A 104,010-nucleotide genomic window follows, 5' to 3' on the forward strand; every position below is an offset into this window, starting at 1 on the left:
GAAACATTTTCTCCTATCTTAATCTCAATTCATAACTCCAGAAACATTTTACTAACAACCTTACAAGCTGTCCTTTAAAGAAGGACTTACAGAAATTCAGTATCTCATTAATTGAGATACTTGAGTCAAACAACTAAAAGATAATATTTGACTCAGAATACTATGCATCATTTGAGTTTATGCAGCTGACTAAGTAGGTCACAAAAAGGCAGAAGGTTAAAACTATTATACTTTATAGCACTCTGATTTTCTCCAGCAAATCATAAAACACTGGCGTAGAAAAGGGAAGATTCAAAAGCAACCAGGAGACAAACTAATCACAGATTTAAAGTTTCTCTCTTCAGCTGCCCACACACATGCAGGTGAGACTATAAACAGCCAAATTAGGCAGTCTGAAACCTGTACGCAAAATGGAAAGTCGGAAGAAAAACACACAAACACAATCCATGTGAGATTGAATTTTTATTTTTCTGTTGATAAAACCCAAAGATCCCTCACAGCAGCAACAAATGCAGAAGTTACTTGCAGAAATGATACCTCCTCTCAATCTGTTTAAATACCCAAGTATGACAAGTGTGTAGGGACTGCATATTAACACAGTACAGGCACTGCTCAGTAGTAACAGAGATCAAGTTTCTTGGCGTATTTTAATCGACCCTCTCCTTACTGCTAAAGGGTTCTCATAGTATCAAAGATGATTACTAATTAGTTGTCCGTTATTGATTTTTGTTATTGCAATTTAAAAAACATTTTATCAAATTCTACGTGTACTATTTATATGCCCAGCTCCACCTCTCCACATTTTGTAGTAGTTGACAAACCGTAACCAAATGCTACAATTCAGAATGAAAATGCTACTGCATTTAGCAGCTCTAGCTGCACTAAAGTAAATACTTCATTAGAGTAACAAAACACACCTCTCGTTCAGTAATACAAGGTATACAGGTTTAAAAATGAACATTCCTATCTTGTATCCATACCCTTCTGTATTTTTTTAATATATATATATATATATATTTATATATGGCTCTAAAACATATCTCTACTGATTAACAATTAAATTAAAACACATCCACAATTGGTCTAACTAATGATTTTGGTCTCAATACTTTAAACATTAGTTGTTCCATAAAAATATACAATTCAACAACATGGTTGTATCAGTAACATTAGGCCTTTTGAAAGAGGCCTATGACATAAAACCAACCATGCAATTCAGTGCTCAATGTCATCTAACTGATAAATATTTATACTGCATTTTCAAATTACCAGTATCTTCCAAATTTCTCTTTGCAGGCTTACCATGCTTACAAACATGCAGAAAGCAATCACATTTCTCACTTGCCTATAGCAACCACATTTTGCTCTTTTCAAATAGATCAACTGACAAAGCACAAGCTTCCAGCTGTCATTTTTAGATTATTAACCTTTTCCTTTCTTTCACATATTGCTTCATGTGAAATAAGACTAGGGATTAGCCACATGGCAAGAACTGCACTTTTCAGTTTAAGCCTCTAAAAATCAAATTACTAACAGTCAATTAGGATACACTCATAGCTGCCATACAAGTGAACTGACACCCAGTAGACAATGAAGTTAATTCTTCAAAAGGCGAAGCTTAAAAAAACCCAACCCAAACCCAAACCTAAACTACACAAGTACAGCATCAAACCTGGTAGATTCCAAGAAGTGGATCTCTGTCCAGAAGTTTTCAAAATGGCACACAAAACCCATGCCACCATCAAGCACACAAAAGACATTGTTTATAGATGGTCATGTCCTTATTTAGCAATGTTGATGCAGTACTTCTGTAGTACAAACAAGAATCCCCCAAGTAAGAAGCAGTCAGTAATAAAACCCCAGAAAAGTTCACATGTCACAGTAACCTGGCATATAAGACTCAGAACATTTTACTCTTATAACAGTAACAATCAGTAATTTAGGTACTAACAATTCCAGGACCAATACATTCAATGTGTAAATAAGACTACAATAGAAGATACTAAAAAGACAAGAATGGTATGACAATTAAGATGAAAAATTCTTTTAAACAGCAGAAAGCCAGGGAAACATCTGGAATTCCTTTGCACTGCATTTATATATCTTCTGTTTCTGAATATAAAAATACATCTAGAGAGTCAATCCAGAACTGCATATAACAATCATGTTTTTCCCCTTAACTGCTTTAAAATTAGTACAAAATAATGTAAATTACAGGAATGATTGTTGCAAATTTGTAAATGTTGGCTATTACAAAATCATTATATGAGAACACCAACTGTAAATTATTTACAGGAGAGGTAATACAATTTCCAGAGTAGTGAATTATAACTTAGCAGAAGAGTAAAAACAATGTACTCACCAAAACGTTACAAAATCTGGCATCATTATCAGCCACACAGTAGATTGTGACTAGGTTTTGTAGTTGACATATAACATATTCTTAAGAAAAGTGCCAAAATACTGCTACATAAGAATCTTTTTTTTTCAAAAATCATTCAGCAAAAAACCCCTGCAAATTCTATGCTAAGTAATGTCAAAAGAAAACAGGAAAAAAGGATGCTGATTGTACAAGTATGTCATATTGAAAAATCCTTTGAAAAATGTGTAAATTCACTTTTTTGCTTAAAGGTCTGATGTAAGACTTATTAAAAAGTCAATAGAAATATCACCATAAATGCTTTTCCAGGGCATTTCAGGCCATTCTAAACTTACACATTCCTCCTAAACTGTGAACCACAAGGAGACTGGAAACATTCTGAAACTGGCTGAAGTGCTGAGGATTGATGTGATCAGTGGCAAAACATCCTGAAGGATGCCACTCACTACCAGTATGCCCCAGGGCCTGTACTGGGGGTCCATGCTCCTGAATGTTTTCATTAACAACCCAGGGGATGAGACAGATGACACTCTCAGCAAACCATTCAAAGGGACCTCGGCTGGAGGCTGGAGAAACGGGCAAACAAGAGTCTCATAAAGTTCAGCAAAGGAAAGTGCAAAGTCCTACCCTGGGGGGAATAACCCTCTCCACCAGTACAGACTGGGGGACTGACCAGCTGCAAAGCAGCCTTGCAGAGAACAATAGAAAGCTATGAGCCACCACGTGCCCTTGCAGCAAAGAAGCCAAACAGTCTCCTGGTCTACACTGGAAAGAGCATTACCAGCAAGCTGAGGGAGGGGATTCTTCCACTCTGCTCAGGCCTTGTGAGACACAACTCAAGTCCTAGGTCCAGTTTTGGGTTCCCCAGTTCAATACAGAAATGGGCATACAAGAGTGAATCCAGTTAAGGGCCAGAAAGGTGATTAAGTGATTGAAGTGTCTTACAGACAAGGAGAAGTTGAGAGAACTGGGATTGTCTCTCTTGCCTGGAGAAGGCTCAGGTGATCTTACCAACCTGTGTAAAATGCCTGAAAGGGAGGAGTAAATGAAGAGCCTAACTATTCCCAGTAGATCTAGTGACTAGACAAAAGGCAGTGGGCACAAATGGAAATACCAGAAGTTCCTCTTAAACATAGGAGTGGACCTTCATTTTGTAAGGGAGAGCAAAACACTAGAACAGACTGTCCAGAGATCCTCTGGAGTCTCAATCCTTAGAGATGTATCAAAATCCAGCTTGTCACACTCCTAAGCAACCTGCTCTAGCTGGCCCTCCTCTGAGCTGGGGTAGTGGGAGGTAGACTAGATCTAGTCCCTCCAACCTCAATTGTTCCATGATTCTATGAAAAGAACAGGGTCTTGTGACAGGCATTGGATCAACTGAGTCACAAAGAAACTATAAAATGTAAAGGGAATATATATTTTCTCTTTAAGTTATTTCATACAGTGTTAATTTTGCTGCCTGCGTTTTGCCGATCTCATTTTCTCAAATCTCGACTCCATTTCTTCCAGGACTTTTGGTGTGTATCGCACAACTAGTTTAACCTTTCCTTGGGCTGCCTTCAGCAGTTCTACTGCTTTTTCATGGTGTTCACCTTCAACACTCTGTAAAGCATAAACCATTTAGTATTAGTAAGGACACATACTGAAAACATTTTTTATTTTATTATACAATTCTATATAAACAAATATATTTATGTATTTATTTATGCGTATTCTATTTTCCAGACTGCATAAGGACAATGTCACGCAATTTCAGGACTTATGTTTCAGCAAACCAATTGAAATGAGGATAAAAATGCTAATTAGTATTAGCAAAAGAATAGTGCAAAAGTTTTGTTTATGTTTATACTGAACAATTAAATCCTGCAAGGATAACCGTAGTCAATTACGAAATTACACTTAAACACCAAAAACTTCAGAATACTTACTTAAAATTTAATATTGGTTTTCTTCTTTTGCATGCATTTTAAATTTAGCAGTCACCCTCAATTTGCTTAATAAGTTGCCACAGACAACTGCAGGATAGCTGCCTTCTTGATGTTACCCTGCATCACAACAAGGCAAACCATTGCATACTGGATGCTTGCAATGGAGCAGCCAACATGCAGTGTATTGCTTATCTTAGTGCTCCACGTCTCTCAGAAACGCAAGACATTCAAGTTCATTTCCTCTAAACTGATTAAGAATAGCCTAACCCAGCACAGGAAGACCAGAATAAAAATGTTTTCCTAAAACAACTCTCTGAATTTCTTAGGATTATATTAGATTCATCTAATTACAATTTTTAAGAAACGCTTCTCAAAAACTGCATCCAAATATACGTTCCTGGACAACATATATTTTATCAGCAAAACTTATTTCTCCCAAACTTATTAAACACAATGACGGGACTACTCCAAGCCTACCTCCCACTGGAGCTATTAGAAGCTAGAAGGCAGGTGATGTACCTGTTGATTGGAGGGTTTCCCCGTTACTATAAAGTTACTTACAGAAAGAAAAACAACAGTTAAAAAAAACCCAAGTTATTTCTTGTCTATCAGACTTAGACAACACACACATTTGAATGTTTTCATTTTTGTTGTTCAAGTGGATGTGTAGGCTGTTCTGTTTAAAACTGGTAATAAAAGGCCTGTAGAGTTCTGTTTAATTATAACGAAACACCTAAAATTCTGGAGTACACTCAAGATCTCACACCTGAAAAAAAAAAACCTTGTTTTTCAGTCATAATCTCCACAGTCTTGACAGTGGCAATTTTTATTATTATTAAAGTACAAATTACAATCACAAGAAAATGCCTTTTATGTATTATGATGACAGGATTCCATCTGTAAATATCAGATAGGAATGATTTTTCTGAGATTACATTAGCGCTCTTAACAGCAATTTATGCACTCACTGTATCCTTACAATGGCTCCATATATTTATTCATGTACATGCACACAGAGTCATTGCTAGCTGTACCAACTGCCAGATGATCAGGTTCAGTTTTGGGTGGAGTGATGGTTTTATTATCTTTAAGAGAGTCTGTGGGTGAGAAAGGACTCATCTGAAGACAGTTTTGCACCAGTCCCTCAATGTTTCCTAGTAACAGAAGGCTAAGGCAAGGACAGTTGCATCACTTCAGCTGAGACTTTTCTTATGTGTATTGAAAAGGACAGCTGGACTCCCTGGTAATAGTCAGGAGCCAGGTATGTCAGATATTTGTGCTAGCCAGGATTTTCCAGAGTGCGGATACCCAGTAGCTGTACCCACTCACCATTCCTTCCATGTGTCAAAAAGCCCAGAATGTAGTTTGACCCTCAGTCTTAAAATAAAATCTGGTTTACAGATGTAATGATGAGAATATTAATCTTAAGCCTGCATAGAGTCTCTCTGTAAATAAATGCAAATGTTTGGGAGATATTTGCATGCATTTGACTGAAAGCTATCTCAAATTAAAGCCTGCCCGTAACTTCATGTTTCCAGCCTTCCTTTGTTTTACTTTTTGTATTAATTCCTCAGAAGAGGATACTCAGTAAAAAAAAAAAATCCACATCAGCACTTCAGACGTATATTTCTTAAAATAAAGTAAAAAGCCTGCTTCTGAAGCCCAGCATAGTTAAGTGGAAGGAAAAAATTCCACACAAGGTCACACCACCTTGTAGTTCTATCTCATTACAGCTTTCATCATGCAGTAGCATTTTTACTGGGAAAAATGAGAATCTGGTCAGCCAAAAGCAACGCAGCATAATCTACTACTTACCTTAGAAGGTGCAGAAAACTCTCTAAGTAAAAATCTGCATCATGAAACTTTGATGAAAAGGAAGCCGTAACGGCAGTTCGTATTTCACAAAATTCTTTGACTACATTTAGACAACCTCTCAGAATCTGAAATGCTGACATAGATAGCACAGTTCCTTTTTGAAAGATAACCAATGCATAATCCTAAAAATCTCAAAGCACACAACTCTACAGAAACCTAAGCAAATTGGTTTTGTAAGGACAAAAAGAAATTATTTTACCAAGATTAGAAGACAATATCGAGCTTGTGTCATGTGTATTCTCTGTGCCCCCTCAAGTGGAAACAAGCAGTTACTGCTACATAAAGAGAAGAGAAAACCAGTTCCTACCACTCCATTTACAGAAAGCAGCTGGTCTCCTCGTTTCAGGCCTCCATGTCTGTCAGCTATACCTCCAGGGATAATTCGAGAGATATAAATTGGAGAATTTTGTTCTTTGCCTCCCATAATGTTGAATCCAAGACCTTCTTCGGTTTTGGGCAGTTCAACCACTCTGGGATGAGAATGACCTTCACTAGCAGCAAATGCAGCTACTGTGGCCTGTGAGAAATGAGATTTTCTCATTCATAAGAAATTAAATACAGTCCCTTTAGCTAGACACAGGGTGAAAATGTATTTTATCTCAAAGTACTTAAATCTTAAGACAAATGACGTTAATTCCCTACATACCAACACTAGCATGAAAAATTCAGAACTCCAAGAATAAAATTAAAATGAAAGAAATTTAAAAATAACAAATCTCGTTATACCTTTTAATAACCTATTAAGCTTATCTATTTTATCAGACACCTAGATAATATCCTTCTGAATTTTATATAATCTTCTGCTTCTAAAGTAATGCACTACTGTATTTCATGCAAGTTATAGTTTTGCTTTTACCTTTGCTGTTGCGTTAGCTCTTACTTCTGGGCTACTGCTGATGTCCACAGTTTCATAGACGTGTTCATACACCTTTAGAGACAAAACAGTTTCAGTATAAGGAAAACAGATATCTTTCTTATATTGCTAAGGTAATATAACAAAATATCAGGTGCAACTCAAAAATGTGTAAATTAGAAGTACACACCTCTAATGTTACTCCCTGATTCACTTCAAGAACAAGCAATCTAACACTCTATGAAGAAACAGATCTCTCAGCATTTTTATTGCTCAGTCTCAACCTAAATCTTCCCCCCCTCCACAGTATTCAGACCTCACCATGACTTTGGAAAAGCTTATGGCTAGGCTCGCACACCTGACTCAAGACATGATGACTATTTTGTCTTGTTTGATTCAAGCTGGAACTCTTCAGTACGGATGCGTGCAAAAACGCTTAAGGGCAACTAATTGAGTATCTCAAGAAAAAAACAGGATCAAAAACACAGAGGCAGTAAGAATACTAATGCCAGTGAGGTACTTGCACTGAAGGCTAACCCACATCTTCACATCTCCCTGCCAACCATTTGTACTTGCTAAGCAATGAACACACTGTCCTCAATAGAATAAAAACATTAAGATGACACCTGTGTCTACAAACAGATTTTTTAAAATCATTCCAGCTGTTACCATCAGTATTAACATCAGCAACAGCAATAGCAAGGCATATCCAGTCATCTTAAAGTCTCCAAAGGAATACCTGGAATGAAGAAGCGGTGGTACAAGGCTCCACCTAAACATGGTATGGATTTGGCTTAAAAATAACATAGGCAATTGGCACTTTGTCTATTCTTACATACCAAGCAGATAACATACTGTTAGCTGCCAGTAAAGACAAGACTCTCAAAATAACTTTTAGGAAGTGATTTGCTACTAAGCCATTATTTTATGCACCTATGCTGTCCCAAATTATTTTCTTTTGAAATGATTTAAAAATAAGTCTTGCTCTATTAAGCTCTGTAAATCAAACATAGCCTTACAAAGTTCAAAATCAGCTTACTGCACTGAACACAAAAAGGAAAAGGTAAATCATACTGGTCTTTAACTGAAGGTAACTGCTTACAGCAAGTTAACTTACTTCTCTGACAGCATTACAGAATTCACTTTGAAGGACCCTTTGCAATGCCTGTAGCTTTTGTGGTGGCACTTCTCCACTTCTCTGTAATTTTTCCAGCAATTCAATTGCTCTGCAGATGTCTACAAAAAAAAAAACAAACAGTAGTAATGAGGAATGCCTGAGGAATCTCAAGGTATGTTTGGGGTTTGTTGGGTTTTTTTTTTAAATTAAGTTAATGGAGCAGTCTGTGTGTGCGCATTTGCATACACTTAAAAACTATGCATTAAGTTTTGTTACCCATAAAACTATGTATTTACAAGATGCTACAATGAAACACTGCACTTTCAGCCTGTTATACATCAACCATAGGGATACAACCCCGTAACATATCTGGAGCTATCGCTGCCAGATGCATAGTACAAAGACAATCTGATTTTTCCCCAACGGACTGAGATATTGGTATGCGTACTAAAATATTGGTAGTGTATACTTCATAATTCATCTGTTCTATGGATAGCATTTTTTTAACACCAGCTATAATAATAGCAAATATGCTGTCTAACATTCCTTTTATATTCAAAAATTACTTCAATAAGGTATACTCAGTACTTCCCACAGAAGAGGGCTGAGAACTATCTGGCCTATTTTTTTTCCCTCCCGAAGTGCTTATAAAACCAACACAACTCCTTTTGATATTCTCAGCTGAGAGACAATATCTCCATGGTCTAGAATCCTGAACTCCAAACCTCTTTCAGTTCCTTGAAATTTGTTTTAAGAGTTCACATTGTCCATTTTCTCATAAATGCCGCTTTGTGAAACTGAACTCCATGAAGAATTTTATTCCAGACCAGCAGGACTCAAGACAGGCATCAAAATGCAATGTGACATTCTCTTGGCAGTGCTACAAGGGCAGAACACATTCACATCCCTCACTTGTATTTCCAAAGTGTTACATTAGTGATGGCTCTGAAACACACAAGTTCTTCAACAGAAGTAGAACAGGCTCTCAGAAAAGCAGATAGAAAAGATTTAATCACAAAGACAAAAAAGCAGTGATTAATCTACTGCATAAATGATGCACAGAGTATTTTAGAACAGGATGAAGTCTGGGACTCTGCTATGTCCCAAATGCATTACTTCCTTTTTTCTGTAATTAACCTCTAGGTACTCATTTTTCATGTGAACGCACATCTACTCAATGGCATCACGTCAGCACACAGGATGTGCAATAGCCATGAACTTTTTCTAAAAATGAGTTTAAAAAGAGAGTACTTACATAAGAGGATGAGAAGGCAGTGGGGTGCATGTTCTGGCATTAGGGTGAAGTGCACTGACAAGACACAGCCCACAGCCATGCTCTGTCCACTCATGAATTATCAGACACATCTTACAAACTACCAGACCAAGACCAGGTGGTGCAGTTGATTAAACAAAGTATAACTTAACCACACAGACTGGTCATCCATGGATTGGAAACAAATCCTTCATGGAAAATCACTCAAGTACTACAGCCAAAAGTCCCAAATTATTTCAGATGATAGTTAAAGTATCCACGTGCCATGACAACTTGGTGTTTTCTGCCAAGCATTTCCAAGCTTTACATGCATTAGCTATCTAAAGCAAAGCAATATCAAAACCTAAATTATCTACTAAAAATCCCATGTTCCAGAGAACACATTTTACACAGGCATGCATATTTGCTATTTGTGTAATTACAAAATGGAAGAAAAAAAGCTTTTTATTTCCTAATACATATTCTGTATTTCATTTTAAATCCAATACAGTTGGTGAATTTAGACATTCTAGATGATGCAAAATCACCAACATTCCTAGTAATACTTGTGTTCAGCAATGGCAGTACAAATTATCTTAATGAAATAGCCTGAATTACTAGTTGGAATTTGATCAGCTGAAAGCAGTCTTCCTCACAACATAAATGCTATAACTTAGCCAACTCTTCAGCACCAGAGACCGAAATGAATTGTACAGAAATGTTACAATGATGGATTTCAACAAGGATTGATGCAGACACAGCTCCAGAGGTGGACAATTAAAAAAAAACTCAAGCCATAAAAGTAATTGTAAAAAGCAATCCATACATGACTGAAAAATTGCTTTTCTTTTAACCTTTTCTTCCTTTTTATACTGATTGCCTGTTCTTCACAAATCATTTTTTGTGATCGTGGATACTAGATTGAAATCCTGAAAAAAAGAAACATTCAAACTAAAAGAATGTGGGGGGAAAAAAGCCAGCAAGATGCAACCACTCCAAGCATGCGTGAGCAAAACACTGAAAGAGAAGAAATGCAGCATCCTCACAGATACTCCTGATTGACCACCTCCGCTACGTTCAAACAGTCTAGACACCTGAGCTGTATGTAGAGTTATCACATGTCACCACCAAAATGTAAGAATAACTGATATGGTAACTGTTGTTTCATTCCTGCCCTCTAGTGTATTTGAGTGGTGGTGTTTGCAACGCAGCTTGGAGGAGAAAAGACACAAGAATTTTTAATTGCACTGGTGGTAAGCATAAGGTAAGGTTTTAAATCAGCTCATTTCCTACACTGTTCTCTCTTTTCTTATGCTATATGCCAACGACATTAGTGATCTTCACTTTCAAGCTGATTAGGACTCATCACCAGGTTATGTGCAGTCAACCCCACACAATTAACAGTTACTTGTTTCTGTAAATAAAGCTCCTGCTTTTGTAGGTTCATTATAAGGTGCTCCCTTTTTCTTCTTAAAAAGACCAACATGACTGAAAACCAAATGGCTCCTTTGTTTCATGGACAGAGCACAGTGGCAGGGTAATGAGGTGAAGAAGGACTGGGGCCTGAGTTTTAAATCCACAGATCTTCCAAGAGCACCTAATCCACTGCCAAAGCAGCTGCCCTAATTAACGAGCTTTGAAGCAGAGAGAGTAGATGAGCTGCGGAGTGGGAAGCAAAGACCTTACGTAAGTCACTATTTACAGGTCAACTCTCACACATTACGAATGTCTCACTTGTGGAATGGGAAGCAGGGTTAGCACAAAAAGAAAAACTGAGTTCTTCGGCAGGTAAAGTGGTAGTACCAGGAAAATAAAGTGGTACCATCCAGCACCATGAGCAAAAGCAGTGGTCCAAGTGGGAACAGTAGTGAGAAATGTCCAATCATTCAATCACCTATACTTCACCTAGTTTTCCTTTTCAAAAACATGATTTCTGATTATCAGTAACCTCTTCCCATTAAGATTTCATTTTCCAATCCCTACTGTCCTAAATACATAGCAATAGACTAATCATCTCTATTGTAATATAAACACGTGTGGACCTTACACAGCACCAAAGAATCACACTGAAGGAAATTTATAGTTGTTTCTTAACTCTGGATAAACATCACGAACATACTACAGAAAAACACCTAGCTAGGTTCTATATTTTATCTGTTTCGCTCTTAATTTCAGTTACACACAGCATGCATTAACAATACAAGTTAAAACGACATACTGGAAAAACGGGGTGAAAACATAAGGGTAATAGAGGACAACCATGCACAAGATTAGAGGGACATGTGTCAGCTGTGTTCTATAAAAACAAGTATATTGTTTTTGCTAACACAGAGCTAACAGACTGGACCTAGAATTCTAAGAATTCTACCGTGCTCAAGATAAAGTTTTCCCACGAGACAAAGAGGAACCAAGAGCTGGCAGGGTGAGCAAGAGCTGGCAGCAGCGTTGACACGAGCGAAGGCAGAGCAGACACATCTGCGGAAGGCCCTGGGCGAGCGCACCCATGGGAACTCAGCCGCAAACTCAAACGCCAGCAAAACCCCGGCGGCTGCACAAAGCCAAGGGACCAAGGGGTCGGTCCCACCGAAGGGACGGCAATCTGTTCAAATGTGATCAGCTGCTCCAACTGGAGCGGCTCAGCTCCTGCGGCAGGCCGGGAGGGAGGCACGGGCACGGCCGCCGCTACCACCGCTGCCATCGCTGCGGGGACGGGGGTGGCCGTGCAAGGCTCGGGACGGGCTGCGGCCGCACGAAGGGGCCGGGCAGGGCCATGGCTCCGCCGCCGCCCGCCCGCAGCAGAGGCCGGCAGAGCGCCCGTCCGGGCCGCGGCCAAGCTCACCTCGCTCCAGCCGCACCGGCTCGCCCAGCGCCGCCATCTTGTCCTGCCCGGCCCGGCGGAAGTGACGCGCGCTGGCGGAAGGGCGCTGGGCAGGGCGGGCAGGGCAGGGCGGGTGTGGGCGAGAGATCGCTCGTGGCGAGAGCTGTGGGGGCAGCGCTGCTCCGCCTGCCTGGGCGTGTGCATATATATATGTAATGTGTGTTGTGTTTTGGCTTGGTAAGGAGAGAGCAGTGCATGTCCGCACAGACCTCAGCAAGGCGTTTGACGCTGATGAAAAGGCAGTATCCGCAAAGGAGTCAGAGAAGTCCTGCAACTTTATTCAAATAAAGGGAGAGAGACCCCTATAAGCCACTCGGCCATACCCCCGTGGGTCTCTCTCCCTTTGTTGGAGTCAAGTTGCAGGACTGCTCTGTCTCGTCTGGGACGCTGGCTGTTCACAGCGTGATTTCCCGCACAGCACTGTCCCCCGTGCCATCTTTGTAGGCGAGCTCAGGCAGGTGGGTTAGAGGAATGGACAGGGAGGTGGATCGAGAGCTGGCTGAAGGGCAGAGCTCAGAGGTCATGGTCAGTGGGGCAGAATCCAGTTGCAGGCCTGTGCTCAGGGCAGTTCCCCAGGGATCAGTGCTGGTCTGGTCAGGCTGCTCACCATGGCCATGGATGAAGGGATAGAATGCATCCTAGGCAAGCTTGCTGACGATACAAAACTGGGCAGTGGCTGATACACCCATTGAGGCTGTGCTTCCATTCAGGGGGACCTTGATAGGCTAGAGAGTTGGGCAGAGAGAAGCCTGATGAGGTTCAGCAAGGGCAAGTGTAGGGTCCTGCACCTGGGGAGGAATTGCTCCAAGCAGCAGGACAGGCTGGGGGCTGACCTGCTGGAGAGCAGCTCTGCTGAGAAGGAGCTGGGAGTTCTGGTGGATGGCAGGTTGACCATGAGCCAGAGTGCATCCTTGCAGTGTGCAGGGGCAATGCTGTCCTGGGGGGCATCGGGAGCAGTGTGTCCAGCAGGTGAGAGGGGTGATCCATCCCCCTCTGCCCAGCCCTGGTGAGGCCACATGTGGAGTCTTGTGCTCAGTTCTGGTCTCCACAGTTCAAGGAAGACAAGGAGTTGCTGGAGAGGGTCCAGTGGGTCCATCCGTCCAGCCACAGAGATGATGAGGGGTCTGGAGCATCTCTTTTGAGGAAAGACTGTGGGATCTGGGCCTGTTTAGTCTAGGGAAGACTGAGAGGTGATCTCACCAATGCACATAAATATGCAGGTGTGAAGAGGGTGGTGCCAGATTTTTCAGTGGCGCCCAGTGACCAGAAAAGGAGCAATGGCCAAAAACGAAAACACAAGAAGTTGTACCTCAGCAGGAGGAAGAACTTCTTCATGTTGAGGGTGGCAGAGCACTGCAACAGGCTGCCCAGGGAAATGGTGGAGCCTTCCTCTGGAGACATTCAAAACCCACTTGGACAAGTTAATGTGTAACCTATTGTAGGTGATCCTGTCTTGGTGCAGGGCTTGGACTGGATGGTCCCCAGTTGTCCCTTCCAACCCTAACCATTCTGTTATTCTGTGATTATTATATTTTCTGTATTATATATTATAATCCTGTAGAATATAATAACTATAATAAAATATAATATAATAAAAAATAATATACATAATCTAATAATATGTAATGAACAGTATATATATAATGCATAATAATATACATTTTAATATAACAAGATAAATTTTTATATCTGTATATATACATATAAATATTTTTTCTGCATGTGTGAAATGTGAGACATGCTTTATATTTCCTGTTTGGCACCAGTTTGATCTCTTTGTGGGGCTAATGTATTGAATTTATCATCTGTATTAAATCACTGCAAGTACAAGCATGACATACTTACTGTGTGAGTTTCTTCTGGAAAAGAGTGGGAGACTACTTCAGAACATGTATTTATATGCTCTTAATTTATTCTGAGGGTATAACTCTTCCCATTTGGCTTTGATTTTGTCTGCATTTTGTATTTTTCCTTTGAAAGAGAATAGTTCTCAACAGGTCTCAAAGTGTCCGCCGATGTGACAGTGATGTACTCGCTCCTTTCTGTGATTTATTTGAATGTCAGTTCCTCTCAGTTTGAGGGATGCTGCATGTGCATTTCAATGAAAAGGTCATACAAATGGAATTTTGCAGGTGAACAAAATTAAATCCTCATAGACTAGTTTCCGGCAAGAAAAAGTAGTTTAGCAGCCGCAGTTGTAGAATGCTTCTGGAATAAAATCCAGATGTTTCTATCAGTGATGCAGGAACTACCATTCTGTTAGAAGTGATTGAAATTTTAAATAACCTGCTCAGACTTTGGACAGATTAGCCTATGGAGAAAAATGAGCGTTCAGCAATATTTCATAAATCTTAAGACTTTTCCAAAGGACATGTATAAGAATACATGTTTAAACATATCTTTAAAGTACCATTATTCTGACTTCAGTAAAGACTAAAGATTCAGAAGTTAAAGCAGCTGCTTTAAATTTCCTGTAGACCCAGTGAACTGGACAATGACATTACAAGAAAAAGAAAATCTGAAAAGAAAATTTTAAGTAGTGCTTCCACTGTCTACTTGATAGCACTCTCCAGCTTAAACCATATCACTCCAGGAATTTGCACTGATTTATACCTGCAGAAAATAAAACTCAGCAAAACAAACACAAAAACCCCAAACCAGAATTAAGTTTGAGTTTCTAAGTTGTGATCTGTGAAGAATATTGATAATGTAAGAGTTAGCAGTAGACAGGCTGCAAATTCCAGTTGAAGAAGTGGAATGCCAGTGCAGAACCACTGTAGAGGGAAAAAAAAAAATAAGGCTATAGGTTACACAGGGAAAAAAGAAAGCAGGCAGACCCATTTGCTTTTTCCTTTCTGAGGTAACATTTAAGCATGCTGCTGCATTTTTACAGGACTGCCTGATTTTTGCAGTGGTGTCATAAGTTACAAAGCCAAGCACTGCTATGGCAGAAGTCTTTTAGTGTGGTTTGTATCTCCAAATTTTATAAGTGTCTCCTAATCTCCGTGTGAATTATTTTTTCCACATGAAATTTGACTATGTGAGTTGTCTCTGGATTTTTTTAGTCACTCCTGGTGAATGTGGGAGCATGTAGCAAATATATAGAGAGCTCTGCCTGTTATACACTTTTTTTTTTTAAAAAATCTTGTCAATGTCAAGCCCTGCCCACCCCCAGCCTTTTCTATAGATGAAAGTGCTGTTTACTGATGACAGGAATGACAGAAGCAGCAAAGTCAAACTGTAAAGTCAGTGATGCATCTAAGTGCTAATTACAATTAATACTCAGAAATAATGAAATGCATCTGCTTTGTTTCAGAGGCAAATAGTTGACCTTGCAAATGTTCTTTTTTAATAAAATACTCAGTATCTATGAAATACCTCATACAGATGAGACTTGATGATCTCCAAGGTCTTTTCCTACCTAGTTGATTCTGTGATTCTGTTGATTCTGTGAGACATACCTTACTGTATGATGCAGTAAGCACATGCTGTAGTACAGCTCTGCAGGAACCCCTTCACCATTAAGGTTTGAAGGAGAGCAAATGTCTATTTACAAAACAGGATGCTATTATATTTTAATAATCTTAATATATTATTTTACTTTAATAGTTTTATCAAATAATATAATATTCCATAAAGAACCAAAATCTCCTTTCCAACTTGGTTCCTTAGTGGAACTTACCACTTTCCATATGCAAATGGCCATAATACAATAATTAAGGTGGCACAGTTCTCACCAATAAGCACAGTTTCCTTGTTACAAAATTGAAATAATTTAGAGAATGAAATTGTATTAATTGGTGAGTTTCAAAAGAAACACAGAATGTTTCATTTAACCTTGAATGGGATGGGAATGGTTTTGAAAGGACTGTTTGTAAGTTGTGTCTTTCTTTAGTGTCACAGAGGTAAGTTAATATTGTATTAACATTTGCCCGCCTTTTAAGTGTTTTGCCTAATGTCTTATTAAAGTAGCCTACAACACAAAGCAGTGGGGAAATGTGACAACTAAAAAGATACTGTATTTTACTTTATGAGAAGTTATTTTAACCCTTGAAGTTTTGAGTTTACTTTAAAAAAATAACTAGTGTTGAACTAAAGCTAAACAAAATTGATTTGGCAGAACAGCCTTTTGTTAGGAGTCCATAAATATGCTGAATCTCCTTCTGCTTCCATCACTGGAAGCAATGTGTGGCCTCAGCCTCTGGGAAGGCTGATCAAAAGAAGAAACTGCCTCTGCACTGTGCTCTGCTTCCTACTTGAACTTGGCAGAGCTTATGAGTGGGAAAGGTGCAAAAAACTGCAAATTCAGTGTGTGTCCTGCACAAATACAGGCATGAGTTAGCAGTGAGTTCCAAAGTTCAGTTTTTATTGAACTACACACTGCAAGGAAGTAGTTCATAAGGGGAGGATGTTTTCTGCTAAAACATAATATAAATATCCACAAAGCCTTTCATAAAGAGACTTAAGGAAAACTTTCTGGATATTGATTATCACACACACCAAAAAAAAACCACACAAAAATAATTGTAGGAAAATACTTTTATTACATATTAGACAACCATTGGCTGTATGTAATGATTTCAGTGCTTTGTAACACATAGTAGCCTTTTTGTTGCCAGACTTAATATATTCTTTTTATGATGCTGTCCTGGTTTTGGCTCAGATCAGCAGGATTGGCCGTGGCCAAAGCACAGATGTTATTCAATAACACCTCGTGTCATTGCCAGGGGCAGGAGAAAGGGATTCCCTCTTCCCAGAAGAAGGGCGTTCCTTCCCATGAAACAAGCATGTCGGGTGGAGTGATGCTGGTCCCGACCGGAGGGAGTGATTTGGGTGATGTGTCTTTGGTCAGGTTGAGCTCTGCACTTTTATGCACTTTTGTTATTAATATTGTTGCTGTTACTGTTCATTTTCTCATTTTCTCATTTTCTCATTTTCTCATCTCATTGCTGTTTCCAGGTTGTTATCTCAACCTGTGATCTTTGCCTTTTGTTCTTCCAATTCTCCAATCCTCTGCAGCAGAGAAGGGTGGGAGAAGAGGGTGGAGGACAAGAAGTAACGATGTGTAGAGAGTCTCGGTGTGGGCACTAAATTGGGGAGTACCAGTCCTGAGCTATGGTAGCATTAACTGGCGCCCAACTTGAGTCTCTGCTTTGTGTCAGTTTCTCTGCTGTGTCAGGCTGTGTTTGAGTCTTACACTGACTCCAGCATTCTGTGGCTAGTCCTCCTGCAATGAACTCTGTGTATCTGTAGATGAGCTGTTTCAGAAGAAAGCTCAGGGGATCAGAAAATTTTCTGGAAAACGCTGTTTTGTCTCCTAAGATCTGAAGTTGTTCTGTTTAAGTTCTGCTGAAGTCATTAAGTGGTTCTTGCTCTCTACTGGTGCAAGTGAGGAAATTTGGATACAATTAGTGTTATATATTTAGGATTTAGGGCTGCAGAGCAGATGGACTTGGCTGTGTGATAGGCTATGCAATTCTGGCTTTGCAGAGACTCTTTCTCCATTTTTTTTGACAAAATTATTTATATGTATTCTATCTCAAAGGTCTGGTTGTAACAAAATTGATACAAACTGCTAATATAACATTAAAGTGAAATTACTGTCAAACTGTTTATGATTTCAAAACCACATCCCCTATTTAGGATCCCCAGCAGGGTTTTGATCTCCACATAATGAGGTCCTCTCATACAGAAAGCAGAAATATAAATATCAAAGACAGTGACTTTGTTTTTAGCAGTATCACTGAAGTTTAGTGAGCAGTGCAAGTGTTCTGTTGCACCTTGCTGCACATTTAAAACTCAGGGAAAACATTTCAAGTTTATATGTAAAATTTCCTTTAAAACACTTGAATAATAAAAAAATGAACATTATCTTTCTCTAGACTTACATAGTGCCTGATCACTTGCTGATGCAGTGCACACAGCCCTGCAGTCTCTTTCCGGTGTCTTATTGCTGCAGTGACAATTTAGGTTTGATTCCTACAGTCTCAGGAGTTCTGCTGTTTATTGCAATAGCAGTAGGGCTGGACCACTTCCTACAGGTAACAAGGAGGTATGTGACTTCTTTTTGTGTGGTGTATTTTATCCGCATCAACAAGGATGTTCAGAGCTGACTTTCTATATATTGGAGGGTATATAGTGATTGTTTCCCAACATTAAGTCTTTAGCTAGACTTTCCTTTCCTTGCCAAAGCTGCCATCTGATAATGCTAGAGATAGATTAGATTTGTTTTGTTAAAATAGCTGATCTTGTCATCTTCACGAAGCTAGTGAGTTTGACTGGTATTAAATTGACTAAAATAATGGTATCTAACTAGTATGTAACAGTCTCTTTCCATACCACTTTATCACATTACTCTAGTTTCTAAACTTGCAAATATTCTGAAAAAAAATTACTCACATGCATAAAATAACCTTGTATTCTTTAATGCTTGCAGGCTTGAGCCCCAGGTGAGAATCTCATTTACATTAAAATTGTTTCTGGGTGTGAAAGGCTGCTACTTATTCCAAATGCTGCATTTAGGCTATATTTTGAAGGTAGAAATACATTTTTGTTGTCTCATTTTTTTTCTTCTTTTTCTGTTTCCTTACAATCTATTTTGCACTTACACATATGGGCAGCATGGTGCAAATGGGAAAATATTTGGTATTTTGGTGAATGAAGTGTTATCTGTGCTCAGAGAATAAATGATTGCATCTGATTTGACTTTTTTGGTTTTGCTAAAAATGGAGGAAGCAATCCAATTCATAATATGATTTTTCAATCTATACTTCGATGATTAGTAAAAAATGAAATTTGAAACATTAATTTGTTTGCATTTGCACATTTGAGAAACACAGGCTCAGTAATGACAAATCACATGCTTTCCTTCCTTCATCTTTACTGCAGTGCTGGGAAACAAATTTTGACTTGGTATATCAGGTAGATCCTCAGGACTGGCATCTCAGGACTGTGTTTTATCTCTACTTTTTGTGATTTCAGAGCCCCTTGTCCTGCCAGGACAACATTCAGTCCCACTGTCCTCAAGCAAGTTTCCATGGCTTCCTCCAAGAAGTTTGCAACAACCAAGAATTACTTTTCCTGCAAGTAGTTTGGCTTTTGGCAGGACAGGAGTGGAAAAACCCATCAAGGCAGGGGAATCTGCAAGGGAATGGATACAAAGTCATTCAGTCTTAGCCTTTTCATCAAATAGGAAAGAATTTACACTCTGTTTGTTGTATATTTACTTAATCCTATCTGTAACACTCTACATAGTACAATGTAACCATCTATGCCAAATTATATTTGCCACATTAAATGATCTGACAGTTTCTATTTCTCCATGTAGTGTCATCAGTATGAGCCCATATGATATCAATACCCTATTTTTTTTAAGTAGTCTTTCATCTCTCTTCTTTTTAAGGTGATCCTGAAATATAAGCGAGCATTGAAATGAATATTTTTTACTCTTCAGGAAGGTTTATGTGGGTTTGTCTTTCAAACTTTCCATGTTGTCTGGTTTTGGCTCACATGGCTAGCTCCAAAAGACAAAAGCTTGTTTCCTATTTATGTTATGCTTGTCCGAAAGTGCTTAGGAGCTTCAGAAGGGCTGCAGTGAAGTGGATGTGAGATGTCCTGCTTTTCTGCAAGTTGCCTGCCAGAGACCTTTCTCAGAAGCATTTCTCCTCCTGAGGAAAACTCCTAAGAAAGAGAAGCTTAATTAAAAAGATTTCATTGATGTTCTGTAGCAATGTGCTTTGGATTATGGCTTAGACGTCTTGATGTTACAGAGAGTCTAGATAAAAAAAAAAGGAAAAAGGTGAGTGTCATGGGTAACCCAAAATGTTATTGTATTCCATATCTATCTGTGCCCAAAATTTTTCCTGTCTCTGTAAGACCTGGCGCTGCAGCCAGAACCAGGGCAGGGATGCCAGACCCCCTGATATGTGCTTGTATTCCTTTTCTCCTCATTGGTGGGAAGGGATTGGTTAAAACAAAGGGAGAGAACTAATTTGGGAGCATTCCCCTTAGACTGTCTTAAATCAAAACAGTGAGTTAGCTGGAAGAGCAGAGAAATTTTAACATTAAGCATAACTATAATGGTGAGATTTATTGTTTAATCTTTGCTCTCACAGTGAAAATCCACACCTTTTGAAGTGAGCACATACATTTATTGTTCAAACTCACCATACATTATAACTGGCAGAATGGTCTAACACAAGTGAAAATATCCCATCTCTGCAGGTGTAATGATCCCCAAAATCATTATCCTGAATAGGTGACCATATGTAATTCTGTGATGTCCTTGAGGTGAAAGAGTGTTCATATGTATTAACAACACAGGTTTCTTACAGAGTGGGTGATGGATAAGTCTGAGAGGAGTAAGTGTCCTTTAGTGCCCAGATTTTCAACCCCTTGGCATGTAGAAAGGCAGTATGGAGCCTTACCCAGCTTCAAAATATGCAGTGGTAGACATCTCCTTGTTTTGTGTACTCTTGTTGACAAAACAACCAGGGCAAATCTCTTCTGCTTAGAGAGCTAGTGAAGAACATCCTAATAGGCCCCAAAGTCTGAGATATTTCTCCTCACTTATCAAACAAGCTGGAAGGTAAGAACCACGAGAAGTCCTGCTCCAAGCTACCACCCACAACTCTGGGCAGTATGATGCAGATTTCTTCAGACCTACTTTTATTAAAGGTTACATAAGAAATTTCAAACATCAAGAGAAGGATTAAGAGGTTTGTGGTGCTTCAGATATAAAAGATTTTCTAGAAGAGGAAAAACTGGAAAAACCAGATCCCACACCTGGCACTCCAGCCAGGGTCTGATGTGTTTAGAAGTAAATGCAAAGGATCAGACTCAGCTGGAAAAATTAGTATTTATTTTAAATTAAAAAGAAAAAGAAAATGTTATTTTCACTTGCATCAAGATGAAACCAAGATTAAATTTTTAAATTATAAACTACAATGAGAGGAAGACTGCAGAATACCTAGGAATTTTGTGGTAGGAAACTCTTCAGGAAAGGGGATAAAAAGCAGGGAGTCAAACCCAAAGATGTCATGTCTGAGGTCAGCTCACTAGTCACAGGGCTAGTGTATTATTAAAAATTTTTCCTTCATCCAATGCCCTTTTGCATTTTGCCCCTACCCCTTTAAATGCTTGGTTTTGTTTCAGTCCAAATCAAAACCAACTGCAAGAATCACAGGTTTATTTCTTCATTGTTATGGGAGTAATTTGCAGTCTTTGCATCAATGTATATTGACATGTGGATGTGAAATTAAATAGCTCCATTCAAAGAAAGAGCCAAGTATATAATCAGTCACAGAAATCATAAAACTATCTCTAGCCTCCACCTACTTCTAGTTCCAAATTAATATCCTAAGCTACCTCTTTCCAGGTGAATAAAGTAATCAGAGGATATTGCCTGTGCTGGAACTGCTCCATCATTTCCCCTCTTTTTCATACCTCTTATTTTGACTAGATATTCTTGCTTGAGCCCAGCAACTTAATGATAAATGTATTTCTAAGGAGCCTACTCCAAATTTGGTCAATAGCACACTTATTCGTTTCAAATTTATATGAAAAGGTCAGTCTACCATTTTTGGCTAGACCCAAAATGCACACCTACCAAAGTGCTTTCCAAACTATTTCTCTTTCAAATGAAAAATAAATTTGGTAAGCCAGTGAATTAAAATAGACCAGCTGCATGCAAAGGCACAAACCAGATAGGCAGAGGCAGAAGACATTCAGCTATGTATGTGGTACTGGTAAAAAGCTGATGGGTTAAATTGTGACAAAAAGAGCAAGCCATTCAAAGAAAGTGTCAGGTGTTCATTGCTCTGGGCTTAAAAAAAGTGATTTCTTAGAGGCAAGGAAGGAGTATTTCTGTTGTCAATGTTTCTTTAAGGTCTTGCTTTCCCAAATTTTTGATAGCTGGCAGTGGTACATGCAGAGTTAAGTTGCTTGTGGTGTGAACTCACATGTAGGTGTTCCCCAGGAAGAGGAGACCCAAAGGTCCAGAGCTGCAAAATGAAGTTACCTTTTAATCCTTCTCGTGATGTTTGAGGGCCTGGGAATGGTGTTCATACTGGGAGGACCTGTTTTGTTTTCTGAGAGTATATTTGTAATCCAATTGCATTCAATTTAGAGCAGCAGTTAGAGTCCCTTGTGTGCCTCAGTGAACCTTGGTGTATTCAAATGGGCATTTCATGGCTTTTTCTCCACACATGCTGTTTTGCAGTGAGCACAGTCAGGTGCAATTTCTTCCTCAGCCCAGAGCCTGGCTGTGTGAGGTTGAAGAAATCTGTACTAATGTTATCTCCAACTTATTTCCAGAAGCCCTTTGGGTGCTTTTCTCCCCATAAGCTTGAAATTTAGAAAGTCTCAGAAATTTAGAAAGTTAGAAATTTCTTAGAACATCTTTTTTTCACCCCAAGACCTTGCTACTTGGATTTTGTGGCAGCTAAGGACTCTCTTCTGTTTCTAGCATCTATAGTATTGTGCTATTCCAAAACCACAGATAACAAATATTATGTAAAACTAGGGCTTTTTCTGACTGCAGGAGTAAAAAGTCAGGATCTGGTGATCTGGTGAAAGAAACACTGAAATTATTGTGTCTGCTGTAGTTTTGCACTTACACAACAGCTTCCTAGGTAGTTCTCTTAGCACAAGTTAATTCTTGCATACCTTTAACCTTTAATGTTTTCTGATGAGGACATCTGAGGCCACACTCTGTGTCATGGTGGAATATGTTAGCATTTCTGGAAGGGAATATAAAAAAATAAAATACGTAGTTGAAGAGGTACTAAAGATTTTGTTTAAATATCTGTGCTGAAATACAGCAATTAAGTATCCATTAAGAGGTTTAGAAAATACAAATAAAAATCTCCACATCGGTGGGCACCAGAGCGTATTAATTTTGCTAAATAGAAGACATTTATCTTTATTTTTAAAAGTCTAGCTAAAAAAAAATTAAAACCTGGGATTTGTTGTAATAAGCAGCTGCATTTCTAGCTCTACTTTAAAATAAAGTTTTCTAGTCTTTTCCTGCTGCCTTCCTCGGGTGAGTGACAAGACCCTGCTGAGATCATTTAGCCACATTGGCTTTCAGGATCTCTCCCTTCTTACCTCTCTGCCTTGGGCCAGAGCATGACTGTGGTGACAGATGCCTGTGCCTGCATGTGTCAGGCAAGGGCTCCTGCTTGCTTCCAAATGGTTTCTTGATGTGGCATCCCCAAAGAGTCTGTAATCCTTGTTTGCTTTGTTCTGCATTGCTTAATATCCAGTGACTCAGCACCGTTCCCTGCCACCCACTGGCATGTTTTCTCTGTTATTTTATACATTGTGAAACAACCACTAATTTCATTTCATGGTGAGGAACGAGCCTGCCATGCATAATTCCCCAGCATGTTATGTGGGATCTTATCAGGGAACTCTCACAGCCCCAGGAAAAGTTTAGCTGGCATCTCAGTAAAGGCTCAGTTTTGGGGAAGGACAGTTACAAAGTGTTTATGCTAGTGATGATACAGGGTCCAGGAACCTGACATAATTGCAGGGAAAGCACCAAGGAATAGTTACTGTGTGAGTGCTGAGCAGATGCTCCAGAAGAGACACTAAACAAGCTATGGAGCAGCACTGGAACAGCCTTGAAGCCTCTCCAGGACCAGGTAGACAAGGCAGCTGCTGGTGTCTTCCTGCTCTGTGGGATAAAGAATCCCAGCTGATCCACCCTCAGCACTGTACCTTGCTAGCCCTGAACTTCTGGGCTGCTTTTTGGAGCCTGAGCACGGTTTGATAGCCCTGAAAATGAAGCAGGCATCCATCTTACGCTGGCAAAGGGACAGCTGCTCTGATTTATGGTCCTACAGGACACGTCTGTACCAACCCTGGGCTTAAAATAAGTTGATTGAATTGCTTCAAAGGAATGAGCATAAAATTACTGGATTTTTCTGAGGTGGTTAAGGTTTTAAACTTGGAAGATGTCTGTTTATTTTTCCCATTCCACCAGCTGAGGGCTTCGTGTGTATTTTATGCAAGGCACAGCTGTGGGATGTGCACCTCAGAGGTTGTTCATGGAGAGCATGCATACAGGATAATAAATGCTGTTGAACCAAGCAGATATCAGAAGCAGCAAACTTCTCTCAGCAGAGAGAGCACTGTTGTATCTGAGCATGGAGTGCCAGTAAATACCTAAACCCTAAAATCCATAGGAAGCCAGCGGTACAAACCTTCCTTGCTCTGGTAAATGTGGGCACTAGGAAAACAATGGCTGTTTCTCATGTGATGCAAGGGTTGGTTTTTTTCCCTGTTCAATCAGCTAAGCAGCCCTGCTCCCGACACTGTCTGACCATCTGTGTAGGTGTAGATTTTCCTTATGCATGTAAAAAATTTAATATCACCTTTTGAGAGTTTAATATCACCATAACCTAAACTGATGTTACCACCTTTGGAAAAATAGTGCTTTTAATGCCTACAAGATCCCCAGAAACAAAGACACAGCCTTATTGTATCCATATTACAAGCACATCCACACACACTTTCGAAGGATTTTACTTAGATAACCTCAGCAGAGGATATAATAGATAAAAAGAGATTGTGTCTATCAGAGCTATTGCATTTGTCATCTAATAATTTAAATGTTGAATACTAAATGTTATTACTGAGTGATGAAAAGAAGGGTAAACTGTACCTATAGAACAGTTGCTTGAGCCAAAGTTATCATGATTAGTGAGAAACCCTTGGCTTCAGAGATTATATTGAACTGTCCCAGAAGGATTTGCTCATCCTAAGCAGCAGTTAGAAGAGACTTTTCACTTCCCTTTGCCAAACTATAGCTGAGGAGGAACATGGAAAATATCCATAAGACAAAGAAAAACCCATAACCACAAGAACAGAAGACATAATCTGAGTATGAAAGAAGTTAGAGCAAAAAAAGAAGGGTAGAAAACAGCTCTCCAGCACTCCTGGCCCAAGAATGCAATGACTGTGGGGCCCACAGGAGGCTCAAGAAGTTGCCTGACCTGCAAGAAGTAATTTTCAGGAACCTCATTAAGGGAAGGATGTTATTTACTCACTTGGTCCTTATTTCTCCTGACCCTGCTCATGCCATTGCTGGAGAAGGGCTACTGGACTGCAGGGACCTTCATCTTGGCTGTTCTCATGTTGGCTCCCATCTTTGTTAATAAGGTGGAGGATGAATGAAAAGCAGCTTCTGGGATGAGGTAAGATGGATGGAAAAAGCATGGAAAGATTTATTTTCCTTGGAGAGCAGCCACATGTAAATAGTATAATTAGTTCTGAAAATAAAGGAGTGTGACTTAGCTGAACTCCCAAAGACTGTCTCTTAGGTTCAGTCTTTGACACCTTTCCAGTGAAACAGCCTGAAGTCATGGGAAATTTTCTAATTCTTCACCTTCTTCAGAGAATCACTGACAGCAGTCTGCTAAATGTATTTCAGATTCTCTTGAAATAATTTATTTGTAATTTAACTTTTTTTTTTTTTTTTTTGGTAGAGAATGAGAACAGGTCTCTTGATGGATATAAATGTTCCTAAGGGTTTTTTATTTTCAGGCTGGATTGGGGCACCTCAGAGAGATACTGGATGAAAAATGAACTCCTGACAGTAATTGCATACTCTAGAGAAGATGTTGACCACTGCAGCACAGTAAATATGATAGTAGGAAACACAAGAATGAGAAGAAAGGAATGGGATCCTTTTTTTCTCCTCGTACATTCCCATGAATTCATAATTAAAAGCAACTGCATCATTCTGCAAAGAAAAAATTTTGTGTCATCTGCCTTATTTATTTACATCAAAGTTATTAAATCTGGTGCAAAGAATATATTTTCAGTTTGATCATTTCTCATCCGACCTACAGTGTAGGCTGTTACACGATATTCAGAATTAATTCTCTAAATAATTCCAGTGATGTGTTACTAAGAATGGTAAGATTTTAATTGCTTTCCAGCAGTTTTAGGTTACACTTCGCCCTGCACTGCATCTGCACTCTACAGATGTTTAGTCCTGGAGTTGTGTTCCAGCAGCAGTTTGGCAGCATTTGTGAAACAGTTGGTGTGTTAAAACTACAAACATGTTTCTGAGACTCTGGTGCTAACACCAGAGGGGTCTGGCATTTTCCATATTAAGGAATGATATATATATATGATGGTAATTGCAGTGTCTTTTCCACAACATGTCTATAAGGATCAAAACCTTCCTCTGTCACCTATTCTCATGCTAGGTTTGTTACTGTGTGAAAATCTATGAATAACTCACTACAAGAAGCATCAGTTTAGTAGCTGAGGGAAGGTGAAGCAATGGGTCTACTCTTCTTCCTTCAGTCCTTCTCAAGCAGATCTCCACAGTTTGGTGATCACAACCAAGTAGGGATTTGCCTCAAAGGTTAATGCTCTATTTGCTTTGTTTCATGTGATTTTGAAGAATTGGGTGGTGTATTCAGCTGTGTAACTCTCTACTGTTGTTTTGAAATAAATTAAAACATTTGTAGAATTATCTATCTAACCAACACTTCTGTATTGACATGGCTTTCTGCTCTAGCCATTATGATTTTCCCCTGGGAGGAGCTAGCTTGATAGCTTGCTAGTTTGAGTTAAATGACTTAAATGATAAGTGGCATTTTGTTCTCATTACACTAGGAAAAGTCAATCAATATAAAGCCCATCAATGCATTAATATAAAAGCAGAAACCAAAGAAAACTGATATTAAATGGAAATTTAGGATCCATTATATTGAACACTACAACTCAATTTCCTGAACTAGAGTTGACAAACCACCAGTAAATGTCCAGCAGGGAGTAGTTCTGCCTTGATTATACTGACTAGATGATTTAATAAGTCTTTTTCCTCTCTAATACCTATGAACATATGAAAATCAATGGCAGCCCACTTAGTGGAAGTACCTTCCCTCTTTTGCTCCAGATGCATGGTTTGAGCTACCTACGCAAAGTGATGCTAATAGAGATGCCAGCTGTGTGTCACCTCCAGGGGGAAAGCCTCATACAGAAATTCCAGCCCAAAATCCAAAGGATTTTTTTTATATCTCTAAAAAATGCCACCTCCTTTCCTTTGTAAGAACTTCAGGCAAAACCTTCCCACAAGAGAGGAGGGTGCCAGTTGTCTCTCATAGGACAAGGTAGAGAACAGCTGGCAGGGGTGTGAGATCTCTGCCCAGCATCTGTTCCCCTCCCAGAGATCCTTTTGGGACACAATTCCCTGCAAACCTGTGGAGGGAAGGTGGGATAGGTATGCAGCTGGGACCAGGCACTGACATTTCCCTCTGTGAGCTTCTCTTCCATTTAAGAGCCTTGATAAAACCTAACTGAGGAATATGCCAAAGAGCCCAGCTATGTGGATTTTTTCAGATTGGTCTTCTCCTGATCATGTTGTCCCATGGACTGTGGACAGGTTGTGTCTGAGGAGTGGAAGCAGCTGCCTCCTCTGCATTGCCAAGGTTTTATCGTACTTTTCATTTCTGAGCTGTCATTTCATTTAATTTCCAGTAGATGCTACTCTACTCTAGATACTCACTAACCAGGAATTTCTCCTTACCCAAATGCCAGACCTTGACAGCAACATTTCTTGGTGTTTTTTCAGAATACAGGAAAACAGTCTTTATCCATCAAGAGCTGATCAATGGTATGACATGATTAATTAACAAGCAAAAAGGAAGGAGCAGGGCTCTGAACCAAATCCCAGGCTATGCCTACCCAGGGAAGCCTGTGGTGAAAAGCCAGTGCAGGATAAACTCAATAATTTAAAAACATTTTAGTAAACAGTGGCAGGAATATGGGAGATCGCATTATACATCAGCAGTGCTGGTAAAAAGCATGGGTGTAGGAGAAGAAATAAAATCTTGGATTTTGGTGGTGAAAGAAAGGAAAATGGCATAAAACATCCATTCGGAAACAATCTTTATGAATTAAAACAATAAATCTGACCACAAATTGCTTTGTGTTCTCACTTACAATATTGAATATTATTTGCACATCTTATTTTTGTATTATTTACACATCTTATTTTTGACCAATTTTTACATATTTCTCTGCTTTTCTCAAAAAATAAAGTGTGTGATGGAATCCTTTTCATTAAACAAGGAGTTAAAGGACTTCTTAAGTCTTTTAGGACAAAGGACATGGCTTAGCTAAAATAAAAACAAAATTAAAAGAATAGTATTCCTCAGCCATTTTAACCCCTCTGTCGCCTACACACCCTGTGCTTTGGACACAAAACCTGCCATCCATTAGAAGGCAGATAAAAAATCTTTTCTTAATCTGAGCTGGGCCATGCTAAAAAGAAAAGGTAAGTTCCTTGCTCAAATTTATGTTCATGTTATTTGTAGTCACACTTTTTATGTGCTTGTGCTGGAAGTACTGGAAGGACAAAAGGTGATGCTATCTGTCCCACATCAAGCAATTGCTCTAGGTGAAAGGAGGGAAGGCACTTAACTTCCATAATCCCAATATCAGCTCCCAGGGTGCTAAAGACCAGCAGCACCCACTTGGTGATATCCCATTCCAAACTTTTGCCTTCTGTGCAGCTCATGCTCTAAAACTTTCTCCTGCCCTTGCTTCCAAGGCGACAGACTCATGAGTACTGACTAATGAAATGACACAGGAAATTCTGTGAAATGGTGAAAAGGTAAAAAAATGGGAGGAGGAGGTGTTGGTCCAAACTATAATTAGTGAAATCTACTGTGAATATTAATGAATGGTGCTGAGCAAAGTTTTACCAACATTGTTTATTTCCAGAGTGATTAATCTCAGAAATCTTGGCCTTTTTTTCCCTCCACGATAATTATTACAGTAAATTTTAAAGTAAGTGGCAGCATTACCTAAATCTTTTATTTAGCTAATAGGAAAAGGCTGCATTAGAGCTTTCCTGGAATAAATGTAAGTGTTCTTTAAACTGAATGCATGATGGCAATTCCTCATTCAGTTGGGAAATGCACTAAATATGGCTTTGTCAAATCTTGAGCTTTTATTTGAAGTGTCACATTATCTGACCCTTTTTCTTCAATTTCTAGTTACCCAAATCGTGTTTGTGAAAATACCAGCTTTTAATAATGGAATAATGGTTTCCTGAGAGCTACAGGGAAAAATCCTAATTCCAAGATTAATTTTACTCTGACAGTTTTATTTGTGCACCTGATAAGCTTTAATCCCAATGTTTCAGACAAGCCTGCAAACTGCACCCTGTAGCCTGGCTTCCCTCTGCACCCTCATTACCACCATGGTTTATCACTGTTGTTGAACCCTGGTCCTCGCCCACCCCAGCTCCAAATCATTTTGTTTCTGATTTGAACTTTAGCTGCTTGAAAGATAATGTCAACAGAAATCCCAGCGGAGGCGAGCTTTGCAAACAGGATGCTGCTGCTTTGCATAAAAGATGATATTTTTTGAACAATTCGCACGAGAGCTGCAAGCCAGCATCAGGAGAAAGATGACTAAGAGAGCATCTCTGGAAGCAGAGCAGTCACACATTGGGGGCACCACGTGCCACAGTCATAGTACAAATTACAAACACACAGTCCAGATTTGTCACAGAGTAGAGCTGCCCCAGCCCTGGCTCTGCTGTGACCTGCTGGTCCTCTGTGGTGCCTCCCACACCCCAAGGCTGCCCTGTCCCCTGCTGATGGTCACAGGGGTTTCCAGTGGGGCAAACACAAGGGAAATGGATCCTGCAAGCACACCGTGAACATCAGAGAATTTAGGTGCTCCAGCTGAGCTGCATGCAGAGATGGAGGGTGCAGATCCAAGGGTACAGCACAAGAGTCAGTTGCCATGTGTCCCTGGACTAGAAGCAAAGAGGGTGGATGGCCACTGGCAGCCCCCGGCGTACCACAGGACCCTGGGCAGTGCCAGCCATGCCCTATCCCCTGCAGCACTGGCCCCAGAGGGCTCAGCTGCAGCCTGCTGGCACTGCTAGCACCTCTTTCCAACCACAAAGCCAGGTGCCTCCTCATTCAAAACCTCAAAAACACTCTGTTTCCTCACTGCAGCACAGGGAAGGGAGACACAAAGATTTTCTCATTTTTGTTCAAATGAAAGATGATGGGCCAATTTGTTAAAGAAAGAGGACATGGCAATTCTGCCATTACTCTGCTGTGAGCTCTGTGGTGAAATCCTTAAACACTCTGTGCTGAGTTTACCCAGCCGTGAGACACATGCAGACCTCATAGCAGTATTCTGAAAAGAACTGCAATTTCAGATTCTCCAGGGTAAACTGCTCAAACAGGGCAGAGTGCTGTGATTTATTGATGATTTCTTCAGCATTTAACATTTTCCACAGGCCATGGTTCAGCTAGGAAAGACTGAGGATGCTGTAGTTGTGATCTTTTTCCCTTCCATGCAAATGGTAACCTAGACAATATGCAAACACATCTGCCTAAATCAAAGCAGAATTTTCATCCTCATCCATCCCTGCTCAGGCACAAAAGATGGCAGCAATTAGGGAGGTTCAGAAATCAGACATGGAAAGAAAGATGAGAAGCACACAACTGCTTATTTAAATAAGATACAGTTAGTAAAGGAAAGGAATCTTTCTTAAAAGGCCAGCTAATCCACTAGGAAAAACAAAGAAGCACTTATTTTTATTATTTATTCCATTTTCAAGACAATGTTTATAGCACAAAGAGATATTTATTCTTCCACCTTCTCTGGTGTCTATGTGAGACATTAATTCTCAGGTGACAAATGATAAACCAAATGAGACTTTTCCAGAAAAATGGAAGAGGCAGAACTTATGCCTCAGTTATGCTATAATTAAGCCAGCAATTACAGTCTGCACTACCAAAATCCCACAGGTTTGGGTTCTTTGCTTTACAGCTGGATGCAGCATAAACAATGTCCTTGGTACTTTTCTGACAGTGGTTTTAGTTGATCATGGCCCTGATTAGCTGCATGCAGGTGGCTGGGGGTTTCCTCTGAGAAGTTTTTGATATCTCATTGTAGTGCTGATAAAAGCAGCAAGCACTTGTGGCTGAGGTGAGTAACCTTTCAGTTGTCACTCTACACTAGCCCAATGTTTCTTATACCCTTTTCATCCCCACACCTGAGCTGGTGAGAGTGTGATGCTGAACACTGGCCACTTGGGAGGAGATTGATGCAACTCTGGTACCCCATGTGTCCTGCTCTCTGTTCAGGTGACCTTCCCAAGCAGATCCAGAGCCAGGTAACTGCAAAGCCAGCAGCACAGGTGGCTGGCACTTTGGAACCCCAGATCTGAGTTTATGGGGACGGTGAATTGCTGCAGCGGTAGCAGGATTATTTTTATTTTTAAACTCATTTCTGTACGTATGTTGGGCTGTCAGGAGCAGCACGAAGCAAATGCTTTTGCATAATTGTGTATTACAGCTTTGAGTCAAAGCTGGTGCGTGGGTGGGGAGGGACTGGTTACACATCTCCAACAGGAACCCCAGCGGATGTCGTAACAGCCACACGGAGAAAACATCTGCTCATTAGCAAAGCTGCTCCATTTCAGACACTGACAACACGCAAGCACCAACAAGCCCTGAGCAGAGGCTGCTCATGTCTAAATCCCCATGTCAAGCCTCAGTGTTTGGCCACCCTGGTCTCCACCCCCAGCCTCTCACTAACCCTCTGTGCTCAGCAGCATCTCCTGCTCTGCGAGTCAATGCAATATTCCAAAGGGATTTTTTCCCCCTGGCTGGCTGCATTGCCCACATTTCTTTTTCTCCTTATTGCAAACACACTCATGCAGTTACCAGCATCTTCCCCAGTTTCTCTGACCTTTTTTTCCAGTTGTTCTCTCTAGTTGCCTCCACATGCTACATCTTAGCCTTTTCTTCCCAAGGCCAAGGGAAGGTGGTTTTTCATCCACTTCCCCTGTTCCTCCTTTCTGAGGCAAATCCTGTCCCCTCTGCCAGAAATGGCTTTGTCCCATTTTTTAATTTGTGGGAAGCTGTTAGTCAGTCTTACTTCCTTGGTGAAGCACACACCTACACAGCTCCCTGCCTCCCCCAGATGTCCTGCAAGCTGTCTCACACCTGCTTCATCCATACAGATGGGCTCTCCAGTGGTTTCTTGTGGAGGGAGAGTGGCTTTGGCCTGGGCTGCTCTGTCCCTAGAATCAGGTTTGTCCCTGGGACCAGGTTTGTCCCTGGGACCAGGTTTCTGTGGTGGCTGTGAAGCAAACCTGTACTCACCTGGGTTCTCCTCTGAGTGAGCAGTTAGAGAAACTTCAGGAGGGAAGCAGAACCAAGAGAACGAGACCAGTGACATTGTGATCACAAAGAAGCACCAGGTAATTATCCATGGGGATTTTGGACAGATATTACCAGCCCCTCATCTCTTTTCCCCAAGTCCCCAATTAGCTGCTGATAAAGTCAGACAGCTGGATCCTCATGTGAATCCATCTGGGCACACAGCTTTGGATTGGAGTATCTGTGGGAAGTGAGCAGACGTAGCGCTGGGTCCTGACTGAGCTGGACCTGCCCAAACACAAAGTGCAAGAACTACTTTGCCTTGTGTGCCCAGCTCTGTGCAGGGGTGGGTTGGATCCAGGGACCTCAAAGATGCCACATTTGCCTGTCAGGCCAAAAAAAAGTCTGGAGCCCATATTTTCCATAATTTCAAATATGAAGTGTACTTGAGAAGTCTGAAGTCTTTGACAGAGTATTATACTTGCAGAGGGGGATTTTATTTTGAACATCCTTTAAATACTTTGTGGGTAGGAGTATTCCCAGTTTTGGAGTGGTACATGTATTCTGATAAATAAAATCAGCCTACAGTGTGGACCTTTGCATTGGTAATCAATACAGTGTTTATCTGCATAAGTGACTCACACAGCCTGTCACATAGGCTTTGTTCAGTTATTTAATATAAGGTTATATTTATATTACCAAATATTTACATTGTAGATATTTTAACACCAGTGAACAGATATTTTGCAATATGTAATTTATTAAAGAATGGAGTTTTGCATCCTGTGACGTGCTGCAGTTTTGATAAATATGTCTCTCAAAACTAAAAATTTTTGGCACCATATGTATTGCTCATCTCAAAAGATAGAAAACTGTAGGTCAGAAGTATGGTGGTAATAGTTGAAAGAAAGTGTCTTCCTAATCAAATTAATGTTTAGTCAAATCCTGTTACACTTCACAACCCAAATGGTGTCATTTGCCCAAATTCTTCTCCCAGGTACACTTTTTATTCTTAGAACAGATCTATTGAGGGATAACATTGTGTTTACTGCCTTGTAGACTAAGCTGGCCCAGAAGACAGATCAGTGTGCTTGCCATGTGAGAAGAGTCAGAGGTTTATCTCTGCAGCTTAAACTTTGTATTTTGTATATAAGTTCTTGTAATTTCCTAGAAATTACAGCTTCGGCAGAAAATATTTTCTATTTGTACTTTGTTTTGTATTGCTTTGTTTTTCAATACACATGTTCAACAGTTTAACAAGAACACATTGCAAAGCACTGCAGGACCCTAAAGGTGAATCCTTAAGGGACTCCTAATTGGGACCCAGCAATACTTAGGGACAAACGTAGGAAAACCCCCTCCTGGGTAATGACAGAAACCTCTGGGTACAATCCTTAGCACACAAAGAGGCAAAACCAGATGATGGCCAGAGCCCTGAACCAGAGCAGAGGGTCTGTGCTCTGTATGGTGGAGGATGAAAACTGTTGGGTGGAACAAGCTCATTTGCTTCAAAGCCAAATGGCAATTCCCAGCCAGCCATGCAGCTGTGGGACATCTGCCCGTGTCCAGGCGTGGAGCTCTGCGGCTGGCAACCCGCTGGGAAAATATAATCAGCAACATCCAGAGCAACAACAGCAACAGCAAAATGGCAAAAACCTAATGGGAAAGCAGAGCCAGGGAGCTCAGCTGTGCCTGAGGCCATGCGTGAAGTCCGTGGCACCACGGAGCCATGGCAGGTTTCTCATCCCTGCTGAGTCCCCTAGGCTGGCTGTAGCTCAAATACATGGATGTAAATCCAAACCAAACCCTTGGCCTGCCTTTAATTTACTAGAAAGGCAAACTCACACAACTTGGGAGCAAGAGGAGCAAAGCAGTGGAAAGGAGTTTCATGTAGCTGTGTGCAGGCCCCAGGAGATGGCTCTGCTCACCATGCCCTCTGACCAGGCAAGGTCCCACTCAGTCCTCAGGGGTCAGTGGTCACTGGGGCTGAAATCCACACAGGCACACATCACAGAGGGTCCAGGACCCTGTGCCAGTGCCATGGGGGCTTTTCATGTTACTCTGCAAGAGCAGAAGTGCATTTCTGAGGAAGTCCACACCAAATCTGGCCACCCTCATGCTTGAGCTCCAGTGCTCGCCAACCACCTATGCCCAGGATGGGGGTGGGAATGGGGAAATTTTATGGCAATTGCATCCCAGACTATTCCTCTGCCAGTCTTCCACCCAGTTTTCTCCTGAGCTAAAACTGATTCAGTCCAGAGTGACTTCTGCTAGATTTATTCTCTATTGATTTATTGAGTGCTCTTTAATCCGCCCACTAAATTCAGTAGACACTGTGCTTTTCAAAGGCAGAATTAGGCTCTGTGATTAAGGAAAAATTGTCCTATTTAAAGGAGAGAAAAACAAAAGCTCCAAGAAAGAAGATTTGCAGAGGTCCTTGGGCTTGTGGCTTTGTTCTGCAATGCTACAACACATCACTGTGTAGGTGGTCATTTCATTAGTCTGGCGCCAAATTGTAAATTACACCGTAGTTACAGCCTTACTCAATACCTGATACATACTTTATTAGAGATGTTGCACCAATTCTTAGAAACCATAGGTATCTGTCGTGTTACGAAGCACAGAACAGAGTACTGTGTATCTAAAAGAGAATTTATGATGTGACCGTTGCACAGGTGGTGGATTGCAGACCCCTAAAGTCATCTTAGGCTACAGGAACCCTTTATTTCAGGATCTCTTCATATTAACTTGCTGTCTTGGAAGTTCAAGCAATGCAGCCCATCCACTATTTTCAGTGACAGGCGGGGCTAATTAGCTCGTATAACTATTGTTTGCACACTTTATCTTCATTATTCCTCTGACTTTCCATGCAGGCAACAATTATAAAGCCGTAAGGACATGCAGAATTATGCCTGGAATCTCTGCTTTAATTAGGGAAGGCACAGACAAGAGCAGCACTGCTACTGCTAACTGCAGATGCCTACCTGACAGATTTATGAAGGGATTTCATGTGCTAGTCTGCTTTTCCACTGTGCAAGCTGAATTTAACAGCTGGCAAAAAGGGTCCTGTGGTCCCTGTGCTTGTCAGGCTCACTGAAATAAAATACCTGACTTTCAAAGCCTCAATGCATACAGTCACATGAAGATTTTTATACTTTTTGGGAAGCTAAAGGTAATGCATATTCTAAGAGAACACACAAACTGATGCCCTCCTTGCTTTAACCTCTTCGAAGCCCTTGCCCTATTTTCCCCTGGGAAAACAAAGCTGCTGGTTGGCACTTCAGGTGATGAATTCCTATTTCACTAGACAGTTTGTTTGCAACCAGACTTCTGAAAAAAGGCAAATGGCTTATTCCTCCTGGAGCGCTGAGCTGCGACTACCACCGCCAGTATTTCATCACAGGGTCATCCACCCTGTGTCATGCCTTGCAGTGAGCCAACGAGAAGCTGCGTGATTCCCACCACTGCCCAGCAGGGCAAGGCAAGGATCTGCCGAAAGCCGTGGCCCCTCTCCTGCCGTGACAGCTCCTCGGTGCAGACCTGTGCAGCTCGGCGGAATGCACCAGCAGCTTCCAGCGAGATTCAGAGGGCATGCCTGAACTTATATCCCTGCAATGGGGAGGTGAGTGCTCCACGCCAGCACAGCTGGCAGCAAGGAGGGGGAGCTCAAGGGAAAGGAAGTGTAAGAGAATATGGCTGTTTTGGATAGTTCAGCTGAAGCTGAGTGAGGCTTCCTCCGTACCCTTCAGAATTAAACAGCCAGACTGTAGTATCTCCAAGACTAATTCACTCAAATGCAGGGGAATAGTGGTCAGAATCTGTAACAAGCGGGGAGGTGATTTGACGTTAGGTGACACAACCACGTGTCACCTTGCTGCTGCAGCCCAGCACTGGCAATCACCTGTCAGCAGAGATCTGCACCTACACCAGAACATCCTTTTGGCTGTACCCTTGGGAGCAGTAGCTCCCATGAGGCAAAAAAAGGTGTTAATTTACAAGGTGATGTAGTGATTTTATTTTATTTTTTAAAATAAATGCACTCCTGTTGCTGACACTGGTGGCCTGTTCTACACTTCTACACAGGGACATCAAGGACAGACACTTTGCTTAGCCCAAGAATAAAGCAAACCAGATGGACTAAAAAAAGAAAAGATGCTGCACAGTTGGAGTTTCTTGTAGCTAAACAGGACTTTAGGTCCTGCATTTGTTGCTGCTTGGCAAAGGTGGGCATGTCCTGCCTGCTACAAAGAGGGGCAGCAGCAGTACGTCATCTGCACTTTGCTCTCAGCAAAGCTCACTAGATTTGTTCTTTTCATATTTCTCAAAGCTTTTTTGGGTACATCCTTCCATTCAATTTTACAGCTGTACCAGTCCCTGTGTGTGAGAGCAGAGTGTACAACTGGGAGTGAAAGGGCTTCGTTGGGATGTTTCATGGAAGTAAATGGTGACCTTGGCAGCACTATTTTTGTAGCAGAAACATGGTCACACATACTTTATATTGTCTTGAAATAACAGATTCCCAAGGTTGGAGTCCAAATATAGTAGAACTTCTATGAAAGACCACGTTGGGGTTAGAGAAAATACGAGTCTCCCAGCCAAATGGTCTCTAAAGGTCAGAAAAAACTATAATTGGAAACCTTCTTAAGAGAACTTAAAACCCTCAGTGTAGATGACAGATGTAGGAATATTTAATACACTAGGTACCTGCACCCCTGTTTAGAGTCTGAGCAGTTTTAAAGGCTGTTATAATCAACATAACACAGGAAGAAGACAGCTTGGTTTACACACATGAACTGCAGTTTGAACTTTATGGACTTAACCTACCAGATTTTTTTTAATAAAGGGGAAGAGGGGACAGGATAAAGAAAGGATTCTTTTAGCAAAGGGAAGCATTTTCAGAGTATAGACTCATGAGATGCTACTTCTGGAAGTGCAAAACTCTGCACTCCCAGCAGGACGTATCCTTCCTTGTAACCCATCCCTTTGCTGGCAGAGGCAGGATTTAGGCAAGAAGCCTCGCAGCTCTGTGCCAAATCCTCCTCCTTGTCTCTGAATCCCTGTGTGAGCAAACTGGCAGTGGTTGTTCAGATGAGATCAGTGGTGTCTGCTGCAAGCCCTCTCGGCAGCAGGGAAGCCCTTGCTGCCTGCATGGTTCTTCCAGGTACTGGGAATTACTGGGAATTGCCACTCCTTGTTCCCTCTGCACATTATTCCTACAGAGCAGGGACCTGCAGCAACAGGTGGGGAGGCTGCAATCCTGCATGGAGTCAACAGCACAGCAGCAGCCTCACCAACAGAGACAAGGGAGCAGCACCAGCAGCTATTCTACAGCTAGATATATAGATATACACGTGTGACTGCAGTATGGAGAACGGAGCAGGTCACAGGCAGGTTTTAGAGATTCACCCTTGCACAGCAAAGCAAAAACCAGCAGCTCTGGGCCATTTCCCTCAGTAAAGAGGGGTTGGTGCAAAGAGCAGTTTACTTCCAAGTGCTTTCTGCCACTGTCTTACAGGATTTAAAATATTTGATTTCCGGAAGCATTTCAAATTCCACAGATGAATCCAGATCTTGCCTGGAAAAGCATTGTCTCCAACGTTCTCCTATAGGCATCAAAATAAAGCTATATCACTATCTCTGATTTATAGCAACACCACAGCCTCTGACTACCCAAAATGGTAGCAAGTTTGTTTTAAAAAGCCAAACTCTATTTATAAAAAAATAAGGTTCAGGAAAAAAAGAAATCTCTTCCAAAACACTCCCTACAGAACCTTCCTGACTTTAAAATTCCAATTCCTTCATAAGGTCAGACCTTGGTGCTCTTTATATTTACTCTGAACAAGTGCATCAACTACTTTTTCATTTTAATTGACCTGTCAGAAGGTGTCTTCTCAATGAGGACCTAATTAAGGGAAGGACCCTGTGGAAGCAGTGTATGAAATCCACCAGGGACAAACTGAAATAAACTTCCTCCCCCTCATTACACTTCAATGTAGCCTTCACATGTTCTCTTCAAAAACCTTCTTATACTGCTATTACTTTTTAGCTGAGTAATTTTAAAGTCCAGCCACATATCTTTGTTTCTGCTCTAAGTGAGAAAAGGCATGGAAATACCCTCATTTTCCCTACAGAGTTAGGGTTCATAGAGTGGATGGGTGGATGGATTGATGGATGGATGGATGGATGGATGGATGGATGGATGGATGGATGGATGAGTGGATGGATGGATGGATGAGTGGATGGATGGGTGGATGGATGGATGGATGAGAGGATGGATGAGTGGATGGATGAGTGGATGGGTGGATGGGTGGATGGGTGGATGGGTGGATGGGTGGATGGATGGATGAGTGGATGGATGGATGGATGGAGGGTTAGCACCCTCCCTACCTGTAGCTCAAATATGTATTTTGAGGGAGTGCATTTTATTCCCTAGGCACCCCTGTCATATAATTATATACTGAACAAGCTAGAGCAACTTCTCAGTCCTACCTCAGGGAGGAGGCAGGGTCCAGGCAGATCCAGCTCCTGCAGCCAGGAGTAGACACGTGGTGTGGTCAAAACGCAGCTCTGTTCATCCACACCCCAAAGATCTGAGTATCTGTTAGTGCTTCTGGTAGCTTATTTTAAATGACAATAAAGCAAGCAACATTCATGCACGTGTGTTTAATATAAATGACAGTATGCAGAAGCATAATTCCCTCAGTTTTTGTGAGATGTTGCTGGTGCTGGGCTCTTGAAAATTCTGCAGCAATAGATTTTTTTGTAAGTGGGTTTATGCTTCTTCTTCCCCCCACCCCGCTCCCCTCCTTAAGTTATATGAAAGTTTTCTACTAATCATGAGGATTTATTGATTATTCTAAGGCTATGGGATAATTAAATAAACAGGCTTGGCAGTTATAGTAGAGAATACTCTTTTAGAAATGCTAACAAGGTGTTAAATCCATGGAATTCCGCTCCTAGTTCTCCGTAGGGTCATAAATCAGTGCAGGGGATATAAATATAAATGACAGCAAAAAATCAGGTACATGACTATAGCTATTGAGTTTATGTCTCACTTATCCCTTAGCTACTAAAGGTAGTAACCCCCTCCCCCTCACAACCATTATGCTCTTTATTTTAAACGAATAAAATCATGTATATGTCATTCACGGGCTTGTAGTTCATGAGGACTTTTGGGCTAGAATTAAATGGAAATACATCGTCCTGCAAGTATCCCCAAACTTTTATGTGAAGTAAATTCCTGCTACCCCTCCCCTCCCGATGCTAACTGTCCAGCTATGAAACAGGGGGCTATCTGCCCTCCGAGTGAGATTTTATTGCTAAAATAGAGTAAAAATTGTTTTAAAACAAAGAACACACATCTTTATAGTAAAACTCAAGTTTGTTTTACAATTAGAGAAAAGAGTCACATGGTCCCCCAAAAAACCCCAAGTTTTATATATATATATATTTTTCGAAAATATATTTAAAAACATAAAAAACTCTAGTTAAACATATATTATGTTAATCAGTACACTTAAATATAGCTTAATTATATTTACAATATGACGCAGTTGCTTTTAAATTTTAATGCCAATTTCAGTATTTTCCCAAAAAACCATAAAATTATATAAATATACAATAAATATTTATGTTACACAAGATGAATAATAGAGAACAAGGCCACAGACATGAACTTACAGTTGCAAGAGTCTTTAACACAGCACTAGGCCTGCTGACATGCATCATATACTTCTGTCACAAACAGACCACAGCAGGAGTTTAATTAAGTGATATGAAAGAAAACCAACCCTTCCATCTGTGTTTTAACTAAAACTGCCCAGCCTGTGACCACAGATGTATAAGGTCAGGCAAGGGAGAGCCGTGGGACTGCAGGTTAATTGCCAGTTTCACCTTGTATCAGTAAGGATAGAATTGGCATGTTATGGGCAATATCACTCCGGGTGTAGTCACTAGACACAAGTTCCCTAGGTTCCCAGCTCCATCCCTTAGTCCTTCCACTCACCTGGGCTGTTCTTTACCCCTCTGAACCTCCCATCCCACTGTCCTGATTCTGCACCACCTGCACCACCTTTACTGTGCCAGGTGAGGATTTGTAAGTAAAGGTTACAGCCATAGTTAACTTTGGGAAGTGAGGAACTTTATTCCTAGCATGGTTTATGCATTAACACTTCTCTTTTGGAAATTCAGTTTCTTTGAACTAGTAGTTATTTTATTCCTGTATTTGAATTAGACTACTGTCAGATCCTAGCTATCTTTTCTTCCAGTCTAGATGAGTGATTTGTTATTCACACATCAGCATCATCCTTTCCTTAAAAGCAACCAACCCTTGCTTTGAGAGGAGCCAACATTACACCAGTTCTCTGCTGCAGTTTAGGAGTACTGCTGAGAATAGCTCCTGAGTCATGTTGGCTTTACCAAATGCGAATTACAAAACACACACAGGTACTGGCCCCAGGGGAATGAAATGGTTGAGTGGAAGGTGCATTTGCCCATGACATAAATGATCTTTAAGGTCCCTTCCAACACAAAACATTCTTAGATTCTATGATTTAATCTGCACAAAGGATATCTTAGATGAAGTTTTGAGAATTTCAGTAAGGTTTTGGTTTGTTTTTGGTTCTTTTTCTGTGTGAGAAATCCCCATCAGCAATGGATGGGGAAGGCTGAAGTTTGAAGTTCAGGTGGGTCACACAACTCTCTCTTCTCAGTCACAGTCCAGTGTGCACATGGTCAATGCAAGTGGCACTTTGACAGCCAGTTATCCTCGGGCAGGGGCTGCCATTCAACCCCAAACAGAAGAAATCACTGCTGTGAAAGTGTCAGCTTCCAGCATGGGTTTCTACCAGTGATGACATAAAATCAGTGCTAAATATGCTCTCCAAAGAGCATTATTGGGGGCAACATATTTCAGTAAGCTTTGCCCAGTCAAGGTTTTAATAAACAGATTCTGCAGCATCCAGAAGCAGATTATATTTAAGAGGAAACAAATAGGAAAATACTATTTGTTCAGCTATTTCTCTTCATCTACAGGAATTACAAATATAGCAACAGCCTTCAGTGAGCTCACCAATGAGCTATTTCTGTTCTCAGCCCACTGCAGCCAGTGCAAGCTCTCAGCCTTACAACTCGCCCTTTTGGCAATACTTCTGTCAGGAGAGGGAGGGGAGAACACAGACCTAAATACGCTCCTCAGAACCTAAGCAAGTTAAGCCAACTCCTTCAGCACTTGCTCTCCATTTAGTTCAAGAGTGGTTTTCTAGTGCCAGTATTTGTTTCAAAAATAAGTCTGACAGCAGAGGTAGAGCCACACAAACATAATGCTAATTGCTTTCTGCTAGAGGCAGCGCTCCTTTCTGTCTCATTCCCATGCTGGTTTCCAGGGCTCCTTTAGGCAGAGATGCCAGCAGAGTTTGCCCACCAGCTTTGCAGGCCTGCAGGGGAAGGACATCCATGTACATCTCACTCTCTAACACAATGCACAGGGCCACAGTCAGTAATGACTGCAATTGGGATAGCCTCAGTCAACCCAAATCACTGCTCTTTGTCCCCAAACTGGCTGAGCTGTAAAGTCCCACAACCAACCTCATTTCAGATCCACCATCATCTTTTTTAGACCCTTTTTTCTAGTGAGACTCTTACCGTGCTTCACCAAGACATTTGATCCAAGCACAGTCTTTTATTATATGAAAATCATTGCTCTCAACACTCTATAGAATATTCTCTATATGACAAGCTCCAGTTCTATGGTAAGTGAAATACTTAAAGATCACAACCAATGTCCCTTCAGAGGGAGAAAAGGGGAAAAAAATTCTCAAACACAAGCAAACATGGTAAAAGCAAATGCATGTCTCAAAAGACTGAAAATTGAAAAAGAAAAACCCAAAAAAACCCCAACAACAACAAAAACCCCCCCCAACAACCAAAAAAGCATGTTGCCATACAGTTAAGTAAGTGTTGTCTTTAAGCCTGAAGTTCAACAATGTGAAGTGGAACATCACCATTCTTTTTCAGTTGCCTCTTTTTATTATTTTTTGTCAGTAGTTGGATTGCTATTGCAAACACCTTCACAACATACAAAAAACAAATTTGCTTCTAATCCAGAATAAGGTAATGATTTTTTTCTTTTTCAATCTGATGGGAATTCAAAAGTAAAAGAGAAACAGTAAAACTATGACAACAGCACCTTGACATTGTTTTAATTTCAACGCTATCAGAAGTTAGAAGCAGTAAACATATATACTAACAGACTAAAGATACTTACTGTCTAAAATGTAAACAGAATGTTTTGGTTCAATTTATTTTTCTGAAAGAGGACAGTTTATCATTAATTCACAATTGAAGCAGCATGCAATTTTATTCTTTTTTTTTTTTTAAACTTTTTGTATTTTCAATTCTTGGCAACGGCGACAAACCACAATGTTATGGAGGAATGTAATGCAGACTTTTTTGTTTGCTTGATTTTCTTTTTTTTTTTTGTTTTTTTTTTGTTTGTTTGTTTAAACTTGTGCGCAAATGACTTTTGTTCCCCTTCAGGTCATGGATATGTTCAATAAATAGATTGTGTAACCACTGTACTGTATAAACTTCAGTCATACATGCAGTCCATAAAATTATTTTTTACCGAATAATTTACCCTGTTATGTATATATACAAATAGATAATTTTGTCTCAATATAATCTATACAACACGAATCCACTATCTTCCTCTTTTAATGGTTAATGTACATACACAAGAAGTGTCTATCCTTATAAAGCGCCAGCCAACTCTCTTTTTATTATCCATGGTGAGAGCTCTCACATAAGACTGGGTAGTTCGGCACTGGGAGTTCCAGTGCCTCTTGTCTATGCCCCTGCAGCCCTCCTTTGTGTACCCCTTAGGGTTGCATTTGGTCTCATAGAAGTATTGCTTCAGTTGGCCTTTGGGTACTGGAACTTTCTCCAGGACTGTGACAGTCGCCCCGGACATGTCCACTGCAGTCTTTTTCTCTGCTGCTGTCACCCACTCGCTCGTGCTGTCACACACACTCAGTTCCCCACGGCGAGCTGGATCAGAGTGGCGCCGGACTCTCATGGACATGTTTGCAGCATCCAAGTAGTTTTTGTACTCCTCGAGCAGAAAGAGCAGCGGGGGTTCCAAAGGCACTTGACTGCTTAGCATGACTCGGGATGTGTACAAGTCTGCATCCTTGTTTCCCTCACTGGGCTGGATGTCCTGGTCCTCGTCTAGGAGCTCCTCTATGACATGTTCAAAAGTATCTGCCAACGATGTCAGTCCTCTTGAACCAGCACTGGGCCCATTTAGGCTCTCAAGAGTCCCGTGGGTCCGAAGACCTGGGTAAGCCAAGCCGCCTTGTCCTCGTAGACTAGCTTCTTTCATTGGGGCAGCTTTCATGCAACTGAAGTATGAGATAACCATAGTAAAGAAAAGGATGGTCATCACTCTTCTCACTTGGTGGAACTGTTAAAACCAAGAAAAATAAATTAACTTACAAGGTTTGGAGTAATAAATATTCACCTAACTTGCTACAAGATTATGCATTTTCTACAGAGATGTGCTGCATGCAGTTGCAACTCATTAGCAGTGATAAAGCATACTCTTGTAAAAGAGTCTTCCTTCATCTAGAGTTTCAGAAAAAGCATATGCTGCAGCACAGGCAACATTGATCCCAGCAACTCAGTTCTCACATGCTAAAATCTCTCTGTAGCAGGAATTAGATACTATGCAGACTCCTTATTTATTGACCAATTACAACTATTTCAAGTAACAGCAAAAGCAGAACTGCTATTTAGCAATGCAACATTTCAGCAATAAAGACAGCTTCACAGGCGTGAAAGGCAAGACTTCCATTTCAAGTGCAAATGTAAATATTTGATTTTTCAGATCTCTCTATGGCAAAAAATAGTTCATCATTCTGTCCACAAAAAAACTGAGCAGCACCAGGATAGATTGCATTCGTATTTTGAAAGCAATGTTCAAAACACAGGAAGAAGCCATATAATTCTGAGGTCTCAGGAGGTCAATTTCTCATCTAAATGTAGAAGGTATATATACATAAATAGAGAACAAGAAAAAGGCCTGGAACAGTATACTAAACTTGAGCTGGACAGATAGCTTGCATCATGGGAACGGCATGGGAAGAACGTGCTGGATTACAGAGCTGGTAAGGGCTATACTGAAGTGACAGTAGCAGAACCACTTTTCTGTACTTTTCCACGGCCCTACACCAGCCGTTCTCAGGTGGGCAAAGCACTTATTTAAGCCTAGTTAGAGCCCAGAGGCCATCGTGAAACCTGGCACAACCAACCCTACTGCCATACTGAAACACAGCAGTTTGCCCATGTCTCTTTCATTCTGCCCCTTATTCTGGCACGTTAAGGGTCATGCTTTGATGTTTATGTGTATGCTTATCTCTGTCCTCACTGAGAGTGAAGGGGTAGCACCAGAAAGGAGTGCTGGTATGGAAATTCCTCACCAGGCTTGGAATCAGCACAACTCAGTCCTATAAGGACTCCCAACAGTTTGGAGCTCGTATAAACTCCTTCCCAATTGCTTTGCTAAGTCTCCTCAGGGCAAAAAGGGTTTCCTTCTCAAATGCAGAGTAGATACTTTAAGTCCTGTTACAAGAACCTCCCCCAAATCCTGCAGTGACAGAGAGCTATGCTTTCTGTCTGATCCCAAGCACTACTACAACATCTACCACATCCAGTTGTTATTTTTCCACCTTCCAATCCCTGTTCTCACCAGTTCTGTTTGCTAGAAAGCAATCGCATTGTTCACATTTTTGAAAAAGCAGCTAATGCTTGTTTCAGAGCTTTTGAAGTTCATTCGGAAGTACCTCATACTTGGCAACACTCATTGGAGTAAATGCTATTTCTGTTTGCCAACACGGTGCTATGTAAAAAGACTTACTTTATCTCCTGCAAATATGCTGTGGGAAACTAGTACTCTTACGACTTAACATAGAAAGACAATTTATCATAAAACGTACAAATAAAATGAAATGTGTACTGGAAAGGCAATGCCCAAAACATAGACCTTAAAGTACTTAATGAAGGCAGGGTGGGAAGTGTTTGGGTTTATGCCCATGCCCCCCTCATCTCCAGGCCCCCACTAAACAAGATTTTGGCCAAGAATTCTTTCTAACCCAGCACAACTCTTCCTTCATCCTTCCATCTCTTCCTGTTTAGTAGTGTTGTTGTGGCATAGATTTATTAAGATTAAACAAACCTGACATCTGTGACTCACAGGAACATAGTGTTTGCTCTAACCATGCAGAACATTAATATTTTGCAGTTCTTTTTCATGATAGGGTTTTTAAAACATTCTACAGGGAGTGTCAGATTTCCTCCTCAAAGGGGAGGAAAAGAGGCATTATGGAGGTGATTTACAAAACAAGGAAAAAGACTGCTACTCTTCCTTTATCAAACGAGAGACAAGACAACTCTTCTTGTCTTGAAAAGGGGTGGCTCAGCTAACATACAAATGCAGAGCCAGTGGAACAAAAAATAATATTTATATACTCTCTCTTCAGAGAATTGTTTAATATAAAACCTAAAAGAAAAAGAGCCCCAAACACCCACATCACACTTTGTGACCACCAGAGCAGCGAACAGAAAACAGATCTTCTGGCTCCCAATCAAGTTCCTGTTATTTTTATCAAAGTAGTTGCCCAGAGGTCCCAGCCAGTTCTTGACTCTGGAGGACAGAGTCTCTCTGAGCACGTAGCAAAACTTCCAGAGCAAAAGAGAGAGGGCAAAAGAGGCACAAAGACAAAAACAGAACAGAGAGAAGTTTGCACCCATCAGGTAAACACCCCAGCTGGAGATGAGCAGTTACTTTTCAAGTTAAGACAGGTGAACAAAGGAGAGAGGAATCCCCGGACCAGGCCACATCCTTTGCTACTGTTACTGAGCTATATACCTCTCGAGGATGTGAAGACAGAATAGTGGCTCTGCACCTTCACTCACACAGACACTTCTCTTAAAAGATGATGGAGGACAGTGGTGCAGATTGACTTCAATAAGCCCTCAGCATCCTCCACCAATAGCTGGTTGGTCACCAGATCTAACAGTACTTTATATATCACATTAAATCTTCCTTAATCAATTCTGCCTTCCATTTAGGAAGGAAACTGCTGTCAAGTTTGATCAATTTGCATCCCATCTGATGACACAACCACCGCTATTATCTGTGATGGCAAGAAATTGTGTACAACTAGATTCTGAAAACCAACAACTTTTAGGCAGGCATTACCCGCATAACATACTGATGATACACAGCAAAATGTATGTGCTTTAAAAGCCAAACCTCTTCCTCCCATTTACAACAGTAGAAGAGTATGTCAAAGTAAGCTTTAGCAGCACAGATACAAGGAATCCGTGCCAGCAGCCACAGATCAAACATTACTACTCTGCAAATGAATCCCAGACTAAGCTGAACTCTGGAAGCAGGATGTAGAAAGATTCTTCTCTCTGTCTTGACAGTGACTTGAGCACTACACACAGACCTTGTCTTTGGCAGCAAAACTGTATCAAGTGATTTAATACAAGGAAGTAATATTTTATCACCTGGGAAATATCTTCATTTTGGAGACCATACCAATTTGTATTAGCAATTGCTCAAAATCAACTAGTTTAACACGCTATATCAGAATAAGATGTCTCACTTAATGGGTCGAATCACAAAACCTTTCAGCTATTGTTGAACCAACACATGAATGCATGGTTCATCTCTTTCTTAGTGAGGCAGGACTAATATCCCAGTGTAGCACCAATAAGGTCATTGGAAACACTTTGGATGGCAGCTTCCAGTCTTTTTCCTCTCTGTTCCCCACCCACGAAACCTTCATTATATGGCAAAGATTAAAGATACTGCCTGTTCTACTACAGTAACTGTCTTGTAAAACCCAAACATGAACATATTATGTACATCCTTCTGACTATGAGCCAGCCGGCATGTCACCCTGTATGGAAAGAGAACAGGGGTGGGAACATGGGACAAAACTGTTTTCCTATTTTCCCAGCCTGCTACTACCAAGCAAGGTATTTATCCTTTTTGTTCTGGGCATATCCACCACTACGAGGTCTTGCATGGAGATGCCCCATCATTTCTGTGTACATCCACGCCTGAGGTTACCCTGGTAGACCAAGCAACTATTTCCCATGGAGGCTTACCAGTCCTGAGTTTTTCTTAAATGGAGCAACCTGGCTGATAATGCATGTTCTGAGGGCATCAGTACAACTGAATGCCAAACAGAGAAGCCACGGTAAGATGTGCAGCCAGAAACATACAACATAAAAATCACTGATGCTACAGCATCAGTCTGTAGTCCTACAATGCACTCATTCCCTGCCTCCTCAGGTGTCAGAGGTTCAGGTCTCTACTCCTTCTAGGAACAATAAGTACAGGCTGCAACCCTTCTGCACTCCTGTTCAGCCACATCTCTGGGCATAAAAAGATCAAAGACTTCTCTAGGAGAGGAAGTCTTGGTCCAATTGCTGTGCAATACACTGTACACCCACTAACTAGTATAACATAGATATACACTACCCTCCCTGAGAGCAAGCCCTAAACTACTCCCTCAGTACATGAGACGTGTCTGTCAGAAATTACATTTGAGACCAGCTTTGTGAACACCATCCATTCTCGTGGCTGTAAGAACATCCGTCCTGTTTTCATGCAGCACAGCAAAGCTGTAGCAGTGAAAAGAAGTCACCCACCATGGACCAGATTGCAGGAAGACGTGACCTACTTCGTACTCCAATAAGGTCCATGCAATTACGAGTAAGGACACATAATTGTGGCAGTCATCTCCAATAACGGGAAGAAGGCTCATTAAATGAAGGTCATGTCAATTATCTACAGCGAGTTTACATACGCAGTCAATTACCTTGCTGTACTATTCATTTCAGTATTTGTATTTAATGAGGATTCTCCAGTTAATTATTTTATTTCATTATTTTTTGTTACTTTAAGCAGAAATCTAGTAGCTTAACGGGTTGTATTTCCTGCAGAGAGACCTGAGGAGCTATGAACACGTACTTGCTTTTCTGCATCACGGTATGTGCCACGCAAGTTGAAGTAACTTTCAGTGGTGAAGAGATTCATGCTTTAATCTCCAGAAAGGAGTGTGTGGAGAAAGATAAAATTAGCAGCAAGATGACATTCTTTTTGTGCCTTGCCATTTTCCAAGATCTTTACACAAAAGTTCAATTTACTAAATACTACTGAATGCCACAGGCATGAGTTTCTGCTTTATGCATCATTACCAGAGTGTGTGAACAGCTATCAAAATGGGATACATGTCAGCACATGATTTGAAAAGACTAAATGTACTGAGAACACACAGTATTAACCTTTATCACATGCATAACTGGATGTCTGACACCCTAGTTATCCTTGAGGCTGTTTATGCAGCAAACTATATAATTATTTTTTATTACTGCAAATAAAGCACTCACCCCCCAATACACACACACGCACACCCACATCCAATTTGTACTCGTGTAAGTTGGTGCTTCATGTCAGGAAGAATAAACCTATTTTATTTTTATTCTCATGTTGGTTTTCCCTGAGGTAATGAAATCTACTTAGTCTTAATGCCAGAGATAGCAGAGACTATGAAGTGTTTTGAAATCCAAGATAAACACTGAGCAAATTTACAAGTATTGTTAACTTTAACTACAATTTTTAGCATGAGAAATTTGATTTTATCTTATGTTGCTAAACATTGTTTGTGGTACAGCTCCTGAGAGCAAAGAAACTCCAGCAATGACTACATTGGCTCTGGAAAAGCACACATCTATTTAAAGCACTACAAGGCATTTTTTGTGGGGTTCCAAGGTTTTATCGGACTCTCTCCCCAATACATACAAAAATCACAGCTTCTAACAATGAGAGGTGAGAAAGAACCCAAAGAAAATAATGGCAAAATAATAATGCCATGACATCACAATCCTGATCTTTCACAGAGCTGTGTATCAGAGTTTCCTACAAACTTTCCTCATACCTTTTTAGACACTCAAACAGCTCGCTTCAAAGCTCCAAGTGAGAATTCAGTTGCTTTAATGAGTGCAGAGCAGACTCATTGCAGACATGCTTATCTTTAAATTCGACAAGCGCAGGACTACTAGGTGTTGCCAGAAGCATCTCTGTCGGACAGATATCAGGCCCAGTCTGCACATACCAATAAACAGGAAGGATGAGTTTTGACAGTATGTACAAGTGAAGAAATAGCAGACCAGATTCACAGATGGTATCACAGGTTTTCAGAGAGACAACATCTATGGAAGGGATGTGCACTATTTTTATACTTTGACAATGGGAAATGATTGTTGAACCAGTGACACACTTACTGCCTTTCCAGATGTTTGTACAATATCCCACACTCGGGGCACTCAAACTGCATGGGGAGTTATGATTCCAACTGTAAACAAAGAAACTTAGCTCCCAAAGGAGCTTGTGTGTATGCCACCATTCATATCAAATACAATATACTTTACCACAAATATTTTTTGTCAAAATTTCATGTTGAAATCCCAAGGTATGCAGTGAATGTCCTCCTCAAATAAAAGCACTAGCAACAGGTTTATTTCTGCCTGTTGGAGTCTCATGGGTAGAATAACATGCTGCACTTCTATTGCCATGTTACAAATACTGTCCAGTAAGGATGATGCTTCTAAACCCAAAACCTGTGCATTAGCAAATCCAATTTCAAAATTGGCTTCAGAAACTGCATTAATCTTTTTCGAGTATACATCAAAGTATGTTCATGCCATTACTGTGGTCATTCAGAAGCAACATTAAAGCAATCTCTGTGAAAGGAAGGTTCACCTATAGAACAGGCTACATACCACCCCCCGCAACCTGAAACCCATGAAACCAATCCATTACATAATTACTCCATGCCAAGATACTATCTGGGTCCTCCACGGGGGCAGATAATTACAGTTCTCTGAAATAATTTGCTTCAATAGCCACTAGAGCTTTATAAAATGCTAATCCAACCTGTGCACAAAAGAACAAAAGATTAAGGCAGAACCTCAGACCTTTGTGCAGCATCTATGGTTTGTCTTCCATTTCACTACAGCTCTTTGGTGTGGAACACTGCGCTGAATCATCACAGGACTAAGCTATTCTGCCAAGTACACATGTGAAGCTCACTCTGAATCAAGGACAATTGGCACCCGGGAGCAGGAACGGAATGGATCATGTTGCGTGCAATCTAGTGTGAGTTGGATCCCTTGAACTGGGACATGTGTCCAGCAGCCCTGGAACAACGCAGAAGCTCCTGCACCAGTTGAGGTTGGATCTTACAGAGTGCCTATAAACAGCTGAGTAGGATGTAAAGCATCCCACGCATCCATCAGTTCTGGTGCAAGCCTCAGCTTCCTGGGACCTATAGAACATTATGCACTCAACAGGAACATAGCAAAGTTTCGCCAAGGAAAATAAATGGTTAAAATCTTAATCATCAGATGGTGAAGTTACCAGTGGTTTGGGCAGGCAGTGTTTTCTCTAGGGTGAGAGAGGAGAGCAAGGGCTATACCTGCTTGTTGCAGGACTCTTACCTTTGCCAAGACCCTGACTGTGTATGGCATTGCTGTAAGAGAATACCTTTAGCCATAGCCAGTACTTGAAATGCAGCAGATCAGTACTTTGTGATGTACATGGACCAGAAACCATGCAGAATGCCTGTTGTGAGAGCCCTGACAGGTATTAACAATACTCCTGCATTTGCCAGTGGTGTTTCAGTCATCTCTTCTCCCAGGCAACAACTGACAGAATGAGAGGACACAGTCTTAAGCTGTGCCAAGTGAAGTTTAAGTTAGACATTAGAAAAAAGAAATTCTTCACTGAAAGTGTGATTGAGCACTGAAAGGGGCTGCCCAGGGAGGTGGTGAACTCACCATCCCTGGACGTGTTTAAAAAAAGACTGGACACGGCACTCAGTGCCATGGTTTAGTTGATGAGGAGGTGTTAGGTTGGACTTGCTGATCTAAAAGGTCTTTTCCAACCTAGTTCATTCTGTGATTCTGTGATCTTTTGGCTGTCCGCCCTCATGTGTGGATTTTTCTTGACACATGCTCAGTCCAGCTGTCAGCACAGCTGGCAATATTTTCCACAGACAGGGCAAGGGATAAAAGCTTACACTAAGGCACCAGAGCAGTTTCTGGGAGTGTTCAAGTCCAAAGTTACACTGGAGCAAAACCAGAGCAGAAGCAGAAATTTACAGGTTTGCAAAGTCACCTCAATCAACATTATCAGAATAATGAGGACTTAGCATAAGGATATAAGGATTCTCTCATTAGGAATCTAATCCACTTCACTGTGCAGCCACTGCACATGTTTTGCTGTGACAACAGCTTTATCTTTGAAGATAGCACTACTGGAAAATTATGTCAGTATGTTAACATAAGTGTATTGAAAACACTTTGGCAAGAAGTGCTCTTTCACCACTGATGTTTTACAATGACAATGCAGCTTACCACAGATTTCAAAGCATTATAGTTTTCAGCTTTTTTCCCCACCTTCTAAAAGGTTTTGGGTTGAAGCAACACTTTTGCACTTGCTATGGCTGGTACTCTATCCCTAACCTATTTTAAAAATTTGGGGGCCAACTTCAACCAAATTTAATAGAGGGATACACAGGGTCACATTGTATAACCAGCATGCCAGTTGCTGAGACTGACCCAAATAAGCTCCTCTCCTCCTCCATCCTCAGGCAAACACAAGTGTATAGGCTTATGGACTTATAATACTGCATTTTTGCTTTCATTTCACAAGCCTCACAGAGGGAAAGGGTTTGGAATCACTAGAAGGGGTGAAGAGGTACATCTGGCAAAGATGTAAGGATTCAAAAACAACCTTCATTAGTTGTACTGCTCAAGGTACAAACATTTAATGGAACATACATAAAAAAAAAAAGCTCCTGCAGTCTTACAGGAAAAATTAATTGATCAAACTCCTGCCTTCTCCCAGTTGTATAATGATGTAATTTCTTTCACCAAGGAGTGTTACACTGTGATTTCTGTGAATTACACGGACATTGGGACTTTCCCTTCTGTAACTAAAAAGGAAGTTACATGGTTCCTAACTTTTCATACTTGCCATCAGATACAACTACAGATTGTGACATCATGGGAAATCATTTCCACAAAAACTACTGAGGTTCCCTGATGCAGTAAGTTCCCGTGGACCTTATTCTGGTGGACACAGTCACTGCCTGGTATAAATCCACAGTGTTGCATTCATAGATTTATATCAGTTGTAAAGGTGACCCACTATTTATGTGGTCAGAAAATCAGATGGGGTCACAACCTAAACTATAGCTAATAGCTGGTTCAGAATGAAATGTGACAGGTTTCAGCAAAACAGCTTCCTCAGGACTCCTGAGGGATACACGCATATTTGGTAATAATTACACATTAAAGAGAAAGAATAAAAGCTTTCTAGGAGTGTGGGGTAGCTCCTCACTTCCCTCACTGACATAAGCACATAAATAGCCCAGACATGTCTATAAAGAGAAGTATGCAAAATCCAGCCCAACACCACCTAATGTTCCTCCCTTGGGTGTCCTGTTTCATGCACAACCCCCCACTGAAGAAAGTGGCTTTGCTGCCAGCAAAGCACTGTTCTCACTGTAAGAGCCCTTAAGCTCCAAAGGGTAGGTTTGTATATGAGATTTCAGTCATTAAATAAACACTTCTCTAGAAAAACTTCAATACCTGTCCCTTCACGTAAGCAGATCCTACTATGCTGCAGGGAAGGACAGCTTCTATTCCAATAGCTGGGGGTGGGGGGAGGAAAGAGAAAGTTAAAGCAAGAAACATTAAATTACACAATTAGTCGCTGGAAACAGCTACGTGTTCCCCCTCTCCCAAATATCTCCACAACATAACAGACTAGCCAGAATTCACCATCATACTCAAAATCAAAAGCAAAACTGTTATACCAGAGATAATTAGTAGTCATAGAGAGGCAAAGAGGTTGCAAAAGCCTAGAGATCTGGTACTTAAGCTACTGTGACCCTCTAATTGTACAACATGTTTTGGAGAACATGCTATCAAAGCCTCCAAAGTGCTTTGCAAACACTGAATCTCAACACACTTAGGTGAGGAGGAACCACTGTTTTCCTTCTGGGTACTCTAAAGCCCACAAACATTTAAAACATTTTACCCCAGATTGCACAGGAAGTCGCTGCTGAACCAGAGAACAGGGGAGTCCTTGCTCAAAATCCCTCAATTCAGCCACTACACAAAGCTGCCTTTACCATGTGTATCATTCACTTTTTTTGCAAATCTCTCTGTGGCAACTTAACACAGAAAGATGCTGATTAAAACCTTAGGGGTATTACTTTGAATACATATGCTAGCTCACTTCCATCTGTGTCATTAATTAGTTCCTGACTGTAGGTTAAATGTAGGGCATGTTGTCACGAGCCTAAGGTGGGGTGGCAGGAACTCCTGCTATTGCCATATGGCTTTTTGTTTCTTCTTTCATTCTTCAGCTTTTAGCCTCATGCTTCCAGTTTGTGGGCTCAACCACTACATAACAAAGAGCAACAAGGGAAACAAAACTAGTGTTAAAATATAAACATTCTTCACCATTAAAACCTCTACGTTTGATTTGAAATATAACACAAGCTCCTATCTCATCCAGACCAGAGGCTGCTTTTACACGCAGCCAACTTGTTATGAAATTTGGGAAAGATCTATCCCCATAGAGAAGCACTATTGCACAAGTAGGTATTTACCAGCCCTACAAACACGAATCAGGTAGCTTTCCAGGTACCATGGTTCATCCTTAATTTGGATAAAAAGGAGAAGAGTAAGGCTATGCCTACTTGTAACATGGATACCCAGTGCTTACAGTGGATGAAGCTAATGTAGCAGCACCATCGCCATCAAAACAATAAAAGGAAAAAAGATGACTGAGTTCTGGTCATCTTTTTTTCCAATGCATCTCCACAGATCCATCTTTATCTTAAAATACCAATGGCTCAGGACTGTCCTCAACAAAACTACAGGTCATGTTTTGACATATGCCTGAACATGACTAATTACAAGAAATGCAGAGTATCAGCCGTTTCCCTGCAGCCACTTTCTAGTGAGCACAATTTGAATACTAACAGGTCTGGTGGTGCTTTGTGACTGAAGACTTGCTCCAAAGTGTTTAAATTAAAAGTAGACATGGAAGTTATTTATCGTGCTTTCTAGCTCTCACTGCATACCTGTCCTTCCATTAGCTAAAGGCAGGGGAAATGATTTATTGTATTTCCAAGCATAAGAGTCTGTAAGTTTCATAACAGTAACAGGAATCAGAGCAGGTAAAAAAATATACAACCATTTCCATGCTGAACAAAACTGATTAAGAACTACGTGACACAACTTGATGCTTGAGGCTCATGGAATTCAAGATGTTTCCTACAGGTTTGTCAGTCTCAAAGGTAGACTTCTTTGGAGGCTTAGACTTCTGACTAACATCTTCTTAAACATTATTTCTGCTTTTTTTTTTTTTAATGGAGGCATGTGGAATTGACTCACTTATTCTTTTGCAACATCCTGGTTCATTGGTGACATTCCTCCTACTTTTGCAGTTGCAATGGCAAAAAAATTTTGCACAAGGGACAGCATAAATTTATCAATAATGCAAAATTAAGAGAGAAAAGGACTTAAAATGAGTCTTTCAAGGAAGGCAGCTTTATTCCTTGTTCATTTGCCAATTCATTTGCCAATCACTAGCTTTTAAGGGGAAAACTCATTTTCAGACATTCTCTTGCTAGTCAAAATATTTGTAGGTCTGTGAGAAGACGTAAAGAAGCACCTGCTTATTTTCTTTGCACCACTTAATCAGCATCAGCTTGCCAAAGCCACACCAGTAAGTACCCTGCTGCTGTAATGACACGTGAAACATCCTTCTTTGCTTCCTATAAAATAAAAACAATCCTGCTTCACCAGTCTACAAGACATAAGCTGACAACAACAACAAAAATCATGACATTGACATAAATGGTCGTGTTTATATCTGGAAAAGCAAAACTGGAGAACTTCAGATGTGTTTATTTCTAGTTTTGGTTCAACCCATTATAAAGGGTGGTCATGATGTTCAGTGGCACATTCATAGCTCACCACAGTTTCCTGGCATGGCTTCTGGTTAAGTCACTCTTGCCAGCTTGAACTTGTTACTGACTTTGCTTCCCCCTCACACTGGCTCTTAGTACAAATTCTATCAAATAGCATTTCTCTCTCGGCATTTACGGCTCAGTCAAACTGGATTATCAACTCAGAAGGAATGTAAATAGCAAGTGAAGATCCAAGTCTTAATGGAGGCAGCCAGCAGGCACAATTACCTAGAAATACTTCAAAACAAGTCTCATCACTCATCCCTACAGTATCCATACACTTCTGTGGTACAGTGACAGCTATGACTAAGAGGAGAGGTTGCTTTACTTACTAATCCAGCCTTTCAAAAAAGTTTAGATTTCATTTCTTTTCTTCTCAGTGTATCAAGTACTGAACACTCAACGAGAGCACCCTGGCCAGTGTAAAGATGGATAAACTAAACCATATGGATACTAGACATTGCACCAAGCTTAAAAAGTACAGGGCATAACAGACTAAGGAATCCAGAGATCGTAACCTTTGGTTTCTTGATCTAGATGAAACAGCATTTCTACAGGAGCCGTTGTGTTTAAAGAAAGCAGTGTTTAGATCACATTAGACAAAGCAAAACATGCACTAGAACTGGCACAAGATTAGGTTTAATTCACATTTAAAAGTTATGTAGTACAGGAATCTGGGGTGAGTCTTTTGCATGCTGAATTAATAAAGAGCACATAACAGCATTTTGCTCAAGGTTTTGCCTAGTTCACTTTTTTCCCAGACTCCTCTTGCTATGCTACATTCACACAAAGCCTACTTGTAACTCAGTGCACATACTGGAAAGGCTGAGGCTAATGTGGAACTCCAATAAGCCAAGGGTAGTTTTTCAAACCCTAGTTTGGTATTACAACTCTCATGAACCCTGATATGGTATAAGCAGTTCACAGTTGCCTCCTGACTTCTGGTAAATATCCCTGTATCATAGCTACTCAGTTTCCCACAGGCAAATTCTGTTCCCTCAGAAGTTTTGGATTAAGATCTTATCCCAATATAATTTACACCGACAGACTTCAAACATCTTAAGAAATTTAAAAAGCCATCACCTGGAAAGTTATACAGTACATGTAATCAACTAGTGGATTGCATTTTCAGGGCTCTGTGAGATGAAGTTATCAACTCCAGGTTTAGCTGTGTTGGTTTTCTTATTCCACTAAGCATTTGATAGCTGAGACCTAGCAGTTACAATAAAAACCCCAAAACATGCTGTGTCTGTAAGAGTCAAACAGAAAAAACTGAACATGAGATTATGAATTCAGGGGGTAAAAAAGGCTCATTGTTTTCCTCTGTAATCAGTTCCTCACAAATTAAATAGGGAACAGTGCTTCTCTCTCAAATGCAGAGGAAGAAACTACTATACCAGGTTGATGTACGAAACAAAACAACAAAGAGCAGATACCAGTGTATTCCATGTTGTTAAATTTGAGGTAGCAGCAAATACCTACATATGCAACTTAACTTTGATACTTAATTTTTGAATTGAGAAAATTCTGAATCTAGTAAAACCAATCTAAAGGCTATTGAGTTGATACATTTGGAAAAATCAGATTTTTTTTTCTAGTTCACCAAATATATACTAAAAGACAGTGCCTAACGAGCAGGCCTCAAAGATGGGATAGGGAACAAACCTATCTTCAACCCAACTCAAATCCTTAAGGGACTAATTCTACATTGCATATTATTGGTGCAGGCTTTACAAAGGCTACAAAGTCTCAGCAACAGCTGTACCATATCTGTATAAATTTGACTTGCAAATACTTCTCTAGGTGTAGTCTAAACTAAGTCAGCAAACGATTTACTGAAAGTGATGCTTCTCTGTTTACTTATTCAAGCCACACAAGGACGACTGTATAAAATTTAGTTACCTGCATCGCTAGAACAGGATTCACAGGTAACACATCAATTACAGGGATTAAAAAAAAAAAAAAAAAAAGTCTGCACTCATACACTAAATTTATACCGGGGAGTAAGGACTGGGATTAATTCATTTTAATGGTGCAGGCTCCCTTACCAGAGACAGCCCCAGCAGCCTATGTAGTTCGTGCATCTCTAGGTGGCAGTAGCTGCTCAGATTTTGAGATACTGTGAGATGCTTATCTCAAATTTAGCAACCAGTATCCTTCCATCCTCCTAGAATTGCCTTTCCTAACGTGAAATGTGACCCCCTCCCCCATTTCTTCATAATTTATAGTAGTCTGTAGCTGAGTCACAAGGATTTCTGCATTTTCCTAACCAAGTACACAAGAAAAGAAATGAACTGCCAAAGGATTGAGGTAATTTATAGCGTAAAACATTGAGAGCTTCTAGTCGATCAAAGGACTCAGAGAAACAAATATAAGAACAATCATGCCTTCTGTTCTCTACAAATGCCACGGCCAGAAATAACTGTCCTAATTAACTGGTTTCAGAAAATGACTTCTCTGAAAAATACAATATTCTTACCAAGGAAAGTATACAACTGCTACAGCCTTATGGCAGCTGTCAGCGGGGCATGAAAAATCACTAAACGAAGTTTCCTTTGCTTCCTCTGGTTGTGCATGGTACTCATCTTTAGACAGCTGTATCCATTCATGATGCCTAAATTATGCTGTAACAGGACATTCTGCTACCACTATCAGTGTTACCAAGAATTACAATCACATCAGGTCAGTATCATCCCAGCCAACTCTCTGTTCACTAGTTAAAAAGAGTAGACATTGTACCTGAGATGAGGTTGGCTTTTTTTTTGGTAAGACTACTGCCTGGTCAGTCATGCCCATGGCATTTCCAGTATTTCAGACTGTTTCATGTTAATTGTTGCTGTTGGATATGGCAGTTGAACTCCACCAGTCTACAGCTGCCTGATAATTAGGTCCTGAATACTGAAAAGGAGGGAAGGTTGAGCCTGACCCTACAGATCACCTACACTTTACACATAAGACTGTTTTACCTGTTCTGCATGATCAACTCCTACAAACAGTGCTCCTCACTGGACTGCTCAGCACCTCGAATTGACAACGTGCAAGTTTGAGGTACCATGGTAGAGTTGCCTGTATGCACTGCACAGCAAAATCTATTATTTACTGTTTGCATTACAAGAGCATTGATGAGCTCTTGTTGGGTACCAGAAAGAGAAGACAGGCAAGAATATCTCTGCCTCAAAGAACCTTGCAGTCAAAGAGAAGACTGAATAATAGGTATGGATAAGGAAACAGTAAGATTTGTGAGCTGACAGACAGTGGACACAGCCTACCAGCCCCATCCCAACTCATATATCAGGCAATTTACTCAGTACACACCTGTGCTGCTTCCTAATGGTGTATCACAGCATACAAGAGTTGTTACAGCACCGTCCCAGCTGGAACTGAAGACAGTAGGTTATTGGTTAACACTTCATTTCAGAAACACACAAAAATAGCTTAGCTTCAGTGCCTTTGTAAGTTTCCTTTTAAAGAGTATTTACAACTAAGCACTACCAAGAATTCCAGTGTATGAACTGATCTAAGAAATGATTGAGAGTTTCCCAATTAAGCAGCATTTCAGCTATTTAGAAGAAACCAAGTGCTCACAACATATGCTTGAAAACAGGTCAAGACAAGTTAGCAATTAACCTATTAAAAGCACATATCCTTTTCTAGTGGAGCCTCCAACAATTCACACAATGCCTAACGTGAGATTTCTAGTGTAGGCATAAGGCACATTCTTAGAACAACTTTTCAGCCTTTTATACAAACCGGGAAGGCAGGTATGAAAAATACCTTTTTTTTTTTTAATAGGACAACAGTTATTACACAAGTCACTCAGTAGAGTGACTTGTTTCTCCTTTTCATGTAGTGCTTACCCATAGAAGGGTTAAGAGGGTCTTCTACTTCCAAGTTTCCTATGACCTGCTTTTATACCTGCACTCCCTCAGAGAATTATTATCTGAGAAAAACATGCAGCTTCTTGTGTTTTCCTTACAGCAACAGCAGAGTAAGAGCTGCACAAAGTGCTACAGCTACCGCAAGGACTTTCAAATGCAGTCACTTTCAGCTCAGCACTGTCATGTACACAAAGCCTTTAAGGAAAAACACAGAACCTTATTTTCCCCTGCATTTTTTCACGTGTTAACGAGTCTTTAAAAACCTCTGCATCTGTGCACTACATTTCATAGTATTCCAGCATATTGCAGTACTTCCCTAGCACTACTGTTACAACATAATGCCTCGGTGCTTAAAAGCATGCTGCTTGAAGTTACACTTTTTTCAGTTTAGTATTAACTCCCTCCAAGATAAAAGTCCTTTCCCATCTTCCTCCACCATTGTATCTGGATTATTCAGATAAAATGTTCTTCATCTTTCTGACCTGGTTTACCCTGATTTCACATCCACATAACAACAGGATCTACCCTGCAGTTCTGGAAAGCAGAGAGCACTTGCAACATGAACAGAAGGCACACTGCTTACAAATGGGTTTTCCCAGACAAGGTTCAGTGAAGCTGAACATTAAGTGGTAGTACTACAGCAGAAAATAGAGTTGAAACAGAGTCATTGCTTTACCCTGAGACCCAGGTGAGGGACGGCACTCATTCCTGCAGAACATCACTGTCTGTCTTCTCCCTTTCCCCCGGTGTGTTTACACAGCCAGTGCCCTGGAACTCCGCGCACAGGAAGGCGTAGCATCCCCCTGACAGCTGCTACCTCCTCTCACACGCCAAACGACAGCATTCGCAGCTCGCACGAAGCCAAGAGCATCCCCTGTGCTTACGTTCTTCTATACCCACGCTAACTCTGGGCCATCACTGGGGGCAAGTTTTCACTTCACGGCTTGCAGACAGCAATCCAGCTTCGTAAGTGGAGCCTTTGACATACACAAATGCACTACCCAACGCAAATGAGCAGACAGTATGATGATCTTACTTGGGACAGCCACCCACGTGCAAACGGAGCAAACTCTTTTTGTGACCAAAGAGCCACTCAGACTTGGTGATGTGAAAGTTCCTCCTGCCCACGAGCAGGTGGCTCATTATCCAGCCCTCTGCTCATATCTACAGACAACCAAGGAAATTCATTTTATCTATTTATCACCATGAATTAAAGATTACAGAAATACTGGCTGAAGAAAAATGTATTGCCAGAATAGATTCTTTGCATTCATTAGAACTGTGTTACTAGAAACATAAATAAGTAATGACTATTGATCTTGCATAACCTCAGAACAGCAAACTACAATAAACTGAGAGGAAAAGGACATATCTTAACTGGAATGTTCAAACCAAGACACCAACAGCACCTCTTAAGAACAACCAAGCAAAGCAAAGCAAGCGTGGCCAACAGCTGTAACACCTCATGCTTTTAACCCCAGGTAAAAAAATAATTAAAAATCGGTGGGACAGCACGAGGTTTCCAAAGTACCAGTTAAACCTCTGCCAAACAAATTTACCATTTAACCCCCGTTTGTTGCTGGGTGAAGGCGTGTTTGACCCCCCAGTATGGATCCACAGCCGGTGGGTCGAGGTTTCCCGAGCACCGACCCCTTCAGCCGCTCAAGCCGCCGGGCTCCCTCTCCGCGCCGCCTTCCCTTCCCTGCCCTCCCGGCGGGCTCCCCGCGCCCGGTGGAAGCGGGGCGGGCAGAGCAGAAGGCGCCCGTGGCACCGGATCCCGGTGAGGGTGCCCGGCATGCTTCACATTCCAGCGACGGTCCAGCTTCAACAAGTGCATCGCGCCCCTCCCTGACGGCACGTCGGCCGCCAGCAGCACCGGGCGGCGCCCGGCCCTGCCCGCAGCCCGGCTGCTCCGCGCCGCCCGCCCCACGGCCCGGCCGGGCCCCGCCGCCGCCGCCGCCCCGCTCAGGGCCCCGCTGCCGCCGCCGCGCACGGAGGGAGGAGGCCGGGCCGCCGCCCCGCCGCAAGCCCGCCGCCAGGGGGCGCGCCCCGCCGCCCGCCGCCTGCCCGCCGCACCCCGCTCAGGGCGCCCGTCGGGGAAGCGCCGCCGGGTCCCGCGCTCCGCTCCCCCTCGCGCCGCCGGGAGCGCGCTCCGGCCGCCGCCGGCCCCGGCTAAAGCCCCGCCGGGCACCGGCCGGGCCGACAGGTGCGGGAACAAAGGGGCGCGGGGCTGCCCCGGCCCTCCCCCGCCCTCGCCGCTCCCCGACGCCTCTCGCCGGCCGGCGCCCGCCCGGCCCCGCGGCCCCACGCACCCCCTGCCCGCGGCCCCTCAAGTTTCCCGGCGGGGCGCCGCGTACCTTGTCGTCCACACAAAGCCTGTCCGGGTCCCCTCCGGGAAGTCACATCCTCTCCCGGGCGCCCAGTCCCACCGGCCGCCTCCCGCCGCCTCGACAACACAGGCGGCGTCTCAAGTGTCTCATCAAAGCTTTATGAGGGGCGGGAGGGCAGCGGAGCCGGATCCCCCACTCCCGCCGCCCAACCGGAGCCTCCCGGCCCAGCCCCACCGCCTTCTCCTCGCCGAGCGGCTTCGCCCCCGGCCAGCGGCTGCGGCGGCCGTAGGCACCGCGCTGCCCCGCTTAGAGCCTCCGCACCGCCTCCCGGCCCCGCCACCGCCACCGCCCCCGCCCCGCCCGCCCGGCCCCGCTCCGCTCCCCTCCGCTCCGCTCCGCTCCGCTCTGCTCCCCCGGCGCTTCCCGAGCGGGGAGCGGGGCGCGGGGCGGGGGGGTGCCGGTCCGCCCGCGGCGGGATATTGGTTTACTCCGCCGGGTATTAAGCAAGCCCGATCCATTTAAATATCGCTCCCGCGCTGACCTCTCCGTAGTTCGCCTATTAAGAATGCAATCAAGATAATAACACGCATTGCTTATTAATGAGCGCCCCAGGTAACGTTACACCGGTGACTTTCTGCAGGCGCGCAGCGGGAGCTCAGTCCCAGCGGTCCCGAGGCGGTTCCGCCCAGCCCGGGACCCGGACGGGACCGGGACCGACACCGACAGCGGGGCCGCCCGTCGCATCAGCTCCCGCCGGCGGAGACAGGGGCGGCAGCGGAGCCCGGGGATGTCGGGCGAAACGCCCTGCTCCGCTCTGCCCCGCCACTCGCTGGGTGGATTCTGTGCCCCCTGTCAAAAATCTGTTTGGCCATCTCCCCCTTCTGCCCGTGCAGCAAATACAGTAAATTATTGATAGTGGAAATTGAATGGTGGAGGCAATAATGGTATCCCCTGATTGACTAGCTCTATTTGATCTTGGTAAAGACAGAGAGATGGCACGCTCCCTGGCTGGGCTGGCTGCTGCAAGTGGGAGTGCACGCCTGTGCTGGCGGGGCACAGCATCTTGTGCACATCCCACGGTATGAACCAGCCATGGGAGAGGCGCTGGCTTCACCCCCTGCCGGCATGGGCCGTCCCTCTTCCCTCACAGGCAAAATTGGAACCAGTTGTTTTTCTCAAAAAGATAGCGCAACTCTTTTATGAATTGGTTAAAACACTTATTTTCCTAGACCTCAAAGCCTGACTGCCATCTAATTGTGATTAACGCCAAAGGCTCATTCACTCCATGCACTCGTGAAAATTTATTTATACTAGGAGAAATGTGTGCAACTCATTGATGCCCTCAGACCGTCTGATTGCCTGTGTGCTTTTGCTATGAAACACGTGCATTGATTAGATCAGTAAAGTAAGAAAATAACCCAGGTGTTTGAAATTTGAGTACACCTAAGGCCTTCCATATAAACCAGCTTTTAATATATATTAAAGGCAAGATTCCTGGTGGTGAATAACCTTTGCAGCTTTAAGAACTTTTTAAAAAATCATTTTTAAGTACCACATTACCATCCTTCTTGCACTTGGGGGCTTGGTTTTGCATGTTTGAACTAAAAATGTCACCAAGTATGAAGACAGTTCTACCTCTTTTGTCTCAGTTCTTTCCGGTCCAAATCTACCCAATTTACGAGAAAGGAGACAAATTTTCAAATTTTCTTCAGTAACAGCCTGGGCCTCAGGAATCCTGCCCAGCTCTTGTTGGCTGATAGATAGTCACTAATATAGGTAGCTCTTCAGGCCAAGTCCTGCTCTGTTATTTCTGTAGTTTTCAAATTCTGCCATTAGAGATACATCAGCCATTCCTTTCCTCACTCTACTATACCAATATAAGCTTATATCTCTCAGCAATAATGCTGATGGGGTGTTCCAGAGGTACTTCAAACACATGATCGTACCTGGAACTTGCTGAGTTAATGGTGCATTTTATCTGTTTAAGACTTCTCTCCACAATACCGTTTAGCTTTCCAGATATGACTGTATTAGTGTGAGTACCTGATTTCACTAAGGCAGCATGTTTTCAGCAGCCTTTTTGCACAGTCATAAAACAGCACAGTTTTAATATTCTGTGTTTATAAGATGATGCCTGCAAGTATTTGGACAATCTACCAGACAAGTTAAACAGCAGCAGCAGAGGCTACTTTAATCAGCTGTAATGTAATACATTACATACTTGTTATTCCTGGAGGAAAGACTCTTCTGCTAGTATACTAGGCATGCAGATGAGCAGAAGCAAGTATCATGCTTTAGAAACACTGCTGGCTTGCTCTGAGGAGTGAAGGAGAAGGGATGTAATCTGAAAAAAAACTGCTTGCAATCAGAACAAGTTTTTTAATTTTGGAAAGGAAGCATGTTACGGACTGCCTGACAAGTCCTCACTCTGTGGTAAGCGCTTCTTCTCAGCTCTGCTAAGAACATGAGAACCATGAATTCCAGGCAACCATGAAATTCCCATTTTTCTCTGCTACAAACATGCTGCCTTTTGCGTCGGTGTAGAGATTTTCCCGAGGAAAAGGTGTGGTCAGAGAGCTGCTGTATCTTGCTGGTATAATCAGCCCTTTGGGCATTATTACCAGCCAGTGCTTGATTACTGGGAAAATGAAAAAGTAGTGTAAATAATTACTTGTTTGGATTTTTAATGCACATTCAAGCTGGGCTCCATATTTTTCAGTCAGACCCTGATTTCCAAGAGAATTTTGTATGAATGAGCACCAAAAAACTGGATCTTCAATGTATTATTAGTTTGTGAAACAACTGATAGTCCTCATGTGGAGACACTGCCCTGGTTGGAGCTCCACTCCTTGGTTTATAAGATGTACTATAAATTTGGAGGTTACCTGAACCATCACTTTTGAAATTTGTGATATACATAGGATGCAAAGATCAGGCATCCTGATGTTTTCTTGGTAGACCCAAAAAGAGTTCTGTCTTTGTAGAGTCTGAAAAAAGATGACTTGCAGCCTGTCTCAGGAGCAGCTACATTTACCCCATTTGGGTTGTACAGATGTCAGAAGTAAGCGGCGCTTTAAAGAAAAGTCACACCACGACTGCATGGGGAAGAAATGGGCAGACAGACCCTTTTCTGGTGGTTTTAGGTATTTCAGTGTATTAAGCCTCTTGGTAGTGTTGTCATAGTATGCCTGCCTTACAGCATTTACCTTGAAACCAAGTATTTTTTCTATACATGACTAATTAAAATTATTTTTTACATACATAAATCATACTTCACCATTTTCCAAACAGCAACAGGGTAAGAGTATGACTTGTCAATCAACATAATGTTGATTTATCCCTGCAGTAATATTGCTTGCAGGAAGGTAAGACCATTGCTTTTTGCTGAATTCAATTTAAACTGTAGCATAGGCACTAATGATGCTGTAGATACTACAAAGAAGAAAGCAGAAGCACGCACATCTGGTTTCTGTCTCAGTGGAGGTTATGCATTATAGTGATTGATGTACGAAGTCCAAATTTACTGATAAACTAATTATATGATAAAGTAGTTTGTAGGGCTCTTAAATTCCCCCATTGCAATTGTAAGAGAAGCAATAAAAAAGTCAATATTTGAAAAGAGTAACATTCTTAAAAGGTCCATAGTTAGTCAATAGGTAATGGGTGATTCAGTCTCCCCTCCCCCAAAATATGTCTTTTACACTCCCCATTTTATTAATGTAGTATCTTGACCTGTTTTTGAATGAGAAAAAAGTCAAGAAGCTACAATTTGGAATGCTTCTCACTCGACTGTCAGGAAATATAAACTAATCCTGATTACAGAAAGGACAATGCTGTTGATGTACTTGGGTTTTGATGATACAGGGGTTTTTTTCTATAAAAAATTTTAATTTGCTGAAGTTAGTTCTTATATCATTACAAGCATTTTATGTTTAATTATGTTTATTCATGTTTCCTAGTTACCTATATTTGCTATTTTTTCACATTAGAGGGATGGAAAATTCATGGAAATAAACCTTTCCAACTCAAGTAATGCTAAAAATTGCAATGGATTATATACACAAGATATATACACAACCAGGGTTGCTGACACGGTGCATTTGTAAGATGACTGGGCTGTGATGCTGCTCTACAATGATTCAGTGATCACAGCACACACAAGAGAGCCCTTCATGCTCCACACTAACATCAGTGGCACTAGAAAAACCTCAGCATCGTTGAGGACCAAAGGCAAATTCTGCTTCAGTTTGTAAAATCTTTGTATTGTACGTGCTGTGACTGAGTGCAATGATGAGAGAAAGATGGTGGTGATCACTTCTCCAGCCTACCCCTTGCACCCAGGGGTTGGCCAAGCTGTAGTCACAGCCTCTCCCAGGCATCAGTGTTGTGTGTTAATGCCCTGGGGTTGGTAGTTCTTGGATCTTACAGCCCCGAGGTTCACATTGTGTTCAGCCTACAAAGAGTGGCTGTCCTTCTGGTCTGCAAGCAGCTTGCTGGGAGACTAGAATATACCCTGTGCCTTAAATAGTACAGTGTAGTTGCTCTTAATTTTGAGCATAATTGCACCTTCAGTGAACAACACTTTCTGAGAGGCCTTTCAGTCTCATTTTAGCAGGGAAAGTATTAAGTAAAACAGCAAAGATGGGAATACAAACCCAAAGATCTTTCATTAGACATTGTTTGTAGGCTGCATGTGCACAGGATAAAGCAGGGAAACCTACACTTTGAATCACAGGCACCAAAACCACAACATTTTTCCTGAAGAAAATACCACCTAATAGCTCAGAATTGTCACCCTGCAGCTACAGCAAAAGTGATTTTAAAACTCCAACAAACAATTAAAATAATTGGTCTCTTCTCATGTCTGCTAGAGGTATGCCAGCTTTCCATCACATGGCAGGATCTGTACCCTGGATGTTATCCCATGCTTTCTAGTCAGGGATTTCAGCACAATTTATATGCATGAAACTGCTTCTCTAACAGAGCTCTGTGGTAGGTGCAGATTAGTCTTCTGCAAACAAGGAAATGTACGTGTCTATTACACATAAATTTAAGAAGCTGCTTATGAACATACTTGTTTGGTGAGCATGCTGATTCTGGCTTTGCTCCTTGCCACCGCTCATGTAGTTGTCTCTGCTGGCATCAAGTGTTGTAGAAATAGAAATGTGTCATATGTGACAATTACCACATGCAATGATGTGCACACACGCACACACACACACACACACATAGAGAATCCTTCCCATCCAAACCTCTAGCCTTTTCTTTTGGGGTTTTGTATGAACTCCATGCACTGCTAGGACAGTGGGACTCCTAAACCACACATGAAATCCCTCTTCCCTGAGCAGAACGGCTGGGGGAAGCCAGGACCATAATTCACCCTTCATTCTGACCACCTGGTCCTGTGGCCAGTGTCCAGCCATGCCAGGCTTGCCTCACACTGTGGGGTGCAGGGCAGCTGTTGAGGATGGTGGCACAGAAAAAAAGGTGACAACAAGAAAAAAAAAAGTAAGCAGAGAATGAATCCAACCCAGCAGAAACATTAAAAGTTTGGTTTATCATTCCCTGGTGCTTCGGCATTCACTAAAACTGGCAATTCATCTCCTGAGTGTCTCTGCCTTACTGCTGTTGTTTTGGAGGCATTAAACACCAAGTAGCTGAGCAAAGAGCAAAGAGCAAAGTATCTGGGCTGTGCCCAAGAGTATCCAGTGTACCAGGTGTCTGGCGTATGGTGCCTGAGCCCTTCCTCACTCACCCCTGACCTTTCTGCTAACAGCCTAGCCAAGGCTCCACTGCAGCAGGCAGAAAAGACGGCATGGAACAACATGAACAACAAAAATGCAAACTCTGAGAGAGCAGCAGATATGGGAAGAGAAAAGAAAATCCCCTCTTCCCCAAAGAGGTTGTGTGTGATTCCTTGGGATGGTGGAAACCTGATGCGAGTGTGGAAAGATTAGATGGCTGGAGATGCACTCCTGTGACGAATCAGGCCATTGGAGCTCTATGATTAAAGAAGATCAGAAAACTGTTGGTGCACTTGTGGGTGAAAGGTGTTGGGATTGACTCATCTCTCCTTTCCTCTAAGTATTCAGTGGGTTTCAATTAGATGCAATATAGTGGATTATTTTTAATATTTAAAGGGATCAGATTCCAGAGGGTTTATAAACTTAGCCAGGCGTCTTATCGGAATAGGTATATGCCTTACCAAGCCCTCCTCAGTGTATAATTTTGGAGAGCTTATTTCGAGTGTGTCCTAAAAACAAGCAAGCCCCAAAATCCCAGGTCCACAGCCCTGTGAATGCTCTTTTGCAGTTTGTTTGTATTTAGCAACTAAAATCTCCTCTGACATCAAGCTCAAGCACTCCATCCACCAGGTGCAGCAGCTCAGCGATATTGCCCGGAGGGTGATGGGCGATAAGAGATCTAAAGCAAACAGTCGGGGAGGGGACATGGAGGATGCTGTTTGGCACCAGGGCCGGTAGCTGTTCCGGGGTGCCCGCCACCCACAGGGTGCCACTCCGGCTAGGAGCTGGCAGGAGGGATCCTCCTTGGGTATGCAGAAATCCTTGGGAATGAAAAGCATGTGTAAACACTAAATAGTTCTTCTGGCTCTCTTGCCCTTCAGGACTTTCACACTAAGATACTTTACCCTGCGCTTAGATAGTTGTCTTCATCTTCCCAAAGAGGTTAACGTGCTTTGGCTCCCACCCTTTCAAAGCACAGTCACATCAATACTTTTAACAAGCTGATGTGTTTAAAGATGAATTCAGGATATTTTTCCTTTAAATAGGGCATTGAGCTATTTCACCTAAGAAACAAAACAAAAGAGTTCAAAACTTTTCTATGTTGACCACCTAAAGCATTAAAGAGAAAAGTGTCTGAAAATAGTAGAAATTTTTGTTAATTGCAAACTAAAATTATAAGGGCAGCAATAAAAATTAAAGAGTCCTTCAAATGAAACCCAGACCCCATTATGTTCTCTTCCTCCAATTACTGTGACTTGTGGCTCAAGAAACAAGTATTGGATTAGTCACGTTAGAGCAAAAATTTCCCTTGACTAAAACATTTCATTTGTATGGTGTCATTTCTGTTTACTGAACACTTGGGATTGTTAATCCTTCAGTAATTTAATGACTGGAACCATGTTGTGTGCAAACATTACTACGTTCCACTCTGGAGATTAATAGGCAGCCATGTGTCTGTCCAGGAGTTTTCATTTGTCCAGATAAAAGGTATGGTTTGTTCATCTGTGCCCAGGTGACATGTGAGCACTGACTGCAGCAAGAGCCACGGTTGGGTTATCTACTCACCTTAGGGGACACTAATGCACAGCAGAAGATGCCAACAAAGAGGTTGCTGTCCTCACTTTCCTCTTTCCTTCCACTGTAACACCCAGCCCCAAAGACTGGGAATTGCACAGCAGCCTTTATTGTTCTCCATTGGCCAGATGAAATTATTTCATCGACTTGCCGGGCAGAATTGCTTTAAATAGTAACTAGTGCCAGTACATCTGTTTTTTTGGTACTACTATAAAAATATTATTTTCCTCCTCACTGGTACAGTATGGGGGTAATTGGATGCGTAGCTGGTTCTCTCTCTCCAGCATGTGATGTGCTCAGACTATCATTTATAGATGCAGAGAGATGGGAAAAAAAACATAGGGTGGATGTATAACTACTCTGGAATTCAAAAATCCTGAAATATTGATTCAGAAAATCAATACAAATTTTAAGCTATTTTAAAATAACTTTCCTCACGTTCTACACCATTTCTCAAATGGGGAAACATATTGATTTCTCTGCCCCAGCCTGCACAAGGACAGGGTGGCTCTTGAGGAGTGGTTGGGCAGGAGCACCCAGCAGTGGAGACATGGCCACCACCACAAACCCCACGTGAACATAATCTTAAGGAAGAGGAAAGCAATCCCGCATTTTCATGCTCAAAGCCCCTGTATTTTTAGGGTTGGATACAACTCAAAGAATACTAGAATAAAATCCACCCCTGGCTTTGGCAAGACATTTAGTGGGGCCTTAGTGGTTCAGGACTTGTGCCATTGGATTATAAATTTGTAAACAACATTATATACATTTATTTTCTGGACACTGTTTGCTTATCATATAGTTTATACATCTGAATCATAAATGCTTACAAGGGGGTGGTTTAAATTCCTCTTTGTATTTAATTAGTTAGCTGTTTAACCTGCTATAATGTACTGCAAATTGCAGTTGTACTATATGGCCTCATGGTGCCTTTACTTATTTGAACATAAACACCACTGAAGTCAGCAGGAATGCAAAGTTTTTAAATCAGAAGGGAGCCAAATGCTAGATTTTCAGCAACGCCTTTGCACCAAGGCATTAAACCCCTTATTTTAGACTTTTGTTACGTTTCTGTTTGATGCTTTACCCTGCTACGTGCTCCGAGCAGAATCATTTTCCCTTACAGGCATGTATAGCTTCTTCCCCTTTGGTTTCTTAATTTGGGTTAGATCCTGTAATATGAAAAATATACTCTGATATTGCACCTAGAGCACATTGATGAGACCTAAAGAGCTCTTCTGTGAAGGGAATTAAGATCAAAAAGAATATGGAATTTAAATATTCAACATTTCTTCTTGGATATGAAACAGAAAAATTGTTTTGATGCAAAAGTTCTTGTGACAGAATACGTTACATAGACTCTGAGACCATATTAGGATAAAATGGCTTTTTTATATAGGAATTGCACTCCTTCATATGGAAATTATGACATTTTGTCTATTGCCTCTTACTACAAATGTTTAAAGGATCTGTTAAAAATAATTTTTAAGAAGTTCTATCAAGATAAAAGAAAGTAAATAAGAGCCAGTATAATTTTCAGACTTATTTCTTATTAGTTTCTTAATTTAGACCCTGTTAACTGCCAGAAAATTGCACCAACTACCAGAGCTGGGGTAGCATAACTGACAACGCAGTTTATTTTGCACTTTGGGTTTGCTGTGCTTTTGTCAGACCCTCACCGTCACAGTAAATGAACATCGTGTTAATTCCATGAACTGAAGGGCTTACAGAGACTCAGGAAAAAAGACTCAGCCTGAGTGCTTACACAAATGAAAGACAAGCAGATGAAATACACATTCTCATTGTCTGACAAACTGGTACTAGACCTCCATCTAAATTTAGCGGATTGATTTTTAACTAACCAATAATCTTTACTAACATCCCACAAAAAGCACGGACTTGGGAGGCAGTGCACAGCTTCCCTCATCAAGGCTTCAGATAAAGCCAGGCAGGACACGCTTGCAGCTGCCCGAGGGATTGCCAAGCTGGCTTGTTGGGAAGGTAGACCTTTCACCCCATGCTCTCCCAGACTGGGCAAGACTCATAGCTATTTCTCTTCCATCCAAGCACTGCTCCCCTAACGTGGGCCAGCCAGGACTCCAGCACTATCCATCACTTCTGCTTGCCCTTCACCTCTGGGTGTTCCCACACTTCCTCGCTGGCAGGGGCCCTATGAGGATCCACAGGAGCCTTGCAGGGCTTCCCTGCAGGGAAATTTTGATGTTAATTAGAGCCCCGGGCAGCTGTCACACAACAGCCTCTGGTGGACAAGAAAGTGAGCCAGTACATTGCTTTGGTCCTACCTTCTTGCTCTTGGACAGGCTGATGGATACAAAAGAAAATAATTTGGAAAGGTGCATCATCTTTGGCTTTTCTCCTGGCCTAAAGGGTATGCCTTGCATTAGTCTGAATGTCTTCCCTGTTTTGTCTGGAAAATCTCTACAGAAAATGAACAGGAAATTCTGGCCATTTCAAATTAACTATCTAGGTTTGCCTTTTTAAGGATTTAGCCTTCTTGTCAGACGTTTTGGCTTCCTTAAAATCTGGGAGCCAGCAGAATTTTCTTTAGGGAATACTGCAGAAATACTTTGATGGGAAAGTAGATGATAAAAATAACTATTTGGTGCCAAAGGCAGTAGACTGGGAATTAAAAGCTCTTCTTAAGTCAGAGACATTTGGGTCTTCAGAAGAGTTCAATAAAAGAGGTGAGAAAAGCAGTGGGTATCCAGGGCTATGACCATGGCTGGGCAGCTGACTGAGTCCAGGTGAAGGATTTGGGAAGAGGAAAACAACAGGTGGTGGGCAGAAAAAGCATGAGAATCAGATCTGCCTGGGGAATAAGTGGTGGATAGAGTGACTGACTGCTGATGTAGGAGCAAAGAGAAAGAAAAGAGGTGAATCTATGATTAAAGTTTTACGTCTTGCCACCACCAAGACCTTTGTGAAAGACTTATGTGCAACAAATAAATCCCCCAAACACCAAAACTAAGGAAAAATCCTAGAATTAAGTACTTGTTCCCTCAGAATAGGATGAGAATGAAACATATGATAGATATTAGTCATGTCAGTTAGAAAGGTGTTCAAATACCATGATGAGTGTGGTGCAACGACTTAGAATATCTTAGTCAATAAACCAAATTTGGGACACAAAAAGAGATTCATATGGAAAATACTGTAAGATTCACGCCTTCTGTGGATGACTCTATGACCAATAGATGCAGTATTTTTTTCTCCCTGATGCAATAAATTTTCAGCAATAGAATAAAGGGTATCACACTTCAGGCTACAGCAACAGATTTGTACAGTAGCAAAAGACATTTGAGATGTATCATCATCCACTGGAAAATTTCAAACCAAGAATTTAGCCTCATTTAAAAACTGCTAAGTCTTTTTGTTTTCCTGGTCAATACTATTTTATCAGCTATCTGTTTACAAAGTTCAGCCAAATATTCTCTCAGATGGTTTTATAGACTTTTGGCAGATGTTAGTGAACATGTATTTGACAGAGCCAACCAACACATAAGCAGCTCCAGTCTCTTGACCTCTGCTCATGTCTCTCACTGCATCCCATTCTCAATAGAGTTGGTTGGGTTTCAAAAGGTATTTGCTGTCAGAAATCAGCTGTCTCTTTTTTTTTTTCTTTGGTAACCACCTGTTTCCCTGAAATCCATTAAATCCATTGTCATTTCATGATATTATTCGGGTTTGAATCTGAGTATTTTATCAAATGTCATTGCCAGACTATTGATGATAGCTTTGGAGAGAAGTACTGAAAGCCTCTTTCAATACTCTGTTAAACAATATAGAATTGAGTTTGTGTTGAAAATACTGGGAAAAAAATACGTATGAAATGTCAAATATTTTTCCAGCTCTGTCTGCCTTGACAGTGTGTGGCCTTTTCTGATTCCTGAGAGAAAATCTGAATGGGAGCTAAGTGACAGATACAGAACTATTTGTGGGCCACCATACAACCTCCTTCCATTGCTATTGTTTCAAGGGGTGAAACATGTAAAAGAATAAAGAAACCTGAATGCAGGATCAGAGATGAAGTCAATATTTTGACATTTCCATAGCTGTAAAGGTTTAGTGCCTCTAATATTAGAATAGTACACTGCAAGAATTAGTATGTTAAGCTATACTGTTATGTCTTGTCTTAGACTCGTGCAGTAAGCATCTAAACAGCCTCCATCATTCTCTTTCCATTCACAAGTGTTAAAAACATCCTACAGGCAAAGATCTGCAAACTTTGTGGTTGGGTTTTGCTCTTTAAAAAAAAAAAAAAATTATAGTATATTTCACCCTATTCAGTGCTCAGAGGGGAGCTTGGTAACAACTCTGTATTGTTGACGAACAGATGGAGGTAAAAGAGTTGGAAAGATCTGCCACACAACACACAAGCTGCCTAGGAACTAGGCTTTACTGTGGGTTATGAGTGGAACCAGCCTCGCTGGTCTTCCCTCCTGTCTGCCTTTAAAGAACACACACAGAGAAAGCAAACCCCCAGACACTGCCTGTATGCTTCTACTCTCGCCAAACAGGTGAGAGAAAAGTTAATCCTGAAGCCTTCCCACTGCCAGGGTCCCTTCCTTCTCAGCATGCCTCACTCTTTTTTTTTTTAACTGCTTCAATTTATATTTTACCATTTGTTATAATAATGGAGTCTAGTGAGAAGCTTGTGGCCCCATAAACTTTAGACATAATTTTAACTGTGTCAGCTTTAAAAAGTCAGTATCTGCCTCATCAAAGGGCAATCATGTCCAATGTGGGTGTCTCTGTCAATTGTGTTTTGAACTGCAGCAATAATCCAACAAAACCATGAGAAGAGCTTTTCTACACCCACATTTCTTAATTATCATCATGAGACTGAGGTAGCTGAGACCAGATCTATAATGTTTTCTGGATGTCAAAATGCCCACACACCTTCTGTAATCCTTGTGCTACCAGCCCCCTTTCATATTGCTTTTAGCTGGTCCATCTAATTATCTACTACCATAACTTTTTACTGCATTATTCCCAAATCCCACAAAGGCTCTGCTTAAGAAAAAAGAAACAACAGGTCTGATGAGACCTCCTTAACTGAACAATCCGATAAACATTTTAGTGGATGATAAACTCCTCTTCACCAGTTTCAGAACGGAACTATTTTTTTTACAGTCAGGTAAGACCAAGGGCCTTAAAAGTCTCTGCATACATTGCATCCATAAACAATGCAATTTCTTGGGAGCTTTGGGGTCTACTGTCCATTTGCAGAATAAATAACTTCATTATTTTCACATGTGCTATAGTCAATAAGGATCTGGAATGGGAAAGTAGCGAAAATGTTATGACTTAATGAACATATTGCATAATCATTCTTGCCAAATGTCAAAATAAATTGGAGGCCAGAATGTATGGTTTATGCTTGTTAAATTGGGGGTTTGTGTGCTATTTTGGGAAGGAAAAAAGAAAAAAAGTCAGACCAAACCATGAAAAGGCAGGGGGAAGAGAAAGAATACACCTGGCTATTTATGGCAAGACCTTGGTCCATTACAGTCCCACCACCAATGCTCCCCATGAGAGAACATACATCAGCCTGTGACTGTGGGGAAACCACTTACTGACAGCAGAATTGGCTCAGTGGCAATGTCCCAGCCCCAAGGCTCTCTGCTAGCAAAGGAGAGGCAGGAGCCAAGCCCCCACAGCCCAGTTTATTCCACACACCAGACATGGCTAATCCCTGACTCTCTGGGAAGCATCAAGCTATGCCAGGGGTGAAAATCCATCACTTCCATTAGCAATTTCAAAAGACTTTTTCCATTAGGGGACTATGAATTTGGACTCTGCCATGAAGTTCAAATGACAACAGGAATAACCTGTCTGGAACTAGATGCACTTTTGCTGGAGACTCCTGTGAAATATCTGCTCATTTCTACAGTTATCCCATTGATTCCACTTTTGGCATAGAGGTTCTGAGAAGAGCAGGTTTTGCCTATATTATGCAAAGAGTTTTCTGTTTGTCCAAGCGATGAGTAGCTTGAAAGGTCTAAGTTTAGAAATATCTACACAGCTGAGGACCTGATCCTTTGAACACCAAAGCATGTCACAGCTATTTTCCCTTTGAGATTGCCTCAGGAAAAGACCAATTAGGATTACATGATAAGTAAAATTATTCCCATACTTACATGGTTAGGAAAATAGGTCTCTCCAACTGCATGTTCAAAAGGAGATCAAAGCAATATTGTTCTTTTGCAGTTAGGTTTTGACTTATTTATGGTTTCCCCCATTAAATACATGTTCCAGCAGCACCAAGAGGCCACAGGCACGCGCTTCTTACTTCACCTCTACATCTAGTGATGGGAGTGCCATGGAGGTGCCTGTATTTCTTGCTGCCTGCATGCAATGTGTGGATACATATATGTGGCTTTCATTTATTTTGTTTCATGACACCAGGAGGGGGGAAAAATCCTTTTCATACACCTACATCTATCACAAAGCAACTAAGAATAGAAGCAATATTGAGACAGATGGAAATGTTAATGGTGACAGCTCACAAGCACGAATCACACATTTGTGAAATAATGAAATGGGTGGGCAGTTGTTATATGAACTCCATGTCAGTCGGTATGTTTTCCTGGCTGTAATTTTGCAGAAGTATGTCTCAGAGATATTTTCAGTTCATGGGAGAAGTCAGCGCCCTACCCTACACCTTGCTGGCACGTGGGAGTAGGGATTCACCAAGGCTGGCGAGCAGCTTGCAAGTGAACCTGCTCATCACGTGCCCTGGGGGCTGCAGGATGTCCCCTGACATTCCCCTGTCAGAGCACTTTAGTATTCCTAACAATGTGGTGGGAGAGATGCAGAAAGGAAGTGTAAAAATGTTTGGAAATCCAGACATGAAAGAAACGCAGGATACTCACATTTGTTTCAAAATCTTACTTCCAGGCATACAAGTATCACCTTTTCTTTCCCATTTCATCTGCCCATATTCTGTAGTCCTTATTATTAGCTGGACTTGCCTACCACAAATGAAAATGAGCATTACAAAACCTGCCCTGCATTTCTCCATTCTTTCTATCGAGTTCTTCATGCCCCAAAAGCCATCAAATCCATTTTAAGGACCACTTTCACAAGCCTGTTTTTGCCAGCCCCAGTTTCTTAGCCCCAGTCTAATGTTAGCTCAAAGGGGAGGGAGCCGTGAAAGTGTCTATTCATACGTATTTTACCTTGCACTACCTGTCTCTTTCCCAAGGTCTAGGGAATCTTCTGATTTTCAGCAACTTTGATAGGTACTGTTTCTTACAGACGCTGTTTACAGCACTTGACGTTACTATTTTTTGCTGGAGGAATGAACTAGTTCTCCTGAAATCTTATGGATTCTCTCTTTGTTTGCGTATCTGATTAAAAAAATTCTAGCAGCTACATCTTCAAGTGCTTAGTGGTGATTTACTACAATGATTCATGGTAAGACTTACAGCTCTGAGGAAAATCTGTCCCTTGGGATTCATCCACCTTTCCAGAATTTCTCATGGCAGGGCAACCATATGCCACTGTATTTAGGAAGCAACTTATGGTTACTGAATGGCAGCCAGTCTGCATTTTCTTAGGGCATTTTCTAAGAGCTCAACAGTATTAGTGTGATAAAGAAAAAAAAAGGGGACTTGCTGTACAAAGCCAAATGTATGCATCCAGCCACCTCAGATTAATGAAATGCTAGACATTAATCCACCAGCATACATGCCTGTGAATGTTGGCCACTAAAAATAAATAGTGAGAAATATCAGACCATTTGAAATAGGAAATTGTTGAGCAATCCTGAAAATCAAAAGGTTATCCAAATGGTGAGCTGCTGCGAATGGCAAACTTGCATAGAGATAATGCCTACGTCAAACACCATGTTACAAAAACCATCTCGTGCTGGACACAGACAAATGACAGACACCAAACAATTGAAGACAACCCTCGTGGTACCAGGTAAAATAAAATTTAAGAAAAAGAGGCAGGAAAGACTGCCATGTGAAAACTTTAGAAGATGAAGAGATATTCGAAGAAGATTGGACATTTTACAGTATCATAACTGTAAGAGATGAAAGATAGTGATGAACCACCACCAAAGCAGTGACAGCTCGTGGAGAAACAGTAGATACTAAAATCAATAAAGCTACTTGCAGATTAAGGTATGAGTCACCATAATGGGACCAAATATGGCCCGTGTCATTTGTTAGGAGCCGTCCGTCCCATGCGTCTCTGCAGAAAATGATTAGAATTCAACAGGAACATGGCAACAGAGGCCAAAAGGGAAATACTGGAGTTTTTTAAGAACTGGTAAGAAATAATGGGTGCAAACTTAAAATATAGGAAGATACACAAAATTATGCATGGAGTGGAAAATTCATATAAATAGAAGCTCCTTGACAACCTCATACATAACAGAAAAATTTATTTTGGGAAGTGGATAGATTTTTAGTAGGGCTCATCAACCTCCAGTTCACAGTGGATGTATTGAAATATTAGCTCTACCACACTACTATTTCCTAACTGAAAAAAGGTCAGAGAACGTTTCATTATGAATTTAATGAAACCAATACTGCAAATCCTGAGTGTTTGAGTTTCACCCAGCCTGCTGACAGCGGATGCTGCTGAGACCTGGTTCTTCTCAGGCTCCTCTCTCCTCGCCTTACAGCTGCTAAGAACTGCCTCACATGGCACCCTGACAGGTATCCCCAGCAAACGCAAGTTCTCCAAGTGGTAATGGAAAAATCCAGGGAAGGATCCTGCCCGCTCCCTTTCCCGGCCAGCCCGGGGGCTGGGGGGTAAAAGAGGGCGGCGCGAAGCCAGGGCCGCCGGCAGCGCATCTCCCGGAGAGGAGAGCGGCTGCTTTCCTTTAGCGATCAAACCCGCAAAGCCGGGCACCCTCGACAGACAGGACCGCAGCGGAGGCGCCAGTGACCGACTTTGTGCGAGCCCCGCGCCGGCGCCCCTCCGGTCCGTCCTGCAGCACCTCCATTTTGGCTGCGTGCACCGTGCCGGTGTCCGGTCCGGCTCCGGTGCTGCAAGCGACGCCGTCCGGGGGCTGCCGGCGAGGAGCCGCTCCGGGGAGCTGGGCGGAGGGGGCGGGAGCGGGGCGGCATCCCCGGCGCCCCCATTCCCCCGGCACCGCGCCCCCGTTTCCGCAGGACGGTGCCTCCCGGGGGGAGGCGGTCGCCGTAGCAACCGCGGCGGGGAGGGGGGAACACCGGGGGACGCCGGCGGGGGGAGCCCGGCGCGACCCGACCCGGCCCGGCCCGGCCCGGCGGGGAGCGAGGTGCGCTGCGCGGCGGCTCCGCCCGGCTGCGCGGTGGGGACGCCGCCCCCTCCCCCGCGGCGGGGCCAGCCTCCCGCCTGCCGGGGGGTTCCCTGCTCGGCGGCGCTACGTGCGAGCCGAAGCGGGAGCCCGGCGGGAGGCGGGGGCGGCGGGGCCCCGGGATCCGCCCTCCCTCCCGGCGGGGCCCCGGCACCGCAGCGGGGCCGGCCGCGGGGCGCCGCCGGCTCTGCCGCAGGGAGGGCCCGTCGCCCCCGCGCCGTGGCTGCGCCGGAGGGCTCGGCCGGCCGCCCCTCGGATCCGCCGGGGCGGGGAGGAGGGGTGGCTCCCGGTGGCCGGGATTCCCCGGGCGGAGGAGCGCAGGCTGTCTGGAACGGGGCGGCGGGGACGGCGCAGCTCCGTGCGGACCCTCCTTGGCAGGATCGCGCTCCCCCGGCAGCGCGGGCAGCGGGGGAGGGGGGTGCTGCACAGCCTCCGTGCGGAGCCGGAGACCCCCAGAGCCTCTCTACCTGCGAGCGCTGCCGCTACCGCCGCTGCTCCGCCAAACTGCTGACTTTCCAGAGCTTATTTTTAGCCCGGAGACTAAATATTATTAGCTACATTTCTACGTAGGAAGAATCGGAAGCGCGGGGAGGGGTGGGGGGAGGCACTAGAGATAGGGAGGGAGATGAGCAGAAAGCTTATCCGAATGATCTCCAGTTGGGGGGGCTGCGTTTGGGTTTCAGGCTTGTCAAACACACACACACACACACGCACACACACCATTAATTATAGCAAAGTAGATGCGGATACTGGATCATCAGCAATACATGCACGGCTCTCCCTTTGAGCCGTAGGTTGCGTACACAGAGGGGTCAGCTAATCTCCATGTAGGTAAAGATCAGCTGCGTCCCTTTATCTGTGAAAGATCAGTTGTGCACAGTGCCAGCTAGAGCCCAGCTGCATCTCTTTAGCTATGCAAAATCAACTTGCATCCTTAGCCAGGAAAAAAAATCCGTCGCATCTGCTTCTCTAGGTAAAGATCAGTTGAATCTCTGCCCAAAGCATTCATACACACATAGACGAGATTCCCAGGTTAAATCAGGCACAACTTAACTTAACTCGTAGTTAAATCTCACCCAGCTTTTCCTTCCTTCTCTAGCCGTCACACACACACACACCAAGCAGGCAGCAAGGTAACAAAACTAGGCAAAGAGCAGGCACCCATCCCCGCACCACAGAGAGGGAGAGGCAGGAGCCGGAGGGGCCGCCGGGGGGGTGCCCCCTCCGCTTACCTTGGTCACAGCTAACACCACGAGCGGTGGCTAGATCGCGGAGATAAATACTGGCATTTCCCAAAGTTGACACCGTCAAACCAACCCCCGGAGCTTGCAAGACTCTTTTTTTTTTTTTTTTTTTTTTTCCCTCCTCTCTTGTTCCTATTCCAGTCCGCACCGCTAGGAATTCAACTTAGCCCAGCTCCAGCGGGGCGAGAGGGCGGCGAGCGGGGAGGGGAGGGGAAGGACCGGGGGTTGGCGGGGGAGGGAAGCCGGTACCCGGTGCCAGCGGCTCCCCGAGCCCGCCGGGTCGCGGAGCGATGCGGAGCGGTGCGGTGCGGGGCCGCCTCCGCCGGCCCCGCCGCCGCCGCTGTCCAGGGTGCTGCCGCCGCCTCCCCGCTCGGCTGCGCTCCGCTCCGCTCCGCCGCCGCGCCCGCTGCGCGCCCGGGCCGCTCGTCGCCCCGGCCCCCCGCGCTGTCACGTGCCGCGGCCGCGCCGCTCCGCGTCCCCCCTCCCCTCCGGGGCAGCCCCGACCCTCGCTCCGCGGCGGGGAGCGGAGCAGCCCCCCCGCCTCCAGCCCCCCCGACGGTAGGCGTCAGGCGCCTCCTGTGCCCGCCGAGGGAGAGGGCAGGAGCGAGCCGGGAGAGAGGCGAGGGCCGGCGGCAGCCCGGCCGCGACAGCTCCAAGTTTCTCTCTCAGACGCGGTGTTTCCATCGCAGCCCTAAATCAAAGAGCGTCGCAATTAAAGTTACACTGTCTAAAACACAATTCTCCCGGCCTCCGCGGGTTACGCTCTTCGGCGTATTAAGTACTAGAAAGCCGAGCCCGTGATATTAGATACTGTCGTTAAGCAACATCTCGAGCTTTTTGTTGTAGTTGTTTTGTTCTTCTCTCCAGGTATTAAAAATAAGCTTTTTTAATAGGTACTCACCATTGTTTCTTTGCTGTCCTGGAGACAGAAGTGGCTTAAAATCCAGTCTCTCCAACAGATGCTGGAAGGTAATGTGTCTTGTTTGAAGTCATCATGTGAGAACTTCTGCTTTGCTCAGTGGATCGCCCACCACTTGGTGTGACTTATGAATCTAATAACCCTTTGCAATATCCGCAAGCTTAAACTCTCCACCACCTTGGTGCCTACAGAAGACAGAAAGCAACTGGCAGGGAGTTTAAAAAACCTATAGATTTACGCAAACGCCTTAGCTCAGAGTCACGTTTCCCTCCGAGTTCTTACGTGATCTTAATGAATGAGAGGGGTTACCAACCAACACAGTATAAAACGTGATCGCAGCCGCCTCCCAGGAAACCGGAGCGGGACAGTAAGTTCCCGAGGAAAAGTCCTGGCCGGCCGGGCGCACTGTGCAGTGAGCCCTGACTCCCACCGCCCTCCTTCCACCTCCCGGCTCGCACCTGGGGTCGTGCAAGACGAGCCGGCTCCGGAGATTTACGTTCGGGACAGGTAAGTAAACATTTGGGGGTTTGTTTGTTTGTTTGCTTGTTTGTTTTTTTTTAATGTCACGTTCACTGCGCTCACACGGGAAGTGCTCCAGGGACTTGTTGCATACCAGGTCCTGCCACAAGAGGAGCGTGGCACAGTTGCCAAGAGGAGCTCCTTCCCGAAAACCCTGCCTTTCCCGAGCCGCAACTTCCCCGCACACTTTTCCTCCTCCTCCTCCCTCCACCCTCACCGGGAGGCGCATCCCAAGAGCGGGCTGCCCCGCCGACCCCGCGCTGAGCCCCTGCCGCCGAGCAGGCGGAGCGGAGCGGAGCGCACCCCCGGGATCTGTCTTCGCCTTCTCCTTGTCCCCTTGTCCCCTTGTCCCGTTCTCTCCTTCTCCCCTCCCCTCGGGGCCCCAGCAGCGTCCCGACTCCGCCCGTGATTTCTATCTCTGAGTCCATTCCGGTCCGCTTGCGTTGAGAGAACACCCGCGCACCTGGGCGGAACTGCAGTCTCTTTCCCCGAGACAGGCGGCCGAGCCCCAGTACTGCTCCTGCCAAGGCTCACAAAGTCCTCGTCCCCATTTTGTCTTGGTATCTCGGGTTTATTCTCAGTGCCTGCCCCGCCTCCCCGGCTCGGAGCACCCCGGGGGGAGCGGGTGCAGGAAGGGCTGTGGGAGATGGTGGGGCGGGTTTCTCCGCCTTGGAAGGCGAACTGCAGACAACTGAACCTGGACTTGCCAAAGTTTGTGGGTGCTGCCTCTCCTAAGAAAAAGAGACCAAGACCGAGAAGCTCCTTGTTCACTCCCGTTCTCTCCTGATTGACTGTTGGAATTGCATTTACGGGTCATTTCTCTCCGGAGCGCCCGTTTCTCCCTCCCCCCGAGTCCCAGGTACCTCTGCCTGGGAGCCAAAGCAAGCAGCCTCTTCCATGACAACCATCTATGTTGATCCATGCAATAACCAGCAGATGCTGCCCTAAGACTGGTACAGCTGGTACTTTCCTGCCTCGGCTGTCCTGGGGACAAGGTGTTAGAAGAAAAGTCAAGTGGTGTCCAGCAAAGCTGCCCTGGGGAGAACTGCTGAATCCCTTCGCCTGCACCACATGCTGCCTGTGTGCCATGAAGAGGCAGAGCCCGTCAGAAAGCCTGGTGCTGATGTAACACTGCACCCGACGGATCACCCTATCCCTGACAGGGTGTCACCCGAGATACATCCTCAAGTATTGATCTGCAGTTCGGAAGCTGAAGTTTTCTTCCAACAGTTGGGAGTACTGGTAGTTAATGTTAATACTGGTCAGGAATACCAGTTTTAAGTGGCATTAAAGTGAAAAGAAAAAAAGTCTAAGTGTTTCAACAAGTGGACTTGAAGTGAGTTCTGCTTTCTCCCATTCTTCTAAGCAATTTGCTCCTGCCTTTTCCTCAGGGGAATAAAATAATTTGGTAATATCTACTTTGGGTAGTAAGTGGCGCAATTCATATTTTGACTACGTAAATACATATCTAAATCTTAAAGGTTTTTGACCCTGTGGAGTCCTCAGTGTTGGGTTTTTGTTATTTTTTTTAGTAGAGAGAACTTTACAAAGATGAAATATAAGTTAAAACATATTTCTACATACTTATATTATAGCTCAAGATACATTATATTTCATTGAGAAAGTAATTCCCTCTGTAGCCCTTGTAAGAAAGTACTTTGTTTACAGTACTGTTCCTCCCTCACTTCTCATTTCATCAACTTCTAGATGTCTTCATTTTCTGATGAAGTTATCAGTAGTTAGAGATGCCCAGGAGAAGCCTTTGGTGGATCATAGTATTCTATTGATATAATAATGTTAAATTTACAAAAAAAAAAAAAAAAAAAAAAAAGTCCTTCCACAAAAGCTCCCCAGGAAATCCACAGCAGGAAGCAGCATGGTGTCATCTCAACCCTGTCCAGATGCATTTTCTAGAGCAAATTGATGGGGTTTGCCATTAGTAATGAGGCAGAGTCATGCTGACAGAACCACAGGCAAAGATACTTCTTTAGAGAGCCAACTAGAAGAGCTCCTGGTCAATATTTCTGCTTAAGAACAGGACTCCACCTACTTCACTGGGGATAAGTGATAATTGATAACCCATCTCATTCTCAATAGACCAAATTAAGCACATGTTTGCTGAAGGGATAGTCTGCTTCAGATTGCTTCAATGCAATTGATGGAATAAATAGGCACAGTAATCAAGGGAATGGTACAAAAGTGTATGGAAGAACAAAAGGTCATCGGTAGGGTAATAGGGGATGCTATGGAGAACGGGAATTATCTGGCAGAAGATGAGTAGGAGGAGGTTATATATAACAATCACAGTTCTTTCCATTCTCAGGTGACATTCTCAGGTGAGAGAACAGCCCAGTTCATTCTCATGGACCAGAGCTGAAGTTGGGACATCAGTCAACACACAAAAATGGTGCAGAAGAGTCACTCCTCTGTCAGGGATTCCTGCTACAAGGGCATTAGAAAGGGGATGGAGTAGAATTAAACCTAAATGCCTATTGAGTTTCTAGGCATTTCCTTTCCCTACAGCTTGTTTCCAGCTATGTTTTTTATCTCTAGAAGAGCTTATCCCCAGGCCATGGGAGACCCAGCCATGAAAAATCTCTTAATTTGAGTTGGTGTGGAGGGTTATTTTTTCTTACTACCATAGAGGGGCACAAGTGACCCAAAGTTACTCCCTTGACAAGTCATACACTTCAGTAAAAGCTGGGACTAGTGAGTAGAGTTTAGCCCATCGTTTAAAACTAATAATCAGGTGGTCCACTTACAGCATATTGAAATAGGATAGCTGTTAGCATTTGCCAGAATGACATGGCACAGCGTTTGCTGTATGCAGGTAGTTCATACATATAAGGCAATGTACATCTCTTGTTCCAAGTCTGTTTATCTTGGAATTACATTGTTACCAGATGAAGTATACAGCTGCAGGACTTGACTTCAGTGGGGACTACTCATATGTAAATAGTGACATAACTGTTTAGCAGATGAGGCCTAATTAAGTGGGAATCAGCCATACATTTTCCCTCTCTTAGACAAAACAATGTGAAGAATACTGCAGGAGCATTGCTAGAAAGTCACAGCGCCTGAAACCAACCTGTGAAACACCCTGAAATCCTAAGCAAGCTGCAAACGTTCTTCTCCTGCCTTAAAATACCTTAGGAAACGATGAGCTGTTGCTGGTTGCCTTTTTCACATAGTTGAAAGACTACCAAAATATGTGGATAACTGGCAGGCACGTGCAGAAGACACCTTTCATTCATTATGTACAGCTGCTGCTTCAGGGACCACTGAAAACCCGCCTGAGACACCAACGTTCGCAATCCGAGCAGAATCAGACGATAACAGTAGCTGTCAACTTTACGGAGATGCTTCTGAAATAAGAGCTATGGTGACATCATCGCTGGTGTGAAACGGGGCTGCCAACTTCTCTCCATGCCAACAATCTAATGGTGTGTTTGAAAGAAAGGTCCCCCAGGGTTATGGTGTGCTAGTTTTGCTGGTAACCTCCTGCTTCTTCAACAGGCGGATTTGGCACCTGCCCTGCTACTGCCTGGAGGGTAAATACCAGCCTCCCAGTACGTATTTAGGGTAGCCTCCCATCAAGTGTTGATTTTCTGTGCCTGATTTCCTCCTCCTGCAGATTATCTTGCTCTGATATTTCCATCTTTCCCCTGATCTTCGCGCTGCAAGCGTTAGCAGTCTTTCACTCTGCCTCCTCCCTCCCTGGAAGTTTTCCTTTCTTTCTGAGCCTACTTGTCTTTAAACTGCGTATATTCCATGCTGGTAACATGCAGATGAACATCGTAGTCATGATCCCACTCAGATACTAAACAAGCCTCCCACCAATGCCTTGTCCTCCTTTAAAGTGCTAGAACATTTCAGCTTGCTTTCAGTCTCCTGAAAGTACCAGGAAATCCTCTGGAGTAGACGAGCAGCAGCACATGTGCTAGTTGTGGTTGTACCTCGGGGAATGGCTTGTTGTGAACTGCAGGTTTGCAGGGAGGAGAGGGTAAGGCTCCCACAGGAGGGTGGTGAACCCATAGCCAGCAGAGAGCTTTGGCTCCAACCCACCTCAGCCCACAAGAGAGGGGCTTCAGTGTCACCATCAGTAGGAGGTGTTTTGCACATTGACTTCTTTTAAGGTCGCAAATTGTGCCAAGCTCATATTCACATTTGGTAAATCCAGGAGAGACACCCAAGGGCATCGCAAGCTCAGTAAGCTTAAGGAAACCCAGCCCTGCCACAAGTCAGGATAAATCAGGGTTTCCATCATCCAAATTGCCTGGAGCATATACCTTGAGGTGCTTTAGCCAGCATTCCTAGTCTGTAGAGGCAATAGCACAGGTTACAGTGGAAGGACATGCATCAGGGCTAACAGGTGTCTGTCAGCATTGGGTCAGCCACCAATTTGCTGATGCTGGGGAAGTCCTCTGCTCTGCACTTACAGCTGTCTATAGGCAGCTCCATGTCCCTCTCATGGTGGAGTGGGGCTGTAGCTAGGCTTCAAAACCAGGTCTGAGGGTTTTGCATTAATTATTTATTTGCCATTGACTATGGTAAAAAGGCACTGCTGTAAAAAAGTTTTGCTTAGACTGTTTCTGTCATTCATGGGAAAGGTGTGTTTCAGGAAAACTTCTAGAAGGTTTTGTTTTTCTCAAACTACCACACATGCAAATGTAGTTCAGTGCTTGCATGGCACTCATTTAGGTTAGCTGCAAAAGACAGGAGATTAGATAAATGTAATGGAAACTATTGGCCCATGTAAGTTCTCCTGCCTGACCTGAGCAAAATGAGACACCAGGTATCTCTTACTTGAAGAAAACCAGAGATAGGGAGAGAAATCAGAACCTGGAGAAAAAGAAACATGACAGCTGTAATCTGTTACTATTGCAACCTGATTATAGGATTCGTTGACAAGGTGGGGGACCCTTTCTTTTGGCATTAAAGTGTACACCTTGCTTCATGTAACCACAGGAAAATATCTCCAGGCATGTCAGCCTTTAAAAGAGATTGTTTCTTAAATTTCCTTTGAAAAGAGAAAACATACCATGTGACCATGAACAAAATTAGCTACACCACTGCTTCATTATATTTTTAAATGCTGTTATACACGGTCCTGAGTCAGTAAAAACACCAGCACTGCCAATACAGAAATACCCTTAAAAAACTATAGGGGATTAGCCCTAATTGTACTTACAAGTGAAAAGTAAACACGTACTTTAATTCCTTTCTAAAGTTAATGTTTATAAGGAAACTACCTTCCCAACCATTTTAATTTACTTCTCAACAGTCAAATACCCATCAGCTTCCATGGGAGTTTGCAATAACAGCTCAAGGTTTGAACGTTGTGGAGAATGATAGAAACATGCTACTGTCAAGAACAAAGTATGTGTTGGAGAAATGATACACTGAGTTAGCAGAGAGCAAGGGGAACTGGATGCATATCATATAAGGATTATTAAGAGATGCTGGCAAGCTCTGAGTAAAAGTGACCCTTGACTTCATCTCAGCATTCATATGATGAGCTCTTTCAAATAGAACTACCTTCTCTGCAAGGCCCCTGTGTAAAAGAGGAAGAAGGTGAGATGACAACAGAAGAGAGGAATGGGGAAATAGTAATGTTGGATAAAAACGCTGAAGGAAAGTAGAAATACAGAGAAACTCTTATAAGGCTACCACTGAACTGAGGGCAATTAGTAAAATAATAACCTCCATCCAGGCTCTTGCAACAAGTTAGCTAAAAACACCTCCATACCAGCTATGTATGAAATTGTCCTGTCTATTTTTATCCTGTCATTTTCAGACTAAAATGACAAATTCTCCCCTGAGACAGTACTCACAACAACCAGGAAACAGTGCTAATGTTGACCTAAATAAATAAAGCTGCTCCTATGTAAGAATTCCTGCAAGGATCCTTTAAAACAGGATACTTTGAAAACACTTGCTGCAAAATGCATGTGAAACCCTGGGGGACAAACAGCCTGCTAAACACTATGGTCTCACTATCCCAGTTTGGCAAACAAGGTTGAGAGCCTTATAAATATGCTGCTGATAAAGACACGGGTACTTAGGGCAAGACTTTTGATGCCAAATGACAAGGTAGACCTTTCAGTTAGGGCACAAATGAATTTTCATAGAAAAAAAGTATTATTTTGTGGAGGTTTACACACTTTTTTGAGCTAAGGTGCACATGAAACTTTAACTATGTCTTATGGCAGTTTGCATGATGGTTTCTATCTCAAGTGGTGCTATTACTCCATTTTAACCTTTTGATAGGGTCATTCATTGCTGTTAAAGAGAGAAATTACACACTTGACCAAACAGATCTCTTTAGTTGTATTGTTTATTGAGGTGAATTACATCTATTGTCCTCATTCAATCTGAAGTTGTAGAGCTAAGATCCATTTCCAAAATGAAGCTTCACAAAGAAAGGGGCAAGTCCAGCTGAAAATTTTGTGGAGGTTTATTTAGCATTTCAGTGTAAGCTCATCAAATGCAGCAGTGTTAGGGGTTGTTGGTAAAAATATTATTGCTATTCCTACTTTATATTTGCATCACGAGTTTGAAGGTTTGTCTTTTCCATTTGCAGCCCACATCCTGCTGCAGCATCCTTTCCTTTGTTCTACCTGATAACCTGTCAAAAAGGTGGGCTGTTAGCAAAACCTCCACTGAACAGCAATTAGCAAGTCTTCTGTTTCAGCAGAGATGAAAAAACTGACTTTTTTTCCCCAAGACGCTGAGCTAGAATGGCAATTAGGGGCCATTATTTTCATTTAGTGCCCCCTGTAACGCTGCCCATTTGCCTTAAAGATGCTCTATGAGTCAGTACTTTCCTTACCTGTGATGCACATATGGAGACTTTGGGTATGCAGATGTCATTATGAATCAATCCACTTCAGCCAACAAAGGCTTTTCTCACCTCTATTTGAATTGAACTAGGTATTACCTATGCATTTTCTCTTCTACTTTCTTTTGTGATGTGCTCTCCTAACTACTTCTCATAGGAGCCGAAGTAACTTTTGTTTGTGACTTGGGGAACTTTATTGAATAAATATATCTAGAAGTGTTCCTAATACTGAACAGCACACAAACTGCCCGATTACTTTTAGTGTCTCTTATTGAACTGAAAATATTTTAATAACCCAAAAGATTCTTCAGTGAACCATGCTGGATCTGTGCAATTTATAGCATATTTAAATATTTTTACATAGGTACGCAAGATTGAATTCCAATATTTCTCTTTTGTATCTCTGAGCATTTTAATGCACTTCTGGGAATACTTACCTTTTATGATGAAACCAATATTTTCTAACATAAAGTAGTGATTTCTGCTTAAGTGCAACCATATGTATCTTAGGGCAAAGGATTTTGGTTCTAAATAACTGGTTAATGTTAAGCATCTTTCACAATGAAAATGTCACAAAGCTTTCTCAAAGAAACAAAGATAAAACACAGAACAGTAGAGCTCCTATAGTTAAGGATAAGTACTTTGGGGCACAACTACAAATGGAGATTTTTTTCAATGAAAGTGTAATAACTAAAGAGTTATGGGAGAAACACAAACCAAGTCTGCTTGATTTAATGAGCCTGTCTCTTTTGGTATGAATTAGATGATGTCCTATTTTAGTTTACCAGTCTGATTACTGGTGGGTAATAACACCACTAAACATAATTCTACAAAACTATGCATATAACTTATTCCTGAATCTGTACAGCATAAATCCTTCACCAATAGCAGCATCACATTGGATTATTTTGTTTCAGGCACAGATCTCAAATCTCTCAGAAACCTGAATAAATCTTTACAGCTTTGAGGGACATTTTTGTGTCCATTTTACAAAAAGACAAACTGAGGCAGAGAGCATTTAAACTGCCAGTAAATGACTCTGATAGTGCAGCTTGGTCCCTAAGCAGTTTACCCACAATAATAATGCCGGTCAAGATTTGGCAGTCCCAACACTTTTTTCTAAGAAATATATAATGACTCTTCTCCTGTGCCTGCTGAGTATATTACTTTGACACTGGGAAAAGATCCATGTAAAAATATTTGTATCATAATATCAAGGATATGCATGCATTCATACGGCCTAACAGCAGAACACTGGCAAGGAGTAATTATTAATTTGGTGGTAAAATCACTTTAGTTTTTTGAAATGTACACAAATTAGAAGCAAAAGCAGAGAACTTGAGCAAACAGTGAACAGGGAACAGCAATCAGATTTTCCATCTCTTATGTCTTCTTAGACTCACACTGTCTACCCTAAATGTTAAGGGTCACCTGTGGGTCACCATGTGTTTATTGCACATTTACTGCATGGCCTGCACCCTGGGGTAGTGAATTTGGAAGTTTTATGGAAGAGCTGTGAAATCATAGAATTGAATCATAGAATTTTTTAGGTTGGGAAAGACCTTTAGGGTCACTGAGTCCAGCTGTAAACCTAGCACTGCCAAGCCCACCACTAAACCACATCAAGATCTACACATCTTTTAAACACCTCCAAAGCTCGTGACTCAACCACCTCCCTGGGCAGCCTGCTCCAAACCATGACAACCCTTTCCATGAAAAACTTTTTCCTAAAATCCAATCCAAACCTCCTCTGGTACAACCTGGGGCCATTTCCTCTTGTCCTCAGGAGAAGAGGTCGATCTCTGCCTTGCCACAACCTCCTTTCAGGTAGTTGTAGAGAGCCTTAAGGTCTCCTCTGAGCCTCCTTTTCTCCAGGCTGAGCCCCCTAAAGCTCCTTCAGTCATTCCTCATTGGACTTGTGCTCCAGACCCTTCCCCAGGTCCATTGCCCTTCTCTGGATGTGCTTAAGCACCTCACCTTGTAGTGATGGGCCCAGAATTGAACATATAATTTGATGTTTGGCCTCACCAGTGCCAAGTACAGGGGGACAATCACTGCCCTGGTCCTGCTGGACCCACTATTGCTGATCCAGGCCAGGATGCCCTTGGCCTTCTGGGCCACCTGGGCATTTCTGGTTCACATTCAGCTGCTGCCACCAGCATCCCCTTGTCCTTTTCCACTGGGCAGCTTTCCAGACACTCTGACTCCAGCCTGCAGTGCTGCATGGGATTGTCATGACCCAAGTGCAGGATCCAGCACTTACACCTTGTTGACCCTCACACCATTGGCCTCAGCCCATCGATCAACCTGTCCAGATCCCTCTGCCTTCCTGTCCTCTAGCAGACCAACACTCCCACCCAGCTTGGTGCTGTCTGCAAACTCACTGAGGGTGCCCTTGATCCCCTTGTCCAGATCACCGATGAAGACATGAAACAGAACTGGCCCTGGGGAACACGACTTGTGACCAGCTGCCAGCTGCATGTAACTTCATTCACCACCACTCTTTGGGCTCAGTCAGTTTTTACCAAGCAAAGAGTATATCCATCCAGGACATGAGCAGGCAGTTTCTCCATGTGTCAAAGGCTTTACTAAGGTCCAGGTAAACAATATCCACAGCCTTTCCCTAATCCACTAAATGGGTCACCTTGCCATAGGAGACCAGGTGAGGCAGATGGACTGAAGGCACATGGTCATGGAGACAGGGGATGCTGCTGCTTGTGAACCGACAGTGGTTGTGCTCCTCACCTGGAGCCTTCTTTCCAACCCTGGCTGGGTATCCTTCTGAGCCCTGCCTTGCCCCAGAGCTCCAGGAGCCTGGCAGCAAGGCGAGCACAGGGCTCATCCCCCAAGTGCCCGTGGAGCCGGGGAGTGCTGTGCTGGGTGGCTGGAAGCACACGTGCCTGGGCAGGTGCTGGCAGCAAGCCTCCCCTGTGAAGCCCTGTGGTGCTGGGGGCCCTCTGTGCCACAGCAGCCATCCCATGCTGTGCCACCAGCCTCCTCTGGAATCAGGCTTTTCATCAGTCAGCACTTGGGACAAAGCACAGGCCTGAAGAGCACATAATGCATGCCAATGTTTTCCGATCTTTTATGGGTGAATCATTTTCTGGGCAGCCTGCCTTCCATCAGGAGGAGAAGGCAACCCAGATACTACCAGGGAAAGAAGGTGGGCAGATTCAGATAACTACAATAAATATAATTCCAGATTATTTGTTGGGATAACTCAAGATGTCTATCGTTATTAATAATCTGAGTTCTGTGCAGTTATGTGAGACCAAAACAAAACTTGGCCTAAGGTTTCTCTGGCTTTCAGAGGGTTTCATTGTTGGCTTAAATATGCAGTTCCTGTGAAGTTGCCATCTCCCATAATCTCATATTTATCTTTTTTCTTGTATTTCTCACAAGTCTTTTGACATTCCTTGCTCAGGAGTAATCCCAACTAAACCTAAAGTATGTGGTAATACTTCAGGGAAAAAATTGTGACTGAAATCTAGGAGATAAACCATAAGGTGAAAAACAAATGATTAATTGCAAATAAGTAGGTAAGAGGAATGCAATGACACACTAGTACCTCTCAATTATCTAAACTTAATCAGGAGCATATAAATCACTGTATCTAAACATGGCACCTTCCTGTACCACCAAGTCTCTCTAAAAATATATTTTTTGGTTGTAGGTCTAAAGAGCATTCTTAGAGAGTAGAGCCAAAACAACCCAAAACAACAGCAAGATGAAATGATTCCCACAAAAGTTGTATAGTTAATTCACAACATAAAGCTACATAAAGAGCCTTGGATGAAATTTGAAAAGTGCAACCCAGACTCTTAGTTGCTTAAATTGACATAGCACCATGACTTTGTGGAGCTGATCCACCTTGCACAAAGTATCTTGCACCCTTGCATCTGCCTGATCTACCTCGGGCCTCTTAAAGAAACAGGTCAAGAAGAAAACCAAACAAAAACTGTCCAAATCACTCCAATGATGGCTTGACTATATTGATTACTAAATGAAGTTTATTAAAAACCTTTTTCCTCACCTAATTCTTTATTATGATAAAGGCTTTTTGTTTTGCAAACTGATTAATAGAGCTTATTCTCTGTCATTTATATTTACTAACATAAATAGGCAAAAAGTGCTGATGAATAACCCACAGTCTCTGAAACTCAGTATGAAAGGCCAGTGCTCATAATCGTGAGAAGTAAATAAGTACAATGTGCTCTGTTGTCAACATTGCCCATCCTTATAGGTGCTGTTTTGTAAGTTTGATGTCTTCAGTTATTCTTTCCATTGCAGCTACGTGTGCACCATCAAAAGCAAGAAACACCTGAAATAGCTGTTCTGATGTCAGAGTGCACACTAAGCCCTGGAGACGGTCCTGTGCTTTATGGAGGGAAGCAGGAAATTGGCTCTTCCTCGACCAGCAAGAGACACTGTTGGCAGCATGTGTTCTCTCTCTAGCAGCTCCTCTGGAAGAAACAAGGTAGGGTTGGAGCACTTGGAGCCAGGAGGGATTAGGTACAGGTGACACCCTCTCGGCACATTTGTGACTGGAAGGCAGGAAACGTTGATAGGCAAGGAGGTGTTTGATGGGGGTCAGCAGCAGAGGGGATGGTGCTGGAGCCCAGGAGAGATGATAGCAAGAAGGGCCCAGTGGGAAGTGCTGTGCCAGTCCAGTACAGCAGCACTTGGGGAGATGCTGGTTCCTCAAGGATGTGAGAGCTTAGGTATCTCCAGTGCATCTGGACTGCAGGCAAGAGGAGGTATCTCCAGGTGTTACCTCCAGTGCAGCTCCAAATTCTTAGGAAGAGATTAAAATCTGAGCCTCTCACTTGGATCTCAGCCCTTGCAACTTACGTCTCCTCCCAAAGTAATGAAGGTTGGGATTCTGACAGGAATTTCCAAGTTTTCTTTACAGAGACTCGGCTGGTGGTCAGGCACCATGCTCCCTGCTCATGGGAGGAGATGCAGGCAGAGCATGATTCCCTTTGCCACTGCACATCCCCATCAGTACCAGGGGTGCCAGGCAGAGGAGGGCATGGGCTAACATCTGTAGAAATGGCAAAAAGGCTCTGACAAGTGAAAAGGCTGAGGGCTGTTGCCATGTAAAGGAGTGTCATATCCCAGAGTGAAAGGCTGGGCGTCATATTGACCCACTGCTTCCCAGTCTTCCCTCACACCTAATCATTGATGAGTAATGTAATATTTACATGCACCTGTATGCTTTCTACATGCAGAGCAAGACTGGCTATAAACCAGAATAGAAGTATTGCAATTTAGAGATTAAAAATTAGACTTTAGAGAATGACTGAGAGCAATGGCACAAGAAATGATCCTCTTCAGTTCCTAGTGCCTGTAGGTTGAAATGAAGCCTTTTCCCTGGAGGTACGCTGAAGGACCACTGCCAGCATGGGTGCTGCAGTGAAACCATGTCATTTGTATGAGATAGGGTAAAAAATAGTCAAGAGGACTCCATGTCTCTGCCATGCTCTCCCACAGATGTGGCCCTTTCACACGCAAAGCTCTTGGTTTACAGGAATAAGTGGGATTATGAGAGTAGGATCTGAAATTCTTAGTATTTTTCCTCAGTCTTATCAAAAGCAAAGCAACATCAAAAACTGAAGTTGAAGAAAATAATTTGAATCCATTATAATTATTTCCCCCACATAAATTATTGTGGCTAGATTGGTTATTGAACCACTCTGTCACACAACGCACAGTTCAATGGCCAAGTACGAAGGAGCGACAGTGCTGCTTCCAATAAACTCAGACCAGTTCAGGGTGTAAAAACCATCAGAGCTATGCAATCTCAGACTCCTTTACCTTCCCCTCCTACACATGCATGGTCTATAGAGCACACACGTATTGGTGAGATAGGTGGGAGCATGCAATGTGAGCCTGGATACCCTGGGAAAACCCTAAACCAAACCTACTTCATAGTTCCCCATGCCCTCCTGGACAAGCAGCCTGATCCCTCCTCTGAGAAGGTACCAAGAGCCCTGTGAGCTCCTTACCTCCTGGAGATGCTGGGAGGATGCAGCCTTCTGTCTGCAGGGCGCCCAGGTCCTGCCACCATGGAGTCTCACTGGTCAGACACCCCAGTGAACAGAGCAAGAGATTTGTGCAGATGTGAGGTGCTGGTTGTGTAACAGCCCAGGTGGTTCACATGTGCTACCTGCAGATAGGGATGAGGCACGGGGTGCCTGCAGAGGGTTTGCACGCTCATACATGCATGCCCCGAGGGAGAGCAAAGCGGAGCCCTTGGAGCTCAGTCAAGGCAGTGATTCAGAGGCAGAGCAGCACAGGCGGGATGAGCAGCTGCTAGACAGGTACTTGTTGGGTGGGCTTGGGCTAATTAAGCTGATTGGGGAAAGAAGTCAAGGATTCAGGAGTGAGAAGACTACAAAAGTGCAAGCCAAAATTCAGTGTCCATTAGCTTAATGTGTAATTTTATGGCAGTTTACAGACCTGTGCATGAGATCAAAGTGGAAAGCATCTATTTTTATATTGTGGAGGGATACTGAGCTGAAGATGAGACTTAGTTCACAAAACACAGTTTGGCTTTTTAGTCTTAATCCACCTCCTGTTACACACTCCTCTGTTCAAAACACCACACATCCTCATAACATCGCTTGCATGCAGGGTAGCCTTGTTTTGTTGGGGTCAGGGAGGAAATTGGTTTCTGATGCTCGGAATGGCTTTGTAAATGAATGATGAATGAAGATGCAGGCAAGCTGGGAGATACAGGGAAGAAATTGATAAATAGAAGAGAATGCCGTGGAAAAAACCCCAAGAGTATCTAAATTACTTACACAAAATACACTAGTAATTTGTGTGCTTGCTATTAGGTAGCAATGGCATCTCTCTCCCTGCTGCACCAAAACATGCTTTATATGCACAAATAAAGGAAACTGCCATCCACTCCAGTTTTTCTGTTATTTTGAGAGAACCCCCACATTTAATTTCCAAGCTTAAAAGGAAATAAGAAATCCAGAGCTCTAGAAATCACTGCTGTTTCCTTTCAGAGCAATTCTGCATGTTTGACATCTTATCTATTGTTTATGTCAGGCAAACAGAGACTGGACAACACAGAGTGGGCTGCAGCGGTGAGACGGCGAGTGAATACCTATGAGCCTCGGTGATTCATCGTTCCAAGGAGCTCTTGCTTTAATCACAGAGGGCTGCCAGATGAGGAAAACCATGAGGATTTATGACTTTGGGGCAGAGTGACAGCTGTCCTAGGCATTTCAACCCAAAACGACAAATCAATGCTTTTATTAGAAAGTGACATTATTGATGGTGAAGAGTTGAGCAACCAGACATCCTCCAGGACAAAACTGCCATGTGAAAGAGCAACCCTGTTTGACCCATGGAAAAATCAATCTGAAATTAAAGCTTTTCAATAGCTGAAGGATCCATATGTAGGATTCACTCTATCTAAGGTAATCTTGCCTTTCTTAGTGTTGGGCTGTCTGTCTTGTCACAGACACGAAGAAGCATAAAGTTTAGTTCTAGGACCTTGTAAGGACAAATTAACCATGAAGAGTCACTCAGCCCTGCCAGCATCCCTTCGTGGCCACTGCACTTCACTGCTCTGCTTTCACAGAGACTTTTTTACCCCCACTCTGCTGTTTTAGATGATGCTCAGTGTCTATGTCATGTTTTACATTAGACTGATACTCCCTTCACAACTACACATCTCCTCTACCACAATCAGCTGTGTCCTGTCTGCAAGCAGCAATGCCTGCAGGTCATGGAAAAATGAAAGCTTCCCTCAAAACTTGTGGATGGATGGTATAGTTAGAAATTAAGAGACCTGGGCTTTATCATCCTTTACAAGACACTTTACATCCACACTCACATGTGCAGGTGAATAATTTTGTTATCTATGTGACTTGGTTTCTCCATCTCTGAAAGGGAAAAGCTGCCCTTCTGGAGGGATTTTTCACAAAAATGGATTTGAATCTTTCAGTCAGGAGGAGACATAAAAGTGCAGATTGCTAATATGGGTAGCAGCCGTAGCATGATTACGCCTAGAAATAAATAGAATTAACTAAAGGAGGGACATAGCAAATTCCTTCATATATCCTACTGCACAACCCTCTGCATAAACCAAGAAATGCATTTTATTTTAGCAGAGGAACCTGCCCTGGCTAGAGCAGGGAGGTACAGGGGAACCTTGTGCAGACCAGTCTCCCAGACTGACCTGCTCCACTGATTGATACCTGATTTCTAGCCTCAAAGAAATTTCACAGGAATCATGTCCCCTTTCCAGTCCTATTATAATCACTTAAAGCTGGGAGACTTTCCAGCTTGCAAACACACAAAGATCAAGATGTTTCAACCCATAGCTGCTGTGAGCACTGAGCCCCATGGTTGCTGAGGTGGCCATCAGAGCTCCATCAGGGTGGTTCAGGGCTGCTTGACTGCTCTGTTTGATTTCAGTTCTCAGTAGCTGTGAAAACAGCACAAACAATCAATAGGAGGAGGGGAGGGGGCAGAGAAAAGACCTCAAATACTTGCTTTCCTACTGTACTTGCTTTCCTGCACAGTTATTTGTAGAAAGCAAAGTCAAGAGCAGTTGTGTTCACAAGCCAGTACCTATTTTGCTGTCACAAATCTGTGGAGCTGAGTGCTGATAATGGATAATGGTCACCTAGTGCTGCCAAAGCAATGCTTTTTCTTCAGAGAGAACATGAAATCTTGTGTGAAGCCCATTATGACACCGTGGTGTCTGCCTTGCTGTCTCCAAGGGATGCTTAGAAAGAGGAGAATCACCACTCCCAGAACTTCTGGAGGCTCCCACTTCTCACTCTGCAGTAGCTGACAGGCTATCATTACCTGGTGGGAGACCAAGCAACAAACTCACCTCCTCTCAGAAAGGCAACCCACGCAAAGCCTTAGGGCTGTCTGTAATAACACTCTCCTACTAGACTCCATTTGCCTTCAAGAGTGAGAAATGTAGCACTGGGGGAAGAGAGACTTTTGAGAAGCTCATTAACCACTTGAGATTTTGTTGCATCCTCATGACATAAATTTACAATTTTATTAGGAAATACTGCTTTTTTTTTTTCTTGAACTCTAATCTATTAGAGGGGTAACATCAGTAGCCAGAATCACCATTCAAGTTTCTGTATGGAAGTATGCTCACCTGAAACTTTCAAAATGTTACACCAAAATGTTGGCATAACATTTTACCACTTGTACTTCCTCTTCTGCAATAGGTCACTCTACCCACCACATATGCAAGATCAAGTGTTATTTCCAAGGATGTGATTTTTTCCATCACTGATGGGAGAGATGAGAACCATCTTCCAAGTCATTACTGTATCAATACTCAGTAAACATTAAAAATATTTTGACACATATAAAATAGAACAATATCATACAACGTCTTCAAAATGAAGAGAAGGAAAAAATAACAAGTCAGTGGCACATTTGAAATTCCTACAATAATGTGAAACACTATTCTACCATTTCTATTCTACCATTTCTTTGGAAAAGGATTTCCAGTGATGTTGCCTCTATCTGTGCAAGGCAACTGTTTACATGACTTGCTCCTAAACTCTATACATTTCCAGATGAAAGATAAAAAAAAAAATGGACAAGTTTAAAAATGTCACCTCAGCTGGGATTTTTTATCACAGGAGATTCTTAGTAACAACAATGGTTCATGGGATAAGAAGATGGAGTGTTTGAAAGAAAGAAATAAGGTGATATTGTCAAGATATTCCTGGTGACTTGAGAGCTTTGCAAAGATACAACAAAGCTGATGTTGTTGTGAGCCGTGATGCTGCAAATCATCTATCAGCTTACCAGTTCTGGACTGGAGAAAATTTGAATTTTGACTGTTTTCCTTCTGTCCAAAAGGAGATGAATAAGCAGCCTTGGAAAACAACACATTCCAAGATCTGCCACTAGAGTATTCCTAATGTCTTAAAGACCTGGGAGCCAACATTTTTAATTTTTTTTGGCGGGGCTGGTTGGCTTGTATTTTGGTAACACGCCTAATATGTTTTGCTTCACTCCTTAACCTCCAACAGCATAGCCAGATACTTTCAACATGTATTGTCACAGACAGGTGTGAAGAGTGCTGCATACAGAATGGAAAAAATGCAGCAGTGGCACACTCACATCTATAGCTATATGCACTCTTACTACCACTCAGGTGAGCTCAGCCTGAATTTTCCAGGCTGACATGTTATTTACTCTTCTCTCAACTGTGGAAGATTTTTTTGCCCAGAGCTCAAAACCTGCTCCCTTCTATCCAGGCTGGGTCTGGAGAATGGACCTGTCATGAGTTTCTTCCAAGAGGCCCCCAGCTCACCTCCCATCCCAGGTGATGTTAAGTTGTGGCTAGCACAGGTCTTTCCCATGAGAACATTCTCCTGTGTTTTATAAACAAAGATAAAGTTTGGATGTTGTTGAAACAGTGTCTCAAGATTTGGACAGTTCAGGCCTGGCCAATCAGGCCTAGGGGGAGGTTTCTGACTGACCAATCTGGGTGACCTCTGAAAAGTCTATATATATGTTGGATTCAAAATAATAAAGCGCTTTTTCTATGCCATGCTGAGAATCTGGGTTTTCCTTCTCTGCTAGCGGCTCAACAGCGACATTAAGTAAACTTTGGCTTTGAGGGAATTGAACTTGACCTTTGTACCCACTGCAAATACCTTCCTAGATAATGATTGAGTAATGAGGGAGATGAAAATGAGGAAGGACTCAGGAGAAAAATAGCATATGCAAAACTCAACTGAGCTGTTTGGTCACTGCATCCTTACAGAAAGGTGACAGGGGAGGTTTTGTGATGGATGGCATGTCATTCGCAAGAGCTCTGTCTGTAGCTGTCAGCACAGAAAGAGGTCCTTAAAATTCCAGCAGCTGAAGCTCTTCAATCCATCAGGAGAGAACACAGACACCCACCCTCCCCTCTGTCCAGCTCAGGAGCCCAAGTGACAAGCATAAGTCACAATCATTTTGCTTGTGCAAAACTCCTGGCCATGAATTCACAAGCAGTGCCTGGGTTACTGTGTGCACACTGTTATCTGTGCTGACAAGTGCATCTGCTCACAGGGGCTCCAAAATGCTCCCACCTGGCAGCAAACTGGTCAGAGAAAAGATTCTGCTGCTTATGGCGGGATCACTCAGTCATGGGAATACAGTACATTCTTACATGTGAGAATGACTGATTTCATAAAACACCTTGGAAATGAGATCACTGTTGTTCAAGCTTCCATTTGTAGGCATTAAAGTTCTATTGTAACCCAGTTAATCTTTTTTTCCCTTTTGATTGTCACACATCACATAGGGTGCAGAGTGGAAATTTTCTTTATCTGCCTTTGTTTGGATCTCAGCAGCCTTAATTTTTAATTGAAAGCCACAGCTCACACCAAAAAACAGATGAAATGGATTTGAACTTCAGTCCTTCGACTGAGCTTTGAGTACTTTATGCTACTTTAGAATAAAACAAAAAAAAGTGATCTGTGCAATTCACTTCCTCTTTAGAATGTTTGGTGAGATTTGCAGATTTTACCAGCTTTTCTCCCTGCAGCTCTTGGTTACTTGGTCTGGTTCCCATACTGCCCATTCTGGCTTAACACAGTCTAATTTCTATCAGAATAAATAGCATTTCCCAGTCAGTACAAATGCATGTGACTTCTTTGCCTGAATTCTAAATTCTCCACAGGTTACACCTGTGGCCAATATGGCCTGAGGGATAAAACAATAAGAAAGCAGGTCATTACTTGAGTAAACATGAGATGATGCCACGAGGAAGTATTTGGCTCACCAGGTGGCAGAGAGAAACAACAGCATTATTCTGCCTCTCTCCACTTCTTCATCAAAGTGGGCACCACTGGCCATTTTTCATATCGCACAGCTGTCCTCCCTCATCCCCTGTGAGTGAAGCTGTGGTTTCGGGAGTGATGTAATCCAAGCAGGGATCTGATCTCAACAGCTTTTCCTGCCATTGGTTTGAAGGAGCAGCTGGGGAACACGTGTGATTAACAGGACCAGCATTTCAATAGAGAGAACACAGGGCAGCTGACCGAGGATGGCACATCGCAGCATCCTCAGTTCACACTGGGGTAACCAAGGTAGAGATGTTCCAACTGAGGCAGATCTAGTGCCACAGCTCAGAGTCCCAATCATTCCATACTGACTTCTCTGGGCTGAAGGGGAGCTACCTGACGAAGGGAGAGGACTGGGGCTGGTTCCCAGTCCCCCTCCCACAGCCAGCCCCCAGGCTGGCAGGATCCGCTCGCTGACCTTTCCAGGAATGGGCTGCGTGTCTGAGTGAAGACTCACTCAGATCAACCCCCGTGACTCTGGATAAATGAAACACTTTGCCGTCTGGCATATCACTCAGATTCCCACGAATGGCACAAATAGTCACCGCGGCATGTACAAACACAAGGAATCTATTATTGGTGCCTCTTCCTTGGCTCGCCATCGTGACGTCCAACCTGGAGGCAAGTGTTAATGCCCTTATAAGGCTCCTCGCATACATTTAAATATGTTATCCTTTGGCCGATGATACAAACTGCTATCTCAGTAGCATACGGCATGGGGAGGTGGGAGATTTTCTTGGCTCTGTGGTGAGAGAGAAATTAAAAAGGAGCCTACAATGCTGAGTCACTGTGACAAATAACTTACTATGGAATGCATTCAGGCTTTAGCAGGGAGGCACCTGATAGTGAGTCAGTGACTGACTAGTGCCTCCTAGATTTTCCTCCTTGGGAAAGATTCAATTTAATGGGATGAAGTGCCAGCAAAAAGTCATTCTCACTGTTACCGAGACAATCTCACTAATTATACACATGGTTAAAACTGTCAAGTTGTGTTATATGTCACATAAGATGTGCATTTTTTTTTTTTTTTGGTGCGTACTGCATTCCCCTGTTATATAGCAGTTCAATGTCCCATTAAAAACACTGATTTTTAGGAGTCGGAAATTTTGCTAAACTTCAACTCTTTGGCTGTGTTAATTCAAGGATCGCCTCTCTTTTGGCTCAACTTGGCATGCTTATGGATGTCCTATTTAGTGTTCTGGTTTATCACTCCGTGGCACAATTTAAACCAAAATTGATAGTTTTGTGTTAAAAAAATTCCTTCAAGTTCAAAATGGGTAAGGATCTGAGGTGGAAGGTAGAAGAATGTAATAATTCTTTTGTTACTAGTAAAGTCAAATTTGCATCTGTTTAATCATGACCAAATTAGTGTGTCTTCTTTTCACCCCCCCTCCAGCCCGACTGATTTCCTCAGTCAGGGAATCAGGATCTTGCCCAGAGAAGTAGCTCACTCAGGACCATGGGCCTAGAGGAGGGAAGCAGAAAGGAGGTCTGGGCAGCTTTGTTCTGTCCCTTTGCCCTGGACCCCAGTCATGTACCTGCCAGTGAAGCAGCAGCATCAGGAAACAAAGCCTTCCAATATCTGAAAAGCTGCAGGCAAAACCCCTTCCGACTCACACATCTCCTTTCTGTTCACACTGCCTGGCACAGCTGCCAATTATTCTCAAATATTCATGCAATCTCCTACCCTCACCTGACCGAGGCTGCTTCTTATAGGAGACAACTTGCTGTCTTGCTGAATGTAAAAAGTATGGGAAAAATTAAAAGGCAAAGCTGTCACCCCAAAACCAAGCACCAGATCATTTTAGCCATCCCATCCTTGGCAGCAGGGTATCAAGGGACTGGAACAACATGATCCCTTCTGTGCTCCCATCAGGCTGCTCATCCAGTTGATGTTCCCTTCGTATTTGCCTGTGCTCTTGTTTTCAGAGAGACCCCATAGCATCAACCCTGAAATTCCTGAGATGCCATGCTAACCATTACATTATGGGAAAGGTTATAACTATTCCCAAACAGACCACAACCAGATGGAAAGAATCTTCCACCTCCACCTGCACTCCAGGAGGAGACATGAGGCTCAGCCTGGCAAAGGGAACATATTCCCTGAAGTAATTCCAGCTGAGAAACTGCAGTCAGGCTGCCCTTTCTGAGCACATGTATCATAAAGGCATGGAACAAACTGCTGCTTGCTTAAACTGCTAATTGGCAAGTGAATTATACTAATGCTGTTCCATGCTAAAGATTGGCTGCTGAAGGGTAACATCTGTTGCCCAGCTCACACAAGTTATATTGGTCCACTTGCCAGTGAATAGGGTTCATAAAGCTGGTCAAATATTTTTGCATGACACTTTTGTTTGTTTCTTAAACAAAAGTGTCTTTTTTCCCCCCAAAACAAAGCTTTTCTTGAGAAATGGTGATATCATCACCAATTTCACTGTCTTTTTTTAGCCCAGTGCACCTCTCTCCAGTCCTGTGGGACAAAGGGCCTCTTTATTTCCACCCCAGTCTGCTAAACCCTACTATTAAAGCAAATGGCATTATTGATAGCAGAGCAGAGGGGCAGCCAAGGGCTCTTCCAGGCCAGAAAAGAGGGGTGTCTAACAGGGCTGCAGGGAACTTCTCATTCCCCCAAAGCCAGCATTAGATCATTTGTGGTTACTGAAGGACTTTGGAGCGAGGCTGTCACTCGCCCTGAGATGGTGAAGTGGTCTTAAAGTGGATGCGATGTGAGCCTATAGTTATGATCAAAAGAGTCTTCTTTTAAGGAAGAATTATCTGTGAAAAATCACACACAGACCCTGCTTTTAAAAGGAGCAAGTTCGTACCATTTTAAAGAAAGAAAGGTAACTGTTTTTCTTTGTATACTTGTGAGGAGAGGCTCTCAGATATGACCTTTCCAAAACACCTGTAAATGATCAGCTGTAAAACAAGAGATCTCAGTAATATTTTTTCTAATGCAGAGTAAAGAGCAGCCAACTTCCCAGAGGAATGGAGGAGGGTTTTCTCCAACTAATTTTATTTCCTTATCTTTAGTCATCTGTTGAAAAGAAAACACTAAATATATTCCTCAGTCTACTCCTTCCAGTGATAGCTCGAAGGAGTAAAGAACCATATGGTCCTTCAGCTGATCTATACTGTCTCCATGACAATGCACATTTACAAAGTTTGCTTCTAACCACTTGGTAGTATGAGATCCAATTGCTTGTAATTAAGGGTACGAGGAAGCCTTTTGGGAGGGAAGGGCTGCTTGCTGCTGTGGCTGGGTTCTCTTCCCACCCCTGCTGGAGGGGGCTGCCTTTGGGCACAGGGCTTTGGTAAGGCCACTACACTTCTGTGCAGAATTTCCCAACCCTTCAGCTGGAGGAAATTAGTTTATCTTCAGCCATGTCAATCCAGTTTCAGCCAAGAAGCTCATATACTTAATTCCTTCAAGTTCCATACAAGTTTTAATGCACAAGACACCTTAAAAGAGTTTTTATTTCTCAGGAAATCTGGGACTTTCAGATTCTCCTCCTTGTCGAAGGATGTTTTGCTCATGCACTGTTTTAATTCAGTGACAGCAGATTTCCCAGAAGTTCCCCACTCTTGGCTACAGTGGGGTCTTGAAGCAGTGACCTCCTGGAGCAGGACAGAAGGGTGGCACAGCAGGAGCTGAGCATGGGTGACCTGCACATGCTGGGACACAGGCAAGGGGAAAGGTGGCACGATATTCTAGACATAGACATGTTTTAAACTACGAGGGAAAAAACAATCAAATCCTTGTTTGATCATCTTCCCTTACTTAAGGCAGAGTGAAAGTTAGAAAGCCATGTATTTAAGGTTTTTACTCCTATCTCTGGGCCAGTCCTGCTCACCCCAGTACAGCCAGCGTTTCTTCCCAGGCTTAGGGGGAAAGCCAGGATGAGTGTTCCTAGCCCAGGGAGCAGGTCACACTTCTCCAAGGAGAGAAGGTGTTGCCTGCCTGGCCATACCACCCTCTCTACCTTGCAGGGACTAGGTACTGTGAATGCCATTTGGGGTCTTGTCACAGCCTGCTCAGGATCCAGATCCCAACAGTGCAGGCTGTGTCCTGAGTCCTGTGGCACTGCAAACTCATCCCAACATAGATTGATTTGGCTTATTCACATTTATTGGCGTGCCAGAGGTTAGCAGCATGCGTTGTGATGTGCACAGCCATCTGCAAAGGGTGAGGGAGCCACTCTGCACAGCACTTAGGCTGAGACACCTCTA

General features: G+C 42.7%; 2 protein-coding genes and 1 long non-coding RNA gene across 9 annotated transcripts; 1 reads left to right on the forward strand and 2 right to left on the reverse strand.

Moving 5' to 3' along the window:
• Positions 1-449: 449 nt before the first annotated feature.
• Positions 450-12,346, reverse strand: LIN7C (lin-7 cell polarity scaffold C). The gene is made up of 5 exons (XM_085062972.1): positions 12,245-12,346; positions 8,154-8,272; positions 7,040-7,111; positions 6,491-6,700; positions 450-3,982 (listed from the first exon to the last, which is right to left on the reverse strand). Exons 1-5 carry the CDS (start codon positions 12,279-12,281, stop codon positions 3,827-3,829), a joined length of 594 nt encoding a protein of 197 aa, XP_084919098.1. The 5' UTR covers positions 12,282-12,346; the 3' UTR covers positions 450-3,826.
• A 30,557-nt stretch (positions 12,347-42,903) lies between these two features.
• BDNF (brain derived neurotrophic factor) lies at positions 42,904-80,780 on the reverse strand. Of its 7 annotated transcripts, XM_085062978.1 has the most exons (3): positions 60,123-60,924; positions 58,884-58,948; positions 42,904-43,903 (listed from the first exon to the last, which is right to left on the reverse strand). In XM_085062978.1, exon 3 carries the CDS (start codon positions 43,880-43,882, stop codon positions 43,142-43,144), a length of 741 nt encoding a protein of 246 aa, XP_084919104.1. In that variant the 5' UTR covers positions 43,883-43,903; positions 58,884-58,948; positions 60,123-60,924; the 3' UTR covers positions 42,904-43,141. The 7 variants fall into 7 exon arrangements, with proteins under 7 accessions (XP_084919104.1, XP_084919102.1, XP_084919106.1 ...); XM_085062976.1 differs by lacking the exons at positions 58,884-58,948; positions 60,123-60,924 and adding an exon at positions 80,560-80,780; XM_085062980.1 differs by lacking the exons at positions 58,884-58,948; positions 60,123-60,924 and adding an exon at positions 79,647-79,952.
• On the forward strand, positions 80,654-98,272 carry LOC146436597 (uncharacterized). Its single transcript, XR_014852718.1, has 3 exons — positions 80,654-81,084; positions 92,228-92,414; positions 95,000-98,272. It is a non-coding gene; the product is annotated as an uncharacterized LOC146436597 (long non-coding RNA).
• The last annotated feature ends 5,738 nt before the right edge of the window (positions 98,273-104,010 follow it).

This window comes from Lichenostomus cassidix, chromosome 5 (genome assembly GCF_008360975.1).
Source record: "Lichenostomus cassidix isolate B80296 chromosome 5, HeHo_3.0, whole genome shotgun sequence".
NCBI lineage: Eukaryota > Metazoa > Chordata > Aves > Passeriformes > Meliphagidae > Lichenostomus > Lichenostomus cassidix.

Bases quoted from the DNA above. Each gene is read 5' to 3' on its own strand.
- BDNF (XM_085062973.1), bottom strand. From the start codon at position 50,565: ATGATTCAGCGCAGTGTTCCACACCAAAGAGCTGTAGTGAAATGGAAG. The intron at 43,904-50,493 runs GTCTGAGGTTCT...TGGTTTTAACAG, and splicing joins ACCATAGATGCTGCACAAAG to TTCCACCAAGTGAGAAGAGT.
- LIN7C (XM_085062972.1), bottom strand. From the start codon at position 12,281: ATGGCGGCGCTGGGCGAGCCGGTGCGGCTGGAGCGAG. The intron at 7,112-8,153 runs GTAAGTTAACTT...TTGTCTCTAAAG, and splicing joins TCTGTAATGCTGTCAGAGAA to GTGTATGAACACGTCTATGA. The intron at 3,983-6,490 runs GTAGGAACTGGT...TATGCTTTACAG, and splicing joins TGCTTTCTGTAAATGGAGTG to AGTGTTGAAGGTGAACACCA.